At 64.6% G+C, this 114,387-nt stretch overlaps 4 protein-coding genes and 1 long non-coding RNA gene across 8 annotated transcripts; 2 read left to right on the top strand and 3 right to left on the bottom strand.

The window, feature by feature from the left end:
• Positions 1-2,837: 2,837 nt before the first annotated feature.
• Positions 2,838-9,048, bottom strand: CLBA1 (clathrin binding box of aftiphilin containing 1). The gene is made up of 5 exons (XM_013057304.2): positions 8,424-9,048; positions 7,054-7,184; positions 5,580-5,709; positions 4,519-4,632; positions 2,838-3,600 (listed from the first exon to the last, which is right to left on the bottom strand). Exons 1-5 carry the CDS (start codon positions 8,874-8,876, stop codon positions 3,439-3,441), a joined length of 990 nt encoding a protein of 329 aa, XP_012912758.2. The 5' UTR covers positions 8,877-9,048; the 3' UTR covers positions 2,838-3,438.
• Positions 9,049-14,399: 5,351 nt separating this feature from the next.
• On the top strand, positions 14,400-53,150 carry AHNAK2 (AHNAK nucleoprotein 2). Its single transcript, XM_045074546.1, is given in 19 exon segments — positions 14,400-14,543; positions 30,862-30,920; positions 31,016-31,114; positions 31,706-31,813; positions 32,264-32,414; positions 32,696-32,880; positions 33,040-37,773; positions 37,775-38,974; positions 38,976-39,890; positions 39,893-40,915; positions 40,917-41,504; positions 42,010-42,390; positions 42,918-43,565; positions 44,072-45,060; positions 45,062-45,893; positions 45,928-47,040; positions 47,042-47,227; positions 47,230-48,165; positions 48,167-53,150. Coding segments are annotated over 19 exon segments (18,456 nt in total). The 5' UTR covers positions 14,400-14,488; the 3' UTR covers positions 52,421-53,150.
• A 1,173-nt stretch (positions 53,151-54,323) lies between these two features.
• PLD4 (phospholipase D family member 4) lies at positions 54,324-62,752 on the bottom strand. The gene is made up of 10 exons (XM_004754574.3): positions 62,605-62,752; positions 60,580-60,773; positions 59,629-59,812; positions 59,360-59,480; positions 58,700-58,827; positions 57,939-58,139; positions 57,182-57,321; positions 56,869-57,034; positions 56,608-56,704; positions 54,324-56,112 (listed from the first exon to the last, which is right to left on the bottom strand). Exons 1-10 carry the CDS (start codon positions 62,629-62,631, stop codon positions 55,910-55,912), a joined length of 1,461 nt encoding a protein of 486 aa, XP_004754631.1. The 5' UTR covers positions 62,632-62,752; the 3' UTR covers positions 54,324-55,909.
• An 11,398-nt stretch (positions 62,753-74,150) lies between these two features.
• Positions 74,151-100,819, bottom strand: CEP170B (centrosomal protein 170B). Of its 4 annotated transcripts, none has more exons than XM_013057334.2 (20): positions 100,695-100,819; positions 96,432-96,563; positions 89,385-89,474; positions 87,799-87,877; positions 86,987-87,045; positions 85,939-86,077; positions 85,153-85,257; positions 84,510-85,007; positions 83,540-84,264; positions 83,285-83,455; positions 82,790-82,880; positions 80,951-82,627; positions 79,532-79,775; positions 78,473-78,547; positions 77,563-77,722; positions 77,109-77,252; positions 76,919-77,007; positions 76,453-76,546; positions 76,305-76,356; positions 74,151-76,102 (listed from the first exon to the last, which is right to left on the bottom strand). In XM_013057334.2, exons 2-20 carry the CDS (start codon positions 96,534-96,536, stop codon positions 75,867-75,869), a joined length of 4,833 nt encoding a protein of 1,610 aa, XP_012912788.1. In that variant the 5' UTR covers positions 96,537-96,563; positions 100,695-100,819; the 3' UTR covers positions 74,151-75,866. The 4 variants fall into 4 exon arrangements, with proteins under 4 accessions (XP_012912788.1, XP_044930480.1, XP_012912789.1 ...); XM_045074545.1 differs by lacking the exon at positions 100,695-100,819 and adding an exon at positions 99,488-99,652; XM_013057335.2 differs by lacking the exon at positions 78,473-78,547.
• Positions 100,820-100,821: 2 nt separating this feature from the next.
• LOC101676707 lies at positions 100,822-104,215 on the top strand. The gene is made up of 4 exons (XR_006605070.1): positions 100,822-100,942; positions 101,601-101,754; positions 102,246-102,421; positions 102,587-104,215. It is a non-coding gene; the product is annotated as an uncharacterized LOC101676707 (long non-coding RNA).
• The last annotated feature ends 10,172 nt before the right edge of the window (positions 104,216-114,387 follow it).

Here is a 114,387-nt window from a genome sequence, read left to right as displayed (position 1 = left end):
GGTGTGGCCTCCACCTGCACAGGCCTTGTCCTCCCTGGAGCCCCGCGCCTACAGGGAGGCCACCATCCACAGGCCCATGCCCTCCTGGCCCCGCCTGTGCCCTCCTGGTCCCTGCTGGGCATGTGAGCGCTGCCGAGCTGAGCCCAGCCGGGGAGCCGGGGTCTGAGGAAGGCCGCAGCTGCTGGCCAGGCACTGGGCACAAGGAGGTGCTGCTCCATGGTGGTCTCACCTATTGGACGGCAATGGCCGGGGGCTGGGAGCAGGGCAGAGGCCAGGCTTTGCTTCCCACCCTGCCCCGGTGGGGCTTCTGTCCTGGAAGACAGCCTCCGGGAGGCCCCTGGCCGGGATCTTGCTCTTTCCCTCCTAGGCTACTGGCCTGAGCGCATCATCAGCACCTGGTCAGCAGAGACAGGACAGCCCCCTCCTGGGGAGGCCAAACCAAGGAGGGGAGCCTGGGTCCACAGTGGCCCTGAGCAGCTGCTGGGCACCCAGTCCGTGACCTGTTGCACCCTTGTTCTTGGGGTGCCTCTCTGCCTGCATCCCGGGATCCACCTGCCTCAGGGCCAGGGGTGGGGCAAGGCCAGGGCCCGGCCCGGTTCTTCCGCCAGCACCAGCCTGCCCGAAGCCCAGGCCTCGCAGTGAAGACCAGGTTCAAAGTGAGCTCCCCGCCCTGTGGCTCTGCAGTGGGGGCCCACCCAGCGGGATGGGGAAGGCTCCCCGGGAGTCTTTGGTTGGCATGTGCGTGCACGTGTGTGTGGCTCTTGGACGAGGCACATAGAGGGTGATTTCCCGGGGGTGGTTTAGGGTTTGCTTGTGTGTTACTGCACTGCTATTCATGTCTCCCAAATCCACATGCTGGAACCTGACTTCAGGTGTGCTGGTGTGAGGAGGGGGCCCCTGGGAGGTGTCCTCGTGATGGGCTCGGGCCCCTGTCAGAGGAGATGGGACGGCTTGCTTCCCGGCTGCCCTCTGCCCTCTAGGCGCACAGTGAGCCAGGAGAGACCCACGGGGACTCCCAGGCTCCATCACTGTGGGAAGGAGCTTGTCCGAGCCTCCCTCGAGGTGGTGTGCTGTGCCGGCGGCCAGAGGCTGCTGAGACACAGCGTCCCCTCCGGCACCCGCGCCCTCTCGTGGGCCGCCCCACTCGCACCTGGTCCCGGCCATCCGTGTCCGTGCCAGGCCGGGCTCCCGCGGGGTCAGGGCACAGGTCTGCTCCTCGGGTCTTCTTCCCACGGATCCTGGTGCTGTCCCCGGGACCTGGGCACTCTGTCCTGTGTCTGCTCCCTCTGTCCGTCTGTCTGCGTCCTGCTCGGATGGTTTCCGTGGACCCGTGGGTGCTCACGGACTGCTCCCCTGCTGGCCGTCTGCCATCAGGCCCTTCTCCAGAAAGGCTCGCGTTTGGGGTGGCGGGGCCCGCTTTGTGTGTTGCCGTTTTGTTCTTTTGTGTAACTTCCAAGTCTCCCACGCGTGTGCCGCTTGCCCACCGGACCCTCCCCAGCTGTACCCGCACCCTTTCACGGTCTGGGACCTGCACCGTTGGGGCCACCTCTGCCTCTGCTCCTGGGGTTCTCGCATTTTCATGGACCTGTGCTGTCTTGCTGTCTGCTAAGTACCCGCCGGCCGTGGGGCCGAGGCTCGGTCCTACTGCCACTCCCAGAGGCCTCCCGTGTCTGCGGGAGCACTGGCCGGGCTCTGGACACGAGCCCGGCCGCCAGGTTCATAGACCACTGGAGGCTCCCCTTGCCCCATTCTAGGCCCCTGCACCATGCCTCGGCCTTGCTGCCCTGTGGAGCCTCTAGAGTGGGCAGCCGGAACCCCAAGCAGAGTGGTGGGGGGGCCTCTCACTTCTCCAGCCCTCTTCTGAGAGAGGCCGGCTCTACTTGGGGATTTTCTGTCAGCCTTCCCTCCTTACAGCCCATTCTGAGCACTCAGCGAGGACCCAGAGCTGGACAAGGGGTCCCTGGGGCCCCGCCCCTCCCGCTCTGCGCCGGGGGCACTGAGTTCAACTACTGTAGGTTCCTTGGCGTCCTCAGCTCCGAGATGGCTCTGAATCCCGATGTCGTAGCGGACGGGCTGCGTTCCGGCGGGCGCAGTCGGAGAGGGCCAGCCAGCGCCCACTCTCCCCATTTGGAAGGCCCCTCCTTGAGCACCTGGCCAGACACCGGACACAGCATCTGAGCCAGACTTGATGTCTGCTTGGACACGGACTGAGGGACAGGGACAGCCCTAGCCTCTGGCTTGGGGAACAGAGCTGGGGCACTGGGCTGACCAGGGTTCAGGAGAGGGGTCAGCCGCGCAGGGGAGTTCCGTGCATGTCCCAGAGGGAATCTGGGGGAGGAGGCCGAGCACAGAACAGTCCGTGGGTTCTAGTCTGACTTTAAGTACAGGCTGGGAAGTGACGGCACGTCCCAGTGGGTCTCTGCTTGTGGGGCCCCGGAGACCCTGGGCGGAGGCTGCCTTCTGGGGAAAGCAGGTGGCGGAACAGCAGTTTCCAAATTTTCTCTCTCTCTAGCTGGAAATGGAAAATGAGGGCAGGTTTCCCGAACCTGCAGCACGAAAGCAACGTGATCACGCCTTCCCATAAGCCTCAGAGACCACTGCAGCCTGGAGAGGCAGGGACACCCTCTCCCTGGGACAGGCGACATCTGCTGGTCACTGTGTCCCCACCGTGGTCACTGTTTGGGTCTGACTCCAGGGTGGATGGAGCTGGCCTGAGGCAGGACAGACGCTCCGGCAGAGGGATGGGGCGGGGCGGGGGCAGCATCGGGCATAGGAGCCTGCACCGCCGCGCTTCTGACAGCGGCCCCCACGAAGCAGATGAGCCAGCGAGAACGCGGCCTTGTCCAGGCCATTTTATTTAATAAAATTTTACAAAAGTCAGTGCCTTCGCCAGAACCAGAGAAAGCCTGCTGGGAGTCAGAGGGGAGGGCCGGACACAGAGAGAGGCCACCGGATGGGTGCTGGCGCAGGGAAGGGCTCCCAGGGCCTTGGCGTCCCCCTGCCCCAGGTGTGACAGTAACGTGCTCCGGACCCCGAGTGTGTGGACGCCTGCCTCCTGTGGACAGTCCCAGCTGACCGCCAGGCCAGCCTGGTGTGCTCCTGGTGGCCACACAGGCAGCCAGGCCTGGGGTCCCTCCCCAGGCGGCCACAGGGGCCAGCAGCACCTGCACCGGGTGGAGGCCACCAGAGCCACCTTGGTTCACGTCAAGCTGGGGCAGAGCTCCTGGGGATCTGGGGCACCCCCTTCCTATTGAGACCGGCTCTGCCGAAGGACCCACTCTTCTAAAGGGGCCAGACCCCAAGGTGCACCAGCGGGCACGCACGGCTTCCCGCACGGCGTCCCCAGAAACACGCCCACGGAATAGTTCTGGTTTCCAGCACCAAACCAAGCCGGTAAAAAAAGTATAATTCCTCATAAAAATACAAAGTTCTCCTGTTTTAGCAAACGTCACTATTAAACAAGGTCATTTTTAGTTTACGTGGATTGAACATCTTTTTCCACGGAATTGTGATGTACTGCCCGTTTCTGGGTAAGGGGGTCTTCAGAAAGACGCTGCAGGCAAGCAGGCCCCCCTGTCTGCTGCCAGACGTCCCGGGGAGCTGACGGGAAAGGAAGGGCATGGCATGGTCAGGGCCTCCTGAGGCTGGCTTGCTGGCCCTGCCGCTCGGGCCTGTGCAGCTTCCTCCCCTCCCACGGTCGTGCGGTCAACACAGAGATGCACGGGACAGAGCGGACAGCTCTGTGGCCTCTCCCAGGGCTAAGCGGGCTCCACGCTGGCAGGACGGCTGTGCCGTGTGCCCAGGGCCATGCAGGCCTCCCCATCCCTAAGTGACCCTATGACCCTGGCCTGAGGGCCTAGGTGGGGTTCCAGGACCCGTCCTGCTCTTGTCTGCAGTGTCCACGGACGTCCACTACCAGTGCCGCGCACATTTCAGTGTCTTGCTGATCTAAGATGGTCCCTGCCTGCACTTCTAGAAGTTCCCACCTCCTGCTCTGTGGGGTTTCCCGTAGAGCAGAGGGACCAGCATGCCTGGAGATGGCCCTGGCCCCGGCCGGATGACAGGGGGCCCATACTGTCCACACCAACCATCAGAGCACACCTTGGTAGTGGACGCCCCCCGGTGCCACTGCGTTCCTGGGGCAGGGGTACAGGCAGAGCAAACCCCACCTGTGCTCCAGGTCCTGGGCAGAACAGGCCCCTCCAGACTGGGCACTGCTGGCCACGAGGGGCAGGTGCCCCCACTCCCAGGAAACACTGTGCCCTGGCCTCAGAAGAGGACACCTGCCCCTCACGTGCACCTCTCTGCCGCTCCCCCCGCCTGCCTGCTTCCCACCAGCCCTGCGGGGGCCCTGACAGCTGCTCACATCCCAGCGCCTGGTGCTGCCCGGCCTGCCCCGGACGGCGGCTGCGCTCCTTTCCCCCGAGTCTGTGGAACTCAGGGAGCAGGTGTCGGCACGCAGACCCGCGCGGCCCCCACAGCCCAGGCGTCTCCCGGGGGTGGGTGGCGATGACTCACCTCGGTCTGGATCACGGCTCTGCAGGGCTGCAGAGAGAAGGCAGGCGCGCCCAGGTCGTCAGACCGTTTGAGGTCAGAACATTCCAGAATGTGACCCAGGTCTCCAGAAGGGTTCTAGTGAGACAAGCCACTGTCACCCGCCGGGAAGGTCGATAAAGGATGGCTTTCTCTGCGTCTGCCTCGTGAACCCGGACCCCTCTGGCACATCCTACTGCTCAACGGCCACATGCCATGACTCGGTGTCCGCAGGGTCAGGCAGCCGGCTGGCCCCCGCCCTCCGCTCACCCGGCTCCCGGCCATCCCTGCCCTCCAGACCCGCAGGGCCCTCCACCTCCTCAAGTCCGCCCCCACCTCAGGGTGAGCCGTGCTCCCCAGCCTGGCTGAGCCGAGCTGGCCCACCTTCCGCCTCCTGTCCAAGCTGCCCGTCCCCTTCCCCACCCTCCTGGCTGCTTTTCTGGCACAAACACAAAGGCAGGGCAGCCGCATCAGGCCCCTCTGGCCCCTCCCACCCCTCCCGTCTCTCCCGGCTGGCCCTGGGTGCTCCCTCGGCCCAGCGGCCATCCCAAGACCGGCCATCAGGAAGGCCTGCCAGCCCCTTCTGGGTTTTCCGTGTTTGAGAATTTCCACGACAGCAACAAACAGGAAAGGATCTTTGTGGACTTGACAGCCAGCTCCGCATACAACCTGCATTTTCTCTTGTAACCCCTGCCACGCCTCTCGCCCACACCTCCCTGCGCCCACTCTGCCGCTTCCAGCCTCAAGCGCAGGGGACCCACCTGGTGGCTGGCCTCACGCCCGCGCCCGCACCTGCCGCTCCTCGCAGGGCCCCCTCCTCCGCCCTCCCCCGGGAGCCCGGCCGCCCCACAAGCTGCCTCGGCCCCTCCCTCACCAGGCGCAGAGGGCGGCGCTGCACTGGACGCCTGCACGGCCTGCCCCGACCAGACCCCGCCTGCGACGCCTCATCCCCGCAGCACCCCCACAATGCGGTCCATGTAGGCGGCTCCCGTGGCCCCGGGGTGCCGGCAAAGTCTCCGTGGAGCCCCCAGTGGCGCCCGGCTCACCTTCTGAGCAGCATCTATTCCGAGAACGAGGAACAGGTTCTCCTGGCAGCGGGACCCGCTCCAGGGGCAGCGAGAGGCCGACGCGCCGTCTGGGCTCTGCAGGGCTCTCCAGAGTCTGCGGGACTCAGGGCTGAACAGAGACCCATTCGTTAACGGCTGAGCGGGAAGCCTTCCAGACGGACGCCGAGGGACCTGCCCCAGGGGCTGTGAGGACAGAGTTCTCCCTTCCAGGCCGGCTCACGTGTTGCTGCCCCCTGAGTACCCCTGCACCCCCGTCCTCCTCCCCAGGGAACCGGAGCGGCCGAGCGGCTCCTCAGGGGACAGACCCTCCCCGAGGCCCAGTACTTTGCGGTTTTGTTCCTGATGGTCTTGCGGACCACGAGCTGCACCGGGGGGCCACAGGGACACTCGGAAACTAGAAGCGGGGCAATGCTTAGGGGATGACCACTGGGTGTCCATCATGCACCGTCCATAGCTGCGAGCCACTCCCCAGCGGCCGCGTGCCACCAGGGCGGCTAGCGCGGCTCCTACCACGGAACGGAGGGTGTGCACAGGAGGGGCCACGCTAAGTGCCCACAGCATTTGCAAGTCGTCTTCCTGTTTTCACACCCTGAAGTCACAGCCACCTCCTGTCACACCACAGTGTCCAGCCCTGCTGGACCTGACGGCCAGGACCACCTGTGTCTCCGCGTGTCTGCGGCTCCTGCTCCCACCAGAGGCCCTTCTGCCTGCTGATCCGGGCCACACCCTGGGGAAGCGCTGTATCCAGAGAGCCCTCTGGGCCACGGTGGTGACAGCCTTCCGGGGTTCAGGCCTCTGTCCCCCCAGGCCCCTGCTGGGGGAGGTTCCCTGGCTTGGACCCCAGCAGTAGCCCTGCCTGGACCCAAGGCCAGAGCCCAGAAGGGCAGTCTGCAGAACTCCCTGACAAAGAGAACACGGGTCAGGGTGGCCAGCTCAGCCCCTCCTCCTGTGGCCTGGGCCCCGCAGACCTCAAGCCGACCATGCCGCCCCCCCCAGCTGAGCTGCGCCTGTTCTGCCAGCGCCCAGTGAAGGTGCGTCAGAGAACGCAGCCATCCGCGGGCCTGCGTCTGTGGTTTCCCAGACAATGAGCCCCGGGGACCATCAGCCTTGCCGGCAGCAGCAGATGCGCTCAGGCAGGCTGGCCCTGTGGGTTCAGACTGTCCCTCGGGGGCACTGGTATGTTTCTCTGTGGCTGAGGATCAGGCAGTCCAGTCCTCCGGGACCAGCACTGACTCGGAGACACGAGGAGCTGGCGCCCCTGGTCTCCCTTGATCCAGGTGAACACAGCTCTGAGGGCGACCACGGCCAGAGCATCAACCCATGCTGCCCGGTCCTTGAGGACCCCACGACACCAAGGTTGTGGGGTCTTTGGGACAGACAGGCTCTCTCTAAAAGGCCACTTGGTCAACTGAAGTACAAACTCGGACTCACTCTAAGAACCCAAGTTCATTACCACAGCTGCTGTCCAGATTCCCAGCCGGGCGCTTCTAAGATGCGGTTCAAGGGGGAGACGCCGTCGGTCGCCTGGGGGACTGGTGCGTCTTGAAAAACACACGGGAACACATCCTCGGAGCTGTGTGGAGGCTGGAGGGAGAGAGAAACGCACGTCAGGTCACCTTGCTGCCGGCAAGGGGCAGATGACACATGCAGACGATCGTGCCCTCACAGCTGCTGTAGCGTGGCCCACTTGCCCCCCGAAGTCTCTGCTCTGCACGCTCCTGTGGGAAGCCCAGAGCGTGGCGGGCGGGCTTCGGGCACGGCACCCACAAGCTTTGTCGGGGACACACGAGACAGCGGCACCTGATAAACACATTAGTGTTTCCCGTGTGTCAGCCGGTTGAGAAGGCTGTCCACACGGCGGTCAAGGAGGCCTTTCCTGGGCGGAGACCTGAGGTCGGAAGGTCTGGAGTTAACTTGAAGGGCCGGAGTGAGGGCTGTCTGAAGTCTGGCAGGAAGTGACAGGAGTGCAAACCAGGAGGGGAGGGCGGGCGTGCACAGGGGGCAGGCTGGAGGGGAGGGTGGGTGTGCAAGCTGGGAGTGCGGGGAGCCCCGAGAGCTGCTGGAGGCACGCGTGTGTGTGCGGCATATATGCATGTCCATGCAGGGCTATTTTCTGTCGTCACCTAGTGTCTCTTGCGAAGTTCACATCATGGTCAGACTGTTCCCTGATCCCTTAGCCCCACAGTCCTGTTTTCACAAGCGCACTCGCGGAGTGGACAGCGCGGAGAGCGCCTCCCGCCAGAGGTCCAGGGCACACAGCCGGCTCAGGGAGCAAACGTTCATCCCCAGAACCAGTTAACCCTTTCCTCTCATCCCTTCCTCTGACTCCTTCTGTTCTTATGGTGTTTGGGGGCTTGGGGTGAGCCCTTGGGAAGAGACGGCAGAGAAACAGGAGCAAGGGGAGGAAGAGGAAGAAAAGAGGCGTCAGATGCGTCACTGCGCGTCTGTGCAAGAGGCGGTCGGGCCAAGAAGCGCCGTGCGGAGACGACGGGGCGGGCGGACTCTCCTGGCCAAGTCCAGGGCCCGGTCGCCACACACAGGCTGGAAGGGACTCTAGAGGGTGAGGCTTTCTGAGTAAGGAGCGTGACAGTTTGGACCAAAAGCTCCTTCCCGGTGTGCCCTGAAGGGAGCCGGGAAAGTGGGCTGGCGCGGGGAGCGCTGCGCACACCAGCATCCGCTCCTGAGTGGCCCCCCGCGTGGTCCAGCCTCCCTCCCTGGCTCAGGAGGACAGCACAGCCAGCCGCACAGGCGGGCCGGGGCCAGGACAGCAGCAGACCCCCTCCCGGGCCGGCCCAGCGAAGCGGAGGTCCGCTGCGGAAATACCTCACGAGGTGCGCCGCCCGCGGCTCCTGGCACCCCAGGCCCGCGCTGGGCAGGCTGGCGAGCACCGCGCTCCTTTTGGGTAGAAGCCACTGTCTGCCGCCGAGGACGCGGGGGTCGCTCCGGGCGCTCCAAGTTTGGGGAGAACTGCTCAGACTGGGCCGAAGCGTCCCGAAAGCCTTCAAACTCCCCCCAGGCGCTGCCGGGCTCCGCGGGGTCCGGGCCTCGGGCCGGGCAGGGGGAAGGGCCCTCGCGCGCCCCGGAGAGGCGCTCCCCGCAGCGCCGCTGCGCGCCTGCCCCTGCCCGCCCCCCGGGCGCCCTGCTCGCGCCGCGCCCCTCAGAAGCGGGGCGCAGGGAGACGGGAGCGGCGCCTGCTCCCGCGGCGGGGTCGCTCGGACTCCCGCGGGGAGGGGGCGCCTGGCCGGGCGCGGCGTCCCGCTGCCGCTGGCCCTGCATGTCGGAGCCGCGCGGGGCTGCACGGGGCGCGGGCGCGGGGCTGACGGCAGCCCGGGGCGGGGGTCCCCGCGAGGGCCCGGCCTGCGCCCCCGGCCCGCACCCACCGCGGCTCGCTGGAGCAGCGCGCGCCGCCGTCCCCACGCCCGCCCGTTGCCCGGCAACGGGGCTCGCCGGCCCCCGCGCCCCGCGACCGACGCCATGACGTCAGCGCGCCGGCCCGCCCCGCCGGGCGCCTGCGTGCCCCGCCGCACCCCCACCCCGGCCCTCGCCCTCCCCCTCCTGCGAGCCGGGTCCCGGGTTCCTTGGAGCCCGGACAGCCCTCCCCGCTGCCCCCCGCTGCCCCCCGCTGCCCCCGGCGCCCGGGGCAAGGCCACTGCCCGGCCCGCCCCCAGCTCGCTCCCGGCCCCCGCGGACCCTTCCCCGCGCGCCCCCAGCCGGCCCGCGGACCCCCCGGGAGGCGTGCGCGGGACTCCAGCGTCGCAGAAGTGCCCGCAACCCCGGTCCGCACCCCGGTCCCGGCCCCTCCGTGCGCCCACCCCTCCACCCTGTGACCTCCTCGGGCCCCTCCTGTGGGCACGAATCACCCGCTCTCCTTGGTCCTCGCCAGCCCAGCTACCGAAAATCGTAATTTTGAGAATTACCAGATGAGATCATCCCTGACCCCTGGACAGCAGGCTCCTGTCCCTCCTGGGCTTCCTGAGGGTACATCGGCCAGCACCACAGTGCGCAAGCAAAGCAGTCCGACTGCCCAGCTCTGGGCGGACACCCGGGTGACCCTGCGGGAAGGGCGCCGCCTCTCCCGCCTGCATGTCATCCCAGGGACAGTGCCGGCATCCCAGGGACAGTGCCGGCATCCCAGGGACAGTGTCGGCGCTCGGACCCCCCTCCTCCGTTGTGCCTGCTGTCCTCCTAGTCCAGGGAGCAGGACAGGGGTAGAAGCGTTGTCCTCGTGTACAGGTGGGGAAACTGAGGCCCAGGCCCAAAGGCCACGTGAGAAGTGTTGCTGGGGTTGGAGCCAGCTCTGGGGAGCTCCGGAGTTCCTCACACCCAGTCTGGACGGGCCTCAGCAGACAGTGGCGCTGTGACCTTCAGGGTGCGGGTGGGCTGACCTGTCTTACTAGCTGTGGTGGCTGAGTAATGCTGCCCAGAAATGGCCACATCCTGTCTTCAGAATCCGTGAATATGGGACCCTATGTGTTCTACGAGGCATTTTACAGACATGATTACGTCAAGGCTTTTGGGGTGGGGACAAAGTCCTGGGTTAGGCGGTTGAGCCCGATGCCCTGAGGAGGAGGAAGCAGGGGGTCAGGGTCTGGGGAGCCGGAGAGACTGAACCAGAGGCCCCAGTGATGCGGGACTCCCAACAAAGGGATGCAGGACCCCCCAAGAACCTGAAAAGGGCAAGGACGTACACCTGGCCAGAAACCCCGGAAGGAATACGGCCCCATCGAGGCCGGGAACCACAAGGGAATGGGCGCGCCGGGGCGAGCCACTGTGCAGTTATGTTACCGCCCTCACGGGGAACACACAGACTTGGGTGCCCTCCGGCTGCTGAAAACGTGCTGCCTCGGGGGGGCCAAGACCCCGAGGAGGTGGCAGAGGTGATCTGATGTAGGGTGCTCAGCCCCGGCTGCAGTGGGGGGGGTGGGAGCTGGGGACCGGACGGGCGGCCCCTGGCTCCTCCTGCCGGCCACTGGGCAAACTGGGCACAAGACGCAGGGCACCAGCCGAGGGTCAGGCCTCCGGGTGGGGGGAGGTACCTGTTCAGGTTGAAAAGGCCTCACCTGCTGAGGGAGACTGGTCAGAGGGGAGCATGGTGCCCTTCAGGTGGAGTGTCCGAGGGGCCGTGGAGGGGGTGGGCGCAGTGGAGTCAGGAGGAAGAGCCCGTGGGGCCCTCCAGGCTCCTCTCGGGACACCTCAGTCCATCCCTGACCTCGGCCCTACCAAACAGGGGTGGGAGGCGGCTTCTCTGCCATCAAGCTAAGCCTCCCCGTCCCAGCCCCCAGAAGCACCCTGCTTGCCTGGGGTTCTCAGACCCAGACCACTGGGATGAGTCTGGGAGCCCACCTTCCCCAGGCTGGAGCAGGCCCTCAGCCTGGGGGAGACAGAAGCAGTTAGAGGCCGGGGGTCAGCAGACTCGAAGCCCACTACCTCCTCACCGTGTAGGGCTAAAGGAGAGGGCAGGGGGTCGCCGATGGGGTCCTACAGGCCCCCCCCCCCGGCTCTGCTGTGATTCTTGGGCCGGGCCGGGCTGGGGCAGGGGGAATGCAGAGCTATTTTTGCTCCTGGTGCAGCGGCTGCTGCACAGAGATATCAATCATTGATGCTCTGGGTGTCCCTGCTGCCTGGAGAGGCTCGGGGAGTGGCCTGCCAGGCAGGGGGAGCCCTGCTGAGGAGCCACAGCCTGTGGAGGGGGCGGCCACGGCTCCTCATCCTGGCCCCACCTGTGTCGCGCATCCTGGGCCCCAGTTCCCAGGCTCGTGGCCTTGGGAAGCTGCTGGTGAGCCTGAGACCCCCGCCCGTCAGTGAGGGCCAGGCTGACATGTGGTCTAGCATGGTGGTCCCAGGGAGGAGACTGAGCCTGTGTGTGCCCACGGGACAGGGTGTGGGGCACTGCAGAACTGTCACATGCCGCCCAGCGCTCCAAGGGTGCGAGCCTTGTAGGGGCCGGGGCGGCTGTGAGTCGGGCTTGTGGGGTAACAGCGACTCCTGGGCTATGTCCAGTGGCTGTCATCTTTCCCGGCAGGGCGTCTGTCCCTGGAGGGGCCACGGGGGCAGGGCTGTAGTAGGGTGTGACGAAGGCAGCTCCTGGCAGCTCAGGGCCCTGTGGCAGCTCACAACCAGGATTCGGCTGGGGTGGGAGGCGGTGAGGATGGGTGCGGAGTGCGGGGGAGGGACTGGCGGTGGTTGGGGGGGACGGGGGGAGGGGCAAGAGGATGGGCTTTACAGCTTTTCTGCTGGGGCCGACCCTGTAACCCTGGGGCCATCCTGGGGCGTCGAGACCTCTTGCAGGAGGGGAGGGATTGAGCAGAAGGAGGCAGGGCCGAGTCTGGTGGGCCTGGTGGGGGTGGGGGTTGGGGGCCAACATTGGGGCCATCGCTCCCGCCCCATACACAACAGCATACACTGCTGAGGCGCCAGGCCCTCCAAGAGATAAAATGGGTCCCCCAGGGACCCCCGAGGCTGCAGGGGTGAGCATAACAGGTGAGGCCAGCCTTTTGCCTGAGAGCAGGCAGGAGAGGGCACGGGGCAGTCTCTGGGACAGGAGTGTCCTGATCTGGGCCATGAGCCAATGCCGAGACAACTGCCTTGCTGCAGAGGGAGCAAGGCCCCAGCAGGGCAGTGTAAGCCCACCCAGCCTTCAGCAAGGCCAAGTGCAGGAGTGGCCCCAGAGAGGGTCCCTGGCCAGCCAGGGGTCCCAGGGACCACCCAGCCGCACAGGGGCTGGCTGAGGGCTGTTCCTGCAGTAACTGTGTGAGACCTCTGCTCAGGAGGGGCAGCTCCCTGGCCTTCCCCCCAGGCCCCATCATCCCCCTCCCCGCAGAGCTGGGAGGAGCCAGCCTAGCCCCAGGGGCATCATGGTGGACTATGTCGCATGGAATGAGGCCATTTCACTTGGACAGGGAGACAGGGTCCACACAACTTGGCCAAGTTCACTCACCTAGTGGCGCAGGGGGACACAGAACTGGGTCTGTGTCCTAAGGTCCCTGATTATAAAAGTGGTGCTTGTTCCCAGGCCCCCGCTTCCAGACTCACATACACAGATGGGCAGGCCAAGATCCCAACAGATCTGGACAGATGTGGGACACAGCCGGGGACACAAAGAATGCCCCCTGCCTGCACCCATGAGCGACGGACTCCCAGATGGACAGAGCGGGGCTCAGGATCTCCATCTCCAGGGCAATGCTGCCCAGCCTGCAGAAAAACCCCAGGGCAGGAGGGACAGGACTGTGCCCTGTTGTGCCACGGCGCAGTGGGGGACAGGCTGCCAGAGGATCTTCCGAGCACTGATGTGCGTGTCTGTCCAACCTGCTGCTGGCACGCTGCCCGGCTGCAGCCCAGCTAACGGGAACTGGCATGCATGAGTCATCCTGCCGGGCAGGCTCACCTGGGCCCGGCTGGCCATGCGCGTCCCCGCGGAAGCCTGGGAGCAGAGGGTGCCGGTGTGTGCCCCTGGGCGTGTCTGTGTCCTCTTGTGCCTCTCTGGGCACACGGACACACCTGTGTAGTACGTGTGGGCCTGTGTGTGCACGGAGACATATCCCAGTCCATCTGTGTCTGTGTGCAGTGTGAGTGTGCACGTCGTCTTGTGTCACGTGTGCGTCCGATGCGCTTCCCTGTGTCTAGTCCGTGTGTCTCGGTGGCCCCCTGTTGCAGCCTGTCTCTTTCTGCCCCAGGAACAGGAGCGTGTAGTGTGTGTGTGTCTGTCTGTCCGTCCCAGCAGCACTGGCACCAGTCCTAGAAAGCCCCCAGGAATGGTTCCCCCCAGTAGCTGGGCTTTTCTGGGTTTGTTCTGGCCCAGGACCCCCACCCCCAGCCCCAGCAGGACCCACAGCTCCAAGGTCCCCTTCCTCAAATTTGCATCAGGCTGGACTTCAGCTAACTCCCTGCTTCGGTGGAAACAGAGTTCTCCTGGGCCTTGCCACTCCTTGCCCATTCCCTAAGGAGGCCATCTTCTGCATGCTCCCCAGGCCGGAGCCCAGAGCCCCCCCAGCATCCCACTACAGCCCTTACCAAGGCCCTCTGGCAGCTTCTGGAACATCCTGGCTCCTTGGCTCCCTCCTCATACTGCTGCCCTGCCCAGCCCCACACACCCTCTTGCAGGCTCCTGACTTCCAGCAGCAATCCCCAGGCCACGTGCCTGGACCCCCGCTCCGACCACCGGGGTGGTCATTCCTCTGTTCCCACTGCCCATGCTCGCTGCCCTGGCCTCACTGCGCCTAATCCTCAGCCTGGGCTGTCTTACCCTGTGCTGGGCACACACGCCACTCTGGCCTCTGCACCCAGCACTCTTCCCGCACCCCTGAAGTCCCAGCTCACCCTGTCCCTTGGGAGCCTGCCAGGACCCCCGCCCCACGCATCCCCACCGCGGCGCCGCCCGGCCGGCAGAGCGCGCCTCTAGCCTGGGAGCCCCCAGGGCGGGGCAGGGCCGGCGGGGTCGGATCACAGGCCCCGCGCCCCCACGGGCTCCCGCTGCCTTGTGGCCCCCAGAGGGCCTCGCACCCCATCTTGTCACTAAAACGTCCGTCTCTGGGCTGGGGGGTAAGACCGCGGAGCGCGGGTCCGGCCGGGGGCTCGACCCCTCCCCGGGGTCGCCCGGAGTCACACGCGGGAACCCAGAAAGGCCGGCGGAGGGCGCGGGGCGGGGGCGGTCCCGGGGGCGTGGCCGTGCGGGCGGCAGCCAATGGGCTGAATGAGGCCGGGCGGGGCGGGGCGGGGCGGGGTCCGGGCGGCGGCGGGGTCCCCGGCGCGCCGGCGGGGTCCGCAGTCCGAGGCGGGCGGCCCGCGGCAGCACGAGCCGGCGGAGGCTCCCCGGCCGCCCGCGCGCCGCAGCCGAGACCCGCGACTGGACGCGACGGGCCGCCGCCGGCCCGCACCGCCCGGCCGCCGCGATGTGCGACTGTTTCCACATGGTGCTGCCCACCTGGCCCGGAGCCCCCGGCAGCGGTGCGCCTCCTCCCCGCCTGCAGCCCGCGCCCCTCGGGAGGGTGGGCTCTGCGCGGGGGCGCGCGCCGGGCGGGTCGCGGTGCGCAGTGCGGGCAGGGGTGGGGCGCCTGGGGACCGGCCCGGGGCGTCGCGCGCGGGGTGCGCCTCGGGGCTGCGCGGGGCTGCCTCCCTCCTGCCGCGCCTGGACCTGGCTCCGCTGTCTCCGTCTCTCTGGGTCGCTGACTCATCTCTACCGCTCCCTCTCGCTCCCCACCTCTGTCCCTCACGCTCCTTGCCTGTCTCCCCCTCTGTCACTGTCCCCCTGCTCTAGCCCTCTGGGACGTTGTCTTGTCCCTAGAGGCGGCCGCGTGGGGAGGGCTGCACGTGCGAGTGGGGCGTGAGGGCTGTGGGTCACCTGGCGCGGGGACCTGCTACCAGGCTCGCCCTCTGCCCTGCCTTGGGGGAGAGCAGCCTGGCCAGAATAGGACTTAGGGCTGTTGGCCTTGGTGCAGAGTCCGAGGAGGGGATGGGTGCACAGTGTGGCCACTGTGTGGCTGGGTCACTGGCTAGGTGGTGGCTACGGCAGGCTGAGACCTGAAGTCTGGGGCTTGGTGAGGGGTCCGAATGGGGTCAGAGCTCAGGCCACAGAGTACCCAGTGCTGGGCAAGGGAGGGGAAGGTGGGTGTTGCCCTCTCTCCACACCTCCGGCCGCAGAATGGGAGCCAGGTGCTTTGTTATCCGTGTGTCCCTGCACGAGGTCTGGTTCCAGAGCCTGGGTGTTTCTGCACCCCGGGGGGCAGGGTGGCGTGAGGCAGGGGCCACTCTCCCAGTGCTGGGTCAGTGATGCGGCAGCCACACCCAGGGCATCGGGCCAGTTGCCAGCGAGGGGGGCTGGGCCTTGCTGCAGTGGCGCAGACCGGACCCCACTCCTTGGGGAACTGAGAGGGAAGATGGTGATGCCGAGGGGGAGGGGCGCCCCGTGGCCTGGGCCCGCCCCTACAGCTGCAGCAGGAGCCCTCATGGTCCCTTCTGCTGCCCATTTGTCTGGTGAACACTGAGGCCTAGCTGGCCTCCTGTTTGGGCCTCCCTTGTCCCGGGGATTTTCCCTGGCCAAGCATGTGAGGATGGTGGCTGCAGTGGGCCTCCAGCCCCCTCCCCCTGGCTGTGGCTGGCCCTGGCCCACATCCCTGGGGATCTGCTGCGTCACAGGGAAAGGAGAGGGGGCAGAAGGACCTGGGGCTCCCTCCTGCATCCCACACGGGCCCATATGTTCACTCCCAGGTTACCCAGAGACTCCCAAGGTGCAGGGTCCAAGGCCATCTCGTCCACCTTCCTGCCTCGAAGAGGCCTGGTCTGGACACTCCTCCCCAGCTGAGACCCTTATTTTCTGCTTGGACTTGGGACTGGCTTCTGGGGCCAGCCCTCCTCATGCTGTGCCCACGAAATCATCAGCTCTTAGGGAATGTCAGTGGCTCTCATGGGCACTGACAGGAGACCTGCCGGATCAGAGCCGCTGGGGCTTGGGTCCACCGAGCAGATTCCCAGGCCCTCCCCCGCCCTGCACCAAGGCTGGGGAAGATGCGTTTCAGATAAGGCGCTGGGTGGGGCCGCGGGGTTGGGGTTGGTCCTGGTCCTCCCAGCCCGGTTCCTTCCTTCCAGGCCAGGGACGAGTAGGCCTTGCCCCATCCTCATCGTCCTGCCCAGTCCAAACCTGTGCCCCTGGGCCAGCCATACTAGGTCCTTCGGAGACTCCTCCCGGACCCCCCTCAGCCCCCGGGAGGAAGCGGGCACCGTCCAGCCTGCACTCGGAGGCTGCCCCCTGGTGGCTGCCCTGGGAGCACACCCGCGGGGGATCCGGCCAGCCTCAGGGCACCTTGGCCATGCCATCCCAGGGGCTTGGCCCCCAGTGCCTTCCAGGCCCTGCTGGCATGGGAATGGAGCTCCACCTGGGGGCCCTGCTCCCACTCCACTCTGTGATGGGTAACAGCCATCACACACCTTCCCTCCCCAGAGGCAGCTAGTTTCTGCACTAGCAGCACTGGGTCCTGGGCAACTGGGCTGACGGGGAGCCCCCTACTCCTGCTCTGGGCCCGTGCCCTGCCCCCGAAGCCCCTGGCTTGGCCTCAGCTCTCCTCCCATCCCCACTCTCAGAAGCCCCCACTGGGTCCAGGAAGGCCCCACCAGGAGGGAGGGTCTGCGTGGTCTCCCCTTGTGGGGGGCCATGGTAGCTTTGGGGCCCTTCCCAGGAGCACCGCAGTGTGGGGCGTCCCTATGCTGGCCTCCCTCTTTCCAACAGGGTTTGTGGCCTTGCGTGGCCCTGGCCTTAGGGCTGCAAGGGGCTTTGGGCTAGAAGTTGTGTCTGGGAACAGAAGTGGCCGTAGCTGCCCACAGCAGAGGCGGGGCAGAGAGCCGGAGCTGTGTGGTCACGGAGGCCACAGGCCGTGCGGCGGCAGGTGTCTCCGCACTGCCCGCACCGGCAGCTCTCCCCGGGCTGTCCACGTTGGCAGAGGGATGGGTCCCCCCATTTTGGAGACAGGGACACTGAATCTTGGGGCCGTGAGTCAGAGCCCTGCACCAGCGTGGGGCCTCTCTGGCCTCCACGGGTGCTGAGTGGCCACACCACATGCTTAGGGCCCAGTGGCCAGCAGGTGCAGGCGCGGCCCCCCAGCCGCCCCCTCCCCCAGTCGTCCCCCACCCTCCCGCCGAGGTAGAGCTCTGGGGCGCCCCCTGCAGCCCGAAGCGTCCATGGCAGGAGCGGGCTGCGCGGAGGGGGCAGCAGAGGGCATCCTGCGGGGGCAGCGGGACAACCCAGGCGGACTCTCCAAGCCCCACTGCTGAGGCCGACGTGCTCCATCAGCACGCTCGTTCTTCTCCCTGGGGGGAACTGAAGCTGGACCGCCTGCTGCTGCCCCAGTGCCCCCCGCCTCCCCTGCGCACCACAGTGCGTGTGTCCCCACGGCGGGGGCTCCGGCCTGGGCCTGTGGCAGGCACGCCCTCATGGCCTTCTCTCCCTCCGCCCTTGACTTGGCGAGGAACCCCCTCCTCCAGGAAGCCCTGTGGATAGCTGACCGCGGCCTCTCTGTACCCTTTCTCCCATGGCCGCCCTTGGCTGAAAGCTGCTGTGCTTCAGGCTGAGCCTGGGGCTGGCCTGCCCAGGCTGGGGAGTGGAGGTGTCAGGGGAAGGACCCAAGCATTAGCCATCGGGAGGCCCTGACTCTCACTCCAGTGAAAGCCCGGATGGCCCCAGTGGCGAGGGGCTTGGGTCCTTCACTCATGGCCTTGTCAGGGGCCCTGACCCTTGGGAGGTCACACAGGAGGGAACAGCATACCATTGTTTATCCTGGTAAGGGGAGTCAGGCACGGCTTCTGCCATTCGTCCAACCGCGGGCATGCAGAGGGGTCAGGGAGGGCTTCCTGGAGGAAGGTGCATGTGGTAGGGAGAACAGAGGAGTGCAAGAGGGCTGGGGAGAGCTTTGTCTGGAGAAATTAACAGGATGGGTCTGGGGGCACACGTAGGGGTGAAGGGTAGAGAGGCAGGGTCAGCTGTCAGGAGTGAGTTTTGTTCGGGGCAGTCTGCATGGGAAGAGTTGAGGCCAGGCAGAGGAGGAGGAGATGGAGGGGCAGAGGGCTGAGCAGGGAAGTGGGGAGAGCTGGGGCGGGGGCTCTTAGCTGGGGGCACAGTGAGACCGGGCTGTGTGACCCTGACCTCCCTGGCATGCCCCCCACACCCCCCTTGAAGGGCGGGGGCACTTTCTTCTGGGAGCCCGAGCCTCCCAGTGAACCCAGCTCTGCTTCTACCTCCAGGCTTCCCTCTGTTTGTCTTTTTTGGGAAGCCGCAGGTGGCCGGGAGCCAAGGGTCCGCCTTGCTGGGATAAATATTTACTAGTTTGAGGCACTTTCTCAAATGGAAAGGCCTGAGGGGCTGGGATAGGGGCGTGTGGTGGCGCGGGGCCTTGGGTTCCCACCCTGCTTCCTGCCCTGTGCTGACCCCAGTGTGTGTATGAGGGGGAGCGGGTGGCATGGACCACCTGTCCACAGAGCTTTTGGGAAGGACCCGGGTGCCTGAGGGAGAGCAGGCAGAGAGCAGAGGCCTGCTGGCGGCCTCCTGGACCCCACTGGGGGCTGGGCAGGAATCCCAAGAGGGACCCACAAGCCGCAAGCAGCACTCCTGCCTGGACACGGCCCCGGGTGCGGGTGTCCACTGCCAAGAGGACACTTGAGGTTCTGTGGGGAGCAGCCGGGGACAGGACCGCCTGGGGTCCTTGTCTGGGCCTCACCTGCTGGGTAATGGCATCTTGTGGGGTGGAGGGAGTGGCGGTGACTCAGCCCACCTCTGGCCAGGTCATGTCTCCGTTGTTTGGGGCTCGAGCCCCTGGCGGGCTGCTGCCCTAAGTGGGGGTTAGACCATGGGCGGCCTGTACCAAGCTCTGTCCCGCCCCCCAGCCCTGCACCTCTGTCTCTGGTTGAGGCCCATGTTTCCCAAGAGCTGCCAGCCTTGCTGGACCCCTCCTGGGGTGGGGATGAGGAAGGCCTCCCGCAGGCACTTGGCCACGGGACCACTGGCTCGAGGGGCAGCTCCCTCTCTGGCAGGCCTTACCCTCAGTGGCTCCGGCCCCCAGGGCTCCTCTGTGACACATCTCCCAGGAACGCCGTGCGTGGCCCTGGCGGCCTCCCCAGCTGATTCACTATCAGCCGGCCCTGGGCCTGCCCACGCTGACTCCGAGCTGGAGCCTGGGGTGCCCGTGGCTTTGAGCTACAACAGCCTGGGTAGTGGGTATCGGCTGGCACGTGCGGACGGCCTGGGTCTCAGCATCTGCGGTGTGGCGGGTCAGCAGACACCCGGCAGCCAGCCTGGCACCTGCCTGCCCTCCCCACCAGGCTGTGTGGGGCCCTTGGGGGCTGAGACAAGTGAGCAGAGCCTTGCCCCGGGGCCCCTGCGCGCTGGAGAGCCAGGTCTGACCCCCGTGGGACGAGACACCAGCTCAAGGGCAAGGGGTGACAGGTGGCCCCTGACTCTTGCCCCTACAAGCTCCCAGACTGGACCCAGAGCCCTGAGGCCCCGGCCTGACTCTGTGCCTTCCCAGGGCTCCCGGCTGGCTTGCCCCTCTGCAGGTGCTGCGAGACCCCATCGCCCATTGCCGGGGCGGCCGCGAGCACACGGCGCTTCCCATGGCGGGAGCCGGGGTCCGGGCTGGGAGCGCGCCCCCACTCAGAGTCCGAAAGGGGTCTGTGCAAGCCAGGAGCAGAGCCCCGTGTGGGGGGAGGGTGGGGCCGGGGGACAGGTCCCCACCTGCAGGCCGTGGAGCAGAGAGTGGGGAGGACCGGGCCGCGCCTCCCTCTGGAGGAGTGAGGTGGGGCCCGGCCCAGGCCACCTCCGCGCTCCCAGGCCAAAAGGCTGGTGGCAAGGGAGGTGGGGGTGGGGTGGGGTCCCCAGAGATGGGGATGACGGGGCTCTGTGGGTTTGGGGCCCCCAGGCTTGGGAGCGAGGTGGGGGGTGGCCCTGCTCTGGACCAGCAGAAACCTCCCTTGCAGTGGGGCTCAGCCCTGCCCTGGGGGAGGGGACGGGCTGTTGGGTGTCAGGCAGTAAACAGTTTCCAGGCGAGCACCATCTGGGACTGTGGGAGGGGGTGAGGTCACGGGCCAGCAGGCTTGGCCAGCTTTCCCGTCTCACTGTAAATAGAGTCACTTGTGACCGTTAAATTTTTAGAGAGGGAGAGGCTGGGAGAGGCCTGGGTACCGTCCCTCCTTCCGGGACGGTGGACCCGTGCGGAGCCAAGAGGGTCCGCTGACCCAGGCTGGCCAGAGCCTTCTCCTCACCTGAGAGGCCAGGTGCCCTGCCTCACTGTCCCCCACCTCCAGCTGCTCCCGGCTGCTTGTGTCCCGGTGCGGGGCCTGCTGCCCTCAGCGGTCCCCAGAGCCCCCGGCCCGAAGCTGCCTCGCTGATCCTGGCCGGGGTGCAGCTGTCCACCACCACCTCCCCGGGGCTGGGCCTGACCCTTCACTACCCTGGAGCCCCAGGCCGGGCTCCTTCACCGTGTGGGCCAGCTCCAGCCTGCTCGTGGAGTGCAGGGCGGGGCAGCTGCGGGACCCAGGGAGAGATCTGCTGATGGCACAGCCTGTGGAGTCCTGCCCGGGCCTGCCAGGACTCCTGGGGCGGGGAGGGGCCTAGGAGCAGGAATCTGCCTCCTCCCACCGGCCACCTTGGCTGCTCGCGTCGGGCTGAGTCTTGGGGGTCAGCAGGGTGGGGGACAGGAGGGAACAGGCCAGGTGGGCAATGCTCCAAGGAGCGGATGGCTCCTCGGCCCGCACCCGAGCCCCATGATGGGGAGAGGGTTCGAAATGCAGGTTCCAGGGCCTGCCCCACCGGGCTCAGCAGAGGCCCTGGTGCTTTGGGCTGCTGAGTCTGGGCTGGGGGCTGGAAGGAGGCCCCCCAGGGACATGGGCGGGGTCAGGCTGCCCCCGAGGGACATGGGCGGGGTCAGGCTGCCCCCGAGGGACATGGGCAGATGAGCAGGGCTTCCCTGAGGGCACCCAGCAGCCCAGGCCATGAGTGGGCTTGGGCTGGCCCTGCTCTGGCCTTGCTGGTCTGTGCAGCGGAAAGGGATGGCTGTGCCCCGGGCAGGGGTCTCCCCAGAGCCCAAGGGGCTGTGTCCCCCTCGCGCTGCAGATGAAGTCACGATCTGTCGCAGGACTGTCTTGGGAGGGCCTATCTACCCCTCGGGCCGTGCCTCCCCTTCCCTGCACCCCTCGCCTGGCCAGCCCCAAGCCTCTGTTCCCGCACATACCGGGAAACTGAGGCACGGGGCCCATGAAAAGCCCAGCCGGGGCGGGGGGATCGTATCTGACATCTGGGCCTGCCTACCTGTCTACACAGCAGGACTGGACTGGGCTGCGCTGGAGGGTGGTAGTGACTCAGACATCCCAAGGCAGGCGGGCGTTTCCTTTCCCAGTCAGCTGCTTGGGCTTGAGGGGGGGACAATCTGGGGTGGGGCGGGCTCCCCGGCTCCTGGAAGCGGCTGGGGGCGGGGCCTGGCCCAGCTCTGGGCCTGTGAGGGGGCTGCCCATCCCTCCGCGGGGGCGAGGAGGGGGGCTTGGCGGGACTCCAGGCCTGCCTGAGGAGGAGGCCAGGGCGGGGCCGTGGGGCGAGGGCTGTGGAGGGGAGGGACCCGGAGGGCGGCGGACGGAGCTCAGCTGGGATCTTCACTTCTGGGCAAGTTGGGAGGACGCCGACCTGGGTAAGCCACGGCAGCTGTCCTCTGCCCCTGCCCCTGCCCCCAGCCTCCAGACCCCTGCCTGCAGCCCCCTGCCCCCTGCCCCCTGCGCCCAGCCCGCAGCCCGCAGCCTGCAGCCCCCTGCCCCCTGTACCCTGCTGCCAGCGCCCCGTTGCCAGTCCCCTTCCCGGGTCCAGCCCTGGTGCGCCTGCCCACCTCACCACCCAGGAGGCCTGGGGGCCGGTGGGGCTCCAGCTGGGGCTAAACCCGGCTGTCGTCTTCTCCCTGCCTCAGCCCGAGCCCACGCCGCAGGGACAGGCCTTTAGTTCCTGGGGGCCAAGGGCTCCAGCACAGCCCCGAAGTCCCAGGGTAGGCAGATCCCTGAGGTGGGACCCTGTGGCTGGGCAGGGTCCCTCTGGGGATGCCCAATGTCCTTGTTTGGTGCACTGAGGGCCCTAAAGGTCTGGGGAGCCCAGGTTCACGGCAGGTGGCCCGTGACAGGCAGGCAGGACGTTGGGTATGGGGTTTTCAGCTTAGAGAAACAGGCCCAGGCCCACTGGTGCAGCTGGGATGGGCAGGAGGGTGAGGCCTTTCCTTTCGGCTGCTGGGCCCTCCGTAGGCCGGCACGTCTGCCTTAGCCTCTCCAGGTGCAGAAGGAGACGCGCTAAGCCCACGGCTGCCCTCCCGGTCCCACAGCTCGGTCACACCCTCAGGCTGGGTAGGGCTTGCTCCTTTCCTGGACATCTGCCTGCTCTCTGCACCAGCGTTTGTTATGCACCTACTGTGTGCGGGGCTCTGAGTGCTTGGGATCAGAGGGCAAGTGATGGCAAGGTGGCCACGCGAGGTCTGTGAGTTGGCAGGGGAGCCACAGGTGAGGAGTGCCAGGGCTGGGGATTGGGGGAAGCCTGGGCCCAGGCATCTGTGGGTGGGCTGGGCATCTGGGAGCGATGCCGGCTGATGTGGACGTGTCCTGGGTGCAGCCCCGGCAGCAGTGGGAGTGGGTGTGGGGGGGCGGCAACCCTCCCCGGCAGGCCTAGGCAGCCAGGCTAGGGCCTTGGGGACAGAGCGGGAGCTGGGCTGGCCTCCCCAAACCACGGAGTTACCTTGAGAAAGCTGGGAAGGGGTGCGGGGAGGGAGGCAGGCCCAGGCTGCTCTGGGAAGTCTGCAGGTCTCATGACCGGTCAGCCGAGCCCAGCACTTTCCTCGTGAGGTTCTAGGACAGGGTGAGGTCTGGGCGTGCTGTGCGCTGTGTGGGCACTGGGCCCTAAGCCGAAGGCCAGCGTCCCCTGAGCGGGGAGCCTGCCTTGTGGGCTCCCGCCCCCACAGCTCCCTGGGCAGCCTGGGAGAGCAGGGGGCCCCATCTGGGACTGTGCGCGGGAGCTCCAGGGAGGGGCCCAGGCCCAGGCCCACGGGTCCACGCACAGGCCCTCGTGGGCGCGCGCACACGCGCACTCACACGCACACGCGCACTCACTCACACACGCACGTGCACACTGCACACACGCGTGCGCACGCGCACACCGCACCTCTCGGCCCCCATCTGGGCCCCGTCTGCAGTTGTCCTGGTCCTCTCACAGTCCCCCAGGCCCGCCATTGCCCTGGCGACATGCAGACGTGCCCCCCCTACGGCCCCCTGGAGGGCAGCCGAGGTCCATGCAAACTCGGGTTTTGTTTGAGGAAGATGGCCCCACCACAGGCGGCCTCCTCTGGCCAGGGCCTGGCAGGAGAGTCCCCGGGCAGGCCTGGAGCCCCCCGGGCGGCAGTGAGTGTGGGGAGGGCATCCTGGCCAGCGCCCCCCGTTCTGCCCCCTCCTCCACCTGGCCAGTCCGCACACCTCCCCACCTTGGCTCTGCCCTCTCTCCAGACGCGCTTCCTTGAGACCCTGCCCCAGAACGACCCCCTGGTCTGTGGAGTGCAGCTGTTGGGAGCGCAGACCCCCGTCCCTCATTGGGAGGGCTCGGGCGCTCTCCCCCAGGGTGCGTAAGGCCTGAGCCCTCATGCCAGCCCCGGCGGGCGCTGGACACGGCAGTAGTGTCTGAGGCCCTGAGGGTCAGGGTGGGGGCCTGCGCCGAGCAGCGGGACGGGGCGTGTGGGAAGCCCCCGTCCTCCTCTGCCAGGTGGGGCTTGGGTTCGCCATTAGTCATTATTCGAGGTGACCGCCCCGGGCTGCCTGCAGAGCCTGTCTGTGGGGCCGCAGCGGGCAGGGGGCCGGGTCAGGCTGGCGGGTCACTGGTCAACAGCCATGCGCTCACGGCGGCGGGGGCGGCGGTAGGGGCGGGGGGGGAGGGCCTTGGCTGATGGGGACAGATTGGACGATGCAGTGGGGGATCCTGGGCTGCCTCTTCCCCCTTCCCCGGGGAGCAGGTCTGAGGCTGGCAGGCTCTGGGCAGCTTGGCCCCACAGCAGGCAGGCACGGTTTCCTCCTTCCTGTTTGTGCATCCTGGGCCCGGTGCTGGCCAGTGGCCCTCCCGCCTGAGGGGGGCACAGAGGGACCCAGCGCTTGAACCACAGCCTGCGTCCTCCTAGTGCTGTGGTCTCCGGGAACTGAGTGCGGAGCAGGTCCCGCTGCCTCCTGGAGCCTGCTGTTCGCCCCGCGGTGGGCGAGGGACACGGGGCGGGGGTGGTGGCGGTGCGGGGCCACAGCGGGGCTGGTGGCCGGAGCAGCGCCAGCACCAGCGGGGGGACCCCCCGGCTCAGGTTCCTGGCTGCGGGGCGGGGGGTGGGAGGGGGAGTGGCCCTGCCTCCACGCTGCACCTTGGCCTCGACAACCGAAATGCCTCTGGAGTAGATCTGGGGGTGCAGGTTCTTGGGGCCGGGGATCCCTGCTCCACCCCGGATGCTTCCACTGTGGTGTGGGGTCTCCCACCCCCCAGTTCCCCAGCACGGGGCACCTAGCTGGAGGCCCCGCCTGGGGTCCCCTTCCCAGGCCAGCGGGGGTGGGAGGCGGGACTGGGTCAGGGGACCACGCCTGCCTGCCTGCCGGGAGAAGGAGGGGGCGGTCACCCGCCCTTGTTGTGTTGTCTGACTCACAGAAGCTGCAGCCGGCCGGCTGGCTGGCTGCGGAGGATGGTCGAGAGCGGGCGGCCGGGTCTCTGGGCAGGCGGGGAGCTTGGCAGCTCTCTCCAAGCCCCTCTGCCAGTGGGGCTGCCTGAGACCCCCCACCTGCCGGCCAGGGCCCCACCCCAGACCAGACCCTCCTCCGTGCAGCCCCCACTGCTGCCCGTTGCCCGAGGGCGGGGCGCCCACCTCTTTCGGACTCAGCCCTCCCCTGCACCCCGCCCCCCGGGGGTGAGCCACCTTGGGCAAGAGGCTTCCCCCGCTCCAGGCCTGCTCTCACGTCTGGCTGCTTACACACAGCCCGCCCGCCGTGGGCAGAATTGGAGCGAAACGGAGGCCTATAGCCGGGACAAGAGGCGGGGTCTGGAATCCGAGGGAGGGACTTGCTCCCGACTCTCCGCTCCCCATCTGGGCAGTCGCCCTGGGGCTTCTGGGTGGGCACAGCAGCCCTCAGATGTCCCTAAGGAATTCAAGGCCTGGAGAGGGACCGGCGTGTTCGGGGTCACGCAGCAGCTTGGCCGGAGAGTAGGTACCCAAGCCACACGGCTGTGGGGGCTGGGCCTCCCCTATCTGCTCCGCAGGGACAGGGGCCTGCCCCGTCCCCCAGGCTGGGTGCCCACCCCATGGGGCAGGGACTCGCTCCTCCCACGTGGCGCCCTGCTGGCTGCAGGGGGCTGGGGGCTTGGTCCCTCATCACCGGCAGTGTGGGCCTCAGCAGAGAGGGCGTCCCCAAGCCCAGGCCCACGTGCCAGAGCTGGTGTCCCTCCCTGCTGTGTCTTCGTGGAACATGTAGCCCAGTTCCGGGGGGTCGGGCTGGAGTTGTGTTTGTGGAAAGGTGGTGAACAGGCGGTGACTGTCGGGTCGGGACGGAAGCATGCAGACGGCCGACTTCTCCCCGCGCCGGCCCTGAGCTTCTCAACAGATGGGTCTAGTTCGTCGGGCTGTTCGGACTCATTGGCGTGAAGCTGACCATTTCCTCATTTCAGTTTCATGGAGAGTTTCAAAAATTCTTTCTTGAGAAGAGTACAAGTTGTACAAATTTGAATGGCAGGGAGAGGGAGAGCGAGCGTGTGCACAAGCAGGGGGAGGGCAGAGGGAGAAGCAGGCTCCCTGTGGAGCAGAACCCTCGGATCATGACCTGCACCGAAGGCGGTCGCCTCACCGACGGGGCCCCCTGGTGCCCACAGGTGGGCACTTCTGTACCCGCCTTTGGGGAATGCATTTTGTCGGTCGTGTCCGCGGGTACAGAGCTGCTTGGCCATAGAGTGGACCACTCAGCTTCCAGGAGACGTGCCAGGCTCTTTCCCAAAGTGGTCGTGCCAGGTCACCCCACACGCGCCTCAGGATGGGTGTTCCATGGTTCGCCCCCCAGGCAAGACAGCAGCCTGCGGCAGGTCAGCCTCGGTCCTTTCCTCCACTCCTGTGGGGGCGGCGGGGAAGGGCACCTGGTCTGCGGCGGGGCCTAGGCCGGAGGGCGGAGGCGTCTCTGCCCGCGGGGTCCTCCTGGCCTTGTCCCCGCCACCCGACACGCTGCGCTCAGGTGCTAATTGACCACTAGATGTCTTCTTTGGTGAGTTGCCTTTCCAAGGTTTTCTTGCCCATTTTCCTATTGGGTTGTTGGTATTTTCCTTTCGGTTGGCAAGAAATCTTCGTACTTCTCAGGCAGGAGGCTTCGGTTTGGTTAGGCATGTTGCGTGTCCCTGCCCAGCGCATGGCCCAACGGCCGACTCCCGTGGCGCTGCCTTTTGATGAGCTGAAGCTCTTCAAGTTACTGTGGGCCAGTTCTCCACCGAACCTTGTCGGCCTGGCCACTTGCGCGCGATGCAGAGGAATTACTGTCCCACCCCCACCCCCAAGGTCATTTCTGTTTATCTTCTGGAAGCTTTATGGTTAAACCTTCTGCTTTGGTCCTATAATCTGCATGAAATCAGTACTTTCTGTGGCTGGTATAGGGTTGAGATTAATATTTTTCACATGGATAGTCACCAGACCCACACGAGTAACTGAAAAGATCATCCATTTCCCACGGCTCTGCATCTGTGAGTTTGGTTCTGGGATCTTTGATCTGGTCTGTTGGGTTTTGTTTGCATTTTCCTGATGGCTGAGGAAGTTGTCCATCTTTTCTAGTGCACATCAGTATATTTTCTTTTGTCAAGTGTCTGGTGTCTGTTCAAATCTTTTGCCCATGTTTAATTGAGGTGGGCTTTTTTTTTTTTTTTTTTTTTTGGTCTTTATCTATTGATCTGTCAGAGTTTATCTGGAATGCAAATCCTTTGTCCGATCTAGGCACTGCTTTTTCATTTTCTTTTTTTTTTTTTTAAGATTTTATTTATTTATTTGACAGACAGAGACCACAAGTAGGCAGAGAGGCAGGCAGAGAGAGAGGAGAAACAGGCTCCCCACGGAGCGGAGAGCCCGATGTGGGACTCGATCCCAGGACCCAGGATCATATCCTGAGCCGAAGGCAGAGGCTTTAACCCACTGAGCCACCCAGGTGCCCCGCTTTTTCATTTTCTTAAGAATGTCCTTCAAGACCAGAAGTATTTAATTATGATGACATGTAATCTATCACATCTTCTTTTGTGGGTCACACCCTTGGTCTCAGAAAACATTGCCTCCCCAGGGTGGTGAAGAATGTCCCCTGTGTTTTCTTCCAGAGGCTTATAGTTTTGCATTTTACATTTATCTCTGATTCATTTTGAATTCATTTTTATGTGTGATGTGAGGTGAGAGTCAATGATTTTTTTTGTTGTTTTTTATTTTTCAAACACATACCCCATTGTCCCAGCACCTTCGTTGAAAAGACGATCATTTTTCTATTGAAATAACTTGGTTACTTTGTCAAAAATCAATCAAATGCACAAAGTGTGGGGGTTACTCTGGACTTTCTGTTCTGTTTCATCGATCTTTTATATTTATATCATACTGTCTTGATTCCACGGGGGATCAGAGAAAATACCTAGCATGATTTCAATTGTTTTAAACTTACTGAAACATTTTATTTATTTTATTTTTTAAAAAGACAATTTATTTCTGAGAGAAAGAGAGAGAGTGAATGACAGGGCCAGAGGGAGAGAGAGAGCTCAAGCAGACTCCTTGCTGAGCGTGGAGCTGAGATCATGACCTGAGTGGAAACTAAAAGTTGGATGCTCAACCAACTGTGCCCCCAGGTGACCCACCTTTTTTTCTAAACTTACTGAGACAAATAGTCTATTTTGGTGAATGTCTTGTGCATGTGGGAGGAATGTGGATGCTGCTGTCAGCAGGTGGACGGGTCTCCAACTGCCAGTTTGGTCTCCCTGATTCACGGGTGGTTCACCTTTCTTACCTGTCCTAGTTTGTACCCAAGGGAGTGTTGGGCTCTCCTGCTATCACACGGATTTAGGTGTCCTGTCAGTGTGGCCATCTTTTCTGTTTGTAACCTCTGTTATTAGGTGTATACAGACATAAATATATTGCGTTTTTTTATTAATTATTCCCTTTTTAAATAGGGTTATTTATTTGAGAGAGAGTGCACAGTGGGGAGGGGCACAGGCAGAGGGACAGAGTCTCAGACTCTGTAAACATGTGGACCCCGACCCAGAGCTCGATCTCAGGACCCCGAGAGCATGACCTGAGCTGAAACCAAGAGTCTGACGCTTAGCCGACTGAGCCACCTACGTCCCCCAATCCCTTTTATCATTACAAAATGTTAGGATGGTTAGTGCGTGATGTATACTTTTCTTTCCTTTCACTTGACCTATCTATATCTTTACATTTATAGTCCATTTCCTGTGAAGAACGTAAAAATAGGTTTTACCTCTTTAAATCATTTCTGACAATCTCTCTCTTTTGATTGGAATTTTAAGTCCCTATATAGTTGATGTGATTGTCAACAGGATTGGTCGAAATCCCACCATATTGCTGACGGCTTTCGATTTTATCCTCGGTCCTCTCTCCCTCTTTGCTTACCGTGTTTTAGGATTCATGAAATTCATTGACACATATATAACTGTTCAGGAATATACATTTTATATGTAGATACACACGTACTGTGTGTGCTTACAGATAATGTGTGTTTAGGCTCCATCCCATGCCCACTGTTGGCTTATCAGCTCTGCGTCTTCTTCAGTGGCTCCTTTATGGTTAATACTGGGGACTCTGCACCTATGGCGGTATACTGCCTCGCACGTAAGGTAAGAACTTTACAACTTTATGGCAACTTCTATCCCCTCAACCCCATCCTCCAAATTATAGTCTTCGTAGCTTTACTTCTACACGTGGTAAATTTTATATTTTGTTACTTTTGTTTTGTGCAATTAATTCCATTTTTCTTTCACAGCATAATAGAGGGATACTTTATTGACAGTAAAACCCACCCGTCGGGAATGTACAGTGCAGTCATTCTTAGTAACTTCATGAAGTTGTGTGACCATCTGCACGATGCACTTCGGGGACATTCCCATCACTGCAGATTCCCCTGGGCCTGTGTATGGTCCACGCCTGCGCCCGGCTGTAACCCTAGTGACATTTACTTCTGGTAAAATACAAAAACTCGACCCGACATACGTGCTATCCTCCCCCCCTCTTGCTGCGGTCATCACGTTCGGAACGCATCTATATGTGTGGTCATCCCGACGAGGGGGCCCTGGGATGACTGCCTTCCCTGGGGAGCAGAAGGACTGGCCTGTGCACTGAACCCTGCCCACTGCTCGTTTGGGCAGTTAAGTCTGTTGCAACGGTCATATGGCTCATTTTTGTCAGCACGGCCACTCCTTGGCCACAGTTCACGTGGCCTGCGAAGCCTAAACTATCCCCTCTCTGGCCGTCTACAGGAAAACTTTGCCTACCCTTGCCTCCTACAATCTTGTGACTTTTAAAGCAGTGAAGACATGGACGGAGGAAAAACGTCTTTATAGTGTCTGATGTTCGCCCACGCGTGCGGCATGGAGCACATTCTCTGGGTCCTCCCTGCGGACTCGAGTTAGCGTCCAGCAACCTCACCTTTTCTTCAACGCTGCCGGTGTGGCAGGCGCCCCAGCGGTGGATTCTCCCCGTCTTTACTCATTTGTGTGTCCCTCCGTTTGCCTTTCCCTGTGCGGGATGGTGTGCTAGACCCGGACATCTAGCTTCCCCGTGTTTTCCCTTCAGCACTGTGAGGGCGTCCTCCGGGTCCCGTGGCCCCTGGGGCACCAGGGGCTGATTGGGCCGTCCTGCCCTTCCCGTGCGACTCATGTTTCCCTTGTTGCTTTGAAAAATCTCCCCTCTCGCCTCCGTTCGGACTGTGACGGGTCGGGTCCGGACCCCGCTGCCACGGCTTCCAGCCGCCCTCCTCCTCTCTCCCTCGCTGCCCCCACCCGTGCCCCTCTCTCTCCCGGAGACCCAGGCCGCGGGAGTGCTGATGGGCTGACTGTGTTCCCACACAGCTCTCAGGCACTGCCACTTCCTTGAATCTTTTTTCCTCTTTTCTCAAAATGGGTTAATTTCTATTAATTTACAAGTTTTGCGATGCTTTCTCCAGGCGTGTCAGTTCTGCTCCTGAGTCTCTGTAGTACATTTCCAACTCCAGAATTTCCATGTAGCCCTTTTGCAATTTCTGTTTTTTATGACAATGCCCTTCGCTGAGCCACAGCATTTTCTATCTCGAGTTGTTGAAGTCGGCGCCCGGTCCCTCCTCCCTGGGTGTTTGGAGACTCGCCTTGGGTGGCCCTCTTCCCAGGAACAGATCGGATGCTTTCGTTGCTCCGCATGTCTTGTAAGCTCCGGCTGGATGCTGGACATTGTGGGGGAGATGTCGCAGCGTCTCTGGATTCTGGCCCCTCGGGGCAGTGAGTGTTGTTTCTCCGTGTTTGCTTAGTGACTCTCTTGGACTGGATCTGTGAAGGCTGCCTGGCCTGAGCTGCCCTCATGCGGGCTCACTGCCACCCAGCCTGTGTCACAACCTGCCCAGCTCCGCATGTGCTCTCGATGCAGAATGGGGTGATGCGGGCACCAACACGGCGCAGCGACGGACACGCCTGGCCCCGCCCGCGGGTCCGCCATCTGATCTGCCTGCCTGCACGGCCCCCCTGACTCAGCCTCTCTCTTTACAGTGTCCGGCCGGCAGCTGCAGCCGGAGGAGCAGGAGGCCGAAACAGAAGACAACCCCTCGGTAAGTGAGGCCCCTGGAGGACGCCCACCTACCTCACACAGCCCCTGCTCAGACCCCAGAGGGCTGAGGGCTGCCTGCTTTCTCTCTGCTGCCAGGTGACTGAAGGGCCCGTGGACGAGATCATTCGGCCACGGCCACAGGGGTCCTCCCCTGTGTATGAATACGCGGCTGAGGGTACCAGCTTTGGACTCCCGGTAAGCCTGCAGGACAGAGACCCACAGGCCGAGGGGGTGTACCGGCGTGGGGCCACGGATGGCCATGTCTCCTTCATCACCCTGTGTGGACAACTCCCTTCCATTTGTGCAGCCACACAGCCCTGCCCTGCTGCCCGCTGGGCCACAGTGATGCCCATTCCACCATCCTCTCTGACTGTCCTGTGCCCAGAACACCTCCCTTCAGTGGGCCAGGACGTGGCTGAAACTGTGCACGTGTGTGCGCATGTGGGAAAGAGAGGCTTTGCTCTGGATGTGTGCGTATGTGGGCTGTCCCTGGAGAGGGCCTGGGGAGGGGTGGGAGCAGGGCTGTTTCCTAAAAGACTTGTTCTTGCTGTGTCTCCTTACCCTGCACACAAAACCCCAGTCCTGTGGGGTCTGCCCTGGAGGTGGGGGCTCGGCCCGGTCAGGCAGCACCAGGACAAAGAGTTACCCCCACCCCCGCCCTGTCCCCCAAGCCATGAAGTCAGCTCCCCTGGCAAACAGCACTGCTCTGGGGCCCCCTGTTCTCCTGAGTCCCTCCCGTGCCCGGGGCATGGACAGGTGCATGACCTCTGGCCTCTGTGGCTGCAGGAGGACACACCAAGGCGGCGGGCTTCCTCAGGCTCTGGGGGACTGAGGTCCTGGTGGAAGCGAGATTCAGGGGACTCACGGACATTCTCCAGAATGAGTCAACCACAGGTGAGTGTGGCAGGGCCTGAGGGTCAGAAAGATGGTCTCTCTGCACGGGCCTCAGCTTGGGAGAGGCAGGGCTGGGGTGGAGCCAGGAAAGAGGCCAGTGATGGGCCTGTGGGGAGGCGGGAGCGCCAGAGGATGGACAGGCTTTGGCCACCCTGCAAGCAGGAGGCCCTTGGCTTTGCTCCCTGCTCGCGCCGGGCCTAGACAGCAGCTCCTGCGAGGGTGCAGAGCAGAGGAGGCCGCTCCCGCCGGAGGTGGCTTGCAGCTGGCTCCCTCCGAGGCCTGGACACGACAGCCCTGGCCCTGCCTGGGGGCCCTAAGCTTGTCCCACGTCACCTAGAGGGTGCACAGGACTCTGGGGCCCCTGTGCTCAGGGAGGGTGGGTCCCCAGCTCTGAGGCCCATGGTGGCATAGGCAGAAGTGCACCACGGCCCTGATGTGCTTGTGCTCCAGTCTGTGCAGGAGGCGACGGAGGTGACGCTGATGACCGAGGCGGAAGCCGGAGCCAGCGGCTACAGCGTCACAGGGGGCGGGCACCAGGGCATTTTTGTGAAGCAGGTGCTGAAGGACTCGCCAGCGGCCAAGCTCTTCAGCCTGAGAGAAGGTGCCTCGAATGCCCCTCCCTGGGCCCCCCATGGTCTCCCTGAGGACGGAGGGACTTGGAGGAAAGCGGGCCGAGCTGCTCAGGACGGCCCTGCTGAGACGGCTGGGCCACCTCCGGACGGCGCTGCCGCCTGTGCGCGGCGGGGTGGCCTCCTCCCCCCATGGGGCTCTGTGGAGGGGGTGTGGGGCTCCTGCTCTGGGGTCTGCCTCCCCTGGCCCGGTGGACGCGTCTCTCGGGGTCGTGGCGAGACCGGGGACCAACCCGAGGCTCTGTCTGTCCAGGGGACCAGCTGCTCAGTGCCACCGTGTTCTTCGACAACATTAAGTATGAAGACGCTCTCAAAATCCTGCAGTACTCAGAGCCCTACAGGGTTCAGTTCCAAGTCAGACGGAAACGTCCCGCCCCAGATGACGAGGACGTGGCCGCTGGGGGCACTCAGCCTGGCCCAAAGGACAGGGAGAAGCAGGTGAGGCCCTGCAGCCCGGGAGGCCGGGCCCCACTGAGCTCCCCACCTGCAGGGCCGAGGCCGAGGTGGGGGCCCCACACCACCCTCTTCTCTCCCCTAAGCCCCGGGACTCAGCGGTCTGGTCTGAGCACCCGCAAGTTCCCACGCCTTGTCTTTCAGGACAAAGATGTGGCTGACGGCTCCACAGAGACCCCCCCTCAGACCCTAGAAGGAAGCGGAGACCAGGAGAGACTGCTCGCCAAGCCCAGGGAGGGCAGAGGCAGGCGAGCCCAGAAGGAGAGGCTGTCCTGGCCCAAGTTCCAATCCATAACAAGCAAGCGCAGGCCGGGACCGCGGAGGTCCCACAGCTCCTCCGAGGCCGACGGGCGCGGGAACGCCCCTAACGTATCCCCCACCAGCACAGACACGGAAGCCCCACGCCCAGCGGAGGAGCGGGAGCCGAAGGCAGGACCGGACAGTCCACGCAGGAAGAGGTTCCTGACTCTGAGATTCAGGATGGGCTCGGGGAAGGGCCCGACTCTGGAGGGGCGGCCCAGCGGAGGGGGCCCGGGGGGAGCGCTCCAGACCGGGGGCGTAGAGGAGGCCGGGCCCACGGAGGAAAGACAACAGGCCGCCGAGGCCACTGTGCTCAGCAGGAGAGAGGACTGGAAGGCAGAGGGACCGGAGGGGACACCTGCTCTGACGGCAGAGCTGCCCATAGAGCCTGGTGCCCCCGCCCTGGGAGCCCTGCGGGGAGGGGCCAGCATGGTGTCCGGGGGCCGAAAAGAAACAAAAGAGGCAAAGGAGCGGGAGGCCGCGGTGGCCGAGGGGAGGCCTGGGGCGAGCTCACCGGCACACGGGCTGGACCGCCGGAGTCAGGGGGCCCGGGGCCCAGAAGTGGGGATGGCTGGGTCCGCTGGGCCGGGCGAAGGAGACGCACGGGGCCTCCACACAGATATCCACATCCAAATCCCCAACTTACAAACACCCAGGTTTACAGTTTCCAAAGAAAAAAAACACGACCCAGAAGGAGGCCTAGCGCCGGGGCCGGAAGACAGGCGGAGAAGGACCCCAGGAATCCCGGAACAGGGAGCTGAGCCGGCAGCTCCCAGGAAGCCCTCCGGGCACCAGCCACAAGGCGAAATAGGAAGAGCAGAGGGAGCGGAGGCAGGTCACAGGATCGCACATGTGAAGGACGGGGACAATGACAAAGGAAAGAGGGACAGCAGGAGGACGGTGCTCAAGTTCAACGTGAGCTCCTTCGCATGGTCGTCCAGAAAGGAAGTGAGAGCCGCCTGGGAACCCCCGTGGGAGGAGCTGGACCAAGAGAGAGGAGGCACCTTAAGAGAGTGGACCCTGCAGACAGAGGAAAAAGACACACTGAGAGAAAAACAAGAAGAAAAAATACCCACCGAGGAGGGACAGCCATCTGCAAGAGAGACACAAAGACAGAAGAAAGGGGAGGTGACCCCGGGAGACAAGGAAGTGGCCACCCGAGACAGCAAGTTCAAGATGCCCAAGTTCAAGATGCCGTCCTTCGGCGCGTCGGCGCCGAGCAAGTCCTTGGAGGCCTCCGTGGACGCGTCCCTGCCCAAGGTGCAGGCTGAGGTGTCCGTGCCCTCCGTACAGGCCGACGTCAAGGCCGGTGAGGTGACCGTTGAGCTGCCATCCGCTGACCTGGAGGTCAAGACTGCCTCGTTGGGCCTGAAGCTCCCTGAGGGCCACGTGCCCGAGGGGGAGCTCCAGGAACCCTCGGCCGGAGCCGGACTCAAAGGGCACCTGCCCAAGGTGCAGATGCCCAGCATCAAAATGCCCAAGGTGGACTTCAAGGCCCCGCAGGTGGACATCAAGGCGCCGAAGCTGGACCTGAAGGCCGCCAAAGGGGAGGTGAGCGCCCCCGATGTGGAGGTGTCCCTGCCCAGCGTGGAGGTGGACGCCCAGGCGCCCGGCGCCAGGCTGGACGCTGACCTGTCCCTGGGAGACAAGGAGGTGGCCGCCCGAGACAGCAAGTTCAAGATGCCCAAGTTCAAGATGCCGTCCTTCGGCGTGTCGGCGCCGAGCAAGGATTTGGGAACCTCCGTGGACGTGACCGTGCCCAAGGTCGGAGGCGAGGCCACACTGCCGTCCCTGGGAGGGGAGGCGCGAGCCCCAGAGGGTGCCGTCCAGCTGCCCGCTGCTGACATCCAGCTCCCTGGGGGAGAGCTGGAGGTGTCCGGCCCCGAGGCAGAGGTGGCTGTGTCCGGGCTGAAGGGCAAAGCAGAAGGGGTCAAGATCAAGGGCCAGCTGCCCACAGTGCAGATGCCCAGCCTCAAGATGCCCAAGGTGGACATCAAGGCCCCGCAGGTGGACGTCAAGGCCCCGCAGGTGGACATCAAGGGGCCGAAACTGGACCTGAAGGCCGCCAAAGGGGAGGTGAGCGCCCCCGATGTGAAGGTGTCCCTGCCCAGCGTGGAGGTGGACGCCCAGGCGCCCGGCGCCAGGCTGGACGCTGACCTGTCCCTGGGAGACAAGGAGGTGGCCGCCCGAGACAGCAAGTTCAAGATGCCCAAGTTCAAGATGCCGTCCTTCGGCGCGTCGGCGCCGAGCAAGTCCTTGGAGGCCTCCGTGGACGCGTCCCTGCCCAAGGTGCAGGCTGAGGTGTCCGTGCCCTCCGTACAGGCCGACGTCAAGGCCGGTGAGGTGACCGTTGAGCTGCCATCCGCCGACCTGGAGGTCAAGACTGCCTCATTGGGCCTGAAGCTCCCTGAGGGCCACGTGCCCGAGGGGGAGCTCCAGGAACCCTCGGCCGGAGCCGGACTCAAAGGGCACCTGCCCAAGGTGCAGATGCCCAGCATCAAAATGCCCAAGGTGGACTTCAAGGCCCCGCAGGTGGACATCAAGGCGCCGAAGCTGGACCTGAAGGCCGCCAAAGGGGAGGTGAGCGCCCCCGATGTGGAGGTGTCCCTGCCCAGCGTGGAGGTGGACGCCCAGGCGCCCGGCGCCAGGCTGGACGCTGACCTGTCCCTGGGAGACAAGGAGGTGGCCGCCCGAGACAGCAAGTTCAAGATGCCCAAGTTCAAGATGCCGTCCTTCGGCGCGTCGGCGCCGAGCAAGTCCTTGGAGGCCTCCGTGGACGCGTCCCTGCCCAAGGTGCAGGCTGAGGTGTCCGTGCCCTCCGTACAGGCCGACGTCAAGGCCGGTGAGGTGACCGTTGAGCTGCCATCCGCCGACCTGGAGGTCAAGACTGCCTCGTTGGGCCTGAAGCTCCCTGAGGGCCACGTGCCCGAGGGGGAGCTCCAGGAACCCTCGGCCGGAGCCGGACTCAAAGGGCACCTGCCCAAGGTGCAGATGCCCAGCATCAAAATGCCCAAGGTGGACTTCAAGGCCCCGCAGGTGGACATCAAGGCGCCGAAGCTGGACCTGAAGGCCGCCAAAGGGGAGGTGAGCGCCCCCGATGTGGAGGTGTCCCTGCCCAGCGTGGAGGTGGACGCCCAGGCGCCCGGCGCCAGGCTGGACGCTGACCTGTCCCTGGGAGACAAGGAGGTGGCCGCCCGAGACAGCAAGTTCAAGATGCCCAAGTTCAAGATGCCGTCCTTCGGCGTGTCGGCGCCGAGCAAGGATTTGGGAACCTCCGTGGACGTGACCGTGCCCAAGGTCGGAGGCGAGGCCACACTGCCGTCCCTGGGAGGGGAGGCGCGAGCCCCAGAGGGTGCCGTCCAGCTGCCCGCTGCTGACATCCAGCTCCCTGGGGGAGAGCTGGAGGTGTCCGGCCCCGAGGCAGAGGTGGCTGTGTCCGGGCTGAAGGGCAAAGCAGAAGGGGTCAAGATCAAGGGCCAGCTGCCCACAGTGCAGATGCCCAGCCTCAAGATGCCCAAGGTGGACATCAAGGCCCCGCAGGTGGACGTCAAGGCCCCGCAGGTGGACATCAAGGGGCCGAAACTGGACCTGAAGGCCGCCAAAGGGGAGGTGAGCGCCCCCGATGTGAAGGTGTCCCTGCCCAGCGTGGAGGTGGACGCCCAGGCGCCCGGCGCCAGGCTGGACGCTGACCTGTCCCTGGGAGACAAGGAGGTGGCCGCCCGAGACAGCAAGTTCAAGATGCCCAAGTTCAAGATGCCGTCCTTCGGCGCGTCGGCGCCGAGCAAGTCCTTGGAGGCCTCCGTGGACGCGTCCCTGCCCAAGGTGCAGGCTGAGGTGTCCGTGCCCTCCGTACAGGCCGACGTCAAGGCCGGTGAGGTGACCGTTGAGCTGCCATCCGCCGACCTGGAGGTCAAGACTGCCTCGTTGGGCCTGAAGCTCCCTGAGGGCCACGTGCCCGAGGGGGAGCTCCAGGAACCCTCGGCCGGAGCCGGACTCAAAGGGCACCTGCCCAAGGTGCAGATGCCCAGCATCAAAATGCCCAAGGTGGACTTCAAGGCCCCGCAGGTGGACATCAAGGCGCCGAAGCTGGACCTGAAGGCCGCCAAAGGGGAGGTGAGCGCCCCCGATGTGGAGGTGTCCCTGCCCAGCGTGGAGGTGGACGCCCAGGCGCCCGGCGCCAGGCTGGACGCTGACCTGTCCCTGGGAGACAAGGAGGTGGCCGCCCGAGACAGCAAGTTCAAGATGCCCAAGTTCAAGATGCCGTCCTTCGGCGTGTCGGCGCCGAGCAAGGATTTGGGAACCTCCGTGGACGTGACCGTGCCCAAGGTCGGAGGCGAGGCCACACTGCCGTCCCTGGGAGGGGAGGCGCGAGCCCCAGAGGGTGCCGTCCAGCTGCCCGCTGCTGACATCCAGCTCCCTGGGGGAGAGCTGGAGGTGTCCGGCCCCGAGGCAGAGGTGGCTGTGTCCGGGCTGAAGGGCAAAGCAGAAGGGGTCAAGATCAAGGGCCAGCTGCCCACAGTGCAGATGCCCAGCCTCAAGATGCCCAAGGTGGACATCAAGGCCCCCGCAGGTGGACGTCAAGGCCCCGCAGGTGGACATCAAGGGGCCGAAACTGGACCTGAAGGCCGCCAAAGGGGAGGTGAGCGCCCCCGATGTGAAGGTGTCCCTGCCCAGCGTGGAGGTGGACGCCCAGGCGCCCGGCGCCAGGCTGGACGCTGACCTGTCCCTGGGAGACAAGGAGGTGGCCGCCCGAGACAGCAAGTTCAAGATGCCCAAGTTCAAGATGCCGTCCTTCGGCGCGTCGGCGCCGAGCAAGTCCTTGGAGGCCTCCGTGGACGCGTCCCTGCCCAAGGTGCAGGCTGAGGTGTCCGTGCCCTCCGTACAGGCCGACGTCAAGGCCGGTGAGGTGACCGTTGAGCTGCCATCCGCCGACCTGGAGGTCAAGACTGCCTCGTTGGGCCTGAAGCTCCCTGAGGGCCACGTGCCCGAGGGGGAGCTCCAGGAACCCTCGGCCGGAGCCGGACTCAAAGGGCACCTGCCCAAGGTGCAGATGCCCAGCATCAAAATGCCCAAGGTGGACTTCAAGGCCCCGCAGGTGGACATCAAGGCGCCGAAGCTGGACCTGAAGGCCGCCAAAGGGGAGGTGAGCGCCCCCGATGTGGAGGTGTCCCTGCCCAGCGTGGAGGTGGACGCCCAGGCGCCCGGCGCCAGGCTGGACGCTGACCTGTCCCTGGGAGACAAGGAGGTGGCCGCCCGAGACAGCAAGTTCAAGATGCCCAAGTTCAAGATGCCGTCCTTCGGCGTGTCGGCGCCGAGCAAGGATTTGGGAACCTCCGTGGACGTGACCGTGCCCAAGGTCGGAGGCGAGGCCACACTGCCGTCCCTGGGAGGGGAGGCGCGAGCCCCAGAGGGTGCCGTCCAGCTGCCCGCTGCTGACATCCAGCTCCCTGGGGGAGAGCTGGAGGTGTCCGGCCCCGAGGCAGAGGTGGCTGTGTCCGGGCTGAAGGGCAAAGCAGAAGGGGTCAAGATCAAGGGCCAGCTGCCCACAGTGCAGATGCCCAGCCTCAAGATGCCCAAGGTGGACATCAAGGCCCCGCAGGTGGACGTCAAGGCCCCGCAGGTGGACATCAAGGGGCCGAAACTGGACCTGAAGGCCGCCAAAGGGGAGGTGAGCGCCCCCGATGTGAAGGTGTCCCTGCCCAGCGTGGAGGTGGACGCCCAGGCGCCCGGCGCCAGGCTGGACGCTGACCTGTCCCTGGGAGACAAGGAGGTGGCCGCCCCGAGACAGCAAGTTCAAGATGCCCAAGTTCAAGATGCCGTCCTTCGGCGCGTCGGCGCCGAGCAAGTCCTTGGAGGCCTCCGTGGACGCGTCCCTGCCCAAGGTGCAGGCTGAGGTGTCCGTGCCCTCCGTACAGGCCGACGTCAAGGCCGGTGAGGTGACCGTTGAGCTGCCATCCGCCGACCTGGAGGTCAAGACTGCCTCGTTGGGCCTGAAGCTCCCTGAGGGCCACGTGCCCGAGGGGGAGCTCCAGGAACCCTCGGCCGGAGCCGGACTCAAAGGGCACCTGCCCAAGGTGCAGATGCCCAGCATCAAAATGCCCAAGGTGGACTTCAAGGCCCCGCAGGTGGACATCAAGGCGCCGAAGCTGGACCTGAAGGCCGCCAAAGGGGAGGTGAGCGCCCCCGATGTGGAGGTGTCCCTGCCCAGCGTGGAGGTGGACGCCCAGGCGCCCGGCGCCAGGCTGGACGCTGACCTGTCCCTGGGAGACAAGGAGGTGGCCGCCCGAGACAGCAAGTTCAAGATGCCCAAGTTCAAGATGCCGTCCTTCGGCGTGTCGGCGCCGAGCAAGGATTTGGGAACCTCCGTGGACGTGACCGTGCCCAAGGTCGGAGGCGAGGCCACACTGCCGTCCCTGGGAGGGGAGGCGCGAGCCCCAGAGGGTGCCGTCCAGCTGCCCGCTGCTGACATCCAGCTCCCTGGGGGAGAGCTGGAGGTGTCCGGCCCCGAGGCAGAGGTGGCTGTGTCCGGGCTGAAGGGCAAAGCAGAAGGGGTCAAGATCAAGGGCCAGCTGCCCACAGTGCAGATGCCCAGCCTCAAGATGCCCAAGGTGGACATCAAGGCCCCGCAGGTGGACGTCAAGGCCCCGCAGGTGGACATCAAGGGGCCGAAAAACTGGACCTGAAGGCCGCCAAAGGGGAGGTGAGCGCCCCCGATGTGAAGGTGTCCCTGCCCAGCGTGGAGGTGGACGCCCAGGCGCCCGGCGCCAGGCTGGACGCTGACCTGTCCCTGGGAGACAAGGAGGTGGCCGCCCGAGACAGCAAGTTCAAGATGCCCAAGTTCAAGATGCCGTCCTTCGGCGCGTCGGCGCCGAGCAAGTCCTTGGAGGCCTCCGTGGACGCGTCCCTGCCCAAGGTGCAGGCTGAGGTGTCCGTGCCCTCCGTACAGGCCGACGTCAAGGCCGGTGAGGTGACCGTTGAGCTGCCATCCGCCGACCTGGAGGTCAAGACTGCCTCGTTGGGCCTGAAGCTCCCTGAGGGCCACGTGCCCGAGGGGGAGCTCCAGGAACCCTCGGCCGGAGCCGGACTCAAAGGGCACCTGCCCAAGGTGCAGATGCCCAGCATCAAAATGCCCAAGGTGGACTTCAAGGCCCCGCAGGTGGACATCAAGGCGCCGAAGCTGGACCTGAAGGCCGCCAAAGGGGAGGTGAGCGCCCCCGATGTGGAGGTGTCCCTGCCCAGCGTGGAGGTGGACGCCCAGGCGCCCGGCGCCAGGCTGGACGCTGACCTGTCCCTGGGAGACAAGGAGGTGGCCGCCCGAGACAGCAAGTTCAAGATGCCCAAGTTCAAGATGCCGTCCTTCGGCGTGTCGGCGCCGAGCAAGGATTTGGGAACCCCCGTGGACGTGACCGTGCCCAAGGTCGGAGGCGAGGCCACACTGCCGTCCCTGGGAGGGGAGGCGCGAGCCCCAGAGGGTGCCGTCCAGCTGCCCGCTGCTGACATCCAGCTCCCTGGGGGAGAGCTGGAGGTGTCCGGCCCCGAGGCAGAGGTGGCTGTGTCCGGGCTGAAGGGCAAAGCAGAAGGGGTCAAGATCAAGGGCCAGCTGCCCACAGTGCAGATGCCCAGCCTCAAGATGCCCAAGGTGGACATCAAGGCCCCGCAGGTGGACGTCAAGGCCCCGCAGGTGGACATCAAGGGGCCGAAAACTGGACCTGAAGGCCGCCAAAGGGGAGGTGAGCGCCCCCGATGTGAAGGTGTCCCTGCCCAGCGTGGAGGTGGACGCCCAGGCGCCCGGCGCCAGGCTGGACGCTGACCTGTCCCTGGGAGACAAGGAGGTGGCCGCCCGAGACAGCAAGTTCAAGATGCCCAAGTTCAAGATGCCGTCCTTCGGCGCGTCGGCGCCGAGCAAGTCCTTGGAGGCCTCCGTGGACGCGTCCCTGCCCAAGGTGCAGGCTGAGGTGTCCGTGCCCTCCGTACAGGCCGACGTCAAGGCCGTTGAGGTGACCGTTGAGCTGCCATCCGCCGACCTGGAGGTCAAGACTGCCTCGTTGGGCCTGAAGCTCCCTGAGGGCCACGTGCCCGAGGGGGAGCTCCAGGAACCCTCGGCCGGAGCCGGACTCAAAGGGCACCTGCCCAAGGTGCAGATGCCCAGCATCAAAATGCCCAAGGTGGACTTCAAGGCCCCGCAGGTGGACATCAAGGCGCCGAAGCTGGACCTGAAGGCCGCCAAAGGGGAGGTGAGCGCCCCCGATGTGGAGGTGTCCCTGCCCAGCGTGGAGGTGGACGCCCAGGCGCCCGGCTCCAGGCTGGACGCTGACCTGTCCCTGGGAGACAAGGAGGTGGCCGCCCGAGACAGCAAGTTCAAGATGCCCAAGTTCAAGATGCCGTCCTTCGGCGTGTCGGCGCCGAGCAAGGATTTGGGAACCTCCGTGGACGTGACCGTGCCCAAGGTCGGAGGCGAGGCCACACTGCCGTCCCTGGGAGGGGAGGCGCGAGCCCCAGAGGGTGCCGTCCAGCTGCCCGCTGCTGACATCCAGCTCCCTGGGGGAGAGCTGGAGGTGTCCGGCCCCGAGGCAGAGGTGGCTGTGTCCGGGCTGAAGGGCAAAGCAGAAGGGGTCAAGATCAAGGGCCAGCTGCCCACAGTGCAGATGCCCAGCCTCAAGATGCCCAAGGTGGACATCAAGGCCCCGCAGGTGGACGTCAAGGCCCCGCAGGTGGACATCAAGGGGCCGAAACTGGACCTGAAGGCCGCCAAAGGGGAGGTGAGCGCCCCCGATGTGAAGGTGTCCCTGCCCCAGCGTGGAGGTGGACGCCCAGGCGCCCGGCGCCAGGCTGGACGCTGACCTGTCCCTGGGAGACAAGGAGGTGGCCGCCCGAGACAGCAAGTTCAAGATGCCCAAGTTCAAGATGCCGTCCTTCGGCGCGTCGGCGCCGAGCAAGTCCTTGGAGGCCTCCGTGGACGCGTCCCTGCCCAAGGTGCAGGCTGAGGTGTCCGTGCCCTCCGTACAGGCCGACGTCAAGGCCGGTGAGGTGACCGTTGAGCTGCCATCCGCCGACCTGGAGGTCAAGACTGCCTCGTTGGGCCTGAAGCTCCCTGAGGGCCACGTGCCCGAGGGGGAGCTCCAGGAACCCTCGGCCGGAGCCGGACTCAAAGGGCACCTGCCCAAGGTGCAGATGCCCAGCATCGAAATGCCCAAGGTGGACTTCAAGGCCCCGCAGGTGGACATCAAGGCGCCGAAGCTGGACCTGAAGGCCGCCAAAGGGGAGGTGAGCGCCCCCGATGTGGAGGGTGTCCCTGCCCAGCGTGGAGGTGGACCCCCAGGCGCCCGGCGCCAGGCTGGACGCTGACCTGTCCCTGGGAGACAAGGAGGTGGCCGCCCGAGACAGCAAGTTCAAGATGCCCAAGTTCAAGATGCCGTCCTTCGGCGTGTCGGCGCCGAGCAAGGATTTGGGAACCTCCGTGGACGTGACCCGTGCCCAAGGTCGGAGGCGAGGCCACACTGCCGTCCCTGGGAGGGGAGGCGCGAGCCCCAGAGGGTGCCGTCCAGCTGCCCGCTGCTGACATCCAGCTCCCTGGGGGAGAGCTGGAGGTGTCCGGCCCCGAGGCAGAGGTGGCTGTGTCCGGGCTGAAGGGCAAAGCAGAAGGGGTCAAGATCAAGGGCCAGCTGCCCACAGTGCAGATGCCCAGCCTCAAGATGCCCAAGGTGGACATCAAGGCCCCGCAGGTGGACGTCAAGGCCCCGCAGGTGGACATCAAGGGGCCGAAACTGGACCTGAAGGCCGCCAAAGGGGAGGTGAGCGCCCCCGATGTGAAGGTGTCCCTGCCCAGCGTGGAGGTGGACGCCCAGGCGCCCGGCGCCAGGCTGGACGCTGACCTGTCCCTGGGAGACAAGGAGGTGGCCGCCCGAGACAGCAAGTTCAAGATGCCCAAGTTCAAGATGCCGTCCTTCGGCGCGTCGGCGCCGAGCAAGTCCTTGGAGGCCTCCGTGGACGCGTCCCTGCCCAAGGTGCAGGCTGAGGTGTCCGTGCCCTCCGTACAGGCCGACGTCAAGGCCGGTGAGGTGACCGTTGAGCTGCCATCCGCCGACCTGGAGGTCAAGACTGCCTCGTTGGGCCTGAAGCTCCCTGAGGGCCACGTGCCCGAGGGGGAGCTCCAGGAACCCTCGGCCGGAGCCGGACTCAAAGGGCACCTGCCCAAGGTGCAGATGCCCAGCATCAAAATGCCCAAGGTGGACTTCAAGGCCCCGCAGGTGGACATCAAGGCGCCGAAGCTGGACCTGAAGGCCGCCAAAGGGGAGGTGAGCGCCCCCGATGTGGAGGTGTCCCTGCCCAGCGTGGAGGTGGACGCCCAGGCGCCCGGCGCCAGGCTGGACGCTGACCTGTCCCTGGGAGACAAGGAGGTGGCCGCCCGAGACAGCAAGTTCAAGATGCCCAAGTTCAAGATGCCGTCCTTCGGCGTGTCGGCGCCGAGCAAGGATTTGGGAACCTCCGTGGACGTGACCGTGCCCAAGGTCGGAGGCGAGGGCCACACTGCCGTCCCTGGGAGGGGAGGCGCGAGCCCCAGAGGGGTGCCGTCCAGCTGCCCGCTGCTGACATCCAGCTCCCTGGGGGAGAGCTGGAGGTGTCCGGCCCCGAGGCAGAGGTGGCTGTGTCCGGGCTGAAGGGCAAAGCAGAAGGGGTCAAGATCAAGGGCCAGCTGCCCACAGTGCAGATGCCCAGCCTCAAGATGCCCAAGGTGGACATCAAGGCCCCGCAGGTGGACGTCAAGGCCCCGCAGGTGGACATCAAGGGGCCGAAACTGGACCTGAAGGCCGCCAAAGGGGAGGTGAGCGCCCCCGATGTGAAGGTGTCCCTGCCCAGCGTGGAGGTGGACGCCCAGGCGCCCGGCGCCAGGCTGGACGCTGACCTGTCCCTGGGAGACAAGGAGGTGGCCGCCCGAGACAGCAAGTTCAAGATGCCCAAGTTCAAGATGCCGTCCTTCGGCGCGTCGGCGCCGAGCAAGTCCTTGGAGGCCTCCGTGGACGCGTCCCTGCCCAAGGTGCAGGCTGAGGTGTCCGTGCCCTCCGTACAGGCCGACGTCAAGGCCGGTGAGGTGACCGTTGAGCTGCCATCCGCCGACCTGGAGGTCAAGACTGCCTCGTTGGGCCTGAAGCTCCCTGAGGGCCACGTGCCCGAGGGGGAGCTCCAGGAACCCTCGGCCGGAGCCGGACTCAAAGGGCACCTGCCCAAGGTGCAGATGCCCAGCATCGAAATGCCCAAGGTGGACTTCAAGGCCCCGCAGGTGGACATCAAGGCGCCGAAGCTGGACCTGAAGGCCGCCAAAGGGGAGGTGAGCGCCCCCGATGTGGAGGTGTCCCTGCCCAGCGTGGAGGTGGACGCCCAGGCGCCCGGCGCCAGGCTGGACGCTGACCTGTCCCTGGGAGACAAGGAGGTGGCCGCCCGAGACAGCAAGTTCAAGATGCCCAAGTTCAAGATGCCGTCCTTCGGCGTGTCGGCGCCGAGCAAGGATTTGGGAACCTCCGTGGACGTGACCGTGCCCAAGGTCGGAGGCGAGGCCACACTGCCGTCCCTGGGAGGGGAGGCGCGAGCCCCAGAGGGTGCCGTCCAGCTGCCCGCTGCTGACATCCAGCTCCCTGGGGGAGAGCTGGAGGTGTCCGGCCCCGAGGCAGAGGTGGCTGTGTCCGGGCTGAAGGGCAAAGCAGAAGGGGTCAAGATCAAGGGCCAGCTGCCCACAGTGCAGATGCCCAGCCTCAAGATGCCCAAGGTGGACATCAAGGCCCCGCAGGTGGACGTCAAGGCCCCGCAGGTGGACATCAAGGGGCCGAAACTGGACCTGAAGGCCGCCAAAGGGGAGGTGAGCGCCCCCCGATGTGAAGGTGTCCCTGCCCAGCGTGGAGGTGGACGCCCAGGCGCCCGGCGCCAGGCTGGACGCTGACCTGTCCCTGGGAGACAAGGAGGTGGCCGCCCGAGACAGCAAGTTCAAGATGCCCAAGTTCAAGATGCCGTCCTTCGGCGCGTCGGCGCCGAGCAAGTCCTTGGAGGCCTCCGTGGACGCGTCCCTGCCCAAGGTGCAGGCTGAGGTGTCCGTGCCCTCCGTACAGGCCGACGTCAAGGCCGGTGAGGTGACCGTTGAGCTGCCATCCGCCGACCTGGAGGTCAAGACTGCCTCGTTGGGCCTGAAGCTCCCTGAGGGCCACGTGCCCGAGGGGGAGCTCCAGGAACCCTCGGCCGGAGCCGGACTCAAAGGGCACCTGCCCAAGGTGCAGATGCCCAGCATCGAAATGCCCAAGGTGGACTTCAAGGCCCCGCAGGTGGACATCAAGGCGCCGAAGCTGGACCTGAAGGCCGCCAAAGGGGAGGTGAGCGCCCCCGATGTGGAGGTGTCCCTGCCCAGCGTGGAGGTGGACGCCCAGGCGCCCGGCGCCAGGCTGGACGCTGACCTGTCCCTGGGAGACAAGGAGGTGGCCGCCCGAGACAGCAAGTTCAAGATGCCCAAGTTCAAGATGCCGTCCTTCGGCGTGTCGGCGCCGAGCAAGGATTTGGGAACCCCCGTGGACGTGACCGTGCCCAAGGTCGGAGGCGAGGCCACACTGCCGTCCCTGGGAGGGGAGGCGCGAGCCCCAGAGGGTGCCGTCCAGCTGCCCGCTGCTGACATCCAGCTCCCTGGGGGAGAGCTGGAGGTGTCCGGCCCCGAGGCAGAGGTGGCTGTGTCCGGGCTGAAGGGCAAAGCAGAAGGGGGTCAAGATCAAGGGCCAGCTGCCCACAGTGCAGATGCCCAGCCTCAAGATGCCCAAGGTGGACATCAAGGCCCCGCAGGTGGACGTCAAGGCCCCGCAGGTGGACATCAAGGGGCCGAAACTGGACCTGAAGGCCGCCAAAGGGGAGGTGAGCGCCCCCGATGTGAAGGTGTCCCTGCCCAGCGTGGAGGTGGACGCCCAGGCGCCCGGCGCCAGGCTGGACGCTGACCTGTCCCTGGGAGACAAGGAGGTGGCCGCCCGAGACAGCAAGTTCAAGATGCCCAAGTTCAAGATGCCGTCCTTCGGCGCGTCGGCGCCGAGCAAGTCCTTGGAGGCCTCCGTGGACGCGTCCCTGCCCAAGGTGCAGGCTGAGGTGTCCGTGCCCTCCGTACAGGCCGACGTCAAGGCCGGTGAGGTGACCGTTGAGCTGCCATCCGCCGACCTGGAGGTCAAGACTGCCTCGTTGGGCCTGAAGCTCCCTGAGGGCCACGTGCCCGAGGGGGAGCTCCAGGAACCCTCGGCCGGAGCCGGACTCAAAGGGCACCTGCCCAAGGTGCAGATGCCCAGCATCAAAATGCCCAAGGTGGACTTCAAGGCCCCGCAGGTGGACATCAAGGCGCCGAAGCTGGACCTGAAGGCCGCCAAAGGGGAGGTGAGCGCCCCCGATGTGGAGGTGTCCCTGCCCAGCGTGGAGGTGGACGCCCAGGCGCCCGGCGCCAGGCTGGACGCTGACCTGTCCCTGGGAGACAAGGAGGTGGCCGCCCGAGACAGCAAGTTCAAGATGCCCAAGTTCAAGATGCCGTCCTTCGGCGTGTCGGCGCCGCCGAGCAAGGATTTGGGAACCTCCGTGGACGTGACCGTGCCCAAGGTCGGAGGCGAGGCCACACTGCCGTCCCTGGGAGGGGAGGCGCGAGCCCCAGAGGGTGCCGTCCAGCTGCCCGCTGCTGACATCCAGCTCCCTGGGGGAGAGCTGGAGGTGTCCGGCCCCGAGGCAGAGGTGGCTGTGTCCGGGCTGAAGGGCAAAGCAGAAGGGGTCAAGATCAAGGGCCAGCTGCCCACAGTGCAGATGCCCAGCCTCAAGATGCCCAAGGGTGGACATCAAGGCCCCGCAGGTGGACGTCAAGGCCCCGCAGGTGGACATCAAGGGGCCGAAACTGGACCTGAAGGCCGCCAAAGGGGAGGTGAGCGCCCCCGATGTGAAGGTGTCCCTGCCCAGCGTGGAGGTGGACGCCCAGGCGCCCGGCGCCAGGCTGGACGCTGACCTGTCCCTGGGAGACAAGGAGGTGGCCGCCCGAGACACAGCAAGTTCAAGATGCCCAAGTTCAAGATGCCGTCCTTCGGCGCGTCGGCGCCGAGCAAGTCCTTGGAGGCCTCCGTGGACGCGTCCCTGCCCAAGGTGCAGGCTGAGGTGTCCGTGCCCTCCGTACAGGCCGACGTCAAGGCCGGTGAGGTGACCGTTGAGCTGCCATCCGCCGACCTGGAGGTCAAGACTGCCTCGTTGGGCCTGAAGCTCCCTGAGGGCCACGTGCCCGAGGGGGAGCTCCAGGAACCCTCGGCCGGAGCCGGACTCAAAGGGCACCTGCCCAAGGTGCAGATGCCCAGCATCGAAATGCCCAAGGTGGACTTCAAGGCCCCGCAGGTGGACATCAAGGCGCCGAAGCTGGACCTGAAGGCCGCCAAAGGGGAGGTGAGCGCCCCCGATGTGGAGGTGTCCCTGCCCAGCGTGGAGGTGGACGCCCAGGCGCCCGGCGCCAGGCTGGACGCTGACCTGTCCCTGGGAGACAAGGAGGTGGCCGCCCGAGACAGCAAGTTCAAGATGCCCAAGTTCAAGATGCCGTCCTTCGGCGTGTCGGCGCCGAGCAAGGATTTGGGAACCTCCGTGGACGTGACCGTGCCCAAGGTCGGAGGCGAGGCCACACTGCCGTCCCTGGGAGGGGAGGCGCGAGCCCCAGAGGGTGCCGTCCAGCTGCCCGCTGCTGACATCCAGCTCCCTGGGGGAGAGCTGGAGGTGTCCGGCCCCGAGGCAGAGGTGGCTGTGTCCGGGCTGAAGGGCAAAGCAGAAGGGGTCAAGATCAAGGGCCAGCTGCCCACAGTGCAGATGCCCAGCCTCAAGATGCCCAAGGTGGACATCAAGGCCCCGCAGGTGGACGTCAAGGCCCCGCAGGTGGACATCAAGGGGCCGAAACTGGACCTGAAGGCCGCCAAAGGGGAGGTGAGCGCCCCCGATGTGAAGGTTGTCCCTGCCCAGCGTGGAGGTGGACGCCCAGGCGCCCGGCGCCAGGCTGGACGCTGACCTGTCCCTGGGAGACAAGGAGGTGGCCGCCCGAGACAGCAAGTTCAAGATGCCCAAGTTCAAGATGCCGTCCTTCGGCGCGTCGGCGCCGAGCAAGTCCTTGGAGGCCTCCGTGGACGCGTCCCTGCCCAAGGTGCAGGCTGAGGTGTCCGTGCCCTCCGTACAGGCCGACGTCAAGGCCGGTGAGGTGACCGTTGAGCTGCCATCCGCCGACCTGGAGGTCAAGACTGCCTCGTTGGGCCTGAAGCTCCCTGAGGGCCACGTGCCCGAGGGGGAGCTCCAGGAACCCTCGGCCGGAGCCGGACTCAAAGGGCACCTGCCCAAGGTGCAGATGCCCAGCATCGAAATGCCCAAGGTGGACTTCAAGGCCCCGCAGGTGGACATCAAGGCGCCGAAGCTGGACCTGAAGGCCGCCAAAGGGGAGGTGAGCGCCCCCGATGTGGAGGTGTCCCTGCCCAGCGTGGAGGTGGACGCCCAGGCGCCCGGCGCCAGGCTGGACGCTGACCTGTCCCTGGGAGACAAGGAGGTGGCCGCCCGAGACAGCAAGTTCAAGATGCCCAAGTTCAAGATTCCCTTCTTCACTGCATCGTTGCGGAGGAAGTCCTCAGAAGCCGCAGTGGACAGGTCCCTGCCTATACTCAGGGCTGAACCGTCCCCGCTCCTCCTGGAAGACGAGCCAAGTTTTGTGTCCTGTGCTCTCCAGGTGCACACTGTGGATATTGGCCATCCTGCTGGAGAAATGGAGCTGTTCCTCCCGGAAGCGGAGTTCGCTGTGTCCACAACGTCTCTAAAAGCCGAAGCAGTGACCACCATGGGCCCACCTCTTCAGACGAGAATGCACTCGGTCATGATTCCTGTTGTGGACGTCAAGGCCCCGCAGGTGGACATCAAGTCCCCGCAACTGGACATCAAGGGCTCCGAAGACGTCATGAGTGCCCCTGAGAGTGACGTGTCTGTGTCTGGTTTGGACGTGGATGCCCAGGTCCACGGCTCACAGTTGGCCGAAGGTATTATCTCTGGAGATGGGAAAGATTTTTCCGCAGGGAAGACATTCAAGATTTCTAAAATCAGCATTTCCCCCTCCGTCCCCTCCCCCAGCAAGCCTTCCGGGGGACGTGAAGATACCGGTCTCTCCTCCTCCTCCGGCCTCAGACTTCCAGTGGTCTCTGGCAGTGATCAGCATCTCCATACAGATGGTGATGTGCTTTTGTCAGTTGGAAAAGGTGGAGAAAGAAGCAAAAGCAAAAAATCCTATTTTAAATTGCCCAAAGTCTTCTCTCCTCCAGGGAAAACAGCTAAAGGCTTTGCAGCGTCTGCAGAGGAACACGAAGTCACTTCAACTGTGAGTGTCTCTGCCCAGGGGCCGCCTGTGGCTTCCGTGGAGGCTTCCCTGCCGATGTCCATGCTGGGTCGGCTCAGGGGTCCCCCTGTGGAACCCTCCAGCCTCGGCCCCTATGAGGACGTCACTCTTACAAAATTCCAGGTGACTGTCCCCAGAGGCCCTGTGCCCCCTGAGCTGCCTTGTGAAGCCCCGTCTGGGTCCCAGATCGATCCTCAGCTTCCGAGCCCAGCAGGGGCGGGCGACCCCAGCTCCACTGAACACGTTCTACTGTCCCATCCTGACGGGTCCCCGGGGCCCATGGACACTGTACTTCCTGACTCTTACGGCCGGGTGACTTTTCCTAAATTTCATCGACCCAAATTCTGCCTGTCGCTCTCAACCTCAGGGTCCGGAGTGGCGGCGCCCGGAGACCACGAGTGCGCGTCCCCTACGTCTGCCCAGCTCGCTGCGCAGGGGCTGGACTCCTCCACGGAGGAAGCCGTGGCCCGCCCAGTGCCAGGCCCCCCGGGGCCACATGTGGGGATCTCTGTGTCTGAGGGGCCAGAGGGACGCACAGGCACGGCAGGGACGGCAGCTCCAGGCAGACGTGCCGCACGCAAGGGGCAAGGCAGTCCGGGGAGCGCACCGAGGCTCCGGCTTCCCTCGCTCAGCTGGTCCCCGAGGAAGGGGGCAGAGACCAAAGCAGACCCTGGCCACAGCCCGGGGGATGCCGGCGCCCTGGCCGGCCGGCCGGGGGGTCGTGTTCCAGCTGCAGAGGCTGCTTCAGACGTGACCCTTGGGAAGGAGGGAGAGGCGGGAGCGGTCAGCGCGGCTGCCCTTGCCCTGCTGAAGGTTGCGCCTCCCGGAATGAAGGCTTCCCCAGGAGGGCCTGGCCTGCCTCAGGGAGACCCGGGTCTGGCCCGCAGTGAGGGTGGTGTTGGGGGTGTTGGCGCAGCCATGGGCCTGCCTGAAGGGGCCGCTGTGAGCCTCTGCCTCTCGGAGACCCCCATTCCCAGCTTGGACTTTGTCCAGCCTGACCTCAGCGCCGGCGAAGCTGCGGCACAGGGGGGCCTGGCCGCAGGCCCCCTCCCTCTTTCCAAACATGGCCTGTCTCCCCGAGACAGCGCCCGAGGCCTTGGGCTTGGGGCCGGCTCAGCAAGCCTGCTGTGTGGGGAGGGGACGGCCCCCTTGGCAGAGGAGCCCCTCCCGCCGTCCCTGATGGTGGGGCGCTCAGAGCAGGGAGCAGCGCCGGGGGGCCCCAGGGAGAGCTGGTTTAGGATGCCCTCACTCAGCCTGCCCAGTCTCCGACGCGCCCCCAAGGAGTGGGCGGAGTCTGCAGGTGCGCCAGGGGAGGGCGAGGCAGTGGTCCCTGCACCTGCCACAGAGGTGGGCACGGCTAAGTCCCCGCAGCCCCGGGAGCCTGGTGCGGACGGGACAGCCGCGGGCAGCCCGGCTTCTTCCTACGCAGATGTCCTGCGGGGGAACCTTGACCCTCGCATGCCCGCAGGGCCGTCTGCTCCCGAGGTCAGGGTCCGGCCGGGCGCAGGCTCCCTGCCCCTCCAGCTGCACGGACCACCTCCAGCAGAAGCAGGAGAGGCCTCTCTTCCTGCACCAGGGTGTCCGGGCCGGGTCGGGGGGCCCGAGGGGGACGAGGGGCCGCCTTCCCAGCCCGAGGGCCCTCTCAGACTGCAGGCTTGCAGCACGCACTTGCCCTCGCAGGTTTCCGTGGTCACTGTGGGTCGGGTCTGGGAAGACTCCGTGCTGCGCGTCCAGATCCCCAAGTTAAAGGTCCCGAGGTTCAGCTTCCCGGCCCCCAGCTCGGAGGCCGTTGTTTTCGTGCCCAGTGTGAGAGAGCTGTCCTGCCCGCAGAGAGCTCCCGACGCGGCTCTGCTCACATGCAGTGCTGGAGGGCGGGGCACCCGCACCCCGGAGGCCCCCCCGGCCCTCAGCCCCCCCTCAGAAAGTGCCCCCGTTTGTAAGGTCAGGGTGCACATCCAGGGCGTGGAGGCGGCCAGCCGCCAGGTAGCCGTGCACAGCATGGTGACCACTGTGTGCACTGAGGTCTCGGGGCCCGAGATCTCTCGTACCCAGATCGTGCGGGAGTCAGAGGTCCCCGTGTCAGAGACCCAAACGCTTTCTTACGGGTTTTCCTTGCTAAAGGGGAGGGTCCCAGAGCCCCCGACATGGGCACGGGTGCACGTGGCGCCTGCAGACCATGGGCCAGCGGGACACCGAGAGGCTCAGGAACTGGTGGTCCCAGGACCAGACCCCACTTCTGGAGACCTCCAGCCTGACACCGGGGAGCCTTTCGAAATCATTTGTCCCAGCGTAGAGGAGCCGGGACCAGCAGCGGGCCCGTCCAACTTGCGCTCCGGCCGCGGGCGCACAGACAGCTGCTCCGACGACGAGCCCGCGGAGATACTCGAGCTCCTGCCGGAAGAGGACCAGGAGACAGAGGAGGCCGGGGCCCGGGCAGCAGACGACCAGGCTCCCAAAGCAAGACCGGAAGGCAAAAGGTCCTCTGGTCTGTTCAGGTTTTGGCTCCCGAGCATCGGCTTTTCCTCCTCGGTCTCCGAGACCAGTGCCGATTCCCCAGCCGGTGCCCAGAGACCGGCTCCTGTGCAGACCCAGCCCGAGGCGCGGCCACCTCCCTCGCAGGAGAAGGGGGGCTGGTTCCGATTTCCCAAGCTGGGCTTCTCCTCCTCCCCTACCAAGAAAAGCAAAAGTGCAGAAGAGGAGGCCAGCCCAGCTGAGGAAAACCTCCAGGATGAGGCAGGCACCTTCTACGATGCGCGAGAAAGCCTCTCCCCGGAAGAGCCAGGAGCCGGGGAGCCGGCAGAGGCGGTGGGCGCTGGCGCGGCTCCAGTTCCACGGTGACCTCCGCGGCAAGAACCGAGCGGGTCCTGCTGGAGTGGGACGCAGCCGCCATCCGGCAGTCCGCGCCCGGGCCCGCCACGGCTTGAGGACTGGGAAGGGGAGACTGTTCCACGCGGGACAGACACCCACACCGAGCCCCAGAACCCCCTCCCACCCGACCGCGCGGGCACCCACCGCTCTCCTAGCGCTGAGGCGCACAACACACGGCCGGCCCCGACGCGCGGCCGAGCTGCAGAAGCGGGGAGGCAGCCCGACGGCCCAGGCGCCAGGCGCCGTCCAGGGTGGGGGTGCTGCGCCGGCGGCTGGGGTGAGGCCTCCCTGAGCCGCGCCTCCAGGGAGCCACAGGCAGTGCCCAGTGGGTCCCAGCCGCGATCTCGGGGAAGGGGGTGGTTAACCACCGTGGGTGTAGATGTAGTGTTTGCCGTGGCCCCTGTCTTCTCCTGCTGCTTCGGGCAACATGGTTTCCCTCGACTCCAGGCAGTCGGGTGCGTTCCAGGAGCCCCCTGCCTGCTTCGCTGTAAGGAGCTCGTGTGTGGGACATCCTCCCCCGGGCAAGCCTGGGTGCTTGGTGTAGATGCGGCACACGCGGCTGGACGTGGCGGCCGAGGGGGGAGCCGGTGGAGGTCTGCAGTGTCCCGCCCGCACAGCCCCCACTGTACACGCTGCAGCCAGGACGCCATTGGAACCCCCCCACCCCCGCAAAGGACAATAAAGAGCAAGACCCACCCCAGCTCCGGCTGATAGGTCTTTTGTTCCGGCCGTACTCTGCCCACACGCCCCAGAGCTAACCTCTCCCGGCCCTAGAGGGGTTGTGGGTCTTCCAGCTGTCCTGGGTCCATTGGGTCCTTCCCCAGCCCAGCAGCCAGAAGGAGGAGCAGGCCGGAAGCTCAGAGCGAGGCTGGCCGTCAGGGCGACACGGCACCCACAAAGGCAGCGCAGGGACAGCTGGGCCGACACCCCTGGCTGTGATGGGGGCCCCGCTCGGGGGCTGCTCTCCCTCTGCCCAAGTAGCTCCCAGGTACCCAGTCTCCTGTCTTGAGTGCCCTGCAGGCCCCTCCCGGGCGAGGAGCTCACAGCGTCCCCAGTGTAGCCTGCCCCGCCCCCGCCTGGCCCCGGGGGACTCCTGATGACCTGCTCCTTCCCCCTTTCAGACTGTGGCTGAGCCCCCACCTGGTGCTGCCCCAGCAGGCAGAGCAGAGGGCTCCCCTCCTAGCGTGTGCACGCCGTGCCCTCCCCGTGGCTGGTGGGAAGGCCACCCACCCTGAGGACAGGCCATCCTCTGGAGAACGGGCAGTCCGTGAACTCGAAAGGGGACCAAGTCAGCGGGGCGTTTGTCCCGAAGTCAGGAGAGACCAGCACCCCCAGGCAGACGCCCCCGGCCTATCCCGTGTGTCTGGCCCTCCTCCTGGGAACCCTGACGTGGGGGTCAGCTGGGCACCGTGGGCTTCTGGCCTCAGGTGAGGCTGCGGTCAGGGCCGGAGACATGGGGGCCTCGGGGCCGGAGGCAGGAAGTGTGGAGGGTCCTCCCACGCCGTCTCCATGCCGCGGGCGGCCTTGCCACAGGCCAGCAGCTGACGACGACGCGCGTTTGTCACCTCCCAGTTCCTGTGCGTCGGGAGTCGGAGCCCCGATTAGCTGGGTCCTCAGCCCAGGGTCCTGCAGGCTGGAGTTGGGGTGAGGGCCAGGGCTGGGGTCCCTCCGTCCGAGTGGGGAAAGAGCCGCCGGCCGCTCACAGCACTTGCGGGCTGGACGGGTGAGGGCCGCTGCGTCTCGCTGCCGCGCTCGGTGCCCTGCCTCGGGGTCCTCGCTGAGGACCGGCCACAGCACAGGCGCTTCCTCTGGCCTGCGAGGAGCGGACCCCCAGCGGGCACACTCACAGACGCGCGTCACACAGTCGCAGAAGTGACAGATTGGCCCCTTTGTGTGCTCTATTGCTTACAAGCAAACACGGTTGTGCCCACCGCCGAGGGGAGGGGTCACACAGGACACGGCTTCCGGGACAAGGTCGTGAGTCTGTCCACCGAGGCACAGAAGGAGCCACATCAAGGCACCCCGGGGGGCCTCTCAAGCCTCACAAGCTGGGTCTCCTGACGGGAAGGTCTGCTTTGGAACAGGCGATAGAGACTGCCCCGACATGTGGCCACCAGCCCCTTCCGTGGCAATGGCCACTGGGCCATGGCTGTGGCTTTTTCCCTGTCATCCAGGCACGACCTGGAGCACTGGGACCTGATGGCTCGTGGCTGACCGGCCCGGGGACACCGCTGCTGGGGGCCAGGACCAGAGTGCAAACCCCCACTCAGCTCTGGAGGGCACCATGGGTCCAGGACAGGGTCTCTTTCTGACGGGGGTGGCTGTGCAGTCCACAGGCAGGGGACAGGAGCTGTGGGGAGCCGCCACAGCGGCGGGGGGCTTGGTTTGTTCCAGGGCTGCTCACACACAGACCAGCCCCCAGAGGCTGGGTCTGCCCTGCAGGTCTGGGCAGGGGAGCAGGCTGGGTCGGGGACCTTCCTCACCGACAAGGATGCTGACACACGGGGCCCGACTGCAGCCCTCCTGCTCACTCTGGGGCAGAGAGGACGGGGCGGGCAGGGGTGCGGCACTCCAGGATGTGGGAGGGCGGACGCGGGCATCTCCTCGCTCAGCTCCCTCAGAGTCCAGGGTTCCCTGGCCACGGAGCTCACCCCACACTGCCGCCCAGGGCGGCCTCCACAGATCGGGTAGGCTCTGGAGCCTTGGTCAGAAACCAGAAGTCGGGAGAGGCCAAGTGGGTGCGCTGGGACGGCCTCCGATCCGGCAGAAGGGCCAGAACCCAGGTGTCAAACAGGATTCAGAGCCTCTGCAGGGCGGTGTCCGGGCGTCTCCTGGGGCGGTGTCCCCTGGGCAGGTCCGTGTCCAAGGCTCCACCCCGGCTTGGTGCCAGTACCCCACCCCCACCCCCCCAGCCCTGGCTCCAAACCAGGTTCTCTCGACCCTGCCTGAAGTGCCGGCCCTCACTGCACATGGTCCTGGGGCCACACAGCAGCCCTGCACCCCTCCCCTCTCCATCTGTCCCCCATCCTGGGTCCGCACGTCCCAGCACCTGCTCCAGCCCCACCCCTGGCTCCTGTGGGTGAGGCCTAGGCACCGACAGGCAGGCAGAGCCGTCCCAGGGTGGCAGGGTGGGGGGTGCAGAACCCCAGCCTGGGGCCGGGAGGAGTGGAAGCCGCCCATGCCAGACCCACACAGACAGGCAGGGAGGGGCGTGGATTCTAAAGCCTCTTCGTGGGTAGGGACTGTGGCTCTGTGGGTCAGGGAGGACAATCCCGGAAGGCTCCCTGGAGGAGGTGGGGCGTGCAAGGGGCCGGTTCAGGCGCCAAGGGCCGGGAGCTGGGAGGTCCTAGACGTGAGCAGGGCTTGTGAGGAGGGCGGCTCAGAGCCCTGACCCGCAGCAGGTGGGGAGGCGCAGCGGGACGCGGGAGCTGCGGGCCGGGGACTGGGCAGAGCAGCCCCTCAGCCTCGCCAGGCGCAATCCTGGCCCTGGGCTTGTGCGTCCAGGCCCACGGCGTAGCGGGAATCCCAGTCTCGCTCGAACAGGCGACGCAGCTGCTCCTGCACGGTGAGGAGCCCCGGCCGGCCACTGGGCACTCTCTGGCTGACCACCAGGCCCACCCCCGAGGTGCTGCTGAAGTAGTCCTCCGACCAGTTGGAGGTGCCTGGGGCAGTGGGCGGGAGAGAGTCCCGTGTGACTGGGAGGGGGCTCTCTCCCTCCGCAGGGCCCAGCCATCAGGCTCGGCCACGACCCTGGGGACGGAGGGGCTCCAAGGCCACTCTGCTGCCAGAAACTGCAGCCGGGCCAGCCCCTCAGATGCAGAAGAGCCAACCAGCTCTCCGCGCGTGCGGTGCGGCTCCTCCCAGTTCCCCTGGGGCTGGTGTCCCGACTCAGCGTCCTGAAAACTTGGGGCTTGGGGCTTCCCACCCGCCTGGCGCCCTGAGCCTGGACCTGTCCTGGACCTGAGAACCCCCCCTCGGTTCGCCTCTGTCCTGAGGGGTCCGTGCCGCCCGTGAGAACAGAGTCCCCTTTAGCACCCTGGCCCAGCCACTGCTTGGGGGTCATGTCCCCCTTCTGTGGGTTTTTGTGGCCTCCGTGGTCATGCACACGTGCTCGGTGCCCCTCAAAGACTCGGGGTCCTGGGGCAGCGCCTGCTCACCGATGTAGGCCTCCTTCTCTGTGACCATGAACTTGCTGTGGCTCACCCTGCTGAAGGGGATGTTGGAGTGGTTTCCCACTGGCATGATGAAGACTTTCTTTGGGGAACAGAAAGGGAGCACGTGAGGGGGGGAGGAGGACCCCGCCCCAGCCCGGCCCTGCTGCGGGGTCCTCACCACATCCACCCGCCCCAGCCCGGCCCTGCTGCGGGGTCCTCACCACATCCACCCGCCCCAGCCCGGCCCTGCTGCGGGGTCCTCACCACATCCACCGAGACCCCGGCCGCGGGGTTGCTGAAGGCCTGCAGGGACCTCAGGTCGGGGAACATGCTAGGGTCTGTGTGGGGCCAGCAGCTGACCAGCAGGCGCACGCGCACACCCCTGTTGAAGGCTGCTGTCCGCAGTGCGGTGTCCAGCACTGGCCAGTACCTGTAGGAGGGGGGCTCAGGGTCCTCGGGCCAACGGGGACCCTGATTGCAAGCCAGGGCTGAGCAGGGGTCCCAGTGGGAGAGGAAATGCGCCGGGGGCTGCCCCTCCACAGAGCAAACCCCCCATCCCGGGCTCCCACGCCCCTACCTGGCCGGGTGGCTGAAGCGCGTGGTGGGGAAGTACTCCATCACTGAGACGTAGATGAACTCCCGGGCACCACGCACCACGGCCAGCAGGGCTTCCAGGTCCCGCGTGCGGCCGTGTGGGCAGAGTGCCGGTGGCGAGGCCTGTCCAAGCAGAGAGGTCCCCGAGGGCACTGAGCCGCTTGCTTCCTGGACCTGCGACCCAGCCTGCCCTCACCCTCCAGCATGTGGGATCTCAGAGGAAGACCAGAGGGGCCCCCTGGAGAGGTGGGGACAGGAGAGTGAGGCTCTGCACCGGGACCTCGGGCTGCCCTCAGTCTGGGTAGGAAGGCCGGGAAGCCTGCCCCGTGCTGCACCCCCGGCCCCCCGGAGGACCCGTCCCCGGCCTGATGCTGGGCCTCAGAGACCAGCCCCTGCTCCCACTCACCCAGATGGAGGGTCCGCCCGCCCCCAGCCCCTTCCCAGACGGACCCACTTGATGAGCTGGTCCGCCCTGGCCCTCGCAGGCCCCAGGCAAAAGCCCCTCCACCCCACCCAACAGTTATTTGAGCCCCCCTTCCTGGGCCACGGGAAGCCCCGCCCCCTCCCAGGCTGCCTGTCTCCTGTGGCCGTGGCCGGCGCAGCCTGCGTCCTCTCCTGGAGCTGGGTCTGTGGACAGCCCGCCGCTGGCCGGGGGACCACAGCTGGGTCCTGGGCGCTGGGCAGCACGGCGGCGGGGCAGGCTCCCCGGGGATCTGGCAGGCCCCCTTGGCCGCTCTTACGGAGAAATAGGCCGTGGTGGGCACCCCGTCAAAGTGGCCCCGGAGAGGCTGGAAGCGGTTGATGTGGGACGAGAAGCTCCGAGGCCAGGCTCTGGGGAGGACAGCCCTCGGTGCCCCCAGGACCCAGTAGGTCTGGAAGGTCCTCTCCAGGTCGAGGGCCAGGCGGCTGCAGTTGTAGATGACGGCGCCCAGCTCCTTCACCTGTAGGGACAGGGCGGCGGCTGCGAGGGGCGGGCCTCTGCCCCGGGACGGAGCGTGGCCCCCGCGCTGGCAGCAGCGCCGCGGGAGTCAGGACAGACGGTGTGACAGACAGGGCTCGCAGGAGCTGCGGCGTGACGGGGGCCCTGCTGGTCTTGCACGTTGTACCCAACCGTCAAAGCCGCGGCGCGTGCTGGTTACCGCAGAAACAGAAGATGCCTAAGAGAAGTCGCTCGTCGCGTCCCTGTCCGGCGACCGACAACCGGCGTGGCTGCGCTGGCCGCCACCCTTCTCGGGCTGGTTTTTCATGCTTTGCTTTTCCTTCAGGGACGCAGGTTTCCCTGGTGCAGAGACTGCAGCGTCTTCCCGTGGGAGCAACGACGTTCCGGGGCGCGGGGGCAGGCGCCGTGTGGGATCCCCGAACCCCCGACCCGGCGCCTGTTCCGCGCACCAGGGTGACGCCCCACCCCTGTTCCACCCGGGGCTGCACAGGACATCGCCAGGCCTCGGGAGCACGGGCAGCGGACGGGTCCCTGATGGGTCTCCCTGCCCTTGGGACTCACCTGCGTCAGGGCCCGCCAGTCCATGTTGGCACTGCCCAGGTAGACATGCCGTCCGTCCACGACCCAGAATTTGGAGTGCAAAACGCCCCCGGTGAGCTTCCTCAAGGGCACGAACCGCACCTGGGCACCTGGCCGGGGGGTGAGGACGGTGCGGTCACCGGGGTCTCGCCAGGTGTCCACTTCACGGTAAGCCCAGTTCCTCGAGGTGGGACAGCTTGTTCGCCCTCAGAGCAGTCCTGCTAAGCTCATGCCGTCATAATCCCCACTTCGCAGGGAGGCGACGAAAGCACCGACTGACCCCGCACCCCTCGGGGCAGCCCCTCTCCAGAGCCCGGGGCTACAAGGATCACTTCCCAGCTGAGCTCCCAGCCCGAGCCCACCCACAGGTCAGAGCAGCTGGGCTCAGGGGGGCCCCAAGGCCACCCACCTCTGCCCACCACGGAGGATGACCGTCTGGCCCCTTGGAACCAGCCCCAGTCCCGCGAGGCTGACTTTAAGCACGCCGCCCCAGGCCCCTGCCCTCCTGGCGAACGAGCAAAGCACCGGGCCCCTCCTGGCCCCTCCCACGCAGCTCTGCGCGCCTTCCTCGTCCGTGGCACCAGCAGGTCACGAACCGTGCCTGCCCCCGAGGCTGCGGGCCCGGGCCGGACAGGCACCTACCTCGCGCCGCCAGGACCTGCAGGTCCGTGGAGTTCTTGGCCAGTGACGGGCTGTTGGTCGCCACAGCCAGGGAAATATTCTTGTCCAGCAGCTGCTCCAGCTTCCGCAGAAGGGCCTCCCCCTGCGAGGCCGGGCCAGCCATGGGGGGTGAGGCCTCACCAACTAGGAAGGACCCAGACCTCTCCCGGGAGGCCACCTTGCCCACCCACAGCTCAGAGTGAGAGAGATGCGCCCCGGCACCCAGGTGGGGTGGGCAGGGCCGGCCATACCATCTGGGAAGACGAGTCGTTGACCCCAATGTCGGCCCCTGTGAGGGACCAGTAGAAGGAGGCCACGTGAATGCTGCGCTGGGCGGCGTCCAGCAGCTGCAGCCAGGCCTGGGCCAGGGGCTGGGCCGACGGGCTGCCGGCCTGGGCAGGGAGGTCCCGGGGGGTGCTCTCCACAAGGACAAGCCTGCAGAGACAGCCCATGGGGCCTGAGCGGAGCACGGGGGCCACCAACCCACCTCGCGGCCCCTGCCCCGTCCCCACTGGTCAGGCCGGGGGGTCACCACCAACATGGGGTCCGAGCCCAGGCCAGGGGAGCCAACTAGACTGGATGGGGCAGGCACGAGCCCCACGAGCCCACTGCGGGCAGCGACCCCCGGGCGGTGGGGGGAGCCAGGGAGGGAGCAGCGCAGACTGGGGCCCCGGGCCCGGCCCAGTTCCAGGCACGGCTGCTGGAGAGCCGTCGCTCTGAGCCGAGGTTGGGTCTGGGCTGCCGACTGGAAGGGAGGCCGCTGGAGGCGGCCCAAGCTGACCGGCCGGGCCCAGGGTGCAGGAGCGCCCTGCAGGCCTGGCCCCAGGCAGGGCCCGGACCAGGGGTGGTGGGAGCGCATCTTGTGCTCCACGGGCGGGGCTCTGAGCAGGACTCCCCCCACAGCAGAAAGCGTGAAGGGCAGGTGGCCGGGCAGCTGGGAACAGCGACACCGTGACAGGAAGGCTGAGAAGCTGCCCAGGTGGCTCCGGGCTTTGCAGCGGAGCTGTGGGGCAGCGGCCTGTGTTGCTGCGCAGAATACCCCAAGTCCGTCAGCTCCGGCCCATCCCCACCTTGGGGCCGCCCTTCCCGGCCAGCACTCTCTTCTGAGAAGTGGCAGAGGACGGGCGGCTCCAAGGGCGGGAAGCTCACAGAGGGGCAGAGCCGAGTGCGGCCGCGGGCCTGCAGACCTCACAGACACTCACCGGCAGGCGTCCTTCAGCCGTGGCGCAGCCTCCCCACTCTGGGGCTCCCAGGGCCGGCGGGAGCCTTGGCCTGGGGACGAGGTGGGCCCTTCCTCCGGGTGCAGCTGGCCACTGGTGGGCGGGAGGTGCACTTGCCACAGGAAGTAGGCAAGAGCCCCAGCACCAAGCCCCAGCACGGCCAGCGCTCCCAGCACCTGCAGCAGGAAAAGGGTGTCACCGTGGGGTCCCCGGATGGCGTGCGTCTGCTCTACTTCTGGGTGGGCTGAGGTGGCCCTTCCGGTGCTGACAGAGACTGTCCCCGGCTCCCAGGGAGGGCCAGGCCTGCAGGGGGCTGGGTGGGCAAAGGATGGGGGGGCCGCTGAGCAGGGCCGAGCTCACTGTGGGGCCGGGGGACCAAGGGGCCTGAGGCTTTCCCTTGGGCCCCGACACAGGGACTGGGGAGCTGAGGGAAGCGCGCTGGTCTGGCTGGTCTCATCCTTGCCTGCGGAGCTTCCTCCCTCGAGCCCCCTGTTCTGCTGCGCTCGGGCTCTCTGTCCCCGGGCTGTGGGCCTGTGGAGCGGGGGCGCCAGGGCCTCTGATGCGCTCTGCGGAGCTCTCGGCCCCTGACACGGCGACCTGGTGCCACCAGCAGCCGCAGGCCCGGCACTGGTCTGCCCTCCACTGCCCTCCGCAGGCCCTGCAGATGGGGACTCCGTGTGGAGCCCGAAGCCGGTGTGCGTGTGCGTGTGTGTGCGTTGTGTGTGCGTGCGTGTGCGTGTGTGCGCGTGTGCGCATGGCTGTGTGTGTACGCGCGTGGGTGTTCGTGTCCGTCTGTGCCAGAGCAGCTAGCCCGGCCCTCTGGCTCCCCTCGCCCTCTTGCTCTCATCGGGCGCCCGCGGGTCTGAGCCTTGGTTCCTTCTTTCAGCCACGTGCGTAGTGAGGCCCGGAGCCACTTCTGCTTTCAGCTGGGCCCTCCTTACGGGCTGCTCCGTTCCCAGGGTGGGGCCTCAGCCTGGGGGGCCTCAGCAGCCCCCTCCTGGGACTCAGGAGGACTTCCTAGCTGGGAAGGCACGGCGGGGGCTGAGCGGAGACCCTTCGCTGCCAGCCGGGGGCCTGAGGGCTGGGGAACCTGGGGTGCTGTGTGGGGGCCCCCCTCTGCCCCAGGACTCTACCCCCTCAGCGCAGCTAGCCCCACAGAGAGCTGGAAGCCAGGCGGACAGGGCTCCCCCATAGTGGCCTCGGTGGGCCAAGCACTCCAGGGATCGGTGCGCCCGCCGGGAGTGCAGGGAGGGGCCTCGGAAGCCAGAACGAGGCCTCCGGCAGAACCAGGGAGTCCCCCAGAGGGAAGCCAGGATGCTCCCCCAGAGCTGCGTTCAGAACCTCACTCTGCCTCCCACATGGCAGAGCCCGGCTCAGGGGACCGCCCACGCCCCGGGGCCCATCGAGCCTTCACCTAGTCTCAGGAGATGCAGCGCTTGGGAAGTCCGAGGCTGGGGGCTGAGCGAAGGGGCCCCAGGGACCTCCTTGGACTGGCCGCTCCCTCCCCCACCTTTCCGCTGTACCACAGGGGAAAGGGGCCTGTTCCCCAAGTGTCCCAGGCAGAGAGGGCAGATCAGAGCCCCACAGCCCCACTGGGACTCGGAGCTGTCCCAGGCACCTCTCTGACCTCCGCTCCCCGGAGCACATCCTCCCCCTCTTGGGCCCTCGGAACAGCATTGGGGCCTGGGGAGGCCCCCCCCTGGGGCAGCTCCAGGCAGCTGCAGAGCTGCCGGCTCGGCTCGCTGCAGTGACAGAAAGCCTGTGTCCCTGGGCTGGGGCCGGCCGTGGGGAGGGGGTGGCCCAATAGCCACCGTGCTCCTGGGCTGGGGATAGGCTGGGGCCCTCCGGGCATCAGCGGTCACGGCTGGCAGCGTGCGACTTCCTGCCCTGCGGAGCTGGGGTAAGGCTGCCAGGCCCGCGGGGCGCCCTGTGATCCCCTGGGCCTGGGCTTGCTGGCCGCCCGCTTCGGCCTGCCTCTCCCGCCTGGCCCCGGGCTCCCGGACTCACCTCCGGGGGTACCGCCTTGGCCTTCATCTTGCTCCAGCCACAGACTGCAGGCCCTGAGCTCCGGCAGCTGCCCCCAGCCCCAGCCCACCTGCCTGCTCCCTGCAGCCCGCTGCTTCCCCTTTCGGCCACTTCCTCTTCGTCCGGAGTACCTCCCTCGCTGGCGCCCCCAACAGACATCTGGAGCTGGGTGGGCCAGCCAGAGGGTGCGGCTGGGAACTGCCGCCTCCAGAGAAAGTCTCTCCCCCGGCCCCACTCCCCAGGTGGAGGCCCGGGCATCAGTTGGGCTCGACACAAGCTCCAGAGACCCAAGGAGCCTGGCTCGAGCAAGATTGTGCATCTCTCTCTTGCACTAACCAAGGTTAGGGGCTGGTGGCTTAAAGATGGTGTTGGCTCTAAGGCCATGGGGAGCCAGGTCCCTCCAGGCCCCTCCTTGGGAACCCTAGCTCCCGAACCCTGGGGTGGATGAGCAGCCTCGTGGCCCACAATGGCTGCTGGGGTTCAGCCGTCAGCTCCGTGTTCCCAGGAGCGTAGCCAGGCTTCCCTGAGTCTGCTCAGGCTGCTCTAACCAAGCGGCATGGACCGGGCAGCTTGGAGATGGCAGACACTTGCTCCTCACCACTCTGAGGGTCGGGAGTAAGGTCACGGCACGCGCAGATTGGGTCCTGCATCTCTCCTCGCTGTGTCTTCCCGAGAGGGAAGGGCCGGGACTCTCTGGGGGCTCTTTCATAAGGGCACTAACGGCTGCATCGTCTGACCTGGCCACAACCCGGAGATCCACCTGTCCTCCCCACGGAGTCTCTGCTCCTCGCCCTGCAACCGGGCGCGGGGAGTGAGGCAGAGACAACTCGTCCCGGCAGCAATGCCGTCCTGGGCTTCGGGGGCCCCGGGTCCCGCTGGCTCTCAGCTCCCCGGCGTGGGATGCTCTGTCTGACTGTTAGAAAAAAGTGCCTCCTGCCTCGCTCCCAGCAAGGACCCAGGGCTCGTGCCCCGCGCGACGCACATTCCTGCTTCCTGACCAGCCCGGCTGCCGGCGCCACTCCGTCCGCGGTCACACGGCCGACGGCCTTTGGCAAGAGCTTCCAAGTCAGCCGTGACATCACGAGGGCTGCTTTCTTTTCTTGCTTCTTAATTTTATTACCCCCCCACCCCGTTTTATGGTGATGGAGCTGGCGTGTGTCACACCGGTTTCCGGGGGACATGGAACCATCGCGGTTTGCTTATACCGCAGGACGACCGCCGAGTCACCTCGCAGAATCGGGGTTTTTCCCTGTGATGCGGATGCTCAAGGCCTGCGCTCTCAGCAGCATCCCAGGACGCAGCACCGCGCCCCGTGCGCCCCTGGCCCATCCCCGGCCCGGCCGACCGAGGTGTGTCCATGTGCCCCTCACGTGCTCCGCCGGCCCTGCCCCAGGCACCTGCTGGTCCCGCTGCGGCCTGAGGTCGCCGTTGGCGTTCCACACCTGGAGACGATCACTCGGCTCCCTTCAAAGTGCGCCTCCGGCTCCACCACGCGGCAGGATCTCCTCCCCTTTCATGGCTGAGAACGGTCGCGCCGTGTGTGCGAGCACACCACACCTTTCTTCAGCCACTGTCTCCGGGGGACACGAACGCCGCCATCCTGTCTCGGCTGCGGCGGGTCACGCTGCCGTGGACGTGCGGGGACGCGTTTCCCTCGGGACGACAAGCTCTCCTCCCGCGCGGGTTTGTACTCTGCTCCCTTCTCTACACGCGAGCATGCGGCCCCGGACACTCATACAATTACTTGTTAGCTTTGGCTTATAACATGTTTAACACAGTTCCCAAGTAATAATCCTAGCATCACTACAAACAGTAGTGCTACTAACCGAAATTTAAGACTTCTCTACAAGGATTTTCTTGCTATTACATGTGTCTGACGAGGTAAAAATCAAGCACTGTGTTCTAAAGTCAGACTTTAAAAACCAAAGCTGGAGGGCCGCCTGGGTGGCTCAGTCGTGAGGTGTCTGCCTTTGGCTCTGGTCATGGTCCCAGGGTCCTGGGATCGAGCCCCGCAGTGGGGTCCCTGCTTGGCGGGGAGTCTACTTCTCCCTCTCCCACTTCTCCTGCTTGTGTCTCTCTCCCTGTCCAATAAATATATTTTTTTAAAAAACTATTAAAAAAACCCTGAAGCTGGAGGCATCATGTTGCCTGATTTCAAGCTCTATTACAAAGCTGTGATCACCAAGACAGCATGGTACCAGCACAAAAACAGACACATAGACCAGTGGAACAGAGTAGAGAGCCCAGATATGGACCCTCAACTCTATGGTCAATTAATCTTCGACAAAGCAGGAAAGAATGTCCAGTGGAAAAAAGATAATCTCTTCAATAAATGGTGCTGGGAAAATTGGACAGCCACATGCAGAATCAGACTGGACCATTCTCTGACTCCACACACAAAGATAAACTCAAAATGGATAAAAGACTTCAACATGAGACAGGAATCCATCAGAATCCTAGAGGAGAACATAGGCAGTAATCTCTTTGATATCAGCCACAGCAGCTTCTTCCAAGATATGTCTCCAAAGGCAAAGGAAACAAAAGAGAAAGTGAACTTTTGGGACTTCATCAAGATCAAAAGCTTCTGCACAGCAAAGGAAACAGTCAACAAAACAAAGAGGCAACCCACTGAATGGGAGAAGATATTTACAAATGACAGCACAGACAAAAAGATTGATAACCAGGATCTATAATGAACTCCTCAAACTCAACACACACAAAACAGATAATCATGTCAAAAAATGGGCGGAAGACATGAACAGACACTTCTCCAATGAAGACATCCAGATGGCCAACAGACCCATAAAAAAGTGCTCCATATCACTCAGCACCAGGGAAACACAAATCAAAACCACAATGAGATCCCACCTCACACCAGTCAGAATGGCTAAAATCAACAAGTCAGGAAATGTCAGATGCTGGCGAGGATGCGGAGAAAGGGGAACCCTCCTACACTGTTGGTGGGAATGCAAGCTGGTGCAGCCACTCTGGAAACCAGCATGGAGTTTCCTCAAAAAGTTGAAAATAGAGCTACCCTACGACCCCACAATCGCACTATTGGGTATTTACCCTGAAGATACCAATGTAGTGATCTGAAGGGGCACGTGCACCCGAATGTTCATACCAGCAATGGCCACAGTAGCCAAACTGTGGAAAGAACCAAGATGCCCTTCAACGGACGAATGGATGAGGAAGATGTGGTCCATATACACTATGGAGTATTATGCCTCCATCAGAAAGGATGAATACCCAACTTTTGTAGCAACATGGCGGACTGGAAGAGATGATGCTGAGTGAAATGAGTCAAGCAGAGAGAGTCAGTTATCATATGGTTTCACTTACTTGTGGAGCGTAAGAGACAAAACAGAGGACCATAGGGGAAGGGAAGGAAAAATAAAAGAAGATGAAATCAGAGAGGAAGACGAACCCAAAGAGACTCTTAACTCTGGGAAACAAACTGAGGGCTGCTGGAAGGGTGGGGGTGGGGGGTCGGGGTAACCGGTGACGGGCATGAAGGAGGCACGTGATGCGATGAGCCCTGGGGGCTATGCGCAGCTGATGAATCCATAAATTCTACCTCTGAAACCAGTGATCTACTCTGTGTCAACTAACTTGAATTTAAATAAAATTTTTAAAGTTGAGTTCAAGCCCCATGTTGGGTATAGAGATTACTTAAAAATTAAGTCTTGGTGCGCCTGGCGGGCTCAGTGGGTTAAAGCCTCTGCCTTTGGCTCGTGTCATGGTCTCAGTGTCCTGGGATCGAGCCCCACATCGGGCTCTCTGCTCAGCAGGGAGCCTGCTTCCTCCTCTCTCTCTGCCTGCCTCTCTGCCTGCTTGTGATCTCTGTCTGTCAAATAAATAAATAAAATCTTTAAAAATAAATAAATAAAGTCATAAAAAAAGGAAATTCAGTTTAAGATTTCCAAGCATACGTGAAGTTCTTTCCTCCTGACTGATTCTTAGGTCAGTCGTGTTGGGTTAGAAAGCAAAGGCGCAGAGCGTCACGTTTTTAATGTTGCTCAAGAGGCGTCTCGTGTGCACATTGTGGGCTCAGAACTGAAACGCGCTTGAGAAGAGCGTGCCCCCTCTGCCGGGGGGGCTCTGGCATCTAGATCCGTCTGCGAATCCCGCTCACGGATGTGCTTTCAACTCTTATGTGTCACTTATGAACATTCTGTGTCCTCGGCCCGGAATCCGTGGGAGGGCTGTGCTGGTCCGTGGCTTCCCACGTGGACTCTGGCTTCCTGCAGTGGAGGCTGCACTGCCGGGTCTCTTTGTCTCCGACTAAGCCACCTGTACCTGCGCTCTCACTTGCCCTGGTAAGCACTTCGGTCTTAAAAAGCTTTGTTGTGGGGCACCTGGGTGGCTCAGTGGATTAAAGCCTCTGCCTTCGGCTCAGGTCATGATCTCAGGGTCCTGGGATCGAGTCCCACATCGGGGTCTCTGCTCAGCAGGGAGCCTGCTTCCCCCTCTCTCTGCCTGCCTCTCTGCCTACTTGTGATCTCTGTCTGTCAAAAAAAAAAAAAAAAAAAAAAAAACTTAAAAAAAATGCTATGTTGCCTTATTTTTAGCTTAAAATCTGTGTGGTTTTTAAAAAAAATGTCCTCTACCTTAGGTTGATGGGCCTTCTTGCATTTCAGATCTGTGTCTCGTGAGTAACAGAGCTGGAATTTAATTTTTTAAAGATTTTATTTATTTATTGGAGAGAGAGAGAGCAGGAGCAGGGGGAGGGGCAGAGGGGGAAGCAGACTCCCCGTGGAGCAGAGAGCCCGACATGGGGCTCGATCCCAGGACCCTGAGATGACCCGAGTCCGAGGCAGACACTCCCCGACTGAGCCCCCAGCGCCGCCAGCTCCGGCGTGTAAAGGCCGTCCGAGCGGCCGACCTTAGCCGTCCCAGCTGGGTTCGTCTGTTGGCGTTTGTTGGGATCACCGCTGCATTTCCATCGGTCATGCCTTCTCTCGTCCTGTGGTTCTTGGGCTTCTTCTTGCTCTTCTGGTGCACTAATTTTTCTCCTGTTTTCCTGTCCCGCTCGAGCTGTGACCTCTCGGTGACGGGCCCTCCACGGCCCCCCCACGCTGCTCTTCCCGAGCGCTCTTCTGCACTTCCGAGAGCCGAGAGGGTCATTCTTCCCGCTGGCTGTGGTCCCCGTGATGGCCACGGCACGGGTTCTGACCCACGCGCTGCCCAGGGAGACGCCCGGGGAAGGGGGCTCCCTCGCTCCCTCCTGGGATCTGGCCACGCAGCCAGGAGGGAGCTGGGGCTCCAGCTTCGCACCTGAAGGACAGGCCACTGCGAGTCTGCTCCCGCAGTAAATGCCCTTTCGTTGTGTTGCTGCAGGCGGTCACGTCCCCGTGCTGTCACCGGCTCGTCTTTGGGTGTTTACCCATAAGCTCCAGGAGGAGGCATAGACATCAGGAACATCTTTCCCTCTTCCTGGGGAGCGCAAGGACCTTCGTGAACTTCACCTCTGATGATCTCCAGCGCGTGTGTCTCTCACGTCTGTCCTGTCTTGCGATACTATTATTACTTTAAGCCCCACACGTTGTACACCGTATCATCATTTTGTGCAGTCAGGGTGTGCGAGAATGATCTGCCCACCCTCCTTCTATTTCACACCTGCCCGCTGCTCGCCTCCCGAAATAGATCCTTTGCGACCGGCCGGAGCAGGAACGCTCCTGGCTGTGCGGCCCTCAGTCGCCGGTTATCGTCTTGCACGGGCATGTGTTGGTGACACTCGGTCCTCGGGAACGTGAAAATGTCTCTAGTTTTCCTTCACTATTGAAGGATAGCGTTCCGGGCACAGAATTCTGGACAGACCATTGTTTTACCTAGAACCCAAGGTCCTTAGGGGTCTGTTATGGTGAGAACCCCATCATTCCTGTGTAAGGGATTTTACTCTGTGGTTCGTTTTATTTTTATTTTTTAAAGATTTTATTTATTTATTTATTTGACAGAGATCACAAGCAGGCAGAGAGGCAGGCAGAGAGAGGGGGGAAGCAGGCTCCCTGCTGAGCAGAGAACCCGATGTGGGATCGATCCCAGGACCCTGAGATCATGACCTGAGCCGAAGGCAGCGGCTTAACCCACGGAGCCACCCAGGCGCCGCTGTGGCTGGTTTTAAAACATTCTCCTTGACTGAGGCGTTCTTCAGTGTTCCTGCGGTGGTTTCCTTTTTTTTTTTTTTTTGAAGTTTATTTACTTCAGGCATCTCTCCGTCCAACGCAGGCCTCGAGCTCACGACCCCGAGATCAGGAGTCGCACGCTGTAGCGACCGAGCCCGCCGGGTGCCCCCGCAGTCTCCTTTTGGATCCTGTCCGGCACACAGCGCGGGGGCCCAGGTCCGAGCACTCGGCACACACAGCAGGTGGCTTCAGACCCGCCCTGGAGGCCGGAGGGGCCGGCCCCGCCCCCCAACCCCAGGCTCTTCATTCCTTCTTTGGAGAACTTAGAAGGATGTGGTGCCAGGCTTCCGAGGCAGACTGAGGAAAGAACGAGCTGACGCCAAGTCCTGAGACCCCATAAAGGTCTCCTTTGTGATGAGGCCGCGCCCCTGGTGGGCCCTGCTGCTCCCACACCTTCGGGGGTGCAGTCTGATCCCTGCCACCGTGTCCCCACAGGAGAGGTCAGGCAGGACCCCCAGATGGAAAGTTTGACGGTTCACTCTCCTCACAGTCCCTCCAGGCCGGCGCGGGGCTTGGCGCAGGCCGAGCGGACAGGGGGCCGTCATCCACCGTGAGGCGGCGCCCGAGCCCCCACCCCCCTCCGGCCCGCCTCCCGCATCTGCCGCCTCTAAGGGCCACGGGCCTTTGCAGCCCCGCTAAGGGCTCGCTCCGCCCCTGAACAGGAGGAACTTGCTTCCCGCGACGGCCTGGGCGTTCCGTGCATTTACCTCTGGGGTGTCATTCCTGGGGGATGCACCCCAGCGACGGTCGTGGGTACTGAGACCACACTCCGTGGGTCCCGAGACTTGCCGCCCATGGGCTGGTTTCCTCCCCGCCGGCTCGCGGCCCTGCTCCTCCGAGCTCCGCTGACACCCTTCCCGGACCCCTGCGTCCCCACCCGCAGAGCAAACGCGTCGGGCTTCCCAGCCCGAGATCGCCTCTCTCCCTCACTCTGAAAGGACAGTTTAGCTGGGTGACAACTGTCTTCTGTCCCCAAAGGCCCCGATCCAACCTCGGTGCAGCGCTCCCAGGAGGAACGGGCGTCCGTCCCCCGGCTGTCCTCTGAGGCCACTTTTCTCACCGGCCGGTTGGCTCTGGAGGTTTTCTCTCTGACTGGGGTCTTCTGGGTTTCAGCGGGGCACGTCGCGGTGAGACTGGTTCTCACCTTGGGGCTTGGAGCTCTCAAATCGCAGGAGTTATGCCTGTGATCGTTTCTAGAACATTCTCAGCCATTCTCTCTGAGGCCACGGCCTCTGCCTCTTTCCCATGTCCTCCCCTTGCGGAACGCGGGCGGCGGTGCGGTGAGCCTCTACCCCCGCGCCCCGCGCCTCCGACCCCCCCCCCGGCTGCCGTCCGCCCCAGGTGCGCCTCGGCTCGGCTCACCCGGCTAACCCGCTGCTCAGCATCCTCCGAGGTTCTCCTCCCACGCAGAGCCTGGGGGAAAGATGAGCTTCCCTGCTCGCTCCCGGGGACCCCGGGTACGGCTCTCTTCGCCCTTTCCCTGTGCGTCAGCCTTGAGGACGCTCGGCTCTGAGCACGGTTCTTAATTCCACCCCTGCTCTTGCTGGACACGAGTCCTGTGTCCTGAGTGCGTGTGGACAGAAATGTCAAGAGCTCGGCCATGAGGGGCATTTCTGGGCCCGTAGCTGTCCCCAGAGGAATGCGGCCCCTTGGCCATTCCAGCTTCCAGGTCCCCACGTGACGCCCGGTGCCTGGGGACTGCCCTTTCTACCTCAAATCTCACCTCCGCGCGGTTGAAACCGCACGACTCGGGCTAACAATTCCCGATGCCCCCCGCGGGCAGAGAGGAGGCGGAGCGCGAGAGGCCGAGAGGCAGGGCATGTTCTGGGAGCCCCACGGAGCCGGCACGGGAACGCTGCGGCTCCGCCGGGGTCTCCCGGACTCGGGGACCGCCTTCCCTCGTGAGGCGCTGACAGATGTCCTGCGCGGGGACAAGAGGCTGAGGGCACAGCCCTGAGCTTGAGAAGCTGAACAGAGCTCAATGCTATTATGGTTCTGGGGACTCAAACGTGAGTCCGGGCTCTCCTTCCATGGAGGACAGGGTGCTGGCAGCTGTGACCCACAGGTGGGGCTCCTGCTGAGCCCCGGAGAGCAGAGCCCCAGGAGGACGGGCGGCCAGGAGCTAAGAGGAGGAGCACGCCTCGTCACATCTGAAGTTTCGCCCCTGACTGCACGGGACCAGTCCCTGCTCAGCAGTGACCCTCTCCGAGCGACAGCGTCCTCTAGGGGGTCCCACTTCACCCCATTCACAGCGTCTATCACTTCAACTCAAGGGTCGCCTAACATCCAACCACAGAACCAAGCGCTGAGGCCGGGGTCAGAGCTCTTGGACGAGGTCGATGGAGACTTCCACTTAGAGAGATACAATATAGTGTTGTTAAATTGAAGGAGTTCTAGAACTAAAAAGAAAATAACCGAAGTAAAGAGTCAACTGGACAGAACTGAAGGACATCTAGGCTGCTGTAGGGTCAGCAGAGAGTAAAACGTGGAAAGCGCACAGAAAACACGGACCACGGCGCGAGAGACGCACAGGGCACACGGGAGTCCGACGCACACATGAAGGGAATCCCAGCAAGAGTAAGTTGGGACGGGACAGATTGTGTCTGAAGAGAAAATGGACGAGGTGTTCCCCAAACCGGGGAAAGCCGGACAGACAGACACCCGGGAAGAAGAGCCACAAACGTCAACACAGACGAGCGCGAAGATGCGCGTCGTTGCAGGAAAACCACAGAAAAACTACAAACAAAGAGAAAGTCTAAAAGGACACCATTTAGAAAGTCTACAGTAATGCGCTTGACTTCTCCACGGAAGCAGTGAAATCCAGAAGACAATGGGCAACACGTGCGCATGCCCAAAACATTACTGGCGACTTAGAATGCTCTATCAGTACGGTCAGTACGACAAGGGAAAGGAAAAGGCAAAGCATTTCCAAACACGCCTGCTCGAGAGGGGAGAGATTTTATCACAGTAAACTGACACCAGAAACACACTCCAAGACCGTCTGTTGGCGAATGGTCCCACGTGCGAACACGGTCGTGCAGGAGTGGGGGGAGCAGCAGAGACAAACACGGCAATACCTTTAGGCCATGTCGACTGTAGAAATTAATAAAACAGTTCACTGTAGGGTTTATGGTATTTGCAGAGTTAAAATGCCTGATCATGGGAGCACAAAGGTGGGAGAAGCAGACAGATTTAAAGTGTTGGAAGGTCCATACAGGGACCAAGAAGTGGTAAAACTGCAAACCTACATCAGGCCCTAATAAGTGAAAAATAAATTTTATCATTGAATTTTATAATTGTGAACTGTTTTATAATTGCCAGGAAGTAGTAAAAAGAATTTCATTAGACCATAATAAGTGAAGGATGAATTTTATAGTTGTTGGAGTACCCACTAATAGTACAAGGAGGAGTGCCGGGGGGCTCAGCCGGTGAAGCCTCTGCCTTCGGCTCAGGTCATGGTCTCAGGGTCCTGGGATCGAGCCCCGCATCGGGCTCTCTGCTCGGCGGGGAGCCTGCTTCCCCCCTCTCTGCCTGCCTCTCTGCCTGCTTGTGATCTCTGCCTGTCAAATAAATAAATAAAATCTTAAAAAAAAAGACGACTGGGCGCCTGGGTGGCTCAGTTGGTTGGACGACTGCCTTCGGCTCAGGTCATTATCCTGGAGTCCCAGGATCGAGTCCCGCATCGGGCTCCCAGCTCCACGGGGAGTCTGCTTCTCTCTGACCTTCTCGCTCATGCTCTCTCTCACTGTCTCTCTTTCAAATAAATAAATAAAATTTTTGAAAAAAAAAAAAAAAAGACGACTTCATGATGACAAAGGGCCCATCAGGAATACAGTTCTAAACTTTACGCACCTAATAATACAACTTCAAAATACATAAGGAAAAACCGATGGCACTGAAGGGAAAAACAGACCCATAGTCAGTGCAGACTAATGCGGCCTTGCAGCAGCTGTAGAGCAAGCAGACATAACATTAATGGATATATTTGAAGATCTGAACACAATAAAGCTGATCCAATTGACAAAAGATAATCTCTCTAAAAAAAATGGAAGTATGTATTACTTTCAAGGGCACATGAAGCATTTGTTACAACTGTCCCTATTCTGGGTGAAAAAGCATAGTCTATACCTTTCCAAAAATTGAAATGGTTTAAGGTATATATTCTGACCGCAGTGGGAATAAGCTAGAATAAGTAGGAATGTTCAAGAATAACTGGGAAATATTCAAATGTTCGGTAATTTAGCAACACGCATCCAAATAACGCATGGGCCAAGGAAGGAATCCTAATGAACACACAACTTTTTTTCTCCTGAATAAAAATGAAAACGCAATGTACCAAACGTCATGAGATCAGCTGAAGTTACATTTAGGAAGCAATTTGTAGCCTTAAATCCATGGATCAGAAAATAAGGGGAGCTGAAAATCAACGTCACGGAAGAAAGAAATACTACAACAGGGAAGGGGGAACTGACAAAGATGAGGACGAGCACGATTAATGACGCAGAAACAAATGTGTCACAGAGAAAACCAACCAAACCAAACAGCCGGCTCCATGCAAAGAGGAACGAGATTGTAGACCCCGCACAGCCGGCGGACAGAGGTCGGTGTGAATCGCCCTGTTCAGGCGGAAAATGAGAGCCCAGAAACGGGTCTCACGGACACTTTTACAAAAGCAAAGGAACATTATGAGGGATTTTATGTCAATACATTCATTTTCCATTCCTGGTTACTGTGTTGAATTCTTAGTGCAGCATAACGTCCACATGTTGGGGGGTGCAGATTTTCGGGTGTACACAGCGGAGGCGGGGAACAGCTGGCGTGGGGAACAGAGCCAAGGTGGGCCCCGAGGAGACACTAGGGCCTCCTGGGCGTGCTCGAGGGACCTGGAGGGCAGGTCCCGTGGCGGCCGGCCTCCTGGGCGGACAGCAGGCTGCACACTCTCCTCAGCCCGTCCGGCTCCTGTGGGCTCTCCTTGCAGCCGGGCCTGGGGGTGTCTGAAGACCCGGGGACGTCATCACAGCCCTGGGGTCAGGTCAGAGATGCTCCGAAGCCACAGAAAGTGTGAGGGAATCGGAAGGAGCTGCGGCTGGGCACCCGGAGCCGGGACCGCTGCGCGTCCACAGCACGGCTTGAGGGCGGTTCTGGTCACCCTTGAACAGCTCGAAGGAAGCAATTTCTTTCTTGGGGGAGAAACGTGTGAAATTTCTGGGCCGCGTCCTCGCCTGCGCCGCCCCTTGGCGGCTGGGTCCGGGCATCGCAGCATCCCCCGTCGGAGGGGAGGGGAGACCCCACCCCAGACCCCCGCAGCGGCGAACCCAGGCCAAGGCAGCAGATGCCAGCATCTTCGCCATGTGACAGAATGATTTATTAGAACAAACCCCATGACAACTCATATAAAATAACCGTTTCCTGAAAGACATCCATGAGACCACCCAAGGACGGACAGACAGAAGTACCTCCAAGAAGCCAGACAGGTAAGTTACCAATCCCAAGGGGAAGCCGGAAGGGGAGGGACGGAAGTGGGTGAATGAGAAGCGGCGGCGATGGCAGAGCGTGGGTGTGGATGGGACAGCCACCGCGCTCCGGGGGACAGGCTGCGGGCAACCGCGCGGCATGCAGGGGCGGGAGGGGGCCCGGCGCTGCCTCCCTGTGGACACAGCAGGCTCAGGGGCGGGGTCCTGGCAGGGAGCCCACCACTCACACTCGCACACACTCACACACACGGACACGTGGGGGCGGGGGCCCAGGACCCATGCACGCGACTGCACGTCGGCTACGCGTAAACAGAGACACGCGTCGCCCATGGCAGCCGGGCTCACACCCGCCCGCCGGGCCCCTTCCTGCAGTCGCCACTCACACAGGGGCCGGGCTGGTGCGCAGCCACCCGAGCCCCCACCTGCCACCACCCACGGGCTCTTTGGCTTTAGAGGCTCCAGAAACACCCCCTGCCCCGGGGGCGGCGCACACTCTGCCCACCCGTGTTCCCAGCTGGAAGAATCCTGAGAAGGCAAGACTGTCCCTGGGGGCTCCCTGTGTCCCCCAGCCCCCACAGGACCAGGAGCACAGCAGCCTGCAGGGCCTGGAGCTGGCTGCAGACACCCCAGGAATGCCCACAGCATCAGGGAGGACAGGGGTAAGGGCTGGGGGAGGGGTACAGCCCAGGAAGCTTCTGGAAGCCTGGCTTCCCACAGCCTCGGGCTAGGGCTCCCCTCCCTCCCCCCAGCCCCAGCCTCGGACTGCAGGAAGTCAAGTGCAGGAGCCCAGCCTCCGTGGCCAGGAAGGGCGGCCCCGCCACGTGCGCGCGCACCTGGGCTCGCCGGGAGAGTGGGCGCGCGTGTCCAGCATGTGTGCCCGTATGCCCAGCCTGCGCGGCCGCGGCCTGCACACTTGTGGGTTTGGCAGTAGCATTGGCACCAAAGGCTCGAAGCAGTGGGGTTCCCACCCCAGACAATTCCACAGGCGACCCGACCCCGGGGCTGCAGGAGCCACCGGCTCCATGGCAGAGCGGGCTGCAGGGCCAGCCGGGAGCACCCTGCCCTCGAGTCCCGGGGCTCCGGCAGCCCCTCCCGGCTCCGTGTTTGGCACTGAATGATACCCACCCCTGGTCCAGCCCCTCCTTGGCCTGGCCCCGGCCAGCCCACAGGGACGGGACTGCTGAGCCCACAGAGCCCGTAGCAGAACAGCCGCCCCCAGCGCACGGGCAGGATGATGGCCTTCCAGGCCCGGGGCTGCCGTACTGGCCCAGACCACTCTTCCCTTAACAGCTAAAGACAAAAATAACAGGAGTAGAGAGGAGACAGGGTACACACCTGTGACGCCAGCCCTCGGGACGGCCGCAGCAGGAGCTGGGCCAGAGGGTCTGCGGGGGCAGCCGCAGGGGCTGGACCGTCCAGCTGGGGCGCTGGCTGGGAGCTAGGGAGGGGGTCTGGGCACAGAGGCACCTGCCCACAGGGTTATGGCACATGTGGGGGTCTGCGGTGAACCGTCCGCAGCCGGGAAGGGCCGTGGAGGCAGACAAGAGGCGCTGGCAGCACTGGACCCAGGGCACGTGGAGGCCGCCTAGAGCAGGAACCTCTCTGCGTCCGGGAGGAAGTCGGGCAGGAGGGCAGGGTCCGGGAGGCCTGGGGAGCCGCAGTTCACCCGCTGCGGGAAGCTCCTCAGACGCAGGGCCAAGGGGGGCGAGCCTGGGCTCTGGGCGGCCGGCCGGCCTTTCCCGAGCTGGGTGGAGCCCGCGGGGCTCCGGTTCCCGGTCAGCAGGTCCAGGTTCCCACTGGGGTCCACGATGGCATTGATGACTGTGGGGCAGGCGGGGAGGGTCAGGCCAGCTGGCGGGTCCTGCCCTGCCTCCCGTGCCCACCCCAGGCCTCCCTCTGCCTGCGCCAGGGGTGGCAGCGCTGGGGGTCACCCACCCCGCAGCCGGCCCCCCCACCCAGGCACCCCCCCGACCCAGGCTCCCCCTTCCAGCCCCCCACCCCCACCCCGCCGCAGCCCACCCACCTTGCAGCTGCTTCTGCACGCGCCTCAGTTCCTTCAGGATGGAGCTGATCTCCTGGAAGCGGGCGGGAGGGGGCACATGGGGCAGAACCGCCGAGCGGGTGAGTCCCCGCGCCCTGCGCCGCGGGGCTGGGGGGCGGCTGGCGCTCACCTTGTTGGACGTCTTCAGGAGCGGCACCTCGTTCTCCGCGTTGATCCTGGCCTCCAGCTCCTCCCAGGCCCGCCCCGTGTTCTGAAAGAGGATCCTGCCGCCGGGGGAGTGGGCAGAGGCCCAGATGACGGGGCCCGGACCCGCGCGCCCGGACCTGCTCCCACCACCCCCGGCCTGTCCCCAAGCGGGAACGCAGGCCCAGAGCAGGAATGGGGCCGGCGGGACCCAGAGTCCTGGCCTCCGGCCTGACGCAGGGAGGGCTGGGCTGGGGGCTGTGGTCGTCCTGGGAGCCCTGGTTCCCGAAGCTGGGGAGGCATATGCACCCGTGTACCCCCAGGGCAGTGCGCCCCTCTCTGCCCCGCAGGTCCTGGCTGATGTGCACGTGTTCATGTTGGTGTCTGAGGGGGTATGGGGGGGTCTGGGGGCAGCTCCCACTGGCCCACGGAGCTCGTGGGGCCCTACGCACTTCATCTTCTCGGCGAGGTGCTCCGTGTTCTCCCGGATGGCGTGGGACAGCTGCGACACGGGGTTCAGCATCAGGTTGTCGAAGATCACCTGCGAGGACCAGGGCTCAGCGCGCTGCCCGGGGCCCTCCTGAAGGCCCCGCCCTGGGCACACCCCGACGGCCGACCAGCTTGGGGGGGGAGGGCGCCTGCCTCCTCACGGCTCCGAGGCCGCGTCTTGCTGGCGAGCGAGTCCCCACAGCGGTCGTTCATGTTCTGGTCCAAGTCTTGGGAGCTCAGGGAGCCAGGGGGCACCTTCTGGAAGTTGAGGCCGGCCTCGGGGATGCGCTGCACCAGCTGTGGACGAGGCAGGAGCCGTCAGTCCTCCTTGGCACCCGCCGGCCTCCACACAGGAGGCTCCCGCTCGCAGGGGCCGACCGCACCTCTCCTGCTCCCACGACAGGGGGACGGAGCGGACCCCACATGCAGCCCACTGGGGGCCCCGGGACCCCCAACCCCTAAGGAGGGTGGTCCCAGACTTCGAGCTTCAGGCCAGCCGTGTGGGGAGCTCAGCACCATGGGGAGAGCTCCCGGCTGAGACGCGCATGTGGCAGGGGCAGGGCAGGGGGGCCGGGGCGGGGGGCAGGGGCGGTGGGGGGAGGCATACCTCCTCACGGGCGGAGATGGTTGAAGCAGGGGTGCTGGGCACGTTGCTGAGGGAGGGGCTGCGTGCGGGCCCCGGTGAGCCCAGCGAGTCACCGTCCCCAGCCACGTCGTGGATCTCCCGCGCCAGGATGGCCACGTCCTTCACTAGCGTCTGGCTCAGCCTACAGCCCGCAGGAGACAAGGACAGGTCCCGCGGGGTCCTCCTGGCCAGGTACCAGCGCTGGGGAGGTCGGGGAGCGGCAGCCTGACAGAACCTCCCCGGGCCAACCTCTCCTCTCCAGCGGAGGCAGGGGTCCCTCTCAAGAGGCAAGTGCTCCGTGAGGGGCAGCGGCCAAGGTGTGCAACCCCCAGCCTGGCCCAAACTGTGCCTGACCAGCCGCCAGCAATGCCCAATGGACAGGGCCCCGGGGGAGGCTCAAGTGTCTGAGGGCCCAAGAGGGGGCCCAGGGCTGGGCTGGGGCTGGGCAGGAAGGGGACGGGGGCACTCCCAGGCCCCAGGGCAGGCCACACCTTCCCGTCGCCACCAGGGGACAGGTGGGGCCACCCAGGCCCGCGGACACTTGAGGCAGGGAAGGGGTCACAGACAAGGGTCAGAATCAGGCAAAGGGTGACACGGGCCGACAGAGACCAGGAGCCTCCACACAGGGGCGGGAGGGAGGCCAGCGGCAGCCGCCCCGGCCCGCCCCGGCCCAGCCCTGCTCACTCTCCCGGGCAGGCTATGCGTGCTTCCCCACCAGGCCCTCAGGCCACCCGGAAAGGGACAGAGGCCAGCAGGAACCAGAAGCACATTCTACCCCAAACTGCCCAGGAAGTCCCCAGACTGAGCCTTGTCCTCGGAGCACATCAGGTCCCTCCACCAGCCTGTCCTGTGCACTGCAGCCCCCGGCCCGGGCTGGGCGTACAGGAGTCACCTGTCAGTGTCCATGCCGCTCCTTTCACTGGCGGGCACACGAGCAACAGCCCCAAGGTTCCCGGCACACCAATGCCTGCAGGCGCCCAGGCGACGGGGCCTTCAAGACCTACCAAGGCCCAGGCGTCCCCCCTCAGCTGTCCCAGCACTGCCCAGGGCACCTCCTAGCTGGCTCTCGGGGCCTGTCCACTCCCAATGCCACCTGCCCCTCACCGGGCATAACCGCCTGAACTCAGAAATGCTTCGCGCGGCTGGGGAAAACTGCCCCGGCCGGCCCCTACCTCCCAGCAAGGCTGACCTAGACCCCCTCAAGATGGGGGTCCCCCAACTGGTTCCCACCCTCCCTACACCAAGAAAATACAGAAGGACATCCCTCAGACTCATGGACGCCCAACGGACGTGTGCCCCTGACTTAGCACTGACCCCCACGTCTCTCTGGAGCCCCCAGCACATTGGGATGCCCCAGCCTGCCCCCTCCGGACCGCCCCTCGTCAGCCCCGGGAACCGCCCCCCACATCCGGGGAGCTCTGTCCCCGGCCCTCTTCATGCCCTACAGGTCCTCTCCATTCAACCTGCAGCCACCACGGCCACTGTCATCATCACGGTGCCTCTGTCCCCACGGACCATTCTCCCAAGGACTACCTGCCCCCGCTCACCTGTCTGAAGGGCGCAAGTTCAGCCTCCTCAGCACCAAACACGGGCCACGCACTCGGCCCTGGACCCCTCCTGCCCCTGCGCGAGCCCCAAAGGACCCAGCCACCAAAGCACCGACCGCCCTCAGCAGAAGACCCCTTCCCGGTCCCACCACCTGTGCATCAGCCTCCCAGCCCCCGGTCTGGAGGCGACCCCGGGAACCACGACACAGGACCTCCTCTTTAATGCACACCGTGGACCCCTTCCTCCTCCCAGACACCCCCCAGCCTCCCGGGCAGATCTGCAGCCCCCCACGCCCCTCTCCGTCCCCCACAACTCCTCCGAGCGGCACGTGCTGAGCGCCCTCGAGAAAAGAGCCTCCAGCCCAATGCCTGCCCTGGGGTGCCCCCAGGCCGGAGCCACTCACCTGGCGATCTCCGCGATCTCCGCAGTCTGCACGATGAAGCCGTATGGGTCTGGGTCTTCTTCCTCGTCATCCGTGTCCCGGAGGCCGGGGGCCCGGGGGCGCGTGCGGCTGGAGCCGCCAGCCCGCGGGGTCTGCGTGGCTGTTGAGGCGAGGGAGCGTGCGTGCTTAGGGGAGCCGTGGTGGGAGCCGTACTCCTCCTCGGACGTGGACGTGCAGTCTGAGCCCTGCTGCCGGCGACGCGTGCCTCAGGGGCGCGGATGGTTTCCAGAAGCAAGAACAGGACAGAGCCGCGCTCAGCACCCTGCCGCAGCCCTGGGGTCCTCCAGACGGCCCCGCGCCGCAGGGCAAGCCACGTTGATGCTGCCCCCTCACCCCCAGCCCAGAGGCCCGGCCGCTGAAGCACCAGCAGCTACAGAGCCGCACCACTGCAAGGCCATCAGCAGCCCAGATGCATGGGCGCGGCGGGGAGAGGGCCAGGGAGGGATGGGGAGGCCACGGAGGAGAGGCAGGGACAGAAGAAAGAGGAACGGGCAGGACCGGCAGGGATGGGGAGGGACCAGCGCAGGAGGGACACGGGCAGGACCGGCAGGGATGGGGAGGGACCAGCGCAGGAGGGACACGGGCAAGACAGGCGGGAAGGGGCAGCCTGACATCCCCACAGCCCGTGGCAGAGGCCGCGTCCCAGGGGGAGGGTCTGTGCCCACCAGATGGGAACTGTTGGCCTTGGTGCCAAGGCACGGAAACCACAGACACCCCCGGTCAGGGCCGACCTCCCCATGCGGATCAGCCCCGGGTGGGGTCGGACCTCAGAGGGCGGCTGAGCTCGCAGCCCCTCCCTTGCCCACCTGGTCTTCTGGGACCCACTCCTCGCCCGCCCTGCTCTGGGGCCCCCGCGGCGGCAGCAGCAAGCACGCAGCCAGAGCCGCAGCGGGACAGGCTCGCAGGGGGCAGCGGCGCTCATCCTCCCCCGCCGCCCCGCCCCTTCCCTTCCTCCGGTCCCCCCAGCGTGCCCAGTGCCCTCAGCCACCCCGCTGGGGGACAAGCACCCACGACCCCAGCACCATCTGTCCACACCTCGCGTGGGCACAGACCACAGGCCACCCGGGGCCCGGGTGTGTGGGAGACTGCGCGGCCCTCCCCCAGTGCCTGCTCCCCAGGAGACAGCACCAGGGCACAGCGGGCAGCCCCCGAGGCCCCCTGCGGGAGTCGGCAGGAGCCCCTCCCCGGGCTCAGCGGAGCACGCGACACGCGCACTCAGGACACTCGGGTGCGTCTGTGGAGCCAGGCCTGCTTGGGAACGGGGGCTCTTCTAGGCTGGAACTGGGGTCCCCCAGCACTGAGCGGGGCTGACCCAAGACTTGGCAGACCCCTCCCCCGGGCTTGCAGGGCGCAGGGCCCCTCGCCTGTTCCCGGACTCACTGGGTGAGGAGTATCGGGCGCTGCCTGGGCGGGCCCTGCTGAAGGGCTGGCGGGGGGCCACGGCGGTACCGGCAGACTTCCTGGCGGCGGCAGTGCGAGCCTCGGCCATGACGGGTTTGCGGCTGGAGCAGTACAACTCGACACTGCGGCCCGAGAAGCCGGCGCGGGCAGGGGCCGCCTCGGAGTCGCTGGGCCCCGTGAAGGAGCCCGCCCGCTTCCGGGGCATGGCCAAGATATCCAGGCGTGACAGCTTCTTGGCTTGCTCGGGCGCGGGCCGCCCTGCCGGCTCAGGGTTGGCCGGGGGCCCCCGCTCACCATCAGCAGCCTCTGTGTCTGAGGTGTCCCCCAGCCGGGCCCGCCTCAGCCGGGAGGCCCGCGTGGGCCGCGGCGTGGACAGGCTGTTGGAGCGGGTCAGCACCTGCTGTACCTTCTGGGCAGAGCCACGGGCCTGCTCCTCCCGGGGAGCCGGGGCTGGTGCTGGTGGTGCCGGTTTCCGGCGAGGCCCTGGCCGCCCCACCCCAGCGGCCACAGGGCTCTCGTGGTCAGAGGTGACCGTGTCTGTGCCGGGCGGGTAGGCCAGGCCAGAGCCTTGGTCTTCGTCAGGCCAGTCCGAGGACCCCCGGGGCCCAGTGCCGCGCCGCGTGGCCAGGCGCCTCCCTGGCTCTGCCCGGCCTGTGTCTGTGGGGCCCAGGGCACGACGGTGCTTTTCTGAGAGCATATCTCGGCCGCAGTTCAAGGGGATGCCTGCTGGGTCCTGCGCTGCTGCTGGGGACGGCGGCTTCTCCTTCTGCAGCCCCGCGGGCTTGGGGCTGGTCGGGCTGGGCCCGTTCTTGCCACTGAGCAGGCTGACCGTGCTTGCCGTGTCCACGTCAGAGTCCCCAGACAGGGAATCCTCCTGCGGCCCAGGGACGCTGCCCATCGGGCCCTCTGCCTCCTCCATGGGCTTGGAGAGCAGCCGGGCCTCCAGCGCTGCCAGGGCTGTCTCTGTCTCCTTCAGGATCAGGCGGGTGTCCTGGGGGTGGAGGTCCATGCGGGAGGCCCGGGTGGCAGCCAGGTCCTTCAGGAGGGGGTGGCTGGAGACGTGTGGAAGCTGGCCGGGTGCGGGGGTGCCGCCGGCCGGCTCCTTGCTGAAGCTCTCCTGCCGCACCAAGGCTGGGGCAGGGCTCTCGGGCTCCGGGGACCGCTCTGTGTGCCGCCGGACGACCACCCTCCCGCCGGTGCTGGGGCAGACATTCTCCCTCGCTGCGGGGCTGGGCTGGGCCGCCTGCCCTGGGCCCTCCACCGCCCCTGCAGCCACAGAGGGCTGCCTGGGGAAGGCTGGCTCCGCATTCTGGTCCCCAATGAAGAAAGAGGTGGCGGCTGGCTCTCCGGGGGCCCTTGGCGAGCGCCGGCCCTTTGTCCATGCTACTCCCTCCTGGGGGCCTGCACCCAACTCAGAGCCCCGCCCACCGTCTGACCCACTGGCGTCACTGAGGCTGTCAGGCTCCAAGTCCTCCTGGCCCAAGAGGCAGCCGGGCTGCTCACTGGCCGATTCTGGAGGCCCAGGGCCACTCCTCCCGGTGGCCTCAAGACGCCCAGGGCTGTCTGCGCGGTCACTGGGCAGCTGTGGCAGTCGCCGTCGCTGGCGCACAGGCGGGGCCCCCTCCGGCTCCCCAGCTCTGCGCCCAGGACTCTCCTCTGCGAAGACAAGGGCAGCCTGGTTGGAGCGGCCACGGTCTGCGGGCCCCTGGTGTGTGCCGGAAGCCTGACCCTCCTCCAGACTCGGCTGGCACGCGCTCACGGCTGCCAGTCCAGCAGGAAGCCCCGGCCCATGCCCTCCCCGGGGACTGGACCACTCACCTGTCTGCCCTGGGTCCGAGTAGCTGTCAGCCAGGCTGGCCCAGCGGGACACCCACTTCTGACCCCCGGGGGAGCCGGGCACCGCGAGGCCCTGCAGGGCAGAGGACGAGCGAGCGTCAGCAGCAGCAGAGCCCCACGGGTCCCTCACCCTAACACCTGGCCCCGAACTCGCTGTCTCCAGAACTGAGACACCTCGCCCCAAAGAAACAGCCAGGAAACCACCTGCCTACTTCCGAGCTTACAGACCTCCACACAACTGCACACCCCGAGGTCAGCAGCTGTGGCTCACACCAGCCCTTGCGTGGGCACACGGGGCCCAGCCTGATTTGGGACCTCACGGCTTGCCCTTGAACCTCCACCTAGGGGCCCCCGCCCGCCTGTCAGGTGGGCATGCCCCTCTGGAATCCTGTGCAGGCAGGACCCTGACCTTCGAGCTCACAGGGGACCAGATGACGGGGCCCAGGCCCTCCCCAGAGCAGTGTGTCTCTCAGGTACCTGTAACTCCCCGTGGGGGGCTGTGCCCACCGGCCGAGAAGCAAACTCCTGCAGGAGGGCCACTCGCTGGGCGACCCCATCACCGGCCTCGTCTCTGTCCCCTCTGATGACCGGACGGAAGGCCACCGAGGACACCCTGGAGAGCTCAGGAGACTCCAGTACCCCAAAGACCTGCGAGGAGGGAGGACCAGCCCTGAGGTCAGAGCCAGCCCAGCCCCCCCCCCAGCTCAGCCCCCAGCACCCTGCCCTGCAGACCTGGTCGATCATCTGGCGGGCCTCCTCCACCTCCGGGTCCGGCCCCTCTGTCTCGATGGTATAGGTCCCTGCGTCACTCAGACTGTCGTCCTCATCCTGTCTGCGAGCCTTGGTCAGCTGGGGGTCGGCGGGGGGCGGCGGAGGGGTCGCAGGGGCCACAGGGCTGGCCCCTCGGGGTGTCTCAGGGGCCGGGGATGCTGGGGATGCCCGGTCAGGGCTGGGCCGGGCGGCCGGAGAGCCCTCCCGCAGGCACTGGGCCATGAAGTCCTGGGCCAGACGGGAGCGACGCCCCACGCTGCCAAAGGGTCGCACGGAGCCCCGGGAGGCAGGCGAGGGGCCCCCCGGACGCTCCTCCGTCTTCTCCCGCTTGAGCGAGCTGGCCCGCTGCGGCCCCGAGCCACCACCCGTGCCCCGCGCCGAGGCAGGGACACCTGAGCGGTCTCTGTCTGCCGGCCCGGGGCCTCGGCGTCTGTCGGCCTTGGGATCCCCGGAGGGGGTGTGCGTGAAGGACTGGGACCGCTTCTTGCGGGGTGTGTCCTGGTCAAAGAACTCGATGACGAAGGCTTGCTGGTTGTGCAGCAGCTCCTGGGGGTCACGTTTCATCTGCCTCTGTAGCCGCACCGGTCCCCCGCCGCCCTCTGCGGGGACCCCAGCTGATGCCGCTGCCGCCGCCTTGGCTGTGGGGTCCTCCGAGTCGCTCTGGGTGCCATCCTCGTGCTTGTGGCCTGGGGGTGGGGGGACCGCGACGCATCAGGCCGAGGGAAAGGATGCAGTGTCCTGGGGGGCGGAGGGGCTCTTCACCCCTCCCCAAGCTGTCCCGGACGTCACACTTCACGGGACCCCCGCCCCCGCGGGGAGGTGAGCACCGGGAGCACACCTGCAACCCAGTGCACGCAGAAACCAGCCCCAGGGAGGAGGGCACCCCACCAGGAGGCAAAGATGCTGCGGCCCCAGCCCACCCAGAGCTCACCCTTCAGGGTGCGGGTGTGGATGGGCAGGTCGCTCTTGGTGCTGTGCCGGTCCTCGCCCGGGCCCGCCCGGCACAGCAGGCTTGGGTCATTCTGCACCAGCCAGTCGGCCACCTTGGTCTCGGCAGACACGGCCTCCACAGGTGTGGCCTCCTGGCCCAGGCGCCTCCTCTGCCGCAGCGAGAACTTGGTGACGTGGTCCTTGATCTTCACCTTGCCGGGGCTGCAGTCGTCGAACTCGATGGTGAAGGAGGCGTGGCTCTGCACCACGGGGGCCGCCCCACCCCCGCTGGGCTCCGTGTCCTTGGTTGGTGCCTCCTGGGCCGCCCCCTCGGGGGGCCGCGGAGGTGGCGGTGGCGGGGACGGAGCCTCTTTTGTGGGGATCTCAAAGTAACTGGGCTCCCGCCTGAACGGGAAGCCCTGAGGCTCCGCCGCAGCCCGGAACCCGGCCATGGTCGCAGAGAGCTCCCCGTCCGGCTGCACCAGCTCCTTGGGCCGCTCTGGGTTGGGGGTGAGAAAACATGTCCCCGGGGGCTGCAGGGTGGCGGCCTCCGCCCACCCCGCCACCAGCAGCGTCCGCCGTCTCCCCCGGAACAGGCCCTCCCGCCGGGCCCCTTCAGGAGGTGCCGGGCCTCTGGGACCTACCGGCGTAGGGCTCCTCCCGGCGCCGGTCCTCTGGGGGGCTGCCGCCGTCCTCCTCTCCCCACCAGGAGGGCTGCCCGTACAGGGGTGTGCGGTAGGCCGCCGCCTCTGCACAAGGACCAGGAGCTCGAGCCGGTCCCTGAGCCCAGCGCAGACAAGGGCTGGGAAGGCTCGGGGCTCTGGGGGTCCCCAGGGTCACCTCCCATCTCAGCCCAGGACCCTGCCCGGGTGCACCAACTTGGTCACTCGAAGGCCCGTTCCCACGTCCACAGCAGGTGGTGCTCGGGGCCCCCGGCCCCGCCCTGGCCTCCCGTGCAAGAGGCTCACCTGGGGCACCACGGCCCTCAGCGCCCCCGTCCTGGGGCAAACCACCCCTCCAGCCTTCCCCGAGCCCTCTGCCCCCGGAGCCTGCCCGCTGGAAGGGCAGGTGGACAGCAGGGTCTGCACCCAGGGTGGGTCTCTCCAAGGTCTGTAAGCAACTTGAGCCACAGAGCGGCGGCCCTGAAGGGGGGCCCCACCCACCAGGCAGACCGGGCCACACAAGGCACAGGGCGCAGTGCCCACGGCGGGTGTGTCTCGTGCGGCTGTGGGGTGTGTGGACGCCTGAGCCCACAGGACGGCAGCTCAGTGCTCTGGCTGCCCAAGAGGCTGCCGGGCAGCATCAAGGGCTATACTGGAAAGGGAACACGGCCCAGAGCAGACAGATCAAAGCGCACCATGGGGGAGGCCCGTTGGGGGCAGGCCTGTGTGCACGTCCCGCCCGGGACCCCGCCACGACGCTGACCTTACCTGCTCCCGGCCTCCGGTCCCCCCTCTCCGGCCTGGGGGCCGAGGACTCACAGCAAGGGGCATGCTGGGGCGGGGCCTCGCCCTTCCCAGGCGCCAGGCCCCGGGCGCTCACCTGCAGCTGGCTGGTGTACTTCTCGTGCTGCGGGCGGCGGGGGGGTGGTGAGGGCCGGGCCAGCTCGGGAGCACCCCCAGGGCAGCTGCCTCCCTCTGGATCCAGAGGGGGCTGGGACTGGCCCCGTGCGCCACGAGGCCTCCTTCACAGCCCCACGGAGGGGACATCCCAAGGCTTGAAGCTGGGGGGTTCCTCACGGCCACAAAGCTTCCGAGAAGAAGCTGGGGTTTGCTCGGGTCAGGGAGGCAGGGCTGGGCGGCAGTCATCGGAGGTGACAAGCAATGCCCACTCAGGACCCACGAGGCAAGGGCAGGATGGGCCCCAGGCCACGGAGGACGCTGCTCAGGGCTCGGAGGTGTGGGGCAGCGGTCTGTCCGAGCCCGTGCACGCAGGGCCCGCCCGGCTGAGCTCTCTGGCTGTCAGACCCAGGCTCACATCGGCCGTGTGACTCGGCGCAGGCCACCCACAGTTCGTTTAAAGATGGGGCTAAGGCTATTGTCTCCCACAACGGGCTCCCGGGGAAAGCACTGGGCGAGCTCCCCCAAGTCAGTGCCCTGTGACTCCCGCACTATCAAGCAAGGGGAGAGGACAGGTCCCACCTGCCACGGCCGCCGACCCAGGTCCCTACTTTCTGTCCTGGACACCACCTGTGGTAGCCTGACTGGGGTCCTCCTCAGCACCCAAGATGCCCCTGGGCCTCCCTCCCCCACCCAGGTGCGCCGGCCTCCTCTCCGCCAGCCACCTGCGGCTGCATTAACCCCGGGGATGGGGGGGTCCTCCCCACCGGCCAGACTGGGCCGTCCTGCAGGACAGGCCAGGCCAGGCCGGGCTGACTCATGGTACCACAGCCGGGCCGAGGGAGCCCGGAGGCGTGGGAGTGAGGACGGGTGCAGGGTGCAGGGGTGCCGGGGCCTCCGGCGGGGCGTCGGCACTGACCCTGAGCGCCTCCTCGGGGACCCGGTGCTGCACCCGCTCTAGGACGTACATGTTGGAATGTGGCCGCGAGTTAAGGCAAACCCAGAGCAGAAGAGCCAGGACGGCCTCTGCACGAGGCTGCGGGACCACGCGGTTGGGGATTCTCCGCAGCAGGACGTGCACACAACTCAGGGGCAGGTCAGGCGGAGCAGCGAGGTGTGGGGGGGCTGCGCTGGCCCCCATGCCCGCTTGTGCACCAGGCCCGTGTCCGCACCACACTGAGTCGGAGAAGCAGGACCGGGGCCACGCCAGATCACAGCTCACACCCACGCTGGGGCTGTGCACGTGCCCTTTAACCCCTCCGCCAAGGGCATGCAGGGCCGGCAGGGGACGTGCCCAGGAGCCACACCACACAGCTAGCTCCCAGCTCCTCCCTAGACCACCCCTCTGCGCTGGCTCCCAGGGATCTAGGGGACGGCAGGGCCTCAGACAGCAGCTGAGTCCACCTCCACAGGCAGCTGTGCCAACAAGAGTGCCAGCTGAAGAGAGCAGAGCACGTGCTCCCGCCATGGCTATGGGTCCCCAGGACGACCACGCAGGCCCCACTCACGCATGGTCTGAGCACGGAACGCCATGCCTGGGCAGGCCCCTGGTCACTGGGACCCTGGGTCCCAGGGGGGCTCACTTGTTCCTGGGGCTCTGTGTAAACTCAGGCCAGGATGCAAGACGCAGGTTCCTAAGATCAGGGTGTCTGTCAGGGGGCCAGGGGCTGGGGTCACACTGGCGACTGTCTCATGCCCGCGGGCCCCAGGAGCACAGGCAGGAAAGGATATCATAGCCAAATCGGACAGCGTCATGAAGCTTCAGCGGGACGTACTTCTGGTCCGGGATGCGCACGTCATTCACAAATGTCTGCAGAGGAAACAGGTGGCAGGGCCAGGCCAGCAGCAGGCAGGGCCCCCCAGGGGGGCCCCCTCCTTCCCTGCTGCTCTGGACCAGGCACTGTCCCTCCAACACACATGCACCCAGCCTCACCCCTGCAGGGAGCATGGGACAGGTGCCTGCTGAAGGACTGGCCTTGCCCAGCACCCAGGACCCTGAGGTGGCCGAGGGATGCCCATGGGCCGGCCCCATGGCAAGGCTGGCCAGGCTGAGTAAGGCTGCCTGCTCCTCCAAAACGCTCTTCCCCCAACCAGCGCCGCCACGGACTGGCCATGGGCACCGCGCTCTGGCCAGATGATGACTCTCAGGGCCTTGGGGGCCAGCCAGATGACAGGAGACAGAGGAGCTTGGGCATGGCAACTGTGCCGTTGTCACTAGAAGGTACGAGAACCAGGGAGGACCCGTTACAGGACAGAAGGGGGTCTCTGGAGCGAGCAGGAGGGCAGGCCCCCAGGGAGGGGTCCCAGGCCAGGGCTGGGTCTTGCAGGGACAACCCAGCCGGGTGGCAGAGAGGGCTGGAAGCCCGGCAGCGTCAGGCTGGGTGTGCCGTGGGTGACGCAGGAATTCTAGGAGCTCAGAGCCAGGAGCAGAGGGCAGCAGGCCTGGCAGAGTACAGCCTGTCAGCCCGAGCCTGTGGCTTGGTGCTCCACAAGCACGTAAGACTGGGTCCTCATATGTGGACGTCACACAAGCCTCCACACCACGCACCGGGCCTGCAGCCCTCGGGACCCTCTCTGAGCCGCGGTGATCTGGAGGCCAGGACCCCCGTGCAGCCCCATGCAGTGAGGACCACTCTGGCTTCTGTGAGGGCCAGCAGAGGAGGGGCTCAGGGGCAGACCCCCAGAGCCTGAGACCGCTCCCCGGGAGCCCCGTGGAGGATGTGGTGAGGTGTGCCCAGCACTCGGCAGCCTCAGGCTGCTGCAGGACCCCCCTAGCTCACGATGGAGAGAGCAGACCTTACGCCTGGGAGGCACGGGGCGGAAGGCTGGCCTCGGGCAGGTGCCTGTCCACCAAACACAGAAGGAAACCACACGACCACACGGCCAGACACTGGACCCCGCAGGGACCCCTCACCGGACCCCTCCTCACTCACACAGGAGCTCACACCGCCCCCAGGACAGGGTGTCGCGGCAGACAGCCTGCAGGGGGTCCAACACGGGAGGGACCACAGCAGGTGGGCAGGTCTGGGGTGCGCTGGGGAGAGGAGCGGGGCCCATCAGAAGGGGGTCACTAAGAAGAGTGGGGTCAAGGCGGACGAACAGGCCATGATGGGGGACAGGCTGCAGAAGGAGCTGGAGTGCGGCTGGTATGGGGCGGGGCGTCAGGAAGGGGGCGGGGCCAGCAGAGAAGGGCGGGGCCAGCAGAGGGGCGGAGTCCGGAAGGGGCGGGGCCAACTCCAAGGGAGGGTCGCGAAGGGGCGGGGCCAGCACAGAGGGAGGGGTTACTTAGGGCCGGGCCCCTTGCCCGTCGCACTCACCCCGTTCAGGCTTCCCAGGTCCTTCACCCAGTGCTCGTCCCTGTCCTGGTCGTAGTTGATGACGGCGTGCTGCTTGTCCACGCTGCGGGACTGGGAACACACGGGTCGCCTTCAGCGCGCCCCGCGGGCTGGGTGAGGCCCAGGAGGGGGAGGACGGCCGGGCGGGAGCCTCATGACCCGACAATGTCAACACCAGCCGCCTGGGCCTGGGGGCCCACAAGGTCCAGCCCACGCCCCCACACCTCGAGTGTGGGTGTCCCAGAGGGCCCACCCCGGCCTGCCTCAACCATCCCAGCCACCGGAACAGGCCACAGGAACTCGCGGAGAGGCCAAGGCCAGGTCCTCCCACCCCCGGCGGCCACCCGGGCCCCTCCTTTTCTGTCCCTCTTTAGCACCAACCGGCCAGTGCCCCCCTCAAGCCTGGGTTAGCCAGAGGAAGGGCAGGGAGCCTCCCGCCATCTGGCACATGCCGCTCCCTCCCAAGGGCAGATGGGGGCAGGCAGAGCCACAGAGAGGACAGCAGCACTGCAGTGGGGCAGCTCACAGACAGGCCTCCCCCTCACTCCCGGCCGGCCGCACAGGGCACAGCCTCTCCCCGTGCTGGCCACGCACGTGCAGGATGGATCTCAGACCCTCTACCTACATGTCCGGGGCACAGGCCTCACGCACACCCCAAACACACACACATGTGCCCGCTGTCCCTCACCCCCAACCCTCCCAGGACCCTTCCCCAGGCCAGTCACCGGGCCCCTCCCGCAGGGGCTGCAGATCGAGACCATCCCCAGCACGCCTCTCTGCTGCGGCACTCGGGGCCCAGAGCAGGGACAGGGTCACGGGGCCACGTTCCCTCGGCCGAGACACTGCCAGCCCAGGCCACGTCCCCCAGCCACAGGTCAGTAGTCCCGGCCCAGAGCCCACCACCACTGCCCACCCCACCCCCACTCTGCCAGAGGCCCAGGCATCTGCATCCCTCTCTTGCCACCTAAGGAGACACAGGCCTGCGGACCGGCCCGAGATGCCGGCAGAACCATCCATCTGGATGCTCACACCGGCTGGGACAGCACAGGACCCCCACACCTCCCTCCAGAGCTCCTGTGTGGGACCAACAGGCTGCACAGCGGCTCTCCACCACCTGGCTCCGGATGGCCTCTAGCCCACGAGGTAGTGCCCCAGGACCTCATGCCCTGTGTCCCCACACCGCCAGGCTTCTCTGTTCCCACAGGTGAGAACCCAGACCCTCCCTCCCTGAGGCAGCTGCCCCCACAGAACCCACGACCTCCCTGGCTTCCAGGAGGGGCCCCGGCACCCTCCCAAGGACTAGAAGCCCCCAGCGCAGGGCTTCCTGTCTCACCCAGAGCCAGGGACACAGCAAGGCAGGGGTGTGGTGGGCAAGGGCTCTGGCCCAGCCCCACCCTGTCCCAGGTTCCTCAGCCTGGCAGATGCGCAGAGACCCCTGGAGGGCTGGGCATCGTGGGCAAGGCTCGTGGGGGCCATGGCCCTCACCCGCAGCAGAAGCCTCCATGCTCCAGCCCTGCCTGTGCTCAGAGGCCCCAGGTGGCCAACTGGACCCACAGGATGCTGTCACGGCGGGTGTCCTGGGGGGTGCCATGAGGATGAACGGGGCGCAGGACCCACACCTCATCCTGCTGCAGACCCTCAGTCCTCTGGAAGGAAGAGGGATACAGGGGCCTTGCGAGGCGCCCAGCAGCGCCAGCTGGAGCCACCCTGACACCGCGGCCATCCCTGGGCCATCGGCCCCAGGGCTGCTCAAGGGGGCCAGGTCAGCAGCACAGCCTGCTGCCAGCACCTGCCCCGAGGGGCCCCCAGGACAGCCTGGCAGGGCTCCCGCTGCCAGTGCACCTGCAGCAACAGCTCTCCAACGGGGCTGGGCGGGGGGGACATGACTCTGACCTTGAGACCTACTGCTCACTCCCCAGGCCTCACCTCTGCCCCCACCCCGATCTCCTCACGCAGAGGCGGCACCTGCAGCCGGACAGCTCCGGCCACAGCCTCTTCCCTGGGTGCGAGGCACCCCTCCTGCATCAGACTCCCCTGCCTGTCCCGGATGCGGCCGGCCCGGCACTCACCTACCCCAGCCAGCCCTGCACGGCAGCCGCCCCACCCCCTGCCCTGGCCTGGGCCTCCTGCACCCGGCACAGGCGGAGGACCCTGGCACGCCCTTACCTGGGCCTCAGGCTCCGGGCTGCAGCGGGACTGACAGGACCCAGCAGCTGGCTGGGGCAGCCCGAGCGCTCAGGCTCGCCTCAGCCCCAGGCCCTGAGCCGCCCGTCTGGGCAGCCCACGAGCAGCTGCCGCGAATCCCCAAGTGCAGCCAGGCTGTGCGGAGAACAGTGCTCGCCGCGCGGGGTCTGGGGGCTTGCCTCCTCCTGCGCCCCCTCCCACGTACCTCCCAGGGCTCGAGAACGGGCCAGCCACCCGCCGCAGCCCCGCCACACACCCCGGCGCCAAAGGGCCCCAGTCTCTGGAAGGTGAGCCTGGGGGTGGGCTGTGGCCATCATGCTGCCAAGTGTTGGTCCGCAGGGGCGCTGCCAGCCTGGGACGGGCCCTGGGCAGGGATGCACCACCCCAGCATGCAGCACAACACAGGCCGGCCCGAGGCGGGCAGGGCTGGGCAGGAGCAAGGGCACACTGCCCCTCAGGCTTGGACGCGCCACCTCCGCCAAGGAGGAACTCCCTAGAGGGACTTCCGGGCTGACCCCCCAGCCCGAGCCCCCCACTGCCCTCCGCCCAAGCCTCAGACTCCCGACTCCCGGACACAGCCCGGCCCTATTGGACTCCTCCTTCCCTGTCCACCTGGCGCCGGGCAGGCAGCAGCTGGGGGTCCAGAGCCTCCCACCACACGCCTTGCCCGCAGACGCCCGCCGGCCCTCCCCGGCAGCCTGTCCCCCGCGGCCACCTTTCTCCTGCCCTCCCTGCCCGGTCAGTCCTGCCCATCACTGTCTGCAGAAACTTCCCGAGGCTCCTGGCCAGCATGAGAGGAAAGGCTGGCCTTGTCCCGTGAGCCACAGGCCACGGAGGCCTCTCCGAACCGTCTTCCTGGCCTGGCCAGGCGAGCCCTCGGGCCAGACGGCTCTGCGGTTCTGGAGAGGCCACGCCCGTGCTTGGACCTGGCCCCTCACCCACGGCCGCCTCCCTCTCTGTGCCCTCCATCCTTGCCGCCCAGCCATCTTCCAGCTCCTTGGACCTTGCACGGTGCTCCCCCATGTGCCTGCAGAGCCTGGGCCGACCCGCCTCGCCCCCACTCCCGCCCGGGGCTCTAGCACCAGGCACGGCTGCTGCAAGCCCCCTTCCCAGAGAGCGGGGAGCAGCAGGCAAGAGGGACCCCAGCTCCGGAAACCCTCCCAGCCCCCACGTCCCAAGCCAGAAGCAGACCCCAGTTCCACCAGGCCCAAATGCTCAGAGGCTAGACAGCCACCTGAGCGGGGACCACCATGGACAGGTGGGGCCGGCATGTGTGCAGGGGGCTGCTGGCGTGGGGCTGTAGTCTCTGCAGGAGAACGTGAGCAGATAGACGCCCGCTGCCACGGGGAAGCCACGTGTGTGCAGGGGCACGCAGGCACAGAGACACGCGTGGGCACACACACATGTGCACAGGTACAGAGACACGCATGGGCACACACACGTACACAGGCACAGAGACACGCATGGGCACACACACATGTGCACAGGTACAGAGACACGCATGGGCACACACACGTGCATGGGCACAGAGACACGCATGGGCACACACACATGTGCATAGGTACAGAGACACGCATGGACACACACACGTGCATGGGCAGAGACACGCATGGGCACACACACATGTGCACAGGTACAGAGACACGCATGGGCACACACACGTACACAGGCACAGAGACACGCATGGGCACACACACATGTGCACAGGTACAGAGACACGCATGGACACACACACGTACACAGGCACAGAGACACGCATGGGCACACACACATGTGCACAGGTACAGAGACACGCATGGACACACACACGTGCATGGGCACAGAGACACGCATGGGCACACACACATGTGCACAGGTACAGAGACACGCATGGACACACACACGTGCATGGGCAGAGACACGCATGGGCACACACACATGTGCACAGGTACAGAGACACGCATGGGCACACACATGTGCACAGGTACAGAGACACGCATGGGCACACACACATGTGCACAGGTACAGAGACACACATGGACACACACGTGCATGGGCACAGAGACACGCATGAACACACACACGTACACAGGCACAGAGACACGCATGGGCACACACACATGTGCACAGGTACAGAGACATGCATGGGCACACACACACGTACACAGGCACAGAGACACGCATGGGCACACACACATGTGCACAGGTACAGAGACACGCATGGACACACACGTGCACAGGCACAGAGACACGCATGGGCACACACCCACGTGCACGGGCACATGCCCCGCATCACATCACTGGGCCCCCGGTGGCAAGGGCCAGGGCAGGCAGCCCACATGCACACTCATGCTCGCGTCAGTCCGTACACACTGCCAGGGCACTGGCTCTGTGCCGGGCTCAGAGAGCGTGGGGCAGCACAGGCCCCTGCACAGCCCTGCGCTGCCTCCCCGCACCAGCTGCTCCCTGCGCCCCAGCACCTCTGCTGGCCCCCCGCACCCCTCCTGAGAGGCCCATTGGCCCCACCGTCCTCCATCCTGTTCCCAGGACCAACTCCTGCAGACCTCCGCCCTTGGGACTCATCCGGTCCCTGCTGACATGGGTGTGGCCGGCCCCGCTCTGGGAGCAGCGACCCTGGAAGGCAAGGTCTCTGCAGGTCGGCCAAGTGGCAACGTGGGGGTGAGGACACGGACCCTCCAGAGGAGAGCATGAGAGGGAGAGCACGAGGCAGGCGGGGGTGAGAAGGACCTGCCTGGGAAGGATGGGGGGGCAGCCGTAGGGCAAGGCTGGGACCCACCCGTGTGCCTGCCCCTTGAGCCAGTGCGGCGACAGCTGCGGATAAGGGAGAGGGAAGGTCAGGGTGTGTCCCCGGACCCCTGGTGGGGACGCTGGTGGGAACCCTGCTAGGGGGATGGAGGATGGGGCTTTTGCACAGAGCTTGGGCTGCCTCGGTGACGCCCACACAGGCTATGAGCGCAGGTGATTGAGGCCGGGGACAGGACAGACAAGGACACCGTGGGAATCACCCGAACAGATGAGAAAACCAAGGCACAGGAGTGACAGGACCCCCAGGAGGCACAAGGGGTGGACCCCCAGGAGCTCAGGGCCGGGCAGGAAAGGAGGCTGCAGGCGTGGACAGCAAGCATGGTCTCCTGGAGCCTCAGTTTCCCCAGGGGCACCTGAGCCAGGGGCTGGCCCTGCGTGAAGGCTCCACCAAGGACAAACCAGGACCAGGAACAGGAACCAGACCCCAGAACCAGGAACCGGACCCCAAACTCACTCAAGCATCCCGATCCCCACCTCCTGACCCAGAAACCTCTCCACAATCCCTGGGGAGCCGGGCCTTGGCCCCCATCAAATGCTGCCTCCTCCAAGAGGCCCTCCTGACCACCCTAGGAAGACCCGCAAAGCACGAACACACTACCCAGGCGCTCAGCACCTTGCCGGGGCTTAGAGACTCAGCATGCTTCCAGACCCGCCTCCAGTGACAGAGAACGGGGCCCCGGTTCCGAGTCACCATCAGGATCCGCCAGATACATCCAGACCTCAAAAGGCGGCTCAGGGCGCCAGGGGTGCGACCCACAGCCCGCGGTCTGCTCTGTGCGCACCACACGCTCGGGGCCCCCTTCTATCTGCCAATGGGTTTCTGTTAAGTCGAGACCATCTCATGACATGTGGAAGCCACAGGACGCTGAGATCTCGCTGCCCACAGAGAGCGTTCCCCGGCGCTACCTGCGCAACTGCTCTCAGGAGGCTGCTTCCGGACGCCGGCCGAGCAGTCGCCACCGAGGCAGTGTGTGGCCCAAGAGGCCTCCAGGACGCACCCCGGTCTTTACAGAAGACAGGTGCTCACCCCCATACAATCACCGACTCAGTTTCTCCAGCAGCCAGAGGCACGAAGAGAAGTAAGACGACAGACGGTTCTGGATCAAAGACACTCAGAAGGCCCAGACACCTGTGCGACTGGGGCACTTTGCTAGTCTAGTCAAGCAAGTCTGAGGACCCTCAGGGCAAACCAGGGTGTCCAGACAAGGACGGGTCTGCCCTCAAGAGAGGGACACTGACACCTGCTGCCCAAGCGTGCGTGCCCACAGTGGCACCCCCGGCGGCAGCCCAAGCCCCGGCGGCCCAGGGAGCGGGCGACAACAGCCGGCCCTGCACAAGGGAGCCACGGCCTGCACGAGGCCTCTCCCTGCACCCGAGAGGCCCGCCCAGGACACCTGTTTCCTCCTGAGAGTCCCACAGTGGGGGGCGTGGAACTTGGGGGGCTTTAAGGGCCCACGTGCCATGTGGGGGGAGCAGGGCTGCAGGAAGCCTGACTCAATCAGACCCATGAAGCACAGGGAAAAGGACACTGACCCTCTTTGCTCCCAGACACACGAGCCCGGTGACAGCCAAACCCACACTCCAAAACCGAGGGCCTGAGACGGCCAAGAGCACGGTGCCCTGGCCCCACCAGGTTTCTCCGGCCGAGAAAGGACCCTTCCCTGCCCTTGGGTGCCTCAGAGGGGCAGGGCCTTCCCCAGGCAGCTCCGAGGGTCCCAGCTGGCTCGGGGGCCTCCCACTCCGTGCAATGGCCTAATGGGGCCCCAGACAACAAAGCTATGGATAGGTCCGCTTTCCAGCACCTTCCAAAGGTGGGTCCCTGATGCCCTGAGAACCCGAGAGGAGCCTCAACACCCTCCTGTCCGAGACAGTCCACGAGGCAGAGGCAGGGACCCACCGCGCGAGCCCACGCTCGGGCCCGCACACCCGCACCTGCGGGGCCAGGGCCGCCTGGAGGGCTCCCCGCCGGTGTCCCCCAGCGAGCCGGACAGGCGGCCTGGCCCGGGCCCACCCCCGCCTTCTCAGCCCGGAGCGGCTCACCTGCAGCATGAGCTCACATTCATCCCGCCCCACGAAGATGAGCTCTCGCGGGAGCCGGTGGCGGGTGCCGCTGCTGCTGACCAGGAACCAGGATGTGACGCTCATCTTGGCACCGGCCAGGCCCGTGCGGCCCTACGGGGAAGAAGACGTGAGAGCTGCCTTCCCGCCCTGGGCCCCAGGCCCTGGACACAAAAGGCCCAGCCCAGATCCTGCCCCCGCCACCCGCCAAGGCTCGAGCACAAGCATGGCCACTCAGCGGCCACTCCCGGAAACGCTGGGCCCCGGCCATACGAGGCCACCTGCCCGTCCCTGCAGACGCCTACCCCTATATTCTCCTGTCCTCCCTGTGCTCTAGGCCTCTCTCCTCTCCCTCCTAAGTGCCAGCCGCTGAGTCTAGGAGGGAGGAGGCCTGGGCCACACTGCCCACATGTGGAGCCGCACATGTCCTCAAAACCCAAAAAGGAACAGGGACTTGGCATGGCCCATCGCGGTGCCCACGACCCCAGACCCAACCCCACCCCAGGAAATAAACTCTGCCCCAGGGTTTGGGCTGCCCTAGCCGGACACTCGGGGATGCACTGGCAGGTGGGCCAGGGGAAGACACCCAAGGACAGGAGCCCTGAGCCATCAACACACCGGTCACTTAGACAGTCCTTGAGGACCACTACAGCCATCCTGCTGAGGTCCCCCAGCCAGGACAGTACCAGGTGACCATGGCAGCATGTGACAGAGGTAGTGCCTGGTGCCCGAGATCCCGAGGGCATCGTGACACACTGGTATGGCCCAGGTGGGCACAGAAACCCCATGGTAGCTTGGGGGGCACAGTGGGGGCAATTTGAGTGACAACAAGGGCCAATGTCCAAAGACCAGGCCCCATGCAGCTCCCCCACCGACACACACACACACACTCTCACCCAGGTGTCTTGCTTACCCAGAGCCCCAGAGAAGGGCTGTGTCACTGCCGTGGGCCCTGTACATAGACGACAAACATGTACATACGCGTGTACGTGTCCCACATGTACACATGGGACACACATGTGCACCCAGAGCACAGCCCACTAGTGTCCCAGCCACTCCTCTCCACACACACACACACACACTGAACAGAACACATGGGAGCACTGCTGGGTGCCAGAGGTGTCCTGAGCTCTGAGATAGCTGGGGCCTGCGCCACGGGCCTTCCCGCCAGCTGGCGAGGCAGGCGGCAGAGGTGAAAAGCTCTGAGAAGGTGTACATGTCTTAAAGGGAAAATGAAGAAGTGGGGGAGCAATGGGGGGGGGTCTGGGAAGGTTCCCTGGGATGCTGACGTGTGAGCGATGCCAGGAGCAGGGCAGGGCCGGGTGGATGGAAGGGGCCGTGTGGGCGGCGGCGGCTGGGTCCTGGCAGAGGAAAGAAACCAGTCCAGAGACACAGGTCACAAGGTGTGGGGAGTCCTGTGGTGGGTGCTGGAGGCAAAAAGTAGTTCCAGGACCTGCTTCCGCTGTGGCAGGCTCAGTGCGAAGAGAGAGAATGGGCAGCCTTGTCCACAAGTCATAATGAATTTCAAAAACACCTGTGTGCCAGAGGACCAGTGAGCAGCAGAGCGTGGGGCCTGAGCAGGGGACACAGTGGAAGGGCGTGGGTCGGCGCCCCGTGGCCAGCCCTAGAGGTCCTGAGGCCCAGACGTGACTCAGAGAATGGAGCACAGACAGGAGGTAAGACGATAAGGGAGAGAATTGACGGTGGGTGCAGTGGGGGTGTCCCCAGTCCCTATTCCTGCAGTACCCACACCCAGAGGCCCCAGCTCTCAGCTCCCTTCAGGCCAGGCGGTGAGCAAAGCCAACACCAGGACCCACCCGGCCACGGAGGCCCCAGCGACCCCACGACATAGCCTCATGTCACCTGGGGCAAGAAGGTGGGAAAAATCCAGGCCAGGAGAAGTCTGCCAGAACCCCCTCCCCAGAGCCCCGGGCACTTCGTCTGAGTCCAGCCAGAGGAGCAGGCGCTAGAGACCAAAGGAGTGGGGACCTCCACCATCACTGCCCTGCAGGGCTCGGGGGCTCCACAACCCCAACCTACTCTAAAACCCCTCCTCAGGGCAGGAGGGGACAGGCTTTCTGCGGCAGAGCCCCCGCCCCATCCCCCGCCCTATCCGGGCCTTCCCAACGCCCCATCCCACCCTCTCCATCACCTGCTACCCGCCCACAGGCAGCGACCCCACCCAGAGAAGGCCACAGCCTGGCTTTACAGCAAAGGGAGGCCAAGCCCTGGGACCCTGCTTCTGCCACCACCAGCCCATCCTGGAAAGGCTCAGGCCGGGAAGCCCAGGATGCTCCCAAACAGCCCAGCCGGACTGGGGCTGGGCTGGCCATCCCTGCTAGGAGGGGAATAATAAACACCCCGAACTTGAACCCACGGCCGCCCCAGCCAGAAAAGCCACCGGCCCGGAGGTGAGGAGGGCAGGGGAGCCGCCCGGGGCAGGGGCTGGGAGCCGGCGGGGACCCGGGGAGGGAACGGATGGCGGTAGGGTCCGGGCGCGGCAGGAGCTGGGGCGGGCGGGCGGCTGGAAGGCGCCGACGGAACGCAGGCCGGGAGCAGGCCGGGAGAGGAGGCAGCGACCGCGCACGGGCGACGGCGACGAGGGAAATGAGGAGGAGGAGGAGGAGGGACCGCGGGAGGACGCGCCGGGAGGACGGGCCGGGCGGCGGCCGAGCCCGGAGGGGGAGGGAGCGGCGCCTTCTGAATCAGCGCTCGCCGGGGCAGCCATGGCCAAGCCGGTGCCTGGGCGGGGACCCCGGCGCGCAGGGCCTGCGCCCCCGACTCCAGGCCGCGTAGACGCGCGCCGGGCGCCCCTCCCGGCCTGGCGCAGACCCGGGCCGCCTCCGCGGCGGCGGGGACCAGCCCGGCCAGGTACGCCCGCGGCCGCCGTCCCCACGCCTTTGTCCGGCCCGGAGGAGACCCGCTCCCCCGGCTCCTGCCCCCCGCCCAGCCCCATCCCCATCCCCGCGCGGCCCGGCGGGCGCAGGTGCGGGCGCAGGGAGGCCCCGGCCGCGGCGGGCGCGGGGCGCGCGTCTTACCTGCGGCTCGGCCCCGGCTCGGCCCCGGCTCGGCCCCGGCCCCGGCCCTCCCGCCCGCCGGCCGAGCGCTGGGCGGGGCCGCCGCCTAGGACATGCCCGGCGCGGCCCGCACGCTCGCGGCAGCCCCGGCCGAGCCCACGGGCGGAGCGGCGGCCCGGGCCTGGTGCGCGGGTCCCTGACGTCTGCGGGCGCCCCGCCCCCCCCCCGCGCCCCGCCCCGCGCCCCGCCCCCGCCCCGCGCCCCGCCCCCGGAAATCCAGGTTAGGGCGGGCCCCGGCGCCAGGTGCGCGCGGCGCTCGCCCCCGCCCCCCCCCTCGCGCCCGCACCCCCCCCCGTCCCCCGCAGACCCCTCCCCTCTTTGTGTCGGTCGGGTCCCCCGCGCTCACCACTAGGTCGCCCGCGTCCGCCCCTTCGTCTCTAGGTCCCACCCGCCGGCAGACCCCCCAGCGCACCTCCGCTCCCCGCCCCGCGCTCGGCTGGGGGACCCGCCCCCGCGGGTCAAGCGGAACCTGGGGCCGGAGCAGCCCGGAGTCCGGGCCCTGGGCCGGAGGGTTAACGCTAAACCCCGCTCGGGGGGCGTTCCCCAGCCCCGAACCCTTAGCCCCGGCCGCCCAAATGAGGGTGGCGCTTGGGGGAGGGGAAGGGAGTCCCAGAGGCCCATCTCCCCCCGCCCCGACCCTCCCTCCCGCGCCCCCAGCTCCCGGACACCTGGCGTTCCAGGCTGGGCTCGTGGGATGGGCTCGTGGGCGCTGACGGAGGCGTGGGCCGGGGGGCGCGGTGGGTCTGGGGGCCGTGGAGATGCTCCCGGCTCCGGGGGTCAGGGCTCCCGGGCTGCTTGCGGGCGTCGGGTGACCCGTGAGCTGGGACAGGGAAAGTCCTGGGGCGGGGGCAGCGTGGGAGACGTCTCCTACCTGCCCGCATCCTACCGTCCAGGTGTGGGGAAGGTCTTGAGCAGAGGCTCGGGGCTGAGCAGGGCCGTGCGGGGAAGTCCCGCGGGCAGGGCTTGGGAGGGGGCTGTGCTGGGGAGCCTGGGCTCTGTGGCCCGGACCGCTGGGGCTGCGACGCTGCCCACCTGCCGTGCACCCGTGCGACAGTCCGCCCTCATGGTCCTCGGTCCCCACGAAACTCTCGTGCCGGGCCCTGACTGGGGGTGGGAGCAAGAAGCGGGGCGCACACCTGGAGTATGGAAGGGAGCCTCAGGCACGTACCGTGTAGGTGGAAACCCACCCGCCGGGCGGGGGGCAGCAGGCGCCCCCCGACACACACACACTCTGGCCCGCACACAGGACCCCTGGTGGGAACACGGAGGCAGGGAACCCGGGCTTGAGGTGGTGGGAGGAGGAGCAGGCCAGGGGAGGGACCTGCCGCTGGGTGATCAAGAAGTTTGGACTTGGTCCCAAGGGCAACGTGGCGCCGCAGGAGAGTTTCATGCCAGCCGAGATGCGCCCTGATGAGGGTATTAGCTCTGGGTGCCCAAGAGGGTGGGTGGCGGGGGGGGGGGGGGGGGGGGGGGGGGGGGGGGGGGGGGAACGGTCAGGTATCCAGCCAGAGGCCCTGCGCTAGAAGCGGTGGGGGCTGAGGAGCGGGAAGAGAACGGAGTATTCCCCGGTGGCCCCCCAGAGCTGCCCTTCTCCCGCTGCAGCCCCGCCCTGGGCTCCGCACCGTCTGTGGCCCCATGCCCCACCCCCACTGGCTTCCGGGTGAGTCTGGCCTCCAGCCCAGAGGTTGGGGAATTTCCCCAACTTCCTACTGGACCAGAGGCCCCAGTCCCTCCCCAGGGTCCCTTTCCTGTCCTCTGAGGGCTGGGACCAGCCCCCACCCAGATGTTCACCTACCCTTGTACACAGCTTGGTAAATGGCCGTTCACAAAAGTCCTTTTCTTGGGGCACCTGGGTGGCTCAGTCGTTAAGTGTCTCCCTTTGGCTTTGGTCATGATCCCAGCGTCCTGGGATCCAGCCCAGCACCTGGCCCCTGCTCAGCGGGGCGCCTGCTGCTCCCTCTCCCGTCCCCCTGCATGTGCTGTCTCCCTCCCTCTCTCTGATAGATAGATAAATAAATAAATAAAATCTTAATTTAAAAAGTCCTTTTCTCTCTTTGTGTCTGTCTCCTGCCAGGACCCTGACTTCTCTAGGGAGAAGGGCGGGAGAGGCAAGTGTGGTTCCCGGCGGTCGCCTGGACAGCCCCTGTCCCTGGGGATCAGGGGAGCGGACGCGCAGGGATGGGCAGTTGACAGATTGACACAGGGGTCGAGAGCCCGAGGACAAGCAGGTGAGCTGTCCGGCAATATTTGGGGGTTCAGGACAGAGCTAGGGCAGCAGCTTGGGCCCCGTCAGACAAGGGGAGATCCCTGGAGCCACAGGGGGGGCCCACACAGAAGGAGGCCCTCCCAGGCAGGAATCCACAGAGGAGCGAGGGAAGGAAAACAGGACAAGGGGGCCACAGCCCCCCAAACGGACCCGTATGGTGAACACAAGCAGTGAAAGTGGCTGCAGGGTGTCCTTTATGACTACACAAACCAGTTCTGAAGTCCACCTGAAGAAGAAAGGCACGAGAATGAGCCGAGAGACACGGTCGGCTCCGTGACCACTCTCGGTTTGGGCTCAGGTCCTGATCTCGGGGTGGTGGGATGGAGCCCCATGCCGGGCTCTGCGCTCCGCGGGGAGCCTGCTTGAGATTCTCTCTCCCTGTCTCTCTGCCCATCCCCTGTGCGTGCTCTCTCTCTCTCTCTCTCTCAAATGAATAAATAAATCTTTATAAAGGGGGGGAGAAGAAGAAATAGGCCGAAAGTGCTAGGACGGCCACGTCCCCGAGACAGTGCACGGACAGCCTCGAGCGCATGGAAGGGTCTCGGCATCACCCGCCCCTGGGCAGCCCAGCGTGTCCCACTGCGAGACCCAGCGAACACCATCAGGAAAGCTACTAGCAAGAAAAGCAGGTACGTCGACAGATAAAATAAGCTCTGGCAGGGATGTGGAGAAATTGGAACCCTGTGCACTGCTGGTGGGCATGTAGCAGGGTGCAGCTGCTCTGGGGAACAGTACGGCAGTTCTTCAAAAACTTACAAATAGAATTATTATATGATGCATTCATTCCACGTCAGGTTTCACCCAGAGAGCTGAAGGCAGGGACCCAGATGCCTCCAGCGCGGGGCTCCCAGCACCACTACTCACAGTGGCCAAAAGGTGGCAGCACCCAGCACCCATCCGCGGACAATCGGGCCCTACCTCAAGTGTCGCTCAGTCAAGAAGGAAGGAGATCCTGGCTCCTGCCGCCCGTGGATGAACTGCGCGAACAGAGCCAGTCGCGAAAGGAAAAGACCTTTGTGGGTCCACTAACATGAGGCCCCTAGAGGAGTCAGACTCACGGGGACGGAAAGTCAGATGCGGGCGCTGGGGCTGGGGCAACGGGCTGGGAGTGTTCAGAGGGACAGAGTTCCAGTTTGGGGAGATGAAAAAGGTTCCGGAAGTTGGTGCTGGCAAAGGTTGCACAATGAGGTAAGCATGCTTCATGCCCCTGAACTTTACCTTTAAACATGGTGAAGATGGCAAGTTTCATAGTATGCAGATTAAACACAACAAAAAGGGGAAAAGGAAAAGCAGAAGATCCCTGCAACATTCTGAAGCGGAGGCCTCATCCTGCTGGAGAGCAGAATCTGTTGTAGAAGCAACCGGAACATTTTGCTATGGGCAGTTCACTGGACACATGGACCAGAGGTGTGTGTCGCCGTTTGTCACGTGACCGGGGGGCATTTAAAATCCACGAGAAAAGGGTATTATTTATCTGTCTCCAAAATGAAACCCTTATGGTCCAGAAACATAAGTGCAAAAAAGCACAGCACGACGAAAGCATTCCAAGAAAACACGGGAGACTTTGACAGTCTCGGGGTGAGGAAGGCTCTTCTCAGCATGATACAAATGCAGAAGCCACTAAAAATACAGCTTATAAGTCCAATTAAATTACAAATTGCAACATTTCTCATAGATACAACCTTTTAAGTCCAAGGACACGACAAACGGGAAACTTTGTAACGCGGATGCTCAAGGATGAGCTAGCAAAGCAGTCTCCAGCTCAGTGAGGTGAAGGCCGACCCCGCGTCCGAAGCCGTCGTGCTGCCGGACGCGCAGGGAAACGGGAACCGCTGTTTGTTGGACGAGGCTGAACTTCACTCACGGCCAGAGAAACGCAAGTGCCTGCTCCCTGGAGGTAGCTGTTTCCCCGCAGGGAGACCAGGACGTCTCAGCAGCGGTGGGGGGGAGGGATGGAGAGAGCCCCCCCCCCCCCGTGACATCCCGAAGGGGAGTGAGCAGTTTGCGTGGCGACGCACCTCACAAAGGCAGGTGTCGGGCCAGCCCTGCCTCCCTGCTGGGATGTGTGCGGTGGGGACAGGGCCGAGGGCAGCTGCGATTTCCATCACTGCCTTGCTTCTCCCAGCAAAGCCAGAGACAGGCTGCACGTGTGTCCACGCGAGGGCGCCCCTGAGTGAGGCTGGACCCCCTGCAGCCTTGGGCGAGCAGCAGCGTCCTGGGGAGCCCAGAACCATCTCTTTGATATTCGAAGTGAAGCCACAGCCCCTCTGTCTGGTCCCAGTCTGGTGTCTGCACATGGGAACTGGGGGTGGGGGCCCTGTTTCCACCACTTACCCTTAGCTTTGCTTGAAATTTCTTAAACCAGAAAGCTGTATTAAAGATGACAAGGGGGCGCCTGGGGGGCTCAGGGGGTTAAGCCTCTGCCTTCAGCTCAGGTCGTGGTCTCAGGGTCCTGGGATCGAGTCCCACATCGGGCTCTCTGCTCAGCGGGGAATCTGCTTCCCCCTCTCTCTCTGCCTGCCTCTCTGTCTACTTGTGATCTCTGTCAAATAAATAAAATCCTTAAAAAAAATAAAGAGGACGAGACGTGCTGTGTTCCTGAAGGAAGAGAGACTCAGGAGAGCGGCGGGAGCAGCCTGCAGCACACTCAGAGTCAGGGGAGCTCCCAGCAGGGCCGGCGGGCTTGGGGCCAAGGACACAAGGCTACAAGGTCAGGCAGGGGCCTGATGGGGTGGCTACAGCTTTAGGTGGAGTGTGCAGACCCCTCCTCCAGAGGTGGGACTGGAGCCAGGGGAAGAATCAAAGAGATGAAACCAGGCGGCCAGTCCCCAGCCCCAGGGCCCGGGGCCCTTTGAAGCCATTAAGCTCCACAGCCTCCAGCTGAGGTCAGGGCTGGGACCAGCCTGTGCTCCTGGGCCTCGTAGGCTACCCTCGAGGATTTGGGCCAGGGGTGTCCGTTTGAGCCTGCGCCTGCAGTGGCTGACCGTCAGGCAGCCCAGCCGCCTTGTCGTCCACGTGGGATCCTGGGGGTCCTGTGATACTGCGACTGTCCTCTTGCCTTTGGGGCTTCACACCCAGCCACTAGCATCAGGACATGGAGAGCTTCCAGCCTAAGCACTGGGCAGCGCTGCACGCAGAAGGAGGCCTCACAGCGGGCACCTGAGGGCACCTGAGGACACGGAAGTGCCCGACACACACTGGCAGAGGACCGCCCCGCCTCTCCCCTTCCCACAGTCAGCCTGGGCCTTGCACACCCCTGCCGGTGACCAGAAGCCGAAGGTCAGCTGCGACCAGGCGCTGGGCCTTCCTAGAGGTGAGGCAAGGAGACGACTCCTTGTTGGCATCGGCTGTACGGCTGCCCAGGTCTGCAGGGGCCTGCCCGGCCCGGGAGAGGACAGGAGCCACGCTTGTCTGCTGGCCCCAGTCCCGCTGGCCCCCAGCTAGGGAGCCTGCTGGGGCTGGGTCGCTGCCTGAGCAGTGGGGCCTGGCAACGGTGGTCCCGGGCATAGCCTTCCCCACTGGCCTCGCTGCCCATCAGAAGCCTGGAGGGTGCCCCAGCCCCCCCCCCCCACCCAGGCTTGCTGGCCTCCTGGAGACCCAGTCCTCGTGGCTGAAGGTGATTATCTGCAGACAGCAGGAGGCCAGAGCCCAGAAAGCCTGAGCTGCCCTTTGTCCACGCTTCGTTACCCACCCAGCTGAGACCCGGCACCTCTCTGCGGTGGGAGGCGCGCCATCTGTCCTTCTGGGGCCTGGCTGGGGAGCAGCAGGGCCCTGGGCTGCAGCAGGAGCGGCAGGAGCCCCAGGACCGGTAAACCTGAGGGGTGAGAGGTGGCTGGAAGCGTCTGGAAGGTGGGGTCCCCCCAGGCCGTCCCTGGGCCGCCCTCCTACAGGGCATGTGTCTGCCCACAGCCCTCCCAGAAGTGGCCCCTGCACAGGGGATGGATCCCTGATCCCCGAGTGGGGAAGACCGCATCCCTGCCCCCAGCGCCCCTCCCCCCACATCCCTGTCCCCCATGCCCCTGGCTATGGGACAGAGTCGGACAGTGAGGAGCTGGAACGTCCAGTCAAGGAAGCCCTGTTGCGGGCGCCTGGGAGGCTCAGTTGGTGGAGCGACTGCCTTCAGCTCAGGTCATGATCCCAGACTTCCAGGATCGAGTCCCGCATGGGGCTCCCAGCTCCACGGGCAGTCGGCTTCTCCCTCTGACCTTCTCCTCGCTCGTGCTCTCTCTCACTCATTCTCTCTCAAGTAAGTAAATAAAATCTTTAAAAAAAAAAAAAATGGGAAGCCCTGTTGCTCTCTTGCACCCTCGGTCTGGAACCCAGAGCCCATAGCAGCCGAGAGCCCAGGCCCCTCCCACCCCATGCTTGCCCACAGCCCTGCAGGTCCCCTGGGCAGACAAGGCAGGGGACCGTCTCCCGCGCCCCAGGGCCCTCTCTCAGGTGGCCCCCGGGAGCCGGCGCTGCCTCTGCCCCCTCCCCAGCCCGCGCGCGCAGGAGCAGGGCCGCTGGGTGGCCCGCATCCCCTCAGTGGCCAGAGGCACCAGATCGGCTCTTCTACTGGACGGGGCAGTGGCAGAAACGTCATTGGCTGGAGCTCTTGTGAGGATACAGAAGTGTCACATTTTATTAAGCAAAATGCCTTTTTATCTTGATTCCCATAATGGATGTTTTGTGTCATATCCCTGATTTATATTTTATTTTTTATATATTTTATATATTTATTCTAACACTACATTTCTTTCTTTGGTGCATTTTGACTCACGCACACAGGCTCTTTGTACAGTTTCAAATTTTTAAGGAAAGCCGCATATTTTTAAAACGTGTTCCAACAGCATTTGTAGGTTATGCGCGACCCACGTGTGAGCCCACTGCACGCCGTTGTCCAGGGCGCCCCACCTCCTTGGACTCTGTCCCCCCGCCCCGGCCCGCCTGCTCCCGGCCGCAGACCAGGCGCGCAGCTCTGTGATTCCCACGCGCGTGCTCGGCTTCTCCCTCAGTGTTTGCCGCACACCCAACGTGCGCCACGCAGCCGGCTCCTTCCCTCCCAGGGAAGCACTGGAACAAAACGCGGCAAGGTTCTGTGGCCTCAAACGGGGCAGAAATCCAATCCTTCCAAGGAGAGATACGCGATGGCAGCCTCCCAAGGTCAGAGGCAGAACCAAAAGGACCAACTCCCAAGTAGCAGAACGAGATGTACATGTGCTCACTGCTCTCCGGTGCAGTGGACTGGAGTTCTCAGACTCTTCTGGAATTGTGCTCGTGTGGAGCCGAGCGTGAGGTTCCCACCCAGAAACCATGGCCAGGGGAACCTGGTTTGCTCTCGGGCCAAATGTTAGGAGAAAAAGAAAAGAATACTGTATCCTGACATGTTTCCCTCTTAACAAATTTCTTACTAAAATAAATGCAACCTTAAAAAATAAATAAATGCAACATTATTTCTCTCATTATTCTGTTATAAAATTAAAACACACAATACAGGGCACCTGGGTGGCTCAGTCGCTGTGCGTCTGCCTTCGGCTCAGGTGATGATCCCGGGGTCCCGGGATCCAGCCCCGCATCGAGTTCCCTGCTCAAGTGAGGAGGCTGCTTCTCCCTCTCCCGCTCCCCCCGGCTGTGCTCCCTCTCTCCCTGTGTCCCTCTGTCAAGTAAATAAATAGATAAATATTTTTTAAAAGATTTTATTTATTTATTTGAGAGAGAGAGAAGGAATGAGAGAGAGAGAGGGAGCATGAAAAGGGGAGAGGCAGAGGGAGAAGCAGACTCCCCGCTGAGCGGAGAGCCCGATGCAGGGCTCGATCCCGGGACCCCAGGATCATGACCTGCGCAGAAGGCAGAGGCTTAACCCTCTGAGCCACCCAGGTGCCCAATAAATAAATTTTTTTTAAAAACACAATATATATGATTTTAAAAATACAAGGTATATAATTTTTAAAATTTCTTACATCAGATCATCTGCTGGATTAATCTTACCGTCCACCCATCAGATCTAGGCGCTCCTTATAGTTTATCAGACCATTTAGTTTTTAATCACAATCGTGAAATGCCAGGCATCCGAAAGTCTCAGCACCAAGCAAACACTTCTGTTTCCGCTCTGGCGAGTAGCAAATATCAGACAAAACCTGCACCAAGAACGACCTCAAAAGCTTGATTTGAAAGCACATGGCAGGGCGCCTGGGGGGCGCAGTCAGTGATGCCCCTGCCTTCGGCTCAGCTCACGATCCCGGGGTCCCCGGGGTGGAAGGTGGGCCCCTGGCTCTGCGGGGGGTCTGCTTCTCCCTCCCCCCACCCCACTCAAGATCGCTCTCTCTCTCCCAAATAAATAAATAACAACTTTTTTATTTTTAAGAGATTTTTATTATGTATTTGGGAGAGAGCGTGCTCGCATGAGTAGGGAGATGGGCAGAGGGAGGGGAGAAGCAGACCCCCACGGAGCGAGGAGCCCAACGCAGGGCATCGATCCCAGGACCCCGGATCACGACCCTAGGGGAAGGCAGGCGCTTCACTGACCGAGCCGCCCAGCTGCCCCATGAAATATTAAAAAAAAAAAAATACAGAGAAAAAGATAAAAGCAGCTGATTCACAGGTGGTCCAGATACTGGTGCTATCAGACACGGATTCTCAAACAACTATGATTAAAACATTCAAGAAACAAAGGGCAGAGATGGAGAATTCTGCCAGAGGCCTGGAAGCTGTGAAAACCATTATGAGATGGAAACTCTGGAACTGACAGTAAATAACTGGAACTAAGAGTGAGCTGGCTGGCCCTGGACGGCGCGTGCAGGAGAGGCTCTCAGCCGCGTTCGGAGCCGGCGCCTACGGCCTCTGCTCTCAGGGAGGCGAGCTCCCAGCTCAGTCCCACCACGGTCCCCGTAAAGGCGTTCCCGCGGCCCGCTGGGGCTGCCTGCCCACCCCCTCCCTCGTGCACCCCCTCACCGCGCACTCTGGTCCTCGGCTTGGGGTCTGCTGTGGGGACACTTGCTGACCAGGAGTGTGTCCAGCACCAGGCAGTCTTCCCTGGGGGGGGGGGCGCTGGCCAGGGCAGGGCTGCGGGCAAGGTGGGGGTACCAGAGTCTGATCAGGCCTGGCTTGTGGGACGGAAGGTGGCTTCAGGAAGCGGGGGAGATGCGGGGGGGGAAGGAGGAGCCACCCTTCTGCAGGAGACCCTCAGCCTCCCCTTGTGGGGGGTCAGAGCCCCCCGCCTCCCTGGAGGGCATCTGCGGACCTCGGGACGCAGGGCAAGCAGACCGCAGGGAGGGGTCCCCACCTCCCCCGTCTTCCCCACCAGCCGACGGGGCCGCCCCGAAACACAAGCCCCAGACTTTTGTGCACTCTGTTGGCTGCCACCCCCCCACCCTCATCCCGGCTCAAAGGCCTCGTCCCCCGGGAGCAGTGCTGACCTTTCCCTCCCCTGCTGCGCCTCTGCCGTTTGCCCTGTGCCCCTGGGCCAGCCCTGGCGCACCCACCGGTCACGCTTTATCCACCGGCAGTTTGACCCTGACAGAGAGCATGGCTGGGTGAGGAAGGGCTGAAGCCCGCGGGCCACGGAGGGGCCCTGCCTGCCTCGTAGCTGCGTCACTCCGTTCACCCTCCCCCGCGGACCCCCGTGCCCCGGAGCAGGTCCCCTCTGCACACACTGTGCTCCGAGGCACCTTCCAAACGTGGAGCCCCGAGACCTTCCCGCTGGAGGGACTCGCTGTCGGAAGTATGTCGCCGTGGCGGACGCATCTGAGCGCAAAGACACAGACACTCCCGTGAGGACAGCCTCCACCAGAGGACGAAGGACCGGAGGTCGGGCGCGACCTGGCCAGTGCTGGACACCGCCCAGACACGTCCGGCTGTCCCGGAGGACGGTGCCAGTGGGCACTCGTGAATCACCCAGCAGCTGGGGATTTGAAGCAAATCACGTGGCTTCTCCGTGACTCAGTTTCCTCACCATCAGAAACCCCAGATGTGGTGCCCGGCCCGGGCAGAGGGAGGTAGGGGGCGGGAGAGGTGGAAACAGGCCCCCCCAACCCCCGGCAGGGTTTGGCAACGGGAAGGGTGAAGAGCTGCAGGAGGAGGCTCCGGGAGACCCAGTGTGGGCCCCAGTGTGGGGACAGATGGGATTTTTCTTTTTCTTTTTTTTAAAGATTTTATTTATTATTTGTTTGAGAGAGAGAGAGAGAGAGAGCATGAGCAGGGGGAGGGGCAGGCAGAGGGAGAAGCAGGGAGCCCGATGCGGGACCGACTGATCCCAGGACCCTGGGATCATGACCTGAGCCAAAGGCAGACGCTTAACCCACTGAGCCCCGCCGTGCCCCCCGCTGGGACTTTTTGAACGTGTGCTCTCTTTTCCCGTGAGAGAGCGGCCGCAGGGCATGTTTGGAGATGTGCCCCGGCGGCTCCGAGGGACGCCAGAGACGACAGTCAGTCTTTGGACTTCCCAAAGCCACAGCAGAGACGCTGGTCCCAAAGCCAAAGTGTTTGTCCTTCTTGGCCTCAGAGCTTCCCCCTGGAGTGGGGGTGCGGGCAGGCACGAAGGCCCCCCGGAGGGGTTACCAAGGAAAGGGGAGGCACAGCAGCTCCCCCACAGTGTCCGAGAGTCGAGGCGTCAGGGAACCTGTCCTGTCCGCACAGCTTTGTGCTAAGCCCACGGGCCAATCTGTCCCTGCTGAGCTCCCCACAGCCTGACCTGTCTGCGAGCCCTGACTCTGCCCCCACGGGACGGGGCCCCGCTCTGCCTGGACGCTCGGGGCAGAGCGCTGGGGGATGGGGTTCCTGGGACCCTGCTGTGCAGGCCAGGGGGTGCCACCTCCCGAGTCCTGGGCGACTTAGAAGAACCGAGGAGCGCAGACTTCGCTCTTTGCGGGAGGGAAGGCGGCTTCAGGAATGGGGGAGACGCGGGTGCAGAAAGCAAGAGGGGGTCTGGCCGGCAATGAGGCTCCCGGTGCTGGGCCAGGGGGGTCGGCGGGGTGCGGCGAGGGGGCGGCCGGCACCGGGAGCAGGATGGGGAGCAGGATGGGGAGCAGGATGGGGAGCCTGTGGAAAGGGCCGGTCCACAGAGAGGTGCAGACGGCGGGAAGGACCATGGGCTCAGCGGGAGGCAGGGCCCTGGGAGGGAGCCCTCCGGGACTGAGCACCACTGGGGGCCCCTGTGAAGCTCCGGCCTTGCCTACCCGCCACGGGCGGCCTACGGCACCCCCACCACAGCTGGGCTGGGCGGGCTCCTCGTGGCGCTGGAGCGCTGGGCTCTAGGCTTCTCCTTCTCAGCCCCCAGGCCCCCACGTAGGGGGCTCACGCCCCACCCCGGGCTGGGGAGAGCCACTCACTACAGGCCCTGGGCCGCCCCACACAGGACGCCATGTTTCAGGTGATGAATGACCTCCCCTGATGGGTGAGCAGGGAGCAGACCCGCTGGTGAGCAAAGGAGGCAGCGCAGGAGGAGCGGACTGACCCTGCTGCGTCCCGCAGGGAAAGGCGGACCTCCCCCTCCCCACACCCAGGTGACAAGAAAAGAGAAGGGGGTCGTCCCGCTTACGAACACAGATGGAAGTCGGTGATGAGCATCAGCTTGGGGGAAGGAGAACCCCAAAGCCACTGAGGACGGTGTGCTGGGCTGCCTGGACAAGCTGACACACTCTAGTAAAAACTACCGGAATTATAGGATAAGCTGGCAAATTGGCAAGAGAAGCGATGGAATGATTAAACTTTTTTTTTTTCTGTTCCAATAATGAGCTTTTAAAACAAGAAAAATCTGTCCCATTTCTTGCCGTGACACAGAAATACAAAACACTTAAGGAGCCAGTAAGCACGGCCCAGGACCTGCGTGAAGAAAGCTCTGCGGTCTGCAGAGCGAGATCCGATGAGGGAAAGCATCGCGGGTCTGCGGCGCAGGAGGGCTTGGCAGGGCGAGACGAGCAGAGACAAGAGCCGGAGGGGATACACCGAAAAGACCCAAGGGGGTAGGGAGGCTGCCTCCCCAGGTATTAGCTCAGCCTCTGAAGCTACGGTGTAACCCAGTGAATGTGGAACGGATTTGGGACTAGACAAATCCCTGGACCCGAGTACAAGTTCCAGAAATCGTCACCTCATGTAGGAGAATTCTGTGCAGAGCGGCAGAGGCGAGAGGTCGCTGAAGAGGTAGAGCCCGGGCCACGGGAGGCAAGTTCCCAGAGCAGGTCCGCGCCCCAAGCAGCCTGACACAGCCACCACGTGCAGAAATCAAAAGAATTAGGGGAGAAAAAACAGATTTTGGGGGCGCCTGGACAGCTCAGTCGGTGGAGTGTGTGACTCTCGATCTCAGGGTTGTGAGTTCAAGACCCACACTGGGGGTAGAGACTGCCTAGTAGAGCCCCGTCATCACCCACTAGAGCCCCGTCATCACCCACTAGAGCCCCGTCATCACCCACTAGAGCCCCGTCATCACCTAGTAGAGCCCCGTCATCACCGCACAAGGGGAAAAGCTCTGGTCGGGAGAGCGAATGCCGACGGAGGCAAACAGTCATCACCGCGCTCAGCGGTTACGCACTGACCTACTACGCGTGTGACTGTTTTATGTGACTGTTTCATGTTTCATAGTCCCCATATGGGGACTAAGGCTGGAAACGAATCAAAGCTCTAACCCTTACCGAAATTTTAGTCTATTAAAAAATAAGTAAATAAAAATAAACAAAAAATATATTTAAAGATTTTATTTAATTGACAGACAGAGATCACAAGCAGGCAGAGAGGCAGGCAGGGGAGGGGGAAGCAGGCTCCCTGCTGAGCAGAGAGCCCGATGTGGGGCTCCATGTGGGGCTTGATCCCAGGACCCTGAGATCATGATGTGAGCCGAAGGCAGAGGCTTAACCTGCTGAGCCACCCAGGTGCCCCCCAAAATATATTTAAATGTTAGGGAGTAGTAAGTCCTGAGATCAAAAAAATAACTCGGGAGAGAAAAAGAAATTAAGAAAGCAGCCCATCCTCAATAGCATCTCAACAATTTAAATATTTATGGGGCACTTGGCCGTCTCAGCTCAGTCCCTTAGCCTGACACTTCCTTTCTGCTGAGGTAGTGACTTGGGTCATGAGTTCAGCCCCACAGCAGGCTCTGCCGGCAGTGGGGGCTCTGCTCAGGATCCTCCCTCCCTGTCCGTTTTCCCTCCCCACTCACACAGGCATGCACACACTCTCTCTTTAAAAAAAAAGAATGAAATATTGAGGAATAAATCCACCTGAGCCGGGCAGAGTCCTGAGCTCTGAGAGCTACAAAGCAGCGCTGGAAAGAAATCATAAGCAGACAGACATCTGTGCCCACGGATGAGAAGCCTCGACATCGCAAAAGGTCGGTACTACCCAGGGCAACCTACAGATTCCGCGCGATCCCCATGGGAATTCCGAAAGCCTTTCCCACGGAAATAGGCCAATCCTCAGGTTCGCGTGGAATCGCCAGGGGCCCCGAGCAGCCCAGACAGTCTTGAAAAAGACTCCAGTCGGAGGACTCACACTTCCCGACTTTGAAACTTCCTGCAGAGCTACAGCCATTAAAATAGTGCATGACTGGCCTAAGCACGCCTGAAAGGACCCATGGAGTCGCATAGACAGCCCGGACGGAGACCTCCCCACGGATGGTCGGCCGGTGTTTGACGACGGTGCCAAGACCCCTCAATGGCCAGAGGACATTCTTGTCAACAACAGCTGGGCACTAGCAAGCAGAGAACGAAGTGGGACCCTTACCTCGGGTCGGGACCAAAAATTAACTCATGGGCGCCTGGGTGGCTCAGTGGGTTAAGCCGCTGCCTTCGGCTCAGGTCATGATCTCAGGGTCCTGGGATGGAGCCCCGCATCGGGCTCTCTGCCCAGCAGGGAGCCTGCTTCCCTCTCTCTCTCTCTCTGCCTGCCTCTCCATCTACTTGTGATTTCTCTCTGTCAAATAAATAAATAAATAATCTTTAAAAAAAAAAACAAACAAAACCAAACCACGTACACATGAAATAAGCTTCAATAATTGTTTAAACAAAAATAAACAGTTTATCCTGGGAGGGGCCGGTGGACAGGCAGGGGTGAAGGCACGCAGCAGGAGGTGGATGTATCAGGAGCTCATCCCAGCTCTGTGGCCCCTCAGGCCTTGGCGGCCACCTCTCTCCCCTTGCCTGCCCTCCCTCTCCAAACCAGCCACCTCCCCAACTCATGGAGGCCCCAGGTCCCCAGATCTCCCCTGCCAGGGCACAGGAAGAGGCCAGGAAGCCCTGTGGTCACCCGCCCCCCGCAGCCAGCCACCTTGCTGAGTCCCCCAGGGAGGACACAGGCAGTTCTCCCCAGGAGGGATTCTGTAGGCACCCAAGGGCACCCCATTCAGTGTCTTGGGTTCCCATGGAGAGCCCCCTCCAGAGACCCCAGATGGAGCAGCTTTGCGGGGGAGACTGCAGTCACTGTTGCGGGGAGAATGGAGCAGATGAACAGGAGCGGGTGTGGAGGGCAGGCCGGGAGTGCGGAGGCCTGCGGTTCCTTGAAGACCGCAGGCAGCCCTGGGCCGGTACTGGAGCCCCTCCAGCTCCTGCACTCCCTTCCCGTTGCCCTCCTGGGGCTGCTGCCCCCCAAGCTGCCCAGAGACCCCTGGAGGTCCCCACCTCAACCT

This window comes from Mustela putorius, unplaced genomic scaffold (assembly GCF_011764305.1).
Source record: "Mustela putorius furo isolate JIRA1106 unplaced genomic scaffold, ASM1176430v1.1 tig00000129_pilon_pilon_pilon, whole genome shotgun sequence".
Classification (NCBI taxonomy): Eukaryota; Metazoa; Chordata; class Mammalia; order Carnivora; family Mustelidae; genus Mustela; species Mustela putorius.
This window is presented reverse-complemented; position numbering and strand designations above follow the sequence as displayed.

Bases quoted from the DNA above. Each gene is read 5' to 3' on its own strand.
- CLBA1 (XM_013057304.2), bottom strand. From the start codon at position 8,876: ATGCAGGGCCAGCGGCAGCGGGACGCCGCGCCCGGCCAGGCGCCCCCT. The intron at 4,633-5,579 runs GTGAGCCGGGCG...TTGTCTCACTAG, and splicing joins GAATAGATGCTGCTCAGAAG to AACCCTTCTGGAGACCTGGG. The intron at 3,601-4,518 runs GTGAGTCATCGC...CTTTCCCGTCAG, and splicing joins GAGCCGTGATCCAGACCGAG to CTCCCCGGGACGTCTGGCAG.
- PLD4 (XM_004754574.3), bottom strand. From the start codon at position 62,631: ATGAAGGCCAAGGCGGTACCCCCGGAG. The intron at 59,481-59,628 runs GTATGGCCGGCC...CCGGCCTCGCAG, and splicing joins ACGACTCGTCTTCCCAGATG to GGGGAGGCCCTTCTGCGGAA. The intron at 56,705-56,868 runs GTGAGGACCCCG...TGTTCCCCAAAG, and splicing joins CCGGGGTCTCGGTGGATGTG to AAAGTCTTCATCATGCCAGT.
- CEP170B (XM_013057334.2), bottom strand. From the start codon at position 96,536: ATGAGCGTCACATCCTGGTTCCTGGTCAGCAGCAGCGGCACCCGCCAC. The intron at 84,265-84,509 runs GTGAGCTCTGGG...CCCCACCCCCAG, and splicing joins CCACACCCGCACCCTGAAGG to GCCACAAGCACGAGGATGGC. The intron at 76,103-76,304 runs GTGGGTGGGCTG...CCTGCCCCACAG, and splicing joins CGTGCAGAAGCAGCTGCAAG to TCATCAATGCCATCGTGGAC.